Here is a 144,179-nt window from a genome sequence, read left to right as displayed (position 1 = left end):
GCCTTTTTTTTACAGCAGATCCACACTCATCGACACCTTCATTGAACTGTTTACCATTATTCCTAGAGTTCTTTCCTCATCAGTCACTGCTAGTTCAGATCCCATCCAAATGATGCTGGCCATTAGAAAAATTCTAAAAACCTTTTGGCCAACTAAAATTTAGATCGTTTCAATCACAGATACTGCTAATTTAATAAACATGTTTTTCAGCATTCTTTTTTTTAATTTATTTACATTTATATCCCGCCCTTCTCCGAAGACTCAGGGTGGCTTACATTGTGTAAGGCAATAGTCTCATCCTATTTGTATATTTATATACAAAGTCAACTTATTGCCCCCCCAACAATCTGGGTCCTCATTTTACCTACCTTATAAAGGATGGAAGGCTGAGTCAACCTTGGGCCTGGTGGGACTCGAGCCTGCAGTAATTGCAGGCAGCTGTGTTTAATAACAGGCTGTCTTACAGCCTGAGCCACACCGCGGCTCATCTTTGTTACTTTCAAATTGATGGGATACTCATAGTAACTGAGAAAAGTGTGTATTGTATAGCTGTAGCAGATAAGCTTCCAAGTCTAGGTCTTCTGAAAACTCCTCTAACAGTGAATAAGACTTGGAACAGCACCAAATGCATTGACCCACATTAGAAATGCTTCTCAGGCCTGTTGAAGGTTACTTCTGTCTCCAACTCTCACCCTATAAGGATTCTGAGCCAGCAGGTGGCAGTAAAGGAACAAGACTGACTAAACTACTGCACTTTTGGGCTTAAGATACCGGTTGTGATTAAGGTTAACTGAAGCCTCAATAGAGTTAGCTTCTAAAGAATATTTACAGGATTCCAGGGGCATTTTATGTATTTATTTATTTATTATTTAGATTTTTATACCGCCCTTCTCCCGAAGGACTCAGGGCGGTTCACAGCCAGATAAAATAGACAATAATACTACAATATAAATACTATTAAAATACAATTTAAAAACTTATTCAATTGGCCAAGATTAAAAATTTAGAATAATAAAACCCGTATAAAATTAAAAACCATATAAATCTAAAATCCTATGCCAGTCCTGCGCAAGCATTGATGGAATTGTTTAATTCTATGCAAGTAATATGTCCAATCTCTAGTAATTTCATAGGAAGCATATTTTTTATTTATTTTTGTTCGTATTCTGCATAAAAGTTGCTAGAGCAAATCTGGTATCACGGAGGAAGTCCTAAAATGAATGAAGTGTACTTTTAAATTACAACTTAGAGCCAGTGGTGGAATTCAATTTTTTTACTACCGGTTCTGTAGGCATGGCTTGGTGGGCGTGGCAGGGGAAGGATACTGCAAAATCCCCATTCCCTCCCCACTCCTGGGGGAAGGATATTGGAAAATCTCCACTCCCACCCCACTCTGGGGTCAGCCAGAGGTGGTATTGGCTGGTTCTCCGAACTACTCAAAATTTCTGCTTGCCAGAACCTGTCAGAACCTGCTGGATTTCATCCCTGCTTAGAGCCTTATTGTATTCCAATGATTTTTTTAAAATTAGCTTCACTCTTTAACTGAAATAACTCTGGATAAACTGCAATTTAAAGCAAGGATAATAACATTATATTTTTCTGTTCTTTATTCTTAATGCAAATGTACTTTTTCAATATAATTAGGGGAAATTTTCTCTAATACAGTGTCACTTTTGATTCCTATGCTAGATAGCCCTACAGCAGAAAAGTTTTTTTTTTTTAAACTTCGGCTTCCCAGAAAGACAGAACTGAAAAATCTACTTGCAGATCCTAAATATGTTTAACACTGCTTTCTGCCATATGCATTGGCTAAAATTAAAGTATTACCTGTTTTTTCCTTCTTCATTATGTTCAGTAATAATACCATTAAAAAACCCCACACCATAATACTGGAACAAGATAAGGTTTCCTTCAAGCCTTGGTGCTTTTGTTACTTCTGGGATTTTTTATGATTATTTGAGATATTCTAGTAAGGAGGTTCTGCAAATACATACATAGATTTTTCATATTTTTGCCATGAGTTAACGTGACAGAACATTGTAAGGATAGTAAAAATACTGACATTATGGAAATCCTTAAGAATAAGACGCACAAGCTTGATATTAAAATTTTTATTTTTGATCAAAATTCTATTTCTTCCTGCATAGTAAGGAGAGTTTTGGTGTAGCATATTTGTAAACATTGCTTTGGGGAGATTAAAGCCAGTTCATTTACATTCTGGATCTTTGATACTGTGGCATGTTTATAATAAATAAACCATACTTCATACCTTTTCAGATAATAATTCCAGTGAATATTTACTTGGGAAGATGTATGGGTCAAATTAGCTACTAAATTAGAAATGGCAGTTTTCTCTCTCCAAAGCATGACTATTGAGAACATGATAATTTCATCCTTCAGAGCCAAAAGTTCCTGGACCTATGCTACATTGTGGAAAATGGGAACAAATACCTTTTTATTGAACATTATGTTCCAGATGTTATATTGCCCTTTCACAGAAGATTTAAACAGGCTTAAACAACTTGCATGGAACCTTTTATGATGGCAAGAGATAACATAGAGAAATACAGTGTTTGCATTCAATGTGTGTACAGGTAGTCCTTGACTTATGACCACAGTTGAGCCCCAGATGTTGTTAAGTGAGACAGTTGTTAAGTGAATTTTGCTCCATTTTATGACCTTTCTTGCCACAGCTGTTAAGTGAATTACTGCAATTAATTTAGTAACACGGTTGTTAAGTGAATCTGATTTTCCAATGACTTTGTCAGAAGGTCACAAAAGGTGATCACATGATCCCAGAACACTCTAATCATTATAAATATAAATCAGTTGCTAAGTGTCTGAATTTTGATCACATGACCTTGGGGATACTGCAATGGTCATAAATATGAATAAGTTGCTTTTTCAGTATCGTTGTAACTTTGAACTGTCACTAAATGAACTTTTGTAAGTTGAGGACTACCTGTACTGTGTGTGTGTTTGGGGGAGGGGTTTAATAATGATTCCTATAAGCTCCACTCGTCCATAGCAATTGAAGGTTGGCTGGGCAAAAGAACCCTTGTCCCTCCCCAATTCAAATTTTTTAAGACACCACTGAAACTTTGCTGAATGCCTTCTGCCTAGCACTGGGCCTCAAACCTATGCTGAATGATGCAGGATTTCTTTTTTATTTGGTTGGTTTTTTATTTTAGGTATTTGTAAACTATTTTTCCAAAGCTCAAAAAAAAAAAGTCATTCTGTCATTAAAATGTAGTTATTATAGATACAGAAACAGATAATAAATATTTTTGGTGTAAGGTTTTGGTGAAAAATATAGCAATGACAATTTGTATTTCTGCAACGGTTTGATCCATATATCACCACCATTCTTGGTTCATTCTGATGCCAGTTGCTAAATCAAGTGATACTACACCATTGGGAGCCTGAACTGAACCTGGAAATGAGTGACTTTACCATAAGTATCTCATAGCATTCATATGAATATCATACAACTCTATGGATAGGAAATGGATAATAAATTTTAAAATCAATAACAGAAATTGTTCTTGAAATATGAAATGCTCTTACTGTACAGTATAGGGCTTTACAGTATTTAAGTGCATCAAGTCTTCATATTTTGTTCAGATGTTTCTGGCAGTCACTTTCTGTAATGCCAATTCATTCCAAAAGCTTGATGGTTTGATAGTTCCCCCATCTCTATATTTCAGAGTCTTCAATGGAGCTACTCAAGAATATCTTAGGCGAAGCAAATGGCAAGTCCTCACAGGGAGCAATTGAATTCTGAACTGGATATTGTTTACTATCCTGTTTAACATTTGCTGCCTTGTAGAAGCCAGATTTTGTTGCTCGAGTCTGAAGTGTTCCCATCTCAAAATCCCAAGTTTGGCCTCTTCTTATTCTCTTCAAAGTATTTTTGAAGCCTTCTGTATTGAAATAATAGATCAAGGGGTCCAGGGTACAGTTCATACTTGTAAGTAGCATAGTGACGATAAGGGCATTGCGCACTGAACCCCGCATGTTTGGATTAGTCTTAATCACATTGGCTTTTATCATCCCATAGGCTGCCAGGATGGTGTTGTAGGGCACGAAGCAGATGATAAAGATGACCAGATTGACCACAAGCATGCGAATAGTCTTTTCTTGGCGCAGGCTCCGCGTCCCACGAGCTCGGCATAGTTCCTGAAAAATTCGGATTGAGCAGACTGTCACAGAGGTCAGAGGGAGGAGAAAGCCAAGAATCTCTGCTAAAATGACCAGGCCGAAGATTTTTCCCTGCCACAAGTTATTACTGAAGTTTTCAAAGCACACAATGATTTCATTTTGTTTAAGGTTAGAATTTGTTTCATTTCCCTTAATACATGGAGTTGTCTTGTGGATCAGAGCAACTGGAACAGAGCCTATCAGGATTAGTACCCAAACCACACAGCAGAGCAGCCTGGCCACTTTGGGACGCCGGAGGTGGCGCCAGCGTAGTGGATGGACAATAGCAACAAAGCGGTCCAAGTTGATGCACATCAGGAAAAGGCAACTACCATACATATTTATTTGGAAGAGAGAACCTGAGACTTGACAAAGGAAACTTCCAAAGGGCCATTCCCCCATGTAATAGTAATATATACGGAAGGGCAAAGATATGGTGAAAAGGAGGTCACTCATAACCAAGTTACACATGTAGATGGCCACCACTGACTTGACCTTCAGATAGTACAAGAAGATCAAGAGGGACGCAACATTGAGACATAAGCCTGCTGTGAAGATCAAGATGTATCCAATCAACTGCAGCTGGTGAATGTGACTATAATTCTGGCATATAGTAACATTGGCAGCTGACATGCCTGGAAATCACGTGAAGGTAAGACTTTGATGGGTCTGTTTAAGATTCTGGGAGAAGCAGAGATTACAAGAGACCAAAAAAGAGCCTAGAATTCAAGTTGGTGCTCATAATTCTATTTCTTAATTCAGATGGTGGTCCTTAACTCTTTGACTTTGACTTGGACTTCCAGGCTTCACACTCCATTCTCAGTCATAGAACGATGACTCTAGAGGAAAATGAGAAAAAGTGCTTCATTATAGCATTCCAAAAAAGAAAAAGCATTAAAGTCTCCGAAAATGAAATGGCCCCTAAATTAGAGTCAGTTTGATGTTGTGGCTAAGGCACCAAATCTAAAAACTGGAAGACTGGGAGTTCTACTGTTTCTTAGGCACAAAGCCAGTTGGGTGACCTTGAATCAGTTATTCTTTTATAACCCTAGAAAACAGGCAGCGGTAAACCACTTTGGAAATCTTGCCAAGAAAACTTCAGGGACTTTAATATCTCTTTATTAATTTTCAATCCTGCCATCTCACCATTTTCTTCTATTCTTTCTAATAGCTTTGGTCTTGTTTCTTGTGGATCTTCTAAGATAAACACCAAATTGTCTGCAAATGCCTGTAATTTATATTCCTCCTTTTTAATTTCAATACCTTTTATCCCTTTATTCTGCCTTATATTACTATTTAATACTTCCAGTGTCAGTACAAATAATAATGGGGATAGAGGACATCCCTACCTTGTACCTTTCATAATAACCTTTTCCATCATATCTCCATTTACCATCACCTTTGCCGATTGTTTGTAATGTATCATCTTAATCATATTGGTAAATCTTTCCCTACAGTCCGTAACTTTTAGTTGTGCCAACATAAATTGCCAGTTCACATTATCAAACGCCTTCTGCGCATCGAGGAATATCAACACCATTTGTTTCTCTGGATTGGCTTCATAATATTCCAATATATTCAAAATTATTCTCATATTGTCTCTGATCTGTCTCTTTGGTAAAAAACCATTTTGGTCTGTGTGTATAAATTCGTTTAAAAATCTGTTTAATCTTTCTTCCATTATTGAAGTAAATATCTTGTACTCTGCATTTAATAGGGCACTTGGTCTATAATTTTTTATCCATTGCAGGTCTGAGTCTGAGTCACTAATACGATATTAGTGAAAAATGTTACAGAGAAGCAGAAAAGGGAGTTAATGAAGAAGTTAGATATTGAGATAGCAAAGAAAGTAAGAAATTTAGGGATTCAACTAACAGCAAGATGTGTTACAATTAAGGAAGATAATTATTATAAACTAATAAAACAAATTGAGACAGATTTGGAGAGATGGAAAAAATTTCATTAATAGGAAGAATAGCAGCAATCAAGATGAACATATTGCCAAGGCTATTGTTTTTATTCCAAACAATTCCAATAAAATTGGAGAAAAAATATTTTGAAAATTTGAATAAAATAATAGTGAAATTTATATGGCAGGGGAAGAAGGTGAGAATCAACTTAAAACTGTTACAAGATGTGAGAACCAGAGGAGGGTTCAGATTACCAAACTGGGAATTATATTACCAGGCAGCAGTGTTAACATGGATGAAAGAATGGAGTTTACTGAGAAATACAAGATTATTGATATTGGAGGGACATGATTTGCAATTGTGTTGGCACGCTTTTTTTATGATATGGGAAAAATAAGATACATCGTTACTTTCAAAGACATTATATAAGAAACGCTTTATTATTAGTGTGGGAGAAAATCAGAGAACAACATTACTCGAAGATACCAGTTTGGCTTTCGACAATGGAAGCACTAATATATCCAAATATTATTAATATGGGAAATATTGTCCGATATAAGGATATTTTGTCAGAAAAGAGGGAACTTAAAATGAACAGGATTTGGAAAAGCAGGGAATTGATATGGTGTGGTATATACAACTGCAAATACAATCTAGATATGAAAAAAATGCAAAACAATATAGTTTTTATAGGGAATTGACAGAATTAGATAAGATACTAAAAGGAACAGATGAGGGAGTGATAAGAAAATTGTATAGCTATTTATTGAGTATTAAGTCAGAAGAACAAGTTAAAGAAACAATGATAGCATGGGCAAAAAACATTGGACATACAATAGAGTTAGATGAAAGGCAGCAACTATGGGACAGAAATTATAAATTAACAATGTCTACTGCATACAAGGAGAATTTGTACAAGATGTTTGATGGATGGCATTTGTCACCTGAAAGACTGGCAAAAATGTTTAAAGATAAATCAATTAAATGTTGGAAATGTCATCAGATACCAGAATTGTACTATCATATGTGGTGGACGTGTGTAGAAGCCAAAAAATAGTGGGCAAGAATTCGTATGTGGTTGGAGAAGATGACACAGCAGCATATTGACAAAACCTGAGATAGTCTTGTTGGGGATTTTACCAGGGAATTATAGTAAAGAAATTGTATACTTGATTATTCATGTAATAACTGCAGCTAGAATTGTATTTGCACAGAATTGGAAAGGTGAAGAGATTCCTGCAGATGAAAATGTGATTAGGAAAATATCAGAATGTGCAGAAATGAATAGATTAACATTTGCAATTAGAGGAAAGGAAGAATATGTTTATTATAATATATGGGATTTATTTTATCAATGATTAGAGAATAAATATGAAAGTAATGTATAGTAAAGTTAAATATGTTAAGAAGAGAAATGTTAAGATAATAGATATGTTAAGTATTAAGTATTAATATTAAATTAAGAGTAGATATAAATAATGAATATGGTGGTAAGCTTTAACTGTTATGACACAAAAAAATTGTACCCAGACGACACACTGCTTAATGAATGATGGAATGTTTTGTATTAAAAGAAAATTAAAAATAAAAAAAAAACAACTTCAGGATCTTGTGCAGGCAATCACAGGGAGTCAACAATGACTTGAAGGCATCAAAAAACAAACCACCTTAAATTTTAAGAATAAATTGTGGGCAAAAAATAAAAATTATGGAAAGAGAAATCAAAAGTTGTTATATACTGTATATATTTAAAAATACATTTCTGAAGATATTTCTTTATTTTTCTGCTAATTTTGGAGCTCACTATCTATTACATGCACCCAGGATCGACACATTCTAAATAACAGAGTTATTACATAAGGTGGGTCCCAGCTGACAGCAGCAGGAACCTCCACAAAAGGACGCTGTACCAATTTGGAACCAGCTTTGAACTTCTATAGAAATGGCTGATTTTGATAGTTGAACATGGTTTTGTTTCTTCTTTTCTGGCTCCATTGTTATTTGAAACCAAACCAAACCTAATGTATGCTTTGCAATATTATAGTTCTGCTGAACATGTGCAGTCTATTTCCCTATTTGCAAAAACTTTTGTTTCATACACAGATATACAGAGAGAGGTGGGGGGGGGAGGGAAAGAGAGAGGGAGGGAGGGAGAGAGAGAGAAGAGAAAAGAGAGAAGAGAGAAGAGAGTTAGAAAGTTAGTTTCTGTGCTTCTACTGCCCTAGCGAGTCTTTCAAGGAGAAAGGTTGCTTGACAATTTGGAGCTGCTTTGGTCTAGTGGTTAAGGCACCAGACTAGAAACCATGAGTTCAAGTCCCATGTTAGCCATAATAAACCAGCTGGGTGACTCTGGGCTATCATTCTTAGCCCAATGCACCACACAGGTTGCTTATTATGGGGGGAATAGGAGGAGAAATGTGTATTGGATATGACCTTACAGGAGAGAGACACAAACATTGAAACTTTCATTCTGGGTCTTAAGTTCCCTTTTTCAAATAGGTCATAACTTTGAAAGGTTGCTAAGCAATCAGTCGTAAGCCGAGAACTACTTGTAACCGTCATCTGTTATTAAGAATTTTTATGGTGCCCATGTATAATCACAGGAGGAGATGGTGGACTTTTGTTGTCTCCTTCTATTAGGATAAAGCAATCTGTGCTTGATGAAGTCAGGAAGCCATTATACTCTACCTTACCTACTTTAAGCATTTCCCTCCATGCAGAAACAGGCAGGAAGTGGTCTTTTCTCATCTCTTCCTGCAAGAAAACTTGCAGAGCCCCCCTTCCAGGTGCTGCAAATGAAATATCTGCTAGCACAGCTTTTACCAGCTTTCATCAGCCTGCTCCTTGGTTGAAGGAAAAAAGCAGACTTGCAGGAAATCTGGATGGAGCAGTTAGGAGCTTACAGTCCTTGCTGCTTAGATCATGTACTGTAAAGTAGAAAAGTGAGAGGCACTGAAGCAGAATCAAGCTTCCCTAGTACTGCAGATATTATATATCAAAGAAAGAGGTGAGTTGGGGGTTTGTATCTTCAGGAGTTGTTTGAATGAGACCGAGGAAGCTCTGATCACTGGGGTTTCCTTCAATTAGCAGAGGCCAAAGGGTGAAGTCCTGCTGATTTGCTGTGCTGGCAGACATCTTGAAAATGCCTGCCAAGAACGGTTGATGACTTAATAACCTAATTAGAAGCCTTTGGTCTGTCCCAGTTATTATCTAGTGACATTTACCAAGAGAGCATAGGTCAAATCTGAGTTGTTTCTATTACATGGCATAATAATGATATTATTCATTGATTTTTAAATAGTTCACAATTTGATGGGGTTTAGACTTAGTTTCAGATTATCTGTAGTGGCTAACAAATTTAAAAGCTTTCCTGATCATCTGCAAATTTTAATTGGATGTCAGGGACCGAATTGAATTTTTTCTGTTCCATATTATTAAGTGTGAAGCATCCTGTGTAATGGATCAATAAATAAGATTAAATGAATGAGAAGCATCCACCACCTACCAGTGCCCTATTCAATATATCAATCATCTCAGGAATGATCAGGCAAAAACATCTGCATGGGTTGATCATGTACGTACAGATGTACTATATCCTTTGAAAGGTGGAACTGCACAGAAAAGTTTCAGTAGTATGAAAACAATCTTGGACATCAGAAACTTACATTTCCCAAAATAGGCAGAAGATTTAATAGTAAAACAACAATACTGAGAGCAAGCAACTTAGCCCTGTTGCCTAAAAGTATCTAGAACATGGCAGGGCTAACATTTAAAACAGGTCTTAATGAATAAGATCAACACTTTTAGTAAATACACCACTGTTGCTTTATGTGACTTTGTAACAGCCTTTCCCCATGTATGCTTGATAATAAAAATAATAAGAAAAGAGGGCATTGGGAGTATCTGAAGGATACTGAAGAAGATGCATTGAGGCAAGTATATCAGGAAGGCTTACTGAGTATTGGAGAGACCAAACTGGTCTACCAGAAAGATCAAATGAAGAGAAGAAAAGAGACATGGAAAGACAAAGCCTGACATGGCCAATACATTAAAAAAAATGTACTTGAGCATCACTTGAACACCATTGGCACTGACAAATTCACCATCGGTCTATGGCCAAAGACAACTGTACTTGGAACAGCTTACATCCTGCAATGATATCTCTAACACAATCAAACATCAGCATTTGCCTATCCCTGGTCCTTGGGGAGGATTCGATAGATGGATAAAAATGCCAAATCCAGTCTAAACATCTGGCTGACTGTATGACCAAGTATAAACCATAATACCAAAGTTGGCAAAGTTTTTCAAGCTGTGAAACGTGTTAGTAAAAAAATAACAATAAATCCCAAAAACCAAAGCTTTAATGATACAAAACTGACTGCATTTGAATGAGCTACTTTTGTTTTAAACTCTCTCATCATAATCCAGTGTGAAAAATCCGAATTTATATAATACTCGATGTTCTTTGCCCACATTTTTCCAACATAGCAAAGCAGCAATAAGGAAGCTATGCCTTTGCTGGATTTTTGTTTGCCCTGTTTGCAGCAGTACAAGAGCAGTACAAGAGAAATTATGTCCAAATAAAAAGAGCAACTATCTCTGAGAAAAGGGTTTACTAAACCTGAGCAGAATACTTTTTCAATTTTGTCCACAAAATTCTCTATAAGTATGAATATTTCACATTTTTTACCTTGGAATAATCACTACTCATTTTTCACAACTGGAATGCAGAGAGCAAAATCAGATACAAGATACAATCAGATACGATATTGATCACTCACAGTGTACAATTTAACCTCTACTCACATAACATATGTATCTTCTAATCTCTAATTTAAGTTTGATTGCAGAAACCATATCTCAAACATGATCACAGACAAATGGTGGCATGTTGGTTTGGGCTAGATGACAAATTTTGGTCTGAGGTTTCTATTTTGACGGTTTTCTTCTTTCCCGATCACCCCAATTTCCTGATTATCTAATCAATGTCAAAAAGGTTTAACTACCATTTATCATCATCAGATCTACTCCTGCATCCATTTTCTCGCCACTCCGGGTACTTTACCTTTCCCTTTGTGTAGGTTGGTGGGATTACAGGCTTTAAGTTTCTTCCGTTTAATGCTTGCAATGAGTAAAGAGACGTTGGTTCATCAGCAAAAATTCAAATAAACATCCCAAGCAGTAAAAGAATGTGAGACAGGTGGCAACAATTCTCCGTTCTTCAAACTTCCTACAATCTGTCCAACTCTACTTCCTCTCTGATTGTTTCCACTTCTTCCTTCAGATGTATCACTTTGCTTTTTTGTCTCCATTCCATTATTTTCAGCCTCTTTTTGTAATGCAACTAACTAGGTTTTGGCAGGAATGTTCATTTCAGTAGCTAACAAACCATTTTTCATTAAGGCATAAATGAGAGTGAAAGAAGCAGCAACTGTGGACATGTGACAAATAAGGAAGTAGGCTGGTTAAAACTCGTACTTACTGCCCCCATTTCACATTTCCTCAAATTTGTACCTTACCTTGAGTAGGGAAGAGTGCAGAGCAAAGCAAAAAAATTAATCATTAGCCAATATCTGTCAGTAATCCTTGAGATCCGTCTTGGGAGTGTTTCCTAGATGGATATATCACACAAAGCCCAGTACACCAGCGTTTCAGCTTTTACACTGCCTTTCTATGGTCTTTCTGAAATAATGTACGGTGTTGTTCTGCACTTAAGAACTTTTCACATCTTGTATCTGTAGTACCTCAAGATAGCATTCTCTCCTTTATCCAAATAACGATGACCAAATCCAATTTGGCTATAATATGGAGACCTAGATTCAAATCCCCACATGCAGTACATATTAAGAAAGTTTCAGTGATCTTGGTTGTTCATTTACATGCTAAACCAAGTTCAACCAAGCACATTATGGCCTTGAGTGCTATGTGGCTTTGTTTGCATACTGCAGTGAGCCATCATTTAATATCAACTAAATTATAGATGGTTGACTATAGGCAAACCATAAACTATGGTTTATAAACCACAAGGCTGGGTTCATACAATATGCCAAGTTAAAATAAAGAAGCCAAAATTTTAAATCAGATTGAGATGGAAGGAAGAAAGATATTTTCTTAGGATTCAGTCTTAATCTGTTTTACACATACTCCCAAAAGTGTTCACCAGTCTTCTTCTGTCTGTATGGAAGACCCAACCCAGAGCTGTTTCAACTGAGCTATTCTTATTATTCCCCAGTCCTGCTGTAGAGGTAAATAGTCAATCATTGTATGATGATTATACTCTTGTCACTGTCCTGTATTCTTCTACATTGCATCTTATGTTCTAATTCTTAAATTAACAAGGTGCTTTAGAAAACAGGCAGGACAAGTTCCTTCTCTGTGTGAAGTATTCCATTCTGAATCTTAGAGGTAGGACTTAAGAAAAATTACCACTTAATTTGACTCTTGTAATGATGGCTTTGCAAAGCTGAGCTCCAGTCTCAAAATATTACTGTTTCAATAATCATTTTTCTCTGCAGGTGGGTTACATCATCTTCCTGTTCTAAACAACCACAGGTGCTTCTGCTCTTCTCTCCAACTACAGTCCAGACAGCCATTGCATGGCTACTGGTAGCTGGCTTCCCAGATATTGAAACACGCTCATCAAATGAATTTGGGGCATTTCAGGCTGAGACACAAATGAGGAAGCCAAGGCTCCATGAATCCCACGAGCAAGAAATGTTCTTGGGAATGGCATGTTTGCAGGTGAGGGAGGCAGATGCAGACAGGACAAAGGCTGAGACAGAGCAGAGTGTGAGGGAACAATTGGTCCATAAGCTAATAGGGAACTGCACAAGCCATCTCAGCCCCCAGTGTCTAGAGATAAAGCTAGACAAATCATTCAAAGAAATGCTTTACTTTAAGTGACGTGCCTCTCTAGATACCACAAAACCACAGCTACCAAGGAGGCCTAGATATTTCTACTCTGAAACCATGGGAGGATACGAAGCAGCTGCACTATATATTCAAGCATCTGCTTTGCAACTTTAAGCTGTTCCAGAAGAATGATTTGCTCTGAAATGAAGGACCTTGCACAGTCTCATAGCAAATAATAGCAAAGACAACAGGATGCAAATATCAAGAGCATTATATTTTTATTTCTTGTATACTGATAATTTGGATAATCTTCTTGATTACTGTATTAATAGATATATAGACATATGATAAATAGATAGGTAGATAAACAGATAAGCAGATAAACATATATCTTATAAACTTATAAGCTACTTAGAACTTTATAATAAGTATATATGGGAGAAATCTGCAGATGTTCCCCTAGTATGAAAATGGTTATCATTATTATTACTTTTACTACTATTTAATTGAAAGTATACATTCCCTAGGCAAACAATATTACACTAACAAAATCTCTTGCGGCATTTCCCACTCTACGAACAAACCAAGCTATTAAGATAATATATAAAACTTGATAAGCTAGCCTCAATATCTAGGCATCAGGCTTCCTACATCCATTTACAAAGAAAGCTCTTGAAAACTCTACCAAAAATCAGAAATGAGCAGGCTAGAGGAGCACTAGGTTCCAATATGTTGGGGCCATCAATAGAAGGCCTGTGGCAGTGGGGGTGGGGGCAGGGGTGGGGTGGAAAAGAGAAGTGAGGAAAGATATGAAAAAGAAGAAAAAGAAGCATTGACTTTTAACTCTCTCTGTTACAGTAAAATAAGGCATTAACATCAAATCACAACTTTTTGCTTTTTCTTAATAATATGAACAAGCCATTTCTGTAAAGATCTATCAGTCTAATCGGTAAAAGCCAAAGTCAGATTTTCATTCTTTTCCACATCAAGCGCAAAGTTCAGAAGCGGTCTCCATGTGGAAACAAAAATACTTATGTTCTTTTCTTTAATCAAAGTAGTCAATTTTGCCATTTCAGCCAACACCATTTCAGGATACAATTCAAGCAGAGGTGGGTTTCAGCAGGTTCTGACTAGTTCTGGAGAACTGGTAGCGGAAATTTTGAGTAGTTCGGAGAACCGGTAGTAAAAATTCTTACTGGCCCCGTCCTCATCTATTCTCTGTCTCCTGAGTCCCTCCCTGTTTGGGAGGAAATGGGGATTTTGCAGTAACCTTCCCCTGGAGTGGGGTGGGAATGGAGATTTTGCAGTATTCTTCCCTTGCCACACCCACCAAGCCACGCCCACCAAGCCACACCCACAGAACCAGTAGTAAAAAATTTTGAAACCCACCACTGAATTCAAGGTGTTGGTGATCACCTTTAAAGCCCTTCCTGACATGGGTCCAGGTTACTTCAGCACTGCCTCACCCCACTGCAATTGGCCCATACCACTCATGCCAGCAGTGGATGCATGCTGTGGGTCCTGTCAGCCTGATTAATCTGGCTGGTGGGATCCAGAAGGGCCTTCTCTGCTGTCGCTCCTGCCCACTGGAATATCTTGCCATGCAATGTGAGGTTGGCCCCAACCCTCCTATCTTTTCGTAAAGGCCTAAAGATGTGGCTCTGCCAGACGGCTTGGGGCCCCAGTGAGGAAACAGCACAATGGAGGTAAGTGATTGAGTAATAACAGATATCCCCCTCCCCCCCTCCCCATGCGTCCTTGTGTTTAATGTCTGATTTTAACTTTTAGGTTTCAGCTGTATATGTACCTGTAAGCCGCCCAGGGTTACCCTCTGGTGAGATGGGCAGCCAATACATTTTATAAATAAATAAATAAATAAATAAAGCAAGCAAGCAAACAAACAAACAAACAAATAAATAGTGTTGGGCCTGGTGACCAGTGCAAACTCTGTAATTTTGGTCTCATTGAGTAATATGAGCTTCTTTTTGCTGACAACCTGGCTATTGCTATCAGAACCAATTTTAGTTTCTAGGCTGTCTTCAAAAGCAACAGTAATCTTGTTATAAGGCTTCCCAGTCCAGGCAAACAGGCTCTAACTGGAGCATCAACCGAAGTGTACAAGCTGAAGATCAAGCATATCTTTTCCTTTCCCTTTTGCAATATAGTTGAAACATAACATCTGTACTTAAAATCACAATTCTTTTTATCTATTTGTCCTGTTGAAAGTTGCCATGAGGATCACATGAAGGGTCAAGTAGAATTTCACAAAACCTAATACTGGCATACATGTCTCCCTCACTATCTCCTTTCCCTTTGTAAGTCTCTTTTTTTTTCTTATTTCACTTTCCTTCTTGTTCTAATATCTTCTTGGGAGATATATATTTCATTGCCACCTCTACAACTTGAAATAAAAACAGAAGTATTGTAACCAATTTCGTTTTAGAACCTCCTTTCTTGAGCTGGTATGGTTCTAAGAGACCTTGTTTCTCAGGATTATTGTTCTTTTACCATGCCATTCCTTTTCAGGTATACTGATTCATGGATGTTTTGAAAGGTTCACACTCCCCAAACTTCTATCTTTCCGTGGACATTCACAAGAAGGCAGTTCTGGTGATGGATTTCTGAAATGCCTTTAGGAAATTCAGAAGAGAATAATATAATCTCTCTCCACCCTCTATTGATTCAGAGCGAAATTATATTTAAACAAGAGGGCTTCATTTAGTTTTTACTATTAATATTTTTTGGCAGACTGATCCCAATCTAATGAGCCCAAAACTTTTTTTTAAAAAATCACTAAGCCTGTTGTTAGGCTATTCATTCAACATTAAAGTCTATAACTAAGCATTATTTGGGGGGAAAAGAACACTTCCTCCCTCTCCTGAATCTAGGTTTCTGAATAACTTTTATTGTAATAATTTTATCCTTATATTTCCCTTTACAACATCCCTGTTTAATTATTTGTGGATTTAGGTATCATTTTTCAAAACAGAAGATTTTTTTTCAAGGCATCTTATGTTTAAGGCGAATGCCTAAAAAGTTCAGTTTAAAATAATAGGTTGAAAGGAATTCATTCTTGGTTGGAGAGCATGTCTCACCACCACCCTGAACAAGTGACTACCGTATATACTCGAGTATAAGCCGAGTTTTTCAGCACGTTTTTTGTGCTGAAAAACGTCCCCTCGGCTTATACTCGAGTCAATAGTTTTTCCCAGTTTTTGTGGTAAAATTAGGTGCCTCGGCTTATATTCGGATCGGCTTATACTCGAGTATATACGGTAATCTATGGTAAGATTTGAACCTGAGATGTCCTGTTTCTTCGCTCCAACTTTTAGTTCCCCAGTTATATCACTCACCAAAGACAGTTCTTGCATTCCTGCTGGATGCCTGCCAAAAGAAAGCATGAAAAGAAGTGGCAACAACAAAACATCCTGTTTTCTAGATACAAAAAGGTACTGAATTAATTGGCTTTCATCAACAGTTAACATGAATCCCTCTTGACTTGCCCTAAACCTGAACATTAATGGTAGGTGATACATTTGTTGAGTTCCAAGCTTAAGTCTATTGTGCTCTAAATTCCATGCTCAGATTGTCCTACCTCTTGGGTTCTTGGAGTCCTTTAAGCAGTAAAGTTGTTCCGTTGTAGCAAAGCACAGGACTGGGAGTTGCACAGCCTGGTCATGGTTCCTTCAGGAAAGGAACAGACATGCTCAAGCTTCCTGAAGCCCTTTTCTGATTTGGCAGCAGGTAAAACCAGTCTTATGGGGTGTGTCAGGTGTGCTAGGAGCTGCAGATCCAAACAAGTTTCTGGGCCTACCTAGTAAGAATATTTAAAAATAATAATGATCAGCTACAATGGCATATGGAAAGATATCCCCTGACATTTCATGGATCAAGGTAATTTCCTTGTCCGGAGACATTCTTCTTTTCTCCACATGAATTGCTACAGTTTCCTCTGGAACAGATTGCCTGACGAAGAAAAATCCTAATTATTTAATTAATGAATTAATGTCTATCATGCTGCAATCTTGTGACCCTGGTTTAATGTCGCAATAGCAACAACCACCAAATTATAGCAATGTACAATCCAAATTACAAAAACAAACCAAAGCAGGACAGAAATATAGTAAGAACAACCAAAGGTGCAGGTGATGCTACTGAAAGACTCTTCAAAAAAGCTCCATTATTAACAACTAAAACAACAATTTGGGAGGGTCTGGGAAGGTCTCAGCAGGGATCTCATTCTATAGGTCAATGCTGTGTGGAGAAGCAGGGCCTTCTAGCACTACAACTTTGGTCCCAATTGTATTTGTAAGTTGAGGACTACCTGAACAAAGAGCAACTCCAACTTCCTTGGGTTCAGTTTGAACCAGGGGTGAAATTCAGCTGGTTCTGTCCAGCTTGGGCGAATCAGTAGTGGCGGTTGCAGGAGGCTCCACTTGCCCGCAGGGATGTCATGATGTCGCTTTTTTGTGATGATTTTAAGCCTCTGCTCATGCGCAGAATGCTTTGCGCATGCACAGAAGGCTTTGTGCATGCACAGGCTTTGCTCATGTGCGGACGATGGCGTGTGCGAGCAAAGCTAGCACGTGCACAGAGCTGCACATTTGCAAACCAGTAGGGAAGGTAAGTGAATTTCACCCCTGGTTTGAACCTGTTCTCTCTCCAGACTGTAAAGGCTCCAAACTAGGGGTGAAATCCAGCAGGTTCCGGAGAACGGGTAGCAGACATTTTGAGTAGTTCGGAGAACCAGCAATGCCACCTCTGGCTGGCCCCAGAGTAGGATGGGAATGGAGATTTTGCAATATCCTTCCCCCAGGAGTGGGGAGGGAATGGGGATTTTGCACTATCCTTCCCCTGCCACACCCACTAAGCAACACCATGCCCACCAAGCCACGCCCACAGAACAGGTAGCAAAAAAATTTGGATTTCATCAAAGAATATTGGCAGTACCTCCCTTTACTACCCAAGATAGCAATGTATAGCATACCGATTATTCATAGCCCAAATTGTCATCCTATGATCTTCCCCCAACAGTTAAGAAGCAGGAGGATGAGGACTAATCCCTGTAAAGTAAGGGTCTGACAGGCTGACCCCACTTCCCTCTTTACAGCAGACTGAAACCATTCATAGGAGTGGAACCCCTGCAAAACAGTGCTCCAATCCCTGACCTCCTTAGGTAGTCCAGTAAGATGCTAGAGAGAAGTCTAAAAGGACCGGAAGGTCACTAAGAAGTGTAAAAGGAAAAGGAGAAATGCAGATCATCCAAGAAAGAGACCATCTTTATCGTATGGTATCGTAAGGATACCAGCAACAAGGTTACAGTCATATAGTCATAAGTGGGAGGAGATGGGTGATAGGAACGATGAGAAGATTAATAGTAATGCAGACTTAGTAACTAGTTTGACAGTGTTGAGGGGATTATTTGTTTAGCAGAGTGATGGCGTTCAGGAAAAAACTGTTCGTGTCTATTTGTTCTGGTGTACAGTGCTCTATACCGTCGTTTTGACGATAGGAGTCAAAACAGTTTATGTCCAGGTTGTGAGGGGTCTGCAAACATTTTCAAAGCCCTCTTTTGACTCGTGCAGTATACAGGTCCTCAATGGAAGGCAGGTTGGTAGCAATTTTTTCTGCAGTTCTAATTATCCTCTGAAGTCTGTATCTGTCTTGTTGGGTTGCAGCACCAAACCAGACAGTTATAGAGGTGCAGATGACAGACTCAATAATTCCTCTGTAGAACTGGATCAGCAGCTCCTTGGGCAGTTTGAGCTTTCTGAGTTGGTACAGGAAGATCATGCTTTGTTGTCCTTTTTTGATGAAGCTTTTGATGTTAGCTGTCCATTTTAGATCTTGCGATATGGTAGAACCTAGAAATTTGAAAGTCTCTACTGTTCATACTGTGTTGTCTAGTATTGTAAGAGGTGGTAGTATGGGAGGGTTTCTCTTAAAGTCTACCACCATTTCTACAGTTTTGAGTGTGTTCAGTTCCAAACTGTTCCGGTCGCACTATGAGGCTAGTTATTCAACCTCCTGTCTCTATGCGGATTCATCATTGTCTTGAATGAGACCGATCACTGTTGTGTCATCTGCGAACTTCAGTAGTTTAACAGATGGATCGTTTGAGATGCAGTCATTTGTATGCAGAGACAAGTGGGGGAAGCACACGGCCTTGGAGGGCCCGCATGCTAATTGTATTTAACTTACAAAAAATAAGGGAAAGGAATAGCTGAAAAATCTGAAAATGAATGCAGTCAATGAAACTGTCCGACTATACATACGTCAAAACAAAGGCAGATATAATTTCAGAGGATGGAGCATCAGGTTAAAAAAGCAGCAGTTGAAAGTTATCAGTCTTCTAGAGGTAGGTGAGTCCTCCAGAAGGCATATCTACACATTTCGATATCTTTCTATAAAGAAAGAATAAAGCATTTGAGGCCTCAATGTAATAAACTAGTATGTCTGTCTCCAAAAAAGGAGAGTTTTAAAATAGTTGTACTATTATTAAAATAAAGTAATAATTTAAAAGAATTCAAAATAATTCTATTTACTATCATCACATTTTCCCAGGATTTTGCTACTTTGCACTAAGCAGCTAGATGCATGTTTGCAAAATGAAAGAATATTGAAAAAGATAGCATTGTACCCAAATGAGACAAGAAGAATCGCTTCCAATCCTTAAAAATAGTGTCTATCCATTATTTTTAATACTCAAAAAATGTGATATCATTTTATAGATTGACTTTAAATCAGGGGTCTCCAACCTTGGTCCCTTTAAGACTTGTGGACTTCAACTCCCAGCAAAGCTGGCTGAGGAACTCTGGGAGTTGAAGTCCACAAGTCTTAAAGGGACCAACGTTCGAGACCCCTGCTTTAAAACTGATGAAGGTTGGGTCAAAAGCAATGTCATTGACAAAAAATGTCATGTGAATTATTTTGCCATGCCAAAAGAATGACATTTTTGGAACACTATTTCATCTGTCCCAACTCCCACAATTGTATTATAGATCTCTGAGAGTATTTTGTTCTTAAGGCGAGAGAGCTGTTAAGCAGACAAGGAGGATAGGACCAGATAAAAGAGCAGGAAACATTTCCCCAGTCAAGGAATAGAATAGAATAGAACAGAATAGAATAGAATTTCTATTGGCCAAGTGTGATTGGACACACAAGGAATTTGTCTTGGTGCATATGCTCTCAGTGTACATAAAAGAAAAGATACCTTCATCAAGGTACAACATTTACAACACAATTGATGGTCAATATATCAATATAAATCATAAGGATTGCCAGCAACAAGTTATAGTCATACAGTCATAAATGGAAAGAGATTGGTGATGGAAACTATGAGAAGATTAATAGTAGTGCAGATTCAGTAAATAGTTTGACAGTGTTGATGGAATTATTTGTTTAGCAGAGTGATGGCCTTCGGGAAAAAACTGTTCTTGTGTCTAGTTGTTCTGGTGTGCAGTGCTCTATAGCGTCGTTTTGAGGGTAGTGGTTGAAACAGTTTATGTCCAGGATGCGAGGGGTCTGTAAATATTTTCACGGCCCTCTTCTTGATTCGTGCAGTATACAGGTCCTCAATGGAAGGCAGGTTGGTAGCAATTATTTTTTCTGCAGTTCTAATTATCCTCTGAAGTCTGTGTTTTTCTTGTTGGGTTGCAGAACCGAACCAGACAGTTATAGAGGTGCAAATGACAGACTCAATAATTCCTCTGTAGAACTGAATCAGCAGCTCCTTGGGCAGTTTGAGCTTACTGAGTTGGCGCAGAAAGAACATTCTTTGTTGTCCTTTTTTGATGATGTTTTTGATGTTAGCTGTCCATTTTAGATCTTGCAATATGATAGAACCTAGAAATTTGAAGGTTTCTACTGTTGATACTGTGTTGTCTAGTATTGTGAGAGGTGGAAGTATGGAAGGGTTTCTCCTAAAGTCTACCACCATTTCTACGGTTTTGAGTGTGTTCAGTTCCAGATTGTTTTGGTTGCACCACAAGGCTAGTCGTTCTACTACCAAGGAAAAAAAACATACCCCCACCAGGTAGGGGTGGGGGGTGGCGGTCATTATCAAGGAAAGCCTGGAACTGAGGGAGACCACTGTGCCTCAGATAGCTAGTTGTGAATCCCTCTATGTGAAGTGGGGTCGTAAGACTCAGGTGGGCTTGTTAATCACGTACCTGACTCCTTGCTACGTGACAACAGCCCTGCCCAAGCTGTTGGAGTTGGTGGCTGGGTTGGCAGTTGAAACCCCTAGACTGTTGGTCATGGGGGATTTCAATTTGCCATCAGCTGGCGTGGCATCTTCGATGGCCCGGGAGTTCATGGCTTCCATGACGGCCATGGAACCTGACTCAATTAGTGGACAGCCCTACCCACATCGGGGGAGGCACTCTAGACCTGATTTTTGTCTCTGGCCAGTGGTTGAATGATCTGATTTTAAATGATTTAGTTGTTGAGCCTCTGTCATGGTCAGATCATTCTCTTCTTCGTCTGGACTTTCGGACCGCTACTCAACACCGCAGGGAGACGGAACCAATGCGTTGGTTCCATCCCAGGCGCCTGATGGACCCGGAGAGGTTCCTGATGGAGCTTGGGCCGTTTCCTGAGAATCTGGCCCGCGGCACAGCTGAAGAACTAGTCGCGGCCTGGGAACTGGCCGCGGCTGGGGCTTTGGACTGTGTCGTGCCTTTGCGGCCTCTGACCCGGCGTAGGTCTCAACCAGCTCCTTGGTTCTCCGAGGAGCTGAGGGAGATGAAATGCCAGAGAAGACACCTAGAGAGTGCTTGGAGATCCACACTTCGACAACTACCAGACCTTCGGACCTTTCGCTGCGAACTTAAGACTTATCTATTCCATCTCGCAGGACTGGCTTGAATTTTAATTTTGTAGTTGATTTTATGGGTTTTAATTTTTATTAATTTTATAGGGTTTGATTGTATTTTAAATTTGGACCAAATTTAATAAGTTTTTTAACAGCTGTTTTTAGTATTGTATGTGTTTCTATTGTATTTTATCTTGGCTGTAAACCGCCCTGAGTCCTTCGGGAGAAGGGCAGTATACAAATTAAAATATTATTATTATTATTATTATCACTGGCAGGGCAAGATACTGAACAGGCAGCAAACCCCACACTCACCAGAACTAAGGCAGGCAATGAAACATCTGCAAGCAAAGAGAGCAGCAAGAACTCCACATTTCAGCCCTGAGCTATATATATTCTCTTCTGTAGGTGCTATTCAGCCTTGCCCAACCTAAGGACTTCCATATTACAGTAGACTGCAGCTCCCATCAGCTTGGCTGCTCAGGAATGTTAGAAATAATAATTCAAATGTCTGGAGACTGTTTAGATGGGAAATGCTGATCCAGACCAGTAAAGCAGGCAAAGGGAAGGCCAGTCATGAATCACACATGTATAGGCTTGCTCTGCTTAAGTAACCCACAGTGATGTTGCTGAATTGCATGGCAACTTTTTTTTTGAGCAGGCAATGAAAGGCACCACAGCAGGCGGAGTAGCATACAAGTGGCAATGAAGTGTTTCCTCCTTGAAGAAAATAGTCCAGAGCAAAAGTGCTGCCATGGAAGAAAACGGTGCCTTTGGGTTTCAGCTCCCCCCCTCCATCTCAAAACCTCTGGGATCTTTAAGTAATGTTTTTTCTTGATTTTTTAAGAAGTCAAACCAATGCTGGTTGAAGGTGATGACGTAAGTACTTTTGAAACACTGGATAGCTCAAAAAGTATCTGAGTTTCTATTTCCAGTCCTACTGTATTCATGTCCTAATTAAAATGGTGGCCAGTCCAGATATGTGCACCAAAGCCCATCTTAAAATAAATTTTGGCACCTCAAGCTTTCAAGTGCAACTGATCTGCCCTCACCATGTGGACAAAGCCATAGTGGGCTTAAGTAGTTGAATGTTTCATAGGTGCTTAATTGAATATAGGCAATCAAATTGTCTTGTCATCTTGTTGACAGTAGGAAAAGATCTGGGAAGCAAAAACAGCTGGACGAGGAAACAGATGTTATATTGCTAGAGTCATAAGTGGACAGTAGCTGAGTGATTCCCAGGGTCCTCAGTCTGGAGATTTTTCATCTGTTGCCCTCAAAATGGGGTTGAAAGATTAAGACACACCATATTTCACTAGAACACTTGCACACTTTTTAACAGACACCGTACCACAGAAATCCATAAACTTCATATTCAGCGCTGTATTGTTAGATATAAGGTGTCATATAACATTAATGCAGCGATAGGTGAAAATTGATAAACATCTAATGAGGAAGATCTGCTCTGCTGTTTTTTTGAAATTATGGTTAACCTCGAGTCTTCTGGCTGCTAGTTGCTGTTCATGGACACGTTCTGCCAGTCTTCTGACTTTTCAGGCTTTCAGCCTTGGAACTCCTGGTGTGAGCACGTCTCCACCTGTTATCTAAGGAAGATTCACAGCTACCTTTTGTACCTAAAAGAAGGCTTGGCCCATCAGCAGTTATCAGCAAGCTGCACACTAAGTACCAAGGCGTTCAGGGTCATATGCAGAGACAGTCCCTCTGTAGCTTTCCTTTTCCTGGAAACTACCTAGCACTCAGGTCAAAGTGATGCAACAGCAAAAGGGCAAAAATGAGCTCTCTTTCCGAATACTAATTTCCCACAGGCTGAAATAGCTTTCAGGGCTGCTAGAACAAAGCCAATCACCACAGTTCTTTTCCAAAGCAAAAACTTGTCACTTTTCGGGCAAAAAAGGCCATCAAATCTGAATTCCGTTTATGAGCACGGTGGCGTTGTTTTTCCTACAAGCTGCCCAGCGCATCAGACTGAGCCTGAAACGCACATCCTGCACTTTGTCCTCACCGGTTTCTGCAGATCACCGCCCGAACGTATCTTTTCTTTTATGTACACTGAGAGCATTTGCACCAAGACAAATTCCTTGTGTGTCCAATCACACTTGGCCAATAAATTCTATTCTATAAGCCCTCCCAGGTGGGTGGGTGGGAGCACAAAGGCTGTAAGGGCGTCCAGTTCCAGGGGCGGAGCACTCCCAAAACGCGCCTGGAAGCGCCGCGGGAGGAAGAGCTGCCTCGGAGCGGAGAGCGATACAGGAGCAGAGAGGCGGGACTTAGGCGGCGCAAGTCAGGGAGGCGCGCGTTTTGTCGGGGCTGGGAGCAAAGGGGAAAGAATAGCGATTTTGTTACCGGAAGGAGGCCGGGTTTGATGTTTTTCATTTTTAAGCGCCTCAGCAATGTGGTTTGTGGTTTCTATTTTCAGGGCTGGAGGCGTGCTGAACTATTCCGAGCCTGAGCTTAATACGTACATAACTGCCATACCATTTTCTTTCGGGATGAGCAATATAGAAAGAATAGAAAAAAACGCGAGAGAGAGTTAACGAAAGAAAATAATGGCTTGAGACGTGAAAAGCTACATCCAAATTATACCGGTGAAATTCACTATACTGCTCCGTGCCGTTTTATTCTTTGTAAACTATCTCTCTCAATGCATGCGTTGCCTTTTGTTCTTTAAACATCTCCCACTTCTTTTTGGGGAATTCGGCAGCTCCATCCAGTCACGACTTTCTCTGTCATTTTACCTTATTATAAACCATTTATTCTTCACAATCCAGCCCTTGTTCATTCTCTCTCTCTGATCAAACCACCTCGATATACTATCGTTGCAGCATTCATTTTGTATTCAATCAACGTTCATTTACTACCCAATTGCTGCTTATTTAACAATGTATACATTTAAATATCCAGTTAATTATTTTGAAACTTTTCCTCGGCTACTGAAATCACATTTGCACATAAGAAGGACTGTTAGGTTCCAAGTAATAGATCCATCTCAAGCAAAAACTCCAACGTAGGTGGATTCCTCAAAGAATAGCTTTATTGCAAATATCACATTGGCACATATCTGATGAAAACCAACTCTGAAGGGCCCCTTGGTTTTCACCTAATTAAAAATGGAAGTTTTCCCCTCAACCCCAGACAGTCACCATGGTCCAATCAAGGTAGCGTCTGCTGGTATGGTGACATCATTCCTTCCTTTGGCCAGGTGTGAGAACGTCCTTGGTTCCCAAGAGAAAGCATTTTATTTTGACTACACAACCCCAGCTATCTCTAATCCCCACTCCCTATCCCTCGCTCCAGTGTGGCAGCACTGAAGCTCCAATATGGCTTTGGGCAGATCAGCTTCAGGGTTGACAAAGACATTTTTGAATATTGCTGTTTTCAGTTCTTAGTGTAGTCATTCCTTGCAATAAATCATTCACATTTTAGCCTCATTTTAATCTTAATTTTGGGTATCTTAAAGCTTCTTCATTTCCCTATTTTTAGTACATGTTCTTCCAAGGTACACAAATTCATTAACTTGCACTCATTTTTCATCATTTATGGATAATTTGTAATCGTTCATTCTACTTTCCCGGTTTGAACACAGTTATCTTGGTCTATTATAGATAATTAGTTTTTGGACCCCTACTTCTCATTGCTCAACTCAGCGTTATCACTGGATGCACAATTGAACAGGTTCAAATTATCCTATTCCAGATACATTATGCGAAGACCTGGTTCTCTGGAAAAAGCTGTAATGCTGGGAAAGGTAGAAGGAAAGAAAATAAGAGAACGACCAACAGCAAGGTGGATGTCTACAGTGGCAGTATGTATATAGTTGGGAGACTTGAAAGAAAAGGTCAGGGATAGTTTGTCATGGAGAAAGTATGTTGTCACTAGGAGTTGAAAATGACTTGATGGATTGTAATCAGCTTCTCTTTCTATCATGCAGTCTACTGAACCTTCCCCACAAAGTATTCTGGTTCTTAACAACGTAGTATCTGTATATAAAAATGCACTTTCAATCTTATCCACAGCCAATGCATCTCTAATACCACCACAAACATTTCTTATACATAAATCAATAAATACATTAAACAACCATGGAGGATTATACAGCCTTGTCTTACTCCCAGCTCAGAATGATACCATGAGTCATGGTGGCACAGTGGTTAGAGTGCAGTACTGCAGGCTATGCCTGCTGGCTGCCTGCAATTTGGCAGTTCAAATCTTACCAGGTTTAAGGTTGACTCAGCCTTCCATCCTTCCAAGGTGGGTAAAATGAGGACCCAGATTGTTGGGGACAATATGCTGACTCTGTAAACCGCTTAGAGACGGCTGTAAAGTGGTATATAAGTCTAAGTGCTATTGCTAGTGCTATCCACTAAGCCTTCCATTTATTCTCACATATATTTTATTTCCACCTTAGACTATTCCTATCACATCCAAATTCAATTCTCCAATCTTTATTTTTAATTTTGTTCACTCTACTAAAAGTGCTTGTTCAATTATTTTAAGCCCCTTTCATAGAAAGAAAAGTCCACCAAAATTCCAAAATGTGATCTGGAACCTGTACGTAGCGTATGTTGGGGACATTTCAAATCAAAAGTGTCTTTTTGTGGGATTATGCAACACCTGAGAAAGAGCAGTCCATGCAAACAGAGAAAAAGTGCTTTACAGTAAATCAGAATAGAACAAAATAACAGAGTTGGAAGGGACCTTGGAGATCTTCTAGTCCCACCTCCTGCCCAAGTAGCAGACCCTATACCATTCCAGATAAATGGTTGTCCAGTTTCTTATTACAAACCTCCAGTGAGATTTTTCTGAAGGCAAGCCATTCCACTGATTAATTGTTCTGTCAGGAAATTTTTCCTTAGTTCTAGGTTGGATTTTTCTTTGGTAAGCTTCCATCCATTACTTCTTTTTTTTTATTTTTTATTTTATTTTATTTTTTTGTCACAACAGTATATACAAGCACTAACATGAAACAACTATATAATATATAAGCATATATATGAGCATAAGCATGCAATAACTGTATTAATTGGATATAATGAAGAGGAACAATAGGACAGGGACCGGTAGGCACGTTTGTGGTCTTATGCTCTTGTCCAGCCCTGAGGTTTATTGGAGAATAGGTTGTCTCCCTCTTCTTTGTGACAGCCTCTCAAATATTGGAAGACTGCTATCAGGTTACCCTTAGTCCTTCTTTTCATTAAACTAGACATAACCAATTTCTGCAACAGTTCTTCATATGTTTTATCCTCCAGTCCCCTAATCATCTTTCTTTCTCTTCTCTGCACTGTTTCTAGAGTCTCAACATATTTTTTGTATCTTGGCGATCAGAAATGGATGCAATATTCCAAGTGTTTGAAATCCTGAGATGTGCTGTCATACAATCTCATTACCCATTAGATAATTTTTCATCTTAATTTTTTTACAATTATTTTCTTACATACATTTTGTCATCCGTAACTGCTTTCACATTACCATTCCACAAAACTTTTTTTTAAAATCATAGTTACCATTTTAAACACTTCTAAGACACTTTGTAACATACCGTAATTCTTTTTCCTCTGTTTCAATCAGTTTTCACATTTTTTCTTATGTCCTCATTTTGTTTATTCTGTTGGTAGGTTATCTTCTAACACTTTTCAACACGTATCTTGTACTTATTTTCATGAAGACTTTCACTGTAGTTTTCAAAACTTTTCTTTCATGTTCATTTAAGTCTCCTAACACAATCCTGTTCTTCTAGGACACATTCCTTCTCAATAATAGACAGTGCTACCAAATTCATCTCTAGTTCTTTCATTATCACTATATACAGGAATATAATGTGCATCAATGATAATAAACATATATTTTTGTTTACCCATACTAATTTAAATGACATCAATTCGTATAGTCAGACATACATTTTATTCCTTTTATTTATAATTAAATCTGTATCTTCACTTCCCTCCATAAGTTCACCTTCATGCAGATCTGTTATGTTCTCCTCCTTTCTCTTACAGATACATATTTCTTACTTTCACTTCATTTGTCAGTTCATGCTTTTTATCATTTATTCTTCTTACATCCAAGTACAACACAACCAGGAAGATTTGGTAAAAATCATTGTTGAGAAACATTAAAAGACAAACCGTATGAGATGGATTTAGTAGGAGGAGCTTCCAGAGTGAAATAAAAGGGTACCACTGTAGTACTTAAATACAGAGACTATATATTTAAACATCTTTAAATTGAGAGTCGTAAAACAGTGGCTATTTATATATATGTTTGTGCATAAGTCTCTTTTGGCCCTTCTCCTTTTTAAAAAAAAAACTATTTCATTCTGTTTTTTCATTCACCCTTCGGTAAAATTCAAGAATTTCTGGCTCCAGAGCAGCACTTCAACTTCTCCTTCCTCCCTGCTTAGCTCCTGATACATCTGATCTTTTAGGCAGCCAATCCGCAATACCTGTGGGTGAAAAAAAAAGAAAGTTAGCGATGAATTAATCTGTCCTGAAAAATTGCTATATCTTCAAAGTGATACTTTCCCCAGAGGTACGAAGCAATCTATAATGGCCCCATCAAGGTGAACAAGATGGGGACACAAAAAAAGGGCAGTCTCAGAAACTGAAAATTCTGATTTAAAAAAAAGGACAACAGTAAATGATTGACTGGAAATAAGTTTCAGAAAGCCTAAAAAGCTCAGCAGTGAATAAAAGAAAAATTGCTGTGTTGTTCTGTACTTCTTTCCCTGTTTTAAAAGAAAAGGGTCTTCCTCTTATTTTGGTCACAGGTACATTAGGAATTTAGAAATATATTGTCAGTATTCTCACAAAATCATAGGTCTGACAATTACTGATAATAAAAAGTCCTGTTTTCCAAAAGGCAAATTAAAAAAAATGTAATTTTGCCAAAAACATACTGCAGCTTAGTTTGTGCTTCATACTAAATACAAATTTTTAAACAAGTTACAAGGGTTGATATACTAAGCTAAGTTATTAACTATAACTCCCATGCCCTAATTCCTGACTTGCTTAAGAAGCTGTGCCCAAATCAGAGAAATTACATTATGGTTAGGTTCAAACATTATGAGAAATAAATGCCCCAAAGGCAAAATAACACATTTCTCTTTAAAATGCTGCTTTTGGAGAAGGCTGACTATTCAGGTACACACACATATATATAATCTACACCCTTTCAAAAAGGGAGCAGAAGGGAAGGAAGAGGGGAGAGGAGGAGAAGAAAGGAAAAACAATAAACTAACTAAGAGAAATGAATACATTACATATATAAAACATGAGCATTATAGGCAAACTACCCAAATCAGGCATTCCTGGAAAAAAAGCAGGTGGTAGAGACGAATGTTTTGTTTTGCAATATCCCAACTATCCAGTTTTCAAACACATACAGCTGCATTGGGGCAGAAGGTCAGGCAAGCCTTAATGAAGATGTTCAAATACAATATATTTGGTGCCTATATTATGTTGGGGATTTATTTATTTATTTATTTATTGTTTATATTTATATACCGCCCTATCTCCCAAAGGACTCAGGGCGGTTTACAGGCATTTAAAAAACAAAAAATACAATAAATACAATTCTAAAAACAATTAAAAAACTTATTCAAAAGCCTTAATTAAAAATATAAAAATTAAAACCCAAGATAAAACCCACAAACTAAAATCTAACTCAGTCCTGCGCAGTTAAATAGATATGTTTTAAGCTCACGGAAGGTCCAAGGTCCGGAAGCTGACGAAGTCCTGGGGCAGTTCATTCCAGAGGTGGGAGCCCCACAGAGAAGGCCCTTCCTGGGCATCGCCAGACGACATTGCCTCGCTGACGGCACCCTGAGGAGTCCCTCTGTGAGAGCGCACGGGTCGGTGAGAGGTATTCGGTAGCAGCAGGCGGTCCCGTAGATAACCCGCCCTATGCCATGGAGCGCTTTAAAGGTGGTCACCAAAACCTTGAAGCGCACCCGAAGGCCACAGGCAGCCAGTGCAGTCTGCGCAGGATGGGTGTTATACGGAGCCACGAGGGCTCCTCTATCACCCGCGCAGCCGCATTCTGACTAACTGCAGCCTCCGGATGCCCTTCAAGGGGAGCCCCATGTAGAGACCGTTGCAGTAATCCAGGCGAGACGTCACGAGTGCGTGAGTGACTGTGCACAGGGCATCCCGGTCCAGAAAGGGGCGCAACTGGCGTACCAGGCGAACCTGGTAAAACGCTCTCCTGGAGACGGCCGTCAAATGATCTTCCAAAGACAGCCGCTCATCCAGGAGGGCGCTAAGTTGCGCACCCCCTCCATCGGGGCCAATGACTCGCCACCAATGGTCAGCCGCGGATTTAGCTGACTGTACCGGGATGCCGGCATCCACAGCCACTCTGTCTTGGAGGGATTGAGCTTGAGCCTGTTTCTCCCCATCCAGACCCGTACAGCTTCCAGACACCGGGACAGCACTTCGATAGCTTCGTTGGGGTGGTCCGGTGTGGAAAGGTACAGCTGGGTGTCATCCGCATACAGCTGATACCTCACACCAAAACCACTGATGATCTCACCCAGCGGCTTCATGTAGATGTTAAACAGAAGGGGCGAGAGGATCGACCCCTGCGGCACCCCACAAGTGAGGCGCCTCGGGGTCGACCTCTGCCCCCCTGTCAACACCGACTGCGACCGGTCGGAGAGATAGGAGGAGAACCACCGATAAATGGTGCCTCCCACTCCCAATCCCTCCAGCCGGCGCAGCAGGATACCATGGTCGATGGTATCGATGATACAGACTCTACAAAGAAGACTTTGTTTTGACTGAGTCAGACCCATAGGTCACCTAGAGGTCTTGGATGAGAACTGGAGAACCTCAGTCTGTTTGTGCCAACCAGAAATATTTAAATGAAAGAAATTTCCCATTGGAAGGAGAACAGCTACTAAAAAATATTTGAAAATCAAGCTATAAAGTGTGTGTGTATGTGTGTATGTATGTATGTATGTGTGTGTATATATATATATATATATATATGTTTTCTGAGGTTTTCGCGGGTGTTTGTATGTAGGTCTTTGGTTATTCGGGTTTTCTCCCGCGTAAAATTGGAAGTGTCTTGGCGACGTTTCGACGAAGTCTCATTCGTCATCTTCAGGCTTCAGCTTCGTGCTTCTGGGAGCAATGTGTGATTGCAGCTGTTTCTTCCTTTTTAACTGCTAGTGGGGGTTTGAACTGATTGGGTGGGAGCTTGGCTGTGCTCTGATTGGATGGGGGGGTTTTGTGCTCTGATTGGCTGGAGGTGTGTCCTGTTTGGGTGAGGGCTTGGTTGTGCTCAGATTAGTCTGAGTTGCAGGGGGATTTGAGCTGGTGAGCTGCACTGCTGCTGTTTGGCTTCGTGTTCATGGTCGTGCTACATCTTCGTAGTGGGTGTCAGTCTGCTGCATGTATGGATTGGAGGGGTTTGAAATGGCTAATGTTGCAGCTGCGGTCTGGCTTCTGGTCCTTGGTCGTGCTTCCTGATCAGTGTGGGTTTGGGTCTGCTTTCTGGGTGGATGTGTGGTGGTGACATCCTGTGTGGACCTCGTGAGTGTGGGTCTGGTGTCATTCCTCGTGTTAATCCCCCTGCAACTCAGACTAATCTGAGCACAACCAAGCCCCCACCCAAACAGGACACACCTCCAGCCAATCATAGCACAAAAAAACCCCCATCCAATCAGAGCACAGCCAAGCTCCCACCCAATCAGTTCAAACCCCCACTAGCAGTTAAAAAGGAAGAAACAGCTGCAATCACACATTGCTCCCAGAAGCACGAAGCTGAAGCCTGAAGATGACGAATGAGACTTCGAAACGCCGCCAAGACACTTCCAATTTTACACGGGAGAAAACCCCAATAACCAAAGACCTACACACACACACACACACACACACACACACACACACACACACACACACACACCATATACATACATACATACATTATATATATATATATTGGAAGTGTCTTGGCGACGTTTCGACGAAGTCTCGTTCGTCATCTTCAGGCTGGGTGTTTATAGCTTCGTGCTTCTAGGAGAAAATCTTTCTCCTAGAAGCATGAAGCTGTAAACACCCAGCCTGAAGATGACGAATGCGACTTCGTCGAAACGTCGCCAAGACACTTCCAATTTTATGCGGGAGAAAACCCAAATAACCAAAGACCTACATACAAACACCCACGAAAACCTCAGAAAACAAATACACACACACACACACACACACACCAGTGTTTGTGTGTGTGTGTGTGTGTGTGTGTGTGTGTGTGTGTGTGTATGTATTAGTATTATATATTAATATATATACAATATATTAATTATCGGGCAGTCAAGAAAAAAATGGATTTCCCTCCAAAAGTCTATTGGAGTTAATGCATTCTTTATGCTTATGTGAATCTTACAAGGATTAGTTTTAAGTTAGTAGAAGTCTAAGCCGACCCATTTTATTTTTTATATATTTATTGATTCTCAAATACCCTCTTATTGTTTTCAAATTATTAAGTCTGAAATTAATTTGGCTGGTCTGCTCAGTTTTCATGCTTAAATCCAAGAATCCATTGCATTCCTGCTTGTCTTGCTTGACATTTACATGAGTACCTTGGTACTCATCATTAATTGGTTCCAGGAAATGCAATGAGTACCAAAATGATGTGTACTAAACAATTTCCCCCCATAAAATATAATATAGTGAGTCACAAGACAGTGGACATCGACAAGCTCTAGCTTGTGTGTCGAGTACCAAAGAAATGATGAGTACCGGAACAAAATTTTCACCTTAAAATGCCTTAAGTACCAAATTAGATTAGTTTCAAAGCAGTTGAGTACCAAGGTATCACTGTATTTAGTCCAAATAGCAGCCTTTCCTATATGGAACAGTATCAGATATTGAAGATCAGAATTACTGCATCTTCAAACATCATAATCCCTATTCTTTTTTTTTAAACACAGCAAATTTCTGGATTACTCACAAGTTCTACAATAGTGCTTCAAATGTTCCCCCACCTCCTGCTTTTTTACACTCTCTTAATCTGACTTTATGATGCCAGGACTTGCTGACTTTTATATTTGATTTTGTTCATGTGTGTTTCATTTCTTGAATGTAGTGTATATTTTTAATTACCATGCAATGTTTTACTTTTTCCATTTATGAACCTCTTTGAAAAAGACTTTAAAGTCAGAATAAGTATATTTTCACACATTATGTAAAGACTTGGCTTTCTGGAAAAAGACTCTAATGGAAAATGTGGAAGGAAAGAGGACAATAAACTCTAAGATGGATGGACTCAGTAACAAACAGGAAGCAGCTGGTGAAGCTAAACAGGATCACATCAGATACCTGTACAATTAGCACAGGGCCCCCCAAAGGCTGTGAGCTCTCCCCACTTCTCTTCTTTCTGTATACCAATGACTGCATCTCCAACGATCCATCTGTTAAGCTACTGAAGTTCGCAGATGACACAACAGTGATTGTCTCATTCGAGACAATGACGAATCTGCATATAGACGTGAGCTCGAACGACTAGCCTTGTGGTGCGACCGTAACAATCTGGAACTGAACACACTCAAAACCGTAGAAATGGTGGTAGACTTTAGGAGAAACCCTTCCATACTTCCACCTCTCAATACTTGACAACACAGTATGAACAGTAGAAAACTTCAAATTTCTAGGTTCTATCATATCGCAAGATCTAAAATGGACAGTTAACATCAAAAATATCATCAAAAAAGGACAACAAAGACTGTTCTTTCTGCGCCAACTCAGAAAGCTCAAACTGCCCAAGGAGCTACTGATTCAGTTCTACAGAGGAATTATTGAGTCTGTCATTTGCACCTCTATAACTGTCTGGTTTGGTTCTGCAACCCAAAAAGAAAGACACAGACTTCAGAGGATAATTAGAACTGCATCCCTCATATCCTGGACATAAACTGTTTCAACTCCTACCCTCAAAATGACGGTATAGAGCACTGCACACCAGAACAACTAGACACAAGAACAGGTTTTTTCCAAAGGCCATCACTCTGCTAAACAAATAATTCCCTCAACACTGTCAAACTATTTACTAAATCTGCACTACTATTAATCTTCTCATCGTTCCCATCACCAATCTCTTTCAATTTATGACTGTATGATTGTAACTTTGTTGCTGATAATCCTTATGATTTATATTGATATTGATTGATCCTGATTGCTTATTTGTACCCTATGATTATCATTAAGTGTTGTATCATTAAGTGTTAAATTGTACCCTATGACCATCATTTGCGTTGTAAATATTGTATCTTGAAGGTATGTTTTTTTTTATGTACACTGAGAGCATATACAGCAAGACAAATTCCTTGTGTGCCCAATCACACTTGGCCAATAAAAAATTCTATTCTATTCTATTCTATTCTATTCTATTCTATTCTATTCTATTCTATTCTATTCTATTCCATTCTATTCTATTCTATTCAGTGATGATGGCACTGTTAGAATACCTAAAAGACCAGGTGTGGAATAGCTAATCATCAGAAAATATGTATGGTTGGTAGTATTAAAAATGACTCAATAGGACATAATCTATCAAAATTATATCTCAAGTTAGGTATGAGAAACCTTTTTCTATATTCTATAGTCATACAGAAAGACAGAATAGGGCAAAATAGACAGGCTTAAAGTGAAAATCAAACTCAATTCCAACTTAAACTATTAACTGTACCCAAATCAGCAAACATGGAGTATCAGTGATGGCTGAAGAAAGGAGCACATGAGTTCATTGGGAAAATTACAAGTGACCAAGAGTTGCCCATTTGTCTTGAATGAACTAATGAAGTTTCATGTAGAGTTATTTTGGCTATTAAAAGGAAAGCAATAATTAAATCTATCCACCCCTGGAGGGAAATAACTCATTACAAATCATTTCTATTCTACTTAATTTCTAGTTAACAAGCAATAAACAGCTTATCCATTTAAGAGTAGGGGGAAAAAAGAACCTAGCACTGAAAGGAAGTTATAACGATCAGGGAGTTTTGCTGAATTATAAGCATACAATAGGATGCTTTTCAAAGATAGGGATTTTCAGCTTTTTATAACCACAGAAAAGCAGCTGCTGCCTCTTCTTCTTCTTCTTCTTCTTCTTCTTCTTCTTCTTCTTCTTCTTCTTCTTCTTCTTCTTCTTCTTCTTCTTCTTCTTCTCCTCCTCCTCCTCCTCCTCCTCCTCCTCCTTCTCCTCCTCCTCCTCCTCCTCCTCCTCCTCCCCCCCTCCTCCTCCTTTTTCTTCTTCTTCTCAACTTGGCTATTAAAAAACATTCCACAGGAATGATATATGCAAAGCAGAAATTGTCTAAAGTCTTTATTAGAAATGAGAAAGCTGGCCTCCTTTAGAAAGGCTTACTGATGGCCTATGGAATAAAAAGATGGAAGCCCTCACCTTCTTGTTTTGAATGGTGTATTCCATGCACTGATTACTCTTGAATGCACAATAAGTTGGATGTTGAACTCCTGTTGAGTCACAAATCTAAGAAGAATGAAATGAGACAGAAGTGGGAAACGTGAGGAACAAACAACCAGGTGCTAAAAAATGCTATTTCGTGAATGCCCACCTTGTTTGGGAAATCTCCTCCATGAAAGAAAGAATATTCTGACTGCAGCCAAAGAGCCACACGATAATCATCACAGCTATGAGCAGCCAAGCGACCACACCAGTACTCTGCCCGCATGCCACCGTAAGTTTCAAATCCATAAAATTCTTGCAGGTTTGGGGAACTCTAACAATAAGAATGGGAAAATAGAGGATTAGCTACATGGAAATACAGCTATAGTAAAAGAGGCAAGATTCTCCAATATCTTATCAATCTAACCTTTATTTACCTCGAGGCTCATAGCCCGATGCTGAGCCAGAATCCCAGGGTTAATGTAGTTTGTGAAGATGCCATCTCCACAGTGGGTACGTTTTAGGTTGGAGGCCCCTTGACACTGCTCTGTTTTTAAAGAGCAGAATGCACATTCAGCACACAGATCTGCATGATGCCGGCCAAGGTTATCGCACACCTAGTAACCAGGGAACAAGATAAAAACAAAGCTCAAATTCTGGCAATAACCTTTAGGCCTTACCTCCCAAAATATGTGGCAAATCATTGTTGGGGTGAATTAGTCAGGAAACTGTCCCAAAATCCACGTATATTCTAACAACATAAATGTTGCGACATAAGCATTTAGTGGGGCCAGATGTTTGCCAAGTGCTGAATTCTATTGGAGGGAAAATACTTTAGGTAATCGGCAGGGAATCTTACCAAATCCTCAGAGCCAAAGATTTTTCTTTCTATTTCTTTCCAGGCCCTGCTAATAGCTGAGGATATGCAAATGTCCTGAAGAACTGCATAGCAGAGAATCACCAGAGCTTCATCCTTCTCAATAGCTAAAAGACTGGTATAGCAAGGGAAAAAGAAGCAAAATAATGGGGGAATAATAAGAAAGACTGTTTTAATTTTATTGCTCTCTCCCCACCTGTCCATCCTATTGGGCAACTGTAATGTTTGCTGTTTAGAGCAGGGGTCCAACCGTGGCAACTTTAAGCCTGGCGGATTTCAACTCCCAGAATTCCCCAGCCAGCTTTTCTGGCTGGGGGAATTCTGGTAGTTGAAGTCCACTAGGCTTAAAGTTGCCACGGTTGGAGGCCCCTGGTTTAGAGAATAGTGCCTGTTTGATGTGTAGCTAGGAATAATACTCAAGTCTTAAGACAAAAGTGCATTCACAAAAGTGGCACCTTATTCTCCATCCCACTCATCCCCACCTCTCACTTATCACTAAATTGTTCTTATTTGAGAAAGCTTGTAGGACTAACAAATCTGGGCTACACACATCCAAGACTACCCATAGATGACATCAGAGAATGCTCCAGCCTGTTTCTACAGTGGTTGAAATTCATTTTTCCTCATTAATCTACACTCAATACCCCATAACGACAAAGTGAAAACAGAGTTTTAGAAATATCTGTAAATTTATTAAAAAGAAAAAGCTGAAATATCACATTGGCATAAGTATTCAAACCCTTTGCAACAGCACCTGAAATTTAGCTCAAGTGCTTCCCATTTCTCTTGATCATTGCTGCCATGTTTCTACACCTTGATTGGAGTTGACTTGTGGTAAATTAAATTGATTGGACATGATTTGGAAAGGCACAGACCTCTCTACAGAAGGCCTCATAGCTGACAGTGCATACTGTAGCAGAGCAAAAGACATGAGGTTAAAGGAACTGCCTGTAGAGCCCAGAAACAGGAATATTGCAAGGCACAGATCTGGGAAAGGCTACCATAAAATTTCTGCTGCACTGAAGGTTCCTAAGAGTACAGTGGTCTCCGGAAGAGGTTTGGCACAATCAGGACTCTTCCAAGAATGGGTTGCCTGGTCAAACTGAGTAATTGGGGGAGAAGCTCCTTAGTAAGGGAGGTGAATCCAATGGTCATTCTGACTATGTTCCAGAGATCCTGTGTGGAGATGGGACAGAGTTCCAGAAGAAAAACCATCACTGCAGCCTTCCACTGATTTGATGTTTATGGCAGAGTAGCTAGACAGAAGCTTCTTCTCAATGCAAAACACACAAAAGGCTGCTTGGAGCTTGCAAAAGAGTACCTGGAGGATTCTCAGACTGTGAGGAACAAGATTCTCTGATCTGATTAAGCCAAGATTGAACTGTTTGGTCTCAGTCCTAAACAATATGTCTGAAGGAAACCAGGCACTACTCATCATCTGACCAATATCACCTCAACAGTGAAGTGTGAACTGAAGGTGGTGGTAGTATCATCATATTGTGGAGGTGTTTTTCAGCGGCAGGGACAGGGAGACTGATGAGGGTTGAGGGAAAGCCGAATACAGCAAAGTACAGGGATATACTCAGTTAAAACCTGTTCCTCATTGCTCAGGACCTCAGACTGGGCCAAAGGTTCACTTCCCAACATGACAATGATCACACAGCCAGGACTGGCTTAGGAACAACTCTGTGAATGTCCTCGAGTCGCTCAGCCAAAGCTGTAACTTGAACCTTATTGAACATCTCTGGAGGGACCTGAAAGTAGCTGTCCACCAATGGTCGCTATCCAACCTGACTGAGCTTGAGAGGATTTGCAAGGAAGAATGGCAGAAAATCCCCCAATCTAGGTGTCCAAAGCTTGTTGTGTCCTACCCAAAAAGACTGTAATTGCAGCCAAAGTTGCTTCAACGAAGTACTGAGTGAAGGGTCTGAATACTTATGCCAATGTGATATTGCAGTTTTTTCTTTTTCATAAATTATAGACATTTCTAAAATTCTGTTTCACTTTGTCATTATGGGGTAGTGAGTGTAGATTAATCAGAAAAAAAAATGAATTTCAACAACTGTAGAATCAGGATGCAGCATAACAAAACTGACAAAAGTGAAGAAGGTCTGAATATTTTCAGCGTGCTCTGTAAATAGTTACCCAAAAGAGCTTCATCCAGCCCCACCAGAACAATGGAATTTTTTTTTCTTTCCTCACCACCATTGGTGCTTCCTTGTTTTCCCCAGTGAGTATCCAGTCTTTAGAATAGCTAGAGTGTGTGGAGAGGGGTTGTAAAAATGGAATTATCTTTGCAATACTGCTCAACTATAATCTAGAGAATCTCAATAACAAAGGCACAATTATCAGTGGATCAATAATCTTTTTTTTCATTTTCATTCACAGAAATGTAATAAATGAATAAATATAAATAAATAGATTTATTTCTGCTGCATTTCAGGGAAAGGTCTAAGAAGAAATGGTTATAGTGAATTCATTGCTACAGTGGAGCAAGGATAATAACTTACATGATTTAGGTTATGGCTCTACCTCAAACTCTAACATTTATCTAGATGTAAACAAGACCTTATAGATACCATTGTCAAAGATATCCATGATCTTCTCGCTATGTGCCTTCATCAGCACTCCAGTGTTATTGATACTTCATGCATGGGGTACAGCCAAATCCTATACGACAACGCTCAGAAAGCCCCGATTATTGGCTAGAAGAGCCAAATGACCATTCAACTGGAAACATTATTGAAAAACATTGAGGAATTCATATAATTGCTTTTGTCAAACAACTAAATGTAGTCTTTGATTTACACCCATTTGTTTAGTGGCCATTCATTGCACTGAAGAGAGTGACTTACAACTATTCCTCACGCTTACGACCCCCATAGCATCTCCATGATCACATGATCAAAATTTGGGTGCTTGACAACTGGCTGGTTGCAGTATCCCTGGGTCATGGGATTGCCATTGGTTGACCTTCCCAGCCAGTGACAGGGGTTTCTGTGGCTGTATACTCTCCTGAGAATGCCTGCCCTCCTGGGTTCTTTGTGCATCCCACATTTTAAATTCAGTGTTTTTTTGTGGTATCAATAAGCTTTCATCCATGAATAGATTTGCCTTAAACCAGGGGTGTCAAACTGGCAGCCCGTGGGCTGGATGTGTCACGCGCAGGCCATGCCTACCCCAGTTCCATCAAGGGGAAAAACATTGTGAAACATCACGTGATGGCAACGTGTTGCGGCGAGTTTGACACCCGTGCCCTAACCTCAAGTTGGCTTGAGATGTTTATTTATTTATTTATTTTTGTCACAATGTTATATACAAGCACATGCATTGAAAGGAAACAATAGGACAGGAACGGTAGGCACTTTTGTGCACTTATGCACACACCTTTATTATCAGGGGCAAGATCCAAGTTAAGTGCATTGTCTTATTCATGCTTATATACTAGCATTTTTTTTAAAAAAAATGCCAGTGTTGGAACATTCACAACTTCTGCAGGCAAGTTGTTCCACTTATTGATTGTTCTAACTGTCAGGAAATTTCTCCTTAGTTCTAAGTTGCTTCTCTCCTTGATTAGTTTCCACCTTCTTGCTTCTTGTTCTATCCTCAGGTGCTTTGGAGAATAGTTTGACTCCCTCTTCTTTGTGGCAACCTCTGAGATATTGGAACACTGCTATCATGTCTCCCCTAGTCCTTTTTTTTAATTTTAATTTTGTGGGGAGGGATTAAATAAGAGTGGTAGTAGTATTGTAGAATTAAGAATGGGATGAATTGGATGAATAAAATATGTAGCAGTATTAGAGGATATACCCAATAAATTGTGAACTGCATAGAACTCTGAAAGCTATGATAGTTGGCAATACTATATGAAATTGTTTGCTTTGCAATGTAGTTCTTCTCACCTCATACATAGCAAAGTCAAATCTTCATGACACTTGCAACGCCCACATTTTTTACTTTATAATATCCTCACTGTATCTAGAAAGGCTTTGATATATAGGTCAGTTCTCCTTCAGTTATGTTGATTAACTCAAAGATAAAGATAATGAACTCAGGCTTTCCTATGTTCAGAAAAAGGAAGAGTTGCATTGTTACCATAACTTGAAAGAGTAATTTACAGTCATTGTGCCTTTGATAATTTAATGCCCATGTGTTGTGATTTCTCTTTCAACAAGAGAGGCCCTTCTGATTCCAAAGGTGACACCCTCATTATTATTTTGATTATTGTGAGACATGCGTGTTCCTGGTTTTGCTTGCTATGATCCTGGTGATCACTGTATGTTTTTGTTAATCTAATAAAGGAACAGGCTTTGACCAACTGCTTTGGCTCAATTCTTTCAGGTGAGATTTTCCCCCACTATATCTTATGAAGAGGAGCTGTAAAAAAGACCCTCTGGCAATACTGGTACCACAGACCATTTTCCATTCCAAGGTCCTCTTCATACCACAGAGGTGATTTTTGGCACATGGCTGTCATCCCTTAATTCCAAGGTGACAAATCTTAGATAGCCAGTGGTCACACTTAGTCTTTGGCTAGTATCAAACATGTGGACTAAAAGTTACTTCATTCTTTCAACACAGTCAAGTTTATTTTTATGGCTTCACTTATAGCTTTACCTTAAAATTGCATCGTTGGGAGTCAGGGTTTAAAGGCCTTAAAAAGGGAATGGTGGTGCTTTGCATGGACCTGGTGATCGAGTCACTCTCCTCAAACCTACTCTTTTCAGAGTGAATAATAACTTAAGCATTTCTTCTTTTTGTAACTACCCCTTACCTGTTTGTCTAGGTCACGGTCACTCTTTCTAAAGCAGGGGTCTCCAACCGTGGCAACTTTAAGACTTGAGGACTTCAACTCCCAGAGTTCCTTTGCTTTGCTGGCTGAGGAACTCTGGGAGTTGAAGTCCACAAGTCTTAAAGTTGCCAAGGTTGGAGAGCGCTGTTCTAAAGTATTCCCCATAGCTTCCCACCCATATTTGAATCAACACAAAATAATGCCAGAGTAAACTTTGCTGTTCAAGTTGCCAATCTGTATTCTGCTTGTAGGGCATACCGTATATACTCGAGTATAAGCCGATCCGAATATAAGCCGAGGTACCTAATTTTACCACAAAAACTGGGAAAACTATTGACTCGAGTATAAGCCGAGGGTGGGAAATGAGGCAGCTACTGGTCAATGTAAAAAATAAAGATAGAGCCAAGTAAAATAACATGAATATTTATTTGAACGAAAAACAATAAAAGTGCAAAAGGGGGTCCCCAAAAAGAATATGGTATCAAAAATACAGTATCTTTAAAAGTAACAGCAACCAAGCTAACGAGAGCTAAAATCCCTCAAAACTGGAGTTCTCCTCCTCATCATCTGTTTGTCCAAACAGAGCTTCAGCTACTTCAGCTTCTGTGATGTTATCCGCATATACGTTGTCGTCATCACTGAGTTCACAGTCGTCATCATCACTGCTGTCACTCTCATACAATGCGCTGTCTTCACTGCCATCCATAGCATTACTAATGCCACATTTCTTGAAGGCACGTTGCACCATGTCCTCTGGAATATCTTCCCATGCATCACGAACCCACTGTGCTATTAGTTCTATGTCTGGCTTTCTCAGATTTCCAACTTTTGTCAGACGAGCTTGACCAGATGTCATCCATTCATGCCACATCCTTCGCACATGGTCCTTGAAAGGTTTATTTAAACTGACATCTAGGGGCTGCAATACAGATGTAAGCCCACCTGGAATAACGGCCAAAGTGACTTGAGATGACTTTGCCAATTTTTATGTCATCAGATGTGTGGGCTCTGACCATATCCCAAACTAACAGTGATCTTCTAGTCCAGTCCCCACTCCTCAAGCAAGAGATCCTATACTGTTTCAGACAAAGGATTGTCCAGTCTGTTCTTTAAAAACCCTCCAGGAATGAAGTGTCCAATAAGGTTCAAATTGCAAGTACCGGTAGTCCTCAATTTAAGACTGCAATTGAGCCCAAAACATTGTTTTGTTATTTTCCCTAACTGTATGTATCCCCTGCCCCCATTTTACGTCAGGCTGCCATCAAAGCGAAGCACGGCTGAATATTATTATTATTATTATTATTATTATTATTATTATTATTATTATTATTATTATCATTATCATTATCATCATCATCATCATTATTATTATTATTATTATTATTATCATTATCATTATTATCATCATCATTATTATTATTATTATCATTATCATTATCATCATCATCATTATTATTATTATTATTATCATTATCATTATTATCATTATCATCATTATTATTATTATTATTATTATTATTATTATTATTATTATCATTATCATTATCATTATTATCATTATCATCATCATCATTATTATTATTATTATTATTATTATCATTATTATTATTATTATTATATGATGATGATGATTTTTTTGCATTGGACAGAGCGAGCTTCAGTTTACCAAACTTTGTATCTTTTAATGAAACGTGTTAGTCTGGAAGGGACTGTTTGAACTCACAAAACACTTGCAACTTTTAGTTCCGTGCTGAGGATTTTTGGAAAGCAGCCCAGCAATATTTATTTATTGCTCGGACTGCTCTTATTTTCACTCCCCCTTTTCTTTTCTTTTCCTTCCCTCCCTCCCTCCTTCTCTGCCTCTCTTTCGTCCCCCACCTCCCGGGATCCTTGCGGGTCGAAGGTTCTGCCCTGCCTTACACCAGCCGCCCACCTATGCCAAGGTACGCCTGGCTCTTTCGCCTCTGTAAGCAGCGGCTTCGGCAGCGTCGCCCCCTCCCTCCATGGATCGGCTCCTTCCCCAGCACTGAAGGCATCCTTAGGAATACACCTCCACCTCCAGGAAAATAAAAGAGGCAGAGAAGGTAAATCGCCCGCCCGTTCGGAAAGGAAGGAGAGGACTCCAATGGAAGAAGGAGAGGAGAATTACCAATAACAAACACAAAGCGCTGGGTTAGAGGTGCCTTGTCATGTACAAGGAGATCAGAGAGGGCAACCACCATGAAACAATAATCAGACTCAAAACGGGCTGCTTATTTGCCATTTGCTCTGGGTAGAACGGGTTTTTTTTTAAAAAATTGGTTTGGAGAAGGAAAGCTAATTTGCTGATCTGCGAGGGTCGGTTTCTTTTGCCTCCTTCTTCTTCCTCCTCCTTCTTCCCACCCTAGCTTGCAATGCCCCATCTCTCCTCCTCCTCCTCCTCCTGCTCTCGGGGAGAAATTGTTTGTTCTTGCCGTATTTCTCCGCTTTCCAAGAGGCTTTTCTTTTCACCTCTTTCTCCCCACCTCCCCAATTTCCATAGGGAAAAACCCTGGGGAAAACTTGGCAAAAATAAAATAAAATAAAAAGTACTGAGTGCAAATGTTTTTTTATACTGTAGTTGGAGTTTTCCACGTTTCTTTTCACATTCAAGGCAGCATTCTCCCCCATCCTCGCTGCTTTTCCAAAACATGCTTTGAAACCTTTGCATTTTATTGGGATGTATTCAGGACAACGCCTCCGCCCCTCCGAGGGCGAGAGGAGGACGAGTAAGAGGAGGCGAGTGACAAACAAATAAAGAGAGTTCTTCTCGCCTTGGCGTTGACACACTCGCCGTCCTCTCCAGCCGAAATTGAGTGCGGCGGCAGTGGGGTGGGTGGGTGGGTGGGGAGGCCGCCGTGAAGTGCCGGCTGGGGAGCCCGGGATTGAAGTGCCGGCATGCTTTGCCAGCTCGGCCGGCTCGTTTGGCGGCGGCTGGCCTCGGCGTTTTCTTCCGCCGCTTTTGATGGCGGCGGCGGCGGTGGTGGGCGGAGGGCGTTCGACATTTCGCCTCTCACTCGTCCTCCTCTTGCCCGGTGGGCGGAGGCGTTGTCACCTCGCCTCCTCTCGGCGAAATTGAGTGCGGCGGCAGGGGAGGCCGCCGTGAAGTGCCGGCTGGGGGCCCAGGAGCCAATCCCGGCTCCCCAGCCGGCACTTCACGCGCCTCCCCACCCCACTGCCGCTCGCACTCAATTTCGGCTTTCGAGAGGAGGGCGAGGTGACAAACGCCAAGCGAGAAGAACTCTATTTGTTTGTCACTCTCGCCCGGAGGCGTTGTCACTCGCCTCCTCTCCGGCCGAAATTGAGTGCGGCGGCAGGGGAGGCCGTGAAGTGCCGGCTGGGGAGCCCGGGATTGGCTCCTGGGCCCCCAGCCGGCACTTCACGCGGCCTCCCCACCCACCCACCCCACTGCCGCCGCACTCAATTTCGGCCGGAGAGGAGGGCGAGGTGACAACGCCTCCGCCTCCGAGGCGAGAGTGACAAACAATAAAGAGTTCTTCGCTTGGCGTTGTCACTCGCCTCCTCTCGGCGAAATTGAGTGCGGCGGCGGTGGGGGTGGGGAGGCCGCCGTGAAGTGCCGGCTGGGGAGCCGGGATTGGCCCCGGCCCCCAGCCGGCACTTCACGCGCCTCCACCCCACTGCCGCCTCGCACTCAATTTCGGCCGGAGAGGAGGGCGAGGTGACAAACGCCAAGCGAGAAGAACTCTATTTGTTTGTCACTCGCCAGCGGAGGCGTTGTCACCTCGCCTCCTCTCGAAAGCCGAAATTGAGTGCGGCGGCAGAGGCCGCCGTGAGTGCCGGCTGGGGAGCCCGGGATTGGCTCCTGGGCCCCCAGCCGGCACTTCACGGCGGCCTCACCCACCCACCCCACTGCCGCCGCACTCAATTTCGCTGAGAGGAGGGCGGTGACAAACGCCAAGCGAGAAGAACTCTATTTGTTTGTCACTCTCGCCCGGAGGCGTTGTCACTCGCCTCCTCTCCGAAATTGAGTGCGGCGGCAGGGGAGGCCGCCGTGAGTGCGGCTGGGGAGCCGGGATTGGCTCCCGGCCCCCAGCCGGCACTTCACGGCGGCCTCCCCACCCACCCACCCCACTGCCGCCGACTCAATTTCGCTGAGAGGAGGGCGAGTGACAACGCCTCCGCCCCCACCGCGGCAAGAGGAGGACGAGTGAGAGGGGCGAAATGTCGAACGCCCCTCCGCCCGCCTCCGCCGACCACCGCCGCCGCCGCCATCAAAAAGCGGCGGAAGAAAACGCCGGAGGCCAGCCGCCGCCCCAAAACGAGCCGGCCGAGCTGGCAAAGCATGCCGGCAGCATTTGGGCTCGTCCTGCCGGCCCAGCTGTTCCCGAGGGCAAAAAACCCTCTCCCTGGGTCGGCTCTGCAAGGGTAGACTCGAGTATAAGCCGAGGGGGCGTTTTTCAGCACAAAAAACGTGCCGAAAAACTCGGCTTATACTCGAGTATATACGGTATGTTCTGTGAGTCAGTGTCATGTGGTGTTTTCCTGATTTGCAACTGCCATTTGTTATGGCCAAAGTGTTGATCTTTCTCACCTGGCTTTGCTGTTTTCCCCCTTGAGCAAGACAGAAACCAACAATCAGAGTATTGCAGTGGGAATAATGCCAGTCTGACTTTGGGTCTATACCTAGACTTCACTAACTTGGTCTCTCTCCATTCTCCCACACCCCATATCCCCCCCCCACAAAAGATATATATATTTTAAATGGAAAGACACTGAATGAGAAATGGCTTCAGAAAGGAGAGAGAGATATGCTTCCATGATTGCACAGCTACCAGGCCTTGAAAAGAAAAGAACTGACTAGCTCTTCTCTCACTTTGGAGAGAAGAACAAATACAATGAAAGTGGCAATTAAGCAACCAAAGCTCAATTCCATATCCGATTATTCTTTCTATACAGGCACTGCAGTAAAAATAGTGGAGCCGTTTCATATTAAGCCAAAGATACATTTCAGCATATGGATAAAGCAGATAAGCACAAGCATGTCATTTCTCCTTCAAATGAAATAGCAGAGCTATATATATATTGTTTTCAAGCTGGATTTGGCCATTACCTTCCTGAGATGTCTTTTTCACTATTCAGACCTAGATTTTTGTCTTTCTTCTCTTTCGTGCTCTTTTCCTTCAGGTTCTTTTCCAATGACAATGCTTCACCAATCAGATGGTGGATGTCTTCAAGGAGATGCTGGTTTGTGACCTCTTCTGTGATTTCAGCATTTTGGATATTTAAGGTGAAAGCTTCAGGAGGAAATGTGCTCATCTCAGCATTTAAGCCAGTGGACCATTCAGGTAGCTTTTGGGTTTCCAGATTACTGTGTGAAACATGGAAATTTTTCTTCAGCATGGGCTTCTGTCCTGAGACTGCAAAGGAGTATTTCAAGATGGAGTCAATATTGGAGCGGAGGCGGCCTTCAAGGGTTAGTGGAGAAGCCTCAGTAGGGGCTAAGGCATGATTCTCCCTTGGGTCTGTAAGGAAAAGGTCAGTCTCTTCAAGGGGTGGCATCTTAGGACACAGGATCCGCTATCCAGGAAAAAAGGGGGGAAGAATTGGGGAAATGTAACTGTAGTATACACACAGAATCTCATTTCCACTCCTTCCCAAGATACAGATGTCTCCAACTCTTAACGTACAGTCTATTTTTGATATTCTCTCCAATAAGGATGACTAATTACATTATTTGTTGCTATTATTTCTCTTCACACACTATCATCTACCTAAAGGTCATTTCCCTTTGCTGTTTCCAGGACCTGTCATTGGAAGTAGGCTTCCTTCATCTCATTGGCTGAAAGGAAGGTAGCACACCAAGACTACCGGTATATAACTTTGTACCATTCCAGTAATGGCTAGCCTTTTTGCCCTTGCGTGCCAAAAGTGGGGGGAGTAGGGGGGGTTATGCACGTGCATGCCCACACCCATAATTCAATGTGCTCCACCCCCCCTGCATGTGTGTGCAGCCCCCCCCGCACTTTCCCCAGTTTTGGCATGTGATGGCACTGTGGGCCCGGTAGGCCCATTTTTCGCCTTCCCCAGGTTCCAGAGGCTTTCTTGGAGCCTGGGGAGGGTGAAAACAGCCTTCCCCATCCCCCCCGGAGGCTGGAAACAGCCTGCTTCCTGACTTCCGGTGAGCCCAAAAGGCCCGAAAATCAGCTGGCCAGCACGTGCATGCGTGTTGGAGCTGAGCTAGGGCAATGCTCGCGTGCCCACAGATATGGCTCCATGTGCCACCAGTGGCACGTGTGCCATAGGTTCACCATCACGGTACTATTCTAAAAAGATCTAAGCATTCCCTTGTTATATAAAGCAACCTGTCCCTGTCATTAAGCTTCTTGGTTCCACATAGCCTTAAAGAGTATGAAGAACATGTATGTTCTTTCCTTAGTGGATGAACAAAGCCGGAAGAATTAGGAATGGGAAAGAGCTCTGAACTACATTAAAAAATAGACAGAAGAAAGAATGAGGAACAGCTGATCTCTGTTTCCTTTAAAGAGATGGTAATAAGCCAGAAATCCCTACTTGGTTTGATATACTCTCTCCATCATCTTCACTCACAATTCATCAAATGGAATGCAACTGAGAAATGAGCTGTAAGTTAAACCCAAGTTGAGGTTTTCAGAATTCAGGTGAATCCATATACGGTAGCTGGATTGTGCCACTTTTAAACAATTAAAACATGACTGTGGAATACCATGTTGATTGAAAAGGAACCTAGGCAAGAAAAAGTACTACTGAGTAGTAGTGGGGCAAATAAAAAAAATTGATGTAAAATTTAATTTGAAAATAAAATTAATTAACATTAATTAATATAATGGATACAATAAGTCCATTGTATTCAATAATTTCCTCCGTCTCTTAGAAGAAATACATTGATATTTCCAATACAGGGACTTGGTTAAAAACATGATCCTTGACCATTTTCAGATATTTCTTCTATTTCTTCCAATTAATCCTGTATTATTGGATGTAGCTATCTGCCCTGGAAAACAAATCCAGTAAGAACCTCCTCAACTCTAGAACTTGGCAACATCTGTGTTTAAGCTGAACCACATAAACTATGTCCTTCCTGCAAATCTAGCTAGTGGCAAATGTGACACCTCAGATGTAATTCCTAACACACTTAGTAATTATCTTTCTGCCAGGATGAATGGGGCAGAATGGGATAACCAAGGCCTATACTAAACCAGTAATCAATAAATACAAAAGCCTTTAAATCCCTTTTAAAGATTTCAGGACCTTCATCATGAGAAAGACAGCTGGTTCTTGAAAGCCCAGAACTTAGGGACTGTCTGTCACCTTGGAGCAGAAATAGAAAGACAGATATAATTAGAGGAATAGAAGAGGCAAACAGAGTTGTAAAGAAAAATAAGAGTAGTTAAATATGGGGAAATTGTGATCAGGGAGCTCTGAATATTAGTACTAGTAGTTTTCATAATCCCAGGAAAGCTATTTTTTCCATAAATGTCATGATTACAATAAAAGCATTGAAGCTATGTTGATACTTGAATCTATACTTTATCTCAGTGTCATTTTCAAGAAGACACCTTTCCATTCACATACATAGTTTTTGCTCTCTCAACCCTTCACCTTCCGTTCTGTTCCATTCCTTATCAGATTTTGCAGATCATAAGAAGACTAATGCAGTTTGAACTCCAGATTCTGAATATTCTTAGCTAACCACGAAGAGTCACAGAAGTTGGAAGAACACTGACTCATAACTGACAAGAAATGTGTGAGGTGTGAACATTTAATTTGCTCCGGGTTAAGATAGTTAGAAAAAAGAAATAGGACGTTCAAGGGGTTTGACTCCATAGAGGATTGGGGTGAAAGAAACAATTAGAAGGAGAAACTGTTGAGTGGAGAAGTGTAATACACTCTTAAGGCAGGGGTCTCCAACCTTATTTATTTATTTATTTATTTATTTAATCATATTTATATACCGCCCTATCTCCCAAGGGACTCAGGGCGGTTTACAGGCACTAAAAACAGATAAATAGAATATAAATACAATATAAAACATTTAAAAAACTTATTCTAAAGCCCGTCCAATTAAAAATAGAAATAAAACCCAATTTAAAACCCAAAATTTAAAATCTAGCTCAGTCCTGCACAATTAAATAAGTATGTTTTAAGCCCGCGGCGGAAGGTCCGAAGGTCCGAAAGCTGACGAAGTCCGGGGGGTAGGGAGCCCCCACAGAGAAGGCCCTTCCCCTGGGCGTCGCAGACGACATTGCCTCGCTGACGGCACCCTGAGGAGACCCTCTCTGTGAGAGCGCACGGGACGGTGGGAGGTATTCGGTCGCAGTAGGCGGTCCCGTAAATAACCCGGCCCAATGCCTTGGCAACTTTAAGACTTGTGGACTTCTACTGGCTGAGGAATTCTGGGAGTTGAAGTCCACAAGTCTTAAAGTTGCCAAGGTTGGAGATCCCTGCTCTAAGGGTTTTAAAAAGAGAGAAGACACTGTGAAGGGGAGGAGAGAAGATCCACTTACGTTCATTTCCTGGTGCCTTTGATTTCCCTCCTGCCAACCTATTTCCTACTTCATTTAACTATCTCTGAATAGATAAGTCATGGATGAGATATTTATTTCCAATTGTTCTGATTCAGACAGAACTTAAGGATCTTTCCTTTTCCTGTTTCCCATTCCTCTTCATCTTCTGTGTCCTTTTCCTTTTCCTTTCTCTTCTGTAGCTACATACGATAGTTAATTGCTGAGCTTCAAGCAGAGACAGCAGTGGATATCTTTATGCAAATGAGTTGAATTTTTAGTAGAGAAACAAATGATTAATTCTAGCCTGGTTCCGAAAATTACTTAAAAAGAACAGCAGAAGCATAATCTGGATCAGGGGTCTCCAACCTTGGCAACTTTAAGACTTGTGGACTTCAACTCCCAGAATTCCACAGCCAGCTTTTCTCCCAATTCTGGGAGTTGAAGTCCACAAGTCTTAAAGTTGCCAAGGTTGGAGGCCCCTGATCTGGATGTATGAGGGAGGCTATGGTTATGCTGAAAGAAAGCAATGAGAGAGTGGAAGAATGAGAAATATTTGGTGGAGGGTGTCTTTCCGGCCGCCTTGAAAGAGGCGGTGGTGAGGCCCCTCCTCAAGAAGCCTTCCCTGGACCCGGCTGTTTTAGGTAATTATCGTCCGGTCTCCAACCTTCGCTTCGCGGCGAAGGTTGTTGAGAGTATGGTGGCATATCAGTTTCCCTTACACCTGGATGAAACTGTCTATCTAGACCCGTTCCAGTCCGGTTTCCGGCCCGGTTACAGCACGGAGACGGCTTTGGTCGCGTTGGTGGATGATCTCTGGAGGGCCAGGGATAGGGGTTGTTCCTCTGCCCTGGTCCTATTAGACCTCTCAGCGGCTTTCGATACCATCGACCATGGTATCCTGCTGCGCCGGTTGGAGGGATTGGGAGTGGGAGGCACCGTTATCGGTGGTTCTCCTCCTATCTCTCCGACCGTCGCAGTCGGTGTTGACAGGGGCAGAGGTCGGCCCGAGGCCCCTCACTTGTGGGGTGCCGCAGGATCGATCCTCTCGCCTTCTGTTCAACATCTACATGAAGCCGCTGGGTGAGATCATCAGTGGGTTCGGTGTGAGGTACCAGCTGTACGCGGATGACACCCAGCTGTACTTTTCCACACCGGACCACCCCAACGGCTATCAAGTGCTGTCCCGGTGCCTGGAGGCCGTCGGGTCTGGATGGGGAGAAACAGGCTCAAGCTCAATCCTCCAAGACAGAGTGGCTGTGGATGCGGCATCCCGGTACAGTCAGCTAAATCCGCGGCTGACCATCGGTGGCGAGTCATTGGCCCCGATGGAGAGGGTGCGCAACTTAGCGTCCTCCTGGATGAGCGGCTGTCTCTAGAAGATCATTTGACGGCCGCTCCAGGAGAGCGTTCTACCAGGTTCGCCTGGTGCGCCAGTTGCGCCTTTCTGGACCGGGAGGCCCTATGCACGGTCACTCACGCCTGTGACGCCTCGCCTGGATTACTGCAACGCCTCTACATGGGGCTTCCTTGAAGGGCATCCGAGGCTGCAGTTAGTTCAGAATGCGGCTGCGGGTGATAGAGGAGCCCTCGTGGCTCCCGCATAACACCCATCCTCGCAGGCTGCACTGGCTACCTGTGGCCTTCCGGTGCGCTTCAAGGTTTTGGTGACCACCTTTAAAGCGCCCATGGCATAGGGCCGGGTTATCACGGGACCGCCTACTGCGACCAGATACCTCTCACCGACCCGTGCGCTCTCACAGAGAGGGACTCCTCAGGGTGCCGTCAGCTAGGCAGTGTCGTTTGGCGACGCCCAGGGGAAGGGCCTTCTGTGGGGCTCCCACCTCTGGAACGAACTCCCCAGGACTCCGCCAACTTCCTGACCTTGAACCTTCCGTCATGAGCTCAAGACACATTTATTCATCTGTGCAGGACTGGCTTAGATTTTTAAATTTAGAGGGTTTTAAATTGATTTTAATATTTATATTTTATATTTATATTTCTATTTTTAATAATTCGGGCGCTAGAATAAGTTTTTTAAGGATTATTTTAATTTGTATATTGATATTGATGTTTTATATGCCTGTGAACCGCCCTGAGTCCTTTGGGAGATAGGGCGGTATATAAATTCGAATAATAAATAAAATAAAATAAAAAAATAAATAAAATAGAATAAATAAAGTCAGGGGTACTTTCAGGATTGATCTAATAGAAGTACCTCTGTGATACCTCTGGTTATATTTGATAAGGGTTGCCTGGGGAGGGCAACTAATGGTCCCACGTCCCTAGTGTGAGAAGACAAAGGGGAATTCTTGGATACTGAGAGAACCTCAAAATATTGAGTATGTTTCCTTAAGGAGTATGGCTCCATAAAGAGAGTTTAGGTGGTTCTCAAAGGAGGCAAGTGCTTTGACATTGACCCACCCCATGATGTCAGGGAGTATTAAAAAGTTCTGGGTTATCTCCAAAGTACAATACAGACCGACTAAACACTATGTGAGTGGACAGAAAGTGAATAACCTAGATTGGGCATAACCTTTAAATTGGGCTCTGGCTGGATTACTGGGAAGAGCCCTGAGGTGAGACATGAGCATAGAATGGAAAATATCTGAATGTTACTATTCTGGACTAAGATTAGAAGATGGCGAGAGGAATCAAACACCTGCCAAGAGATTATTGCAATAATCTTACTGTGAAACAATGAAAGCATATACTAATAAAGCCACAATCTTTCCACCAAAAATGACTAAATCAATGATTGTGTTGTGTCTTGCCCGCCCTCAGAGCAGCCGGGGCCTTCTTACCTGCTCCCGCACACTGAGGAATGTATGCCTCCCGGTCCCAGTCCTGGCTCCATGCCCACACAAACTGCAGAAGGAGAATCTCCCTGCCCCAGCCCTGACTCCATGCCCAGGCAAACGGAGCAGCTAGACCCCTCCCCCTCCTCCACAGCAGGTGAGCCTGAGGAGGGTTTATTACCAACAGCTGATTGGTGTGACCCTCGCATCAGAAGATTGGAGAGGCGGAGGCTACAGAGGGAAGGGAGGGGCAGGCCTTAATGAGTGCTGAGTCATGGAGCCACACCCCATGGCCTATATAAAGGATCTACTTTCTGGCAGTCTCTGAGTCAGGCAAAAGTCAAACTTATCTTGCTGAAGTCACTTACTGGTCTCCTGCCTGCTCTGAGGACTTTGCTAGGACTTTGGGCAGAGCTGCAGAGGCACGCCTGATTCGGATTTCCCGGACCCAGCCGTCAGCGGAGGAGTGGGACACGACAGATTGTGAACCTTTTAGGCACAGAATGCCCAAACCGGAAGGCGCGCACACGCACACACCAGAGCACCAGAAACCCGACGACCAGCTGGCTGGTGTGCATGTGAGCCTTGGAAACCCAACGACCAGCTGCCTGAGCTAGGGTGATAGCGCACATACCCACAGAGAGAGCTCTGCATGACACCTCTGGCACATGTGCCGTAGGTTTGCCATCACAGGCCTAGATCCTACAAATACTTGTCATATAAGATTTACTACCCTGATGTGAGTCAAAAAGACTAGTATAAACTATGAGGCACCCCTCAAGGACTTCGGTTTAAAAAAGAAGCAGTGGGATAAACCAGGGGTGAAATCCAGCAGGTTCTGTCAGGTTCTGGAGAACCAGTAGCAGACATTTTGAGTAGTTCGGAGAACTAGCAAATTCCACCTCTGGCTGTCCCCAGAGTGGGGTGAGAAGTGAGATTTTGCAATATCTTTCCCCCAGGAGTAGGGAGGGAATGGGGATTTTGCAGGATCCTTCCCCTGCCATGTCCTCCAAGCCATGTCCACCAAGCCACACCATGCCCACCAAGCCCTGCCCACAAAACCAGCAGTAAAAAAATTTAGATTTTACCACTGGCTTAACAGATTTTAAATAAAAAAAAAAAGAAATCCTAGATAGAGAATTCTGGTCTATCACTTTGTATTACTGCCTTATCTAAAATGGCTCATTTTCCCCAAAACAGAAAGTTGTCCAAAAAGAAAAAAAAAACCTTCAATCATTGCTCTTTTCAAAGTAAGAAACATTTTCTAGGGCATAGTTAGAGGGCCTCTGGCCTTCTGAAGAAGAGAAAGGAAGAGGAGGAGAAGGAGGTGAAGAAAGCATTGTTCTCAGCATAGTTCTACACTGAAGACTGATTACTAAAGTTTTGCCTAGCAACATGTATGGGTAAATTCTGCTAAGTACACTTTTCATTCCAGTTCATTTTAGATGCATTTATTTTTTTGCTCGTCTTTGTGACTATTCACACTTGCATTTTTAGCTGGTGCCCTCTGAATGCTTACTTATCTCAACTCTTATCTTGGGACTGACTATGCTTTTGGACGCATCATCAAGCAATAATGGTGCTTATGAGAAATTAAGTTATGAGGTGATGTGATGGTATGTGGGAATGACCTTGGGAGGAGGGGGAAAAGAATGGGAACCATTTCAAAAGGGATCTTCCAGTGACTAAAAGGAGAGGAGAAATACTTGTAAGTCTTGTAAGATTGATATTAGCCCTTCATGTTAGTCAGACATGAAGCACAACCAGGAGCAGGGGTCTCCAACCTTGGCAACTTTTAGACTTGACTTCATCTCCCAGAATTCCTCAGCCAGCATGTGCTGGCTGAGGAATTCTGGGAGTTCACGTCCACAAGTCATAAAGTTGCCAACGTTGGAGACCCCTGACCAGGAGCATCACCACTATCTTTATTGTAAAGTTACATTAAACCTTGCAGGATTGAAAGTATTTTTCCCTTCCTTTCTTTTTATCTCTGGAAAACTGGGGAGAGACTCTTCTGGCACACTTACCAACTTTTTTGTCATCTGCAAAGTGAGCTGCCTCTTATCAGATGGTTGCCTAGGTTGCTGGTCTTTCTCCTGTCTCCCAAGGTCCTTCCCACATACTATCATGAGTGCCCTTGCCGATACTTACAAATCTCATCCCTTTATTCTCTTAATTTTAGCCAAGTCACTATCGACTAAGGGATCGACTCCTGTAAAATGGCTGTAAGATATGTTCTTGCTCTTACCTTGGTGTAGAACTTCTGGTTTAAGCATCGAAATTGTGCAAAAACACAAAAAGTCTCAAAACGTGGGATTTGAGGAAGTTCAGCACAGACAGGACCTGGAAGCAGAAAGTGGGAAGAGAACAATTTTTTCCCCACGATAGCAACAAGACAAGTTTGCAATGAATGAAATCATACCAAGCTAATAAAACAGCTATGTTCGTTAGCATCAAAGGGCGGTGAAAATTTAATCTATCCAATACATTCTGAAGAAGAAAACTTCATAATTTTATTCCTTAAACCAATTAGAAGTCTCACAATATAAAATGCTCTAACATAGCATTACATTTTACTCAGTGGTGGGTTTCAAAATTTTTTACTACGGGTTCTGTGGGCATGGCTTGGGGGTGTGGCAAGGGAAAGATACTGTAAAATCTCCATTCCCACCCCACTCCAAGGGAAGGATACTATAAAAATCTCCATTCTCTCCCCAATCCAGGGGAAGTTTACTGCTAAATCCCCATTTCCTCCTGATCAGCTGGGACTTGGGAAGCAGAGAATAGATGGGGGCGGGGCCAGTCAGAATTTTTACTACCGGTTCTTCGAACTACTCAAAATTTCCACTACCGGTTCTCCAGAACTGGTCAGAACCTGCTGAATCCCACCTCTGATTTTACTTCCAAAATGCAAGGTATTAAGAATACCAACATGCATTACAGTATTGTAGGCAAACAGTAACCTGAATTCCAAAGTAAGAAAAAAAAACTCCCAACAGATACATTTCAAAAATTAGTTAGGATGCCTAAGTAAAAGGATAAGCACAAGTTAATTTTATACAACTCTTCCCCAGATCACCTTCTTGGTAGGAGCTCCATAGCCCTTCTTTGTCCTATATGGCAATATTTTGGCTTTGAATGTGACATCAAGCAAAGAATCATACTTCTGGAAGTGCTGCTGCTGTTGCTAGTACAAGTATACAGAGATACATACATATACTGATTTCCAAGAAACCCCTCCTCCCATGCATAAAAATCTTCAACTCTTATATAGCACCTTTGTCTTTCCTTATGGCCATTATATCTCACCTAGTGTTAGGGACTCAATTGGGTCAATGTTTGATCTAAAGAAAGTAGTATCCACAGAAGAATGTAAATAGATTAAAAAGTCTATCTATTTTACATAGATAGAGAAAACAATTCTATACAGCTGGTCACAATGAGCATCCTGCCCAACTACTGGGAATGAGTTGAGCACAGAGGCTAACTTTCCTTTGTATCGAACCTTTATTCTTCCTTATAGAACTGCAATTCATAAGTGCTCTATTGAAAAGAAATGAATGTAAATCCAATTATATATAACCCACTGCCCGAATGCCCCCTCTACTGGCTCATTTGAGAAGTAAAAAAATCATTTCATTTCTAATGTGACCGTTTCCTCAGCCCCTCTAGGCATGAAAGAACCAGCTGCTTATTTCCTGACACTGTTCAGCTGTCCATTTTTCATTGGAGAGCCTTCTTGCTGCGTATCCTGCTTCCCAGCATTATTGCTCAGCTTTAGCATTTTATTTCTATCTGAAACTAGGGCAAATACAGCACCAGCAATCAATCTTCAGTCTTTCTTCCCCCAATTCCATAGAGGATTAGTGTTCACAAGGCAGTCTTCTCTGGTATGTATAACTGCTTTATTGTAGTTGATATTTAACTGTTACTACTCCATTTAGGAAAGCTATTGAATGAAGCTTAGTACCTGCGCTAGTCACAATGATTCAGGCTTTTGAACTTAGATTTACTGCCATCTTGTAACAGAGCAATCACATTCTGGGGCCTTTGCACTCTTTTAGCAACTCATCTTCCCTTGCTATCATCTTCTACCTTTAAAGAGGGGTTTTGTCTATAGACACATACATGCAAACAAATGCATGGTTAGTAGAAAAATGGGTGGGTGGGGGATATTACTAAGTTATTTTCTTTTCATGGAAAGACTTCTTAATGCTTGTTAATTCACAGCCTGGTAGTGTCTTAGCAGGTGAAGAGTTCTAGGCCTGCATAAAATGCAAGCCCACAGAGCACACTAAATTAGTTGACACTTCACCATATTCTTTATGATACAGACTAGTCAATTATGATAACATTATGAATATCGGCCCAGAGGTCAAAATGGGTAAAGATAATCTCAAAGCTTTAGGTTTTCATTTTAAAATGAAAAAGATAATAATAAAAAGATCGATGTCTGTAAAGTCACAGTATGTCTTCAGTGTGGATATGTCACAACAAAAAAAGCAAAGAGGAAGGAGTGTTGACCAAATCAAATTTGTGTCCCACGCTGTGCAGAGCTGGGGATAAAGATGGATCCATGTTTTCAAAAAGTGGAAGATTATTACTATAGCATACACATAGATATTTCAGGGTTAAATGAAGAATTTTTTAACTACAGGTTATGAAAAACTAGCTTATGTATGGGAAACCAAGTGCTACCAGCAACTCTCACTACAAAAGAGTACTGGAAGAAATCTGAAGTGTGCGTCACGTACCCTCTGGTATCTGGCCATGATTCTCAAATTGATCCAGCTCTATTATTTTAGGATCATGGCAACCTTTGTTACGGCGGATCTGACACACGAGGTTTGCCTTCCACGTGGGACTCAAGGAAGAGAAAAAGACCTTATATTCATTGTCCGTGAGTGGGCTGCCTGGGTTTGAAGACAAGGAAATATGGATTGCCGGTGTCAAAAAAATTGGGAATCCTGAAGGAAAACAGCACAAGAAAGGAAATATATTAACTCGGGGAAAAACAGGACAGAGCAATCCTACCTCAATTTTATTAGTATCAATAAACTCTGAAGAGTATTGGCATCAACTTCCAATATTTCAGCAAAACTAATGAGCAGAAAATAAACTGGTCTACTGATAAATTTCCAATAGTGTAACAAGATTAGATGTCCAGTAACAAAAATAGTTCTCCTTCTCCCTCCAAACTATACTGCTGAAATGAAAGTTTGGAGATCGAAATGGATTTATGACAAAACTTGAATTTAAATAAATTCTGAAATTCAAAGGCAAATTACCAGTCTTAGAAATGTTTAATTTTGGGTTTATATATGCATCAGGCTCTGATGAATTGATCTCAGGATTCTGGTGAGAAGCAAAACTTCCTAGGAGCCTGAAGTTTCCTTTAGAAGTGATCTTTCTCAATTCTAAACGGTCTTGTACAGTAGAGAAGGAGTAGGACATGTACGTTCTCTTCTGTGCCATTTTTCTTGAAGAAAATGGAGCGTATGCTAAATAAATGTGCATAGAGAATTATTGTGAATTCACAAGCTACGATAGTTGAAAATCCAAAGCAAACTAAATCTGGTATTTCGTTATGCAAATTGAAATAGCATCACTTTTAGATTTCCTTGAAATAAACAGCTATCAGCTTCCCTAAGTTATATTGTTTTCTTCTTTTGGAGGCTTTTCTAGACTTAAATATAAGGTGGTCTGTTGTTCAAATATGGATGTAAAATGTTTCGAAATTTTAGTGTCATTTAAAAGAATTTCTTCAATTTGTTTAATGAGCATCCATTCTGATTTGATTCTTTGAAAATCCCAAAATAGAACAGGCATAAATTCAATTAAAGGTGAAATATTTTTAAGTCATTTTTTCCTCTAAGTGCAATTTGAAGAAATAATGTTCTGCCATGTATAAAGCAAAAGCAAAAGGGGAAATCTTTTCCTAATATCACATACAACATTTTAAGAGCAAAAGGAAGCAATGCGAGTTCAGATTTTATCTTCCCACTCTACACACTTCCCAGCTTTATCAGATAACAATCTTTAATCCAGGTAAGCAGACAAAAGCCATTCTCCATAGTGTCCTGGCTGGAAAAAACTACTCATCTCAAAACACAGGGGAAAAAACATTGTCAGCAATGTTAATACATGTCAAATTAAAGTGGAAAGCTGATTTTTCACCAAAATGTGAAAGTTCAGCTTCCTGGCTTTTGCTGTTATTAAGGACGTCACATTTCTAGGCTTTGCGATGGTCCAATATATGGGAAGAAATGGATCAATACTCAAGAGTCTCTAGGACTTTTGTTTCATTCCATATTGGCAAGAACTGTTGGATACACTATGGGGTAAAATATACAGAAGACCAGCAGGCACAATGGCAGCTATAGATTAAGCCAAATTTGATAGAAAAACAGTTTGAATAGTTTCTCATACAGGTAAGTCAGCCACTCACCCACCAGAAAGGCCCATGGTGAGGTCCTGAACCTCAGGACTAGCATTTTGCTTCTTTCATGTTAGACTTCTCCACTCCTCACCAATACACCCCATTTCAAAGGCTAACAAGACCAGACACTTTTAGAATGAGAACACAATGACCTCACAGTTGAAGCTATTGCAGGAGAAACAAGAATCTTCTAGGCAGGTTAAAAATGCTGGTACGAAATGGACCCTAAGGCATATAGGGAGTAAACAGCAGTCACCATATTGTAAAGCAACAGGTTTTTCTACGTTCTTGGCCTTTGGTTGCTGTAAAAAATCAGAATATGGTAGGCAGACAGATTGTAGATACAGCCTATTGAAAACTTTATTGTGAAATGAATGGAAGTTCCACGAGATGCATTCTTGATTTATTTGAGAAAAAAATTGTCTATTATTATGCCTCGTGTTAATGCGAAGGATGCAATGCAAGATTGATTTATCAGGTATTAAGTTTTCTTAAATCAGCAGAATGAGGAAGTTGAAGGCATAAAGCTCCAAAGGAATGTACTGTAGAAAACATAGTCATAATGTTTAAGAATCATTGAGAGTTTCATACTTTGCTGCAAGATAATCCAATTCTGGAAGATTGTGTCTTTTATTAGATCTTCTATGTTTACCTTTGGGAGGCACCTGGATTGAAACGGGAGCCTGCAAGTTCTAGTCCTGCTACAGGGTCAAATCCTACTCAGTGATTTTATGCCTATCATTCTCTTAGAAGTAAGGACAAGCCACTTCCAAAATCTTGACAGAAACTCTGCAAGGACCTGTCCTAGGCAGTTGCCAGAAATCAAGATTGACTTCCCCCACCCCACCCCAAAAGGTATGGAAAGTAGGAAATTGATTAAACATCAGTCCAATCAGTGATAAGTAGGGAATTTATGTATTGATTTAATGGATTTATAGGTCTGCTGAACTCCAATACTACGACCGCAAAGCAACATTGGATCTATTAATGTGCAAATAGTGTTATATAAAGCTATATAATCAGGTGCAAATTCAGTCAGCATTTGTAGTAGGCTAGGATCAGGGTGCAAATTCAAGACACCTTCATCTATGGAAAATCACTATAAAGCATTTGCCAGGTTTCTCAGTGTTCTCATAGTATTATTGTGGAGATAAAACCAGAACAGGGAATTCTAGATAGCATGCATCACTTCAAGGTCCTATAATAAAACTCCATTTTCCTTTCCATCAATACCAGTAACCGCTGAATGTATTTTAATAGCCCACTTATCACCCAGTTCTGATAACATTTTAGCTATCATTTGTCCTCTCAATTGCTCCTATCTTCAGAAGCATTGATAGCTATAAAATTATTTTTAACCAGTGATAGACCCCACAATTCCTTTCATTTTAGTTTCATCTAGTGCCTCGCTTCTCTTTTAGATACCCAACAAAAATATTCTCCCACAATCCCCTCAGGAAGTTTTTGTAATGTAAATCTTGCTGTTTTACTTACTGTTATGTTGTATTTTTAGTAAAAGTAGTATACTAACAATATTGAGTTTCTTAAAATAAATGATGAAATGTCGGTATCTGACTCATTGGTATGGATGGAAGCAAAATATTTAATTTATTCAGGCAGTTCTTTCAAGTATAAAAGTCATTTAGCTCAACCTTATTAAATATCCTACTTATTCATCCAGTTTATTACTTACTTTTTCCCTTCCACTAATTGCTCCTTTTTTTATTCTAGCACCCTTTCCATGTTGGGAGAAACAATTTAATACCCTGAAGTGCTTAAATGGCAAACTGATATTTTGAAGCAGAAGAATTAGCAGCTGATAATTAGATCAATCACGCCACCATCCACTCAAAAGTAAAAATCACTCATGACATGTATTGAATTGGTTTTATTTAATGCATATTTTACAATATGGGGTTTCCCCCAAAACAAGCACCACCAAGAAAAGACTGGAGCCTGGTTGGCTTCCATTACAAAATCCATGAAATATTTCGGACAGGGGGAAAAAAATCTCACTTTTTAATATTTTTCCCACGAAGAAAAATGGGTCACTTTCCAGTTGCCTCTGTATGGCTCCCTCCCTTTAAAAAATGGAATGTTGTAGTAGTGGAGAAGGGAGAATAAAAAGCCTGTCTTCTTAAATTACATACTGCATGAAGGGTTGACCTGGTGGCCCCTCCTCTGGAACACCAATTAAGAAGTCTGGAAGGAAAACTGCAGTTTCTTCAATCAGATATTCCCCCACCAAGAAATCTTTGTTCCTGTAAGCTGATGCAGGTTTTAAAACCTATGCAGGGAAAAGGGCTGTAGGACAACAACTGACTTCATCTTCCTCTCAAGGACAAGCAGTGAGTGTTTCAGTACACACAGGAACCATCAAATGGATACAAGCCATTCACAAGTAGCTCTGCTCACCCAGAGTGGGGACCCCTACCTAACGAAGCCCCAGGAACTGGGAGAAGAGTGCTGAACCCCAACTGCAGAGCAGGTTATTTCGGAAACAGTATCTGGACCTTGGAAGATGATAAAATTTATTTTTTCTTCCTTTCTTGGGAACAGCGAGGACAGAACCTGTATCAAGAACAAAAGACAAAGCAATAATTGGGGGATCAATGCTATCCAAGAAAAAAAGGATATACAGAACTGTTAAGAAGCTAATAATTCTGCAAGCAAAAAAAAAATTCTAATATTTTAAAGTATTATTTTTACACTAACACTTTCAAGTATTTTGTACCGCTCTCAAATATCTATACATACAGTGTATGTATAGTCATATCGCTAACCATATAGAATTCAAATTCTGAATAATGCAGTTGAAGTTTTTTCAACATGTGGTCATGCAGGAGTTGGGTTCCAGACGATCAATGGAGAAGATTCATTTCATTTATAAATGAAATTGGATGCTGAAATTGTGGCCTTGATACAGCAAATGATCCAATGATTTAAGCTAATGATTAAAATCTAATGATTTTAACTTTTTCAAGAGATCTTTGTCACTTGCAGGAAGGTACAAAAACATTTTTTTTCTTCATTGATAAGAGAAGATCCTTAGGAGTCTGAGAAATCACTAATGGGACTAGTAGGAGAAATCTGGGGATGAACTGTGCGTTCTAAAGCCCTGACAATAATAATGCATAGCCAAATGGGGATATAATTAATATTTTAATTAAGTTCAAAAGCCAGTAGTTTTTAATGCAATATTACTTCTGGCTTCCTGGTTTATTTCCTTGTCCATGGGAATGGAATACATAAACCTTATTAAGTTGAGATTTGATTAAATGTCGCAAATCTATTAAGCTCCTATAAATATTAAACAGACTTTGGTATAGGAATAAAACATGAATGTTTTATTCCTATTGTTGATTCTTTGAAAAGATCCTCCTCTATCAGAAACCAAAATTCGATATCTCAGTCCTACAAAGAAAACCAGGGATTAGAGAGTACAGTTACTTACCATTTCCCTCTTGGTTTTGTTGTCAAGCCGACACAAGCAAAATGGAACCATTCAATGGAGCACTAGTAAAGGATACAAATCACAAAGAGATGAATCAGTATTCTTCTGGCAACCGGTCATGATCCAATTCTATTTCAGAACATGGCTCTAATGCAAAACCTCTTTCCTGACCACTTATGTAGTTTTGATATACTATTATAAGAGGATGGAACAAAGTGACCTGCAGCTATTTAGACAGTGGTAAAAAGTTATTTATTTAGCTTTTAATTTTTATTCTGCCTTTATTATTTTTACAAATAGCATAGTGCGGTGGACATATCCAACTCATCTTCTTTCTCCTACTTTCCCCACAACAATCATCCTGTGAGGTGAATTGGGCTGAGAGTGACTGGCCCAAAGTCATCCATTTGGCTTTCATGGCTATGGCCAGAACTGAACTCAGGATGTCCCACTTTGTGGGCTGGTCCTTAACTACTAGAACAAACTGGTTCTCTGTGTGAGGGCATGGGGCAGACTGGATAAATGCTTCAGGCACCTGCACTTTGGTAGAAAAATGTAGGGCACAGATGAATGACTAAGTGCCCAGGATAGCATCTGGTCCTTGAAGCACTTTCCTGAATGCCCACTGACCATAAGTGCTAAAAACTGACAGCATGGTTTCTGCAGTTTAGTTTGCACAAATGTAAATTTAGATCCTTTCCTAGAAGAAGCCTAATACTTTTCTAAAAACTCTGAATGTCTTCTGAAATCTGGTCAATCAATCAGTAAGTCAACAGTTCATTACAATCAAAGACCAGTACATTTAAAAATATTCAAGGAATATCTTTTGCAAGCCATAAAATAATCCAAAACAGTATGCTCTCCACTGCGTTTGTGATACAGTCCTGCCTTCTTTGCAATATTGCCCATGCAATAGTTCTCTCCCTCAACCATCAAAAGCATGCCCAGTATCCACTCTTCCTAGTCTAAAGGAAAGGTTTATAAACTGTTGGCACACAGTGCTACCTCCATCTATAGCTTCTTTTATGAGAGGTGAGGAGGTGAAATATTGATAGAAGAGCTATTACAAATATACAGAGATATTTGGATGTAGTGAAATACATTCCACGGATACTTTTAATGGCTTCAGATAGAATGAATTCAAGTGGAAGTATTTCTTAAAACAGTGCATTTGCCCAATACAGAACAGCAGAAAAGAGAAAGTAACATTTTGGAGGTGCAAAAAACTCAAGCTTGGCAAGCAAAGGACTCACTTTCTAAACAAAGCACCTATTATATAATAATCCTAATCCAAGGGTTTCCCTAGGCCTAGGGGTTAACTTTTAAAAATGAATAAATCTGGAAAAACAAGTGGAACACTAATTTAGCAATTTAAGATCATATATGCAAATGTGCCACCTTGCCAATTTGTTAAGATCCTAACAAAAAGTCCCAAGTTGATTTCTATAAAAAAGTAATAAGACCATTTATGTCCTTCATTATGTCTTATTTGCTTAGCTCCCCTCATTTCCCACCCTCTATTAACAAGACTCTCTCTTACGTCAGGGTTGTCACAACCAATCATCTCCCCATAGGAGACCTGGTGGCAGAGGCAGTAGGTGGGCTCATTGGGATCCACAGGCATATCCAACACATCAGAAGGGTGGACATTTCCAAAAGTCACCGAAGGCATCCCATATTCTGTGCTTCTTTAAATGGAAAAAGTTGAGTTAGCAAGGGGTTTTTTTTTTAAATGTCCCTAGGAGAATTCCCTCCAATCTATATCAAATAAACCACTTATTATAAATGATTGGTCTCAAGGTTAGCACCTGAGAGTGCTAACGACAGATGACTGCAAAGAATATAAATCCATTCCCCACCAGTCAGAACTGAAGAAGTTTCTTGAATGAGAAGTGAAATGTTTTCAAACAAAAAACCAAGAAAGCCCACTGGCCTTTTGGAAAAAGCACCTTTGGGACACCTTTTACAACTTGCCTCGTAGGAACTTTATCTTCTCAAATTTAGGGAAAGCATGAGCAGAACAACTGCGCTGGAAATGGAGTAGACTGATCTAGGGAAGATCAAGCAACACCTACTAGTACATAAACTAGTGGCCTAAGTCTGCTGCTTCTTCCCACCCACTCACGTGCGGACTAATTTCAGCTTCTTCTGGGCTGTTTTTGGTGCTTCTTCATCAGAGTTTTTTCCCTTGGAACGAGCACGAGCAGCTTTCTTTTCTTTTTGGGCACGGCCTTCTGTATGAATATAAAAAGAAAAAAACAAGTAAAGTATCTCCATAGACTGAAATGTTTCAGCTAATAAGGCAATTAATTGTACAATACACAACTTCCAGTATTCCACCTTTGCTTATGTTCTACCTCTGATCCAGTTCCACATTAAGTTCATTCAAGAATTTGGACGATGATTATGTCAAAAGATAAAATAAAATTCAAAGTCCACAATGTCAACTACTATATATTTTTGATGTTCTTAAATTATTCTTCATTTCTCTTTGTAAAAGTCATGTTGATCTTTTTATTCATAAAGCATATTCTATTGCTCATGTTTCAAAAACTAGCATTATTTTGTAATATTTTCTGATTTGTCTGAGAGAAGATCTAATAAATACCACATTCCACTCTCTTAAGCTCTGAATCCTAAAAATGCTTATCAATATTTTAATAAGAAATTTACATTTATGTTAAAAATATTTTAATATATATATTCCATCAAGATGCTACAATTTTAGTTTGTAAACTAGTCCTGGTTTATTGTTATTAACTACATATGCCCAGCTGCTGCCAAAGACCTCCAAAAATAAACGTAAGGCATGTACTTCTAATGCAGCATCCTTCTCACTTAAGGTACACTTGCAGGAAGAAGGCATTAGGGAAAAAAATAGAAAACTGTAGTACAAAACGTATGCAATTAATCTAAACCAGGGGTAGTCAACCTTTTTATACCTACTGCCCACTTTTGTATCTCTGTTAGTAGCAAAATTTTCTAACCGCCCACCAGTTCTACAGTAACATGCCGTGTATTGTCATCTGCACGTGCCTCTCGTGCATTGTGGATTGGGTTGGGGGGGGGGGCGCTGGCTACCGGCTCTGCTTGTCTGTTACAGCTGGGTGGTGTGGGAGATGCACGAGCTATTCTGGGACGAGGCTCTTTTGTTTGCGGTCGCACTATAGCGCCATTTAGTTTCACTTACGTAACGTGAACTAAACTTATGTGCGGGCGATACAAATAGTATATTTTCAGAAATTTAAATTGTCACAGGGAATTTTATGAAAACCTAATGAAAATGTTTTTAATTAATGCTATGAAATTTTTTAAAAAAGTCAATTAAATTAAAAAAAAGGAAAATGCTTCAGTATCAGACAAAACCCCTACCACCCACCATGAAAGCTGGAACGCCTACTAGTGGGCGGTAGGGACCAGGTTGACTACCACTGATCTAAACAGTACAGCTTTGGAATAAGCAATTCATCTTCTACAGTATTTGTTACAGGAAAAATACTACCCTATTTTGGAGACTTTACTTTGTTCATTTTGTTGATTTCATAAATTAAATGTCTAGTGAAATATGTTCATGTTTTCTTGACTTTTTAAAATGCCCAAGCAATTAGTCTTTTCCCTTAGAGCCAGTCTGGTGTAGTAGTTAAGGTGCTAGCCTAGAAACTAGGAGACCATGAGGAAGATGGGCAGTTTAAATAAATGGCAGAATATCAATTTAATAAAAATAGTGTTACTGTCCATAATTTTTGCCTGCATACATAGACCACTAAGAAATTATTTTATGGCTTTCAATTATACTACAATTATACACAAATACAATTTTTGCTATATAATAAACAGAAAAAGGCTTGTTTATCATACTAATCTAGTCTGCAAAACTGCATTCCAAAGTTAATTCATTACTGGGTAATCCCCAAATATTCCAAAATAATGTGCATCCAACACAACGTTTTTTCTAATACAAAGATCTAAGCAATAGATGCAACTTGGTATTTAGAACAGAATAGAATAGAATAGAATTTTATTGGCCAAGTGTGATTGGACACACAAGGAATTTGTTTTGGTGCATATGCTCTCAGTGTACATAAAAGAAAAAATACATTCATCAAGGTACAACATTTACAACACAAATTATGGTCAATATATCAATATAAATCATAAGGATATAAGAAATCAAATAGCTAAAAATAAATTCCAATGCACTTTTCTCTTATGGTTATGCATTTTAATTTCAAGTGGCTTTCAAAGTCAAATTTATTCCCATTGTCTCACTTCTGTAATGAGCTAACAAATTTTATAAGTCAAGGTTAACGCCTTGTAACTGCCTTCACCCTAGGATGTTTTCCAACAATCCAGTCTAAACAACATTCCTGGAACTTTCAGTGATTACACATCAAAGTAATAGTCAGGTTCAACCCTACCTATTTATTGAGCCACATTTGTGTACTGCCTATTCTTGTAATTTATAGCTTACAATATACAACATTACAACATGCATACAAACTCAATATAAAAGCAACTAATAAATAAAACAATACGGTATTGTTCATAAGAGCTATCGCTACCCTTAAAAAGATTTTCAAGCCTGAATGCCCTCTGAAAGAGAACTATCTGAACCACTTTGCTAAAAGCCATAAGGGGAGGGGCACATCTGACCTCCAGGGGCATGCTGTTCCAGAGGGAGGGGCTGCTCCTAAGAATGTGCTTCTCTGAGTCCCTGATCTCTTTCAGGGTGGGCACCTGAAGCATTCTCTCCCTGCTAGACTGCGTAGGGTGGACAAATTCTACCTGGAAAAGACAGTCCCAACAGTAATGAGAGGCCAAGCCATATAGGGTTTTATAGGTAATCACTAACATCTTAAATTGGCCCAGAAGCCAAATGGCAACCAAAGCAATTCCTACAACATATGGTTTATTCTGCTGAATCAACTAACACCAGTGAGCAAACGGGCGACTACATTATGTATGAGCTAAGGCTTCAGAGTCATCTAGATAGTCCCCTATAAAGCAAATTGCTATAGTCTGACTGAGAGATGAATTACTGTCTTCTGCATCTCCTGATCCAGGAAAGAGTGTCACTAGTAGATTTGCCAAAGCTGGAAGAAGGGTTTCCTGACCATAGTTTTCAGCTACCATTCCAGTAAGGAATTACTTATCTTCCAAGGTCAGGGCTGTTACTCTGTTTCAATCTTATTTTCATAATGATATCTAAATATTTTCTCCAAATTGGTTCGTATTTAAACCAACAGTATTGCTTAAGAGTATAGTTACTAAATGTCAATGCTGGCACCAGGGAGACTATGTTCAAGTCCATCCTCAGCCACAGAAGCTCACTGAAAGTGAGCCCTTGGAGGCTGGTTCAAGCAAGAAATAGTTTGGAATCTAACTGGAACTGCACTTTATCGCAAAGACTATCGGAACAGAACCTTGAAAACCTGCAGTGTTTTCCCTTTCTCCCTCTTGTACCAAAGAGAGGAATTTGGTAGCACCTTTTCTAAGTAACAAATTTTATTAACAGAAGCAAATTTTCATGAGCTGCAGTTTTATCAGGTGGAGTCAGGTTAAATTTCTAATATTCTCCTTATTCATCTTTTACAGTATTTTTCTCCTAAACATTCAAATCCAATTGTAAAAGGTACCGAGCCCAGCTCCGGCTTGACACATGACATTACAGGGATCCGGATCATGGGAGCAGCCCCTAATCAAAGATCCAAAGGGATGACATATCGGGGACCTGTTCGAGGGGTGCAGGAATCTGCGTTTGGGAAACATGGGAAGGGAATCAGCACACTGGCGGCCAGGATAGAAGGCTGGGCATTACAAAGAGCTGCTTTAATTCTGGGTTTTGGCAGATGACGTGGCAGCTGAGGCTGTCAGACGAGGAGGGACAGAGCGGCTGGGCGTCCAATCAACGGAGCAGTTCAACCATGGGGCGGGACATGAGCAGCACGGGATGTTTAAAATGGGGCTGAGAGGCAGAAGCAGACCTCAACTTTTATTGAGACCCGGTTTGTAGCAGACCCAATAAACGAAGTTACTATCGGAAAGAAAACCATGTTGGCTTGTTTCTTCTCACGGTGTCTGACACAACTGTGGCTGAGCTAGCGAGAGGTACTTCTCCCCCGCCCCCTACAATCTCTGCAGAACTCACTCTTTTTGCCTTTGCTAGATGAGCTGTCATAATCACTTGATTCAATCTGTTTCTCTTTTAGGTCAGCTTCAAACCGGGCAAGATCCGTATCCAACCTTCGGATGTGCTTATCTACCTGTAAACATAATAGGAGTGCAAGAATATTATTTGAGATGAGGGTCAATTCATCAGCATGATGGAGATTCTACAAATAGAAGAAAGAAGCTGGTTACATGAATAACTGAAAATGAATAATAAATGAATGAAATCCAATGAATGAATGAAACTTTATAACATTTTCTTCTTGCTGTATCTCATACCATTTCATATGTCTGCATAGCCAATTGTACTTTGTCATCACCAAATTCCTTGCACTTCCCATAGGCCTCCTGGATTTGTTTGAGAAGACCCACTTTCTCTTCTGAAGATAGAGTCCGTGCATTGCTGATATATTCTGTAGCCAGTTTATCAATCTCTGATTTAAGATCTAGAAGAAGCAGAAAGTAGTCTGATGAATACTATTTTACATAAAATTCCACAGTAACAGAAATGGACATTAAAATTAACTTTTAAAAAATGTGTGACAAACAATTACTCCAAATTAATTGCTGTCTTCCACTCATCCTGTCTCTTATTCACCTTCTGTTCGTTGGTCTAGATCTCGCATAAGCTGAAAGTTTCTCTGAAGTTCAAAAGGCAAATTCTCAATACCTAAAAAGGAGGAACCCCAAAACAGGAAAGATGATCAGCCAAGGGGGAAAATAACATTGTGCTATTTTCTTTAACACATTAACACATGAGCACCCATACTAATGGGCGTTCATATGTCAATAGAAAATGAATTGTCAGATATTTAATTTTATAGTCAAATATCAGTGTGAGAAAACACAGGAATGATTATCTGCATCTTAAATGCCATGAGACACAAATTTCTCACTAAACATACTACACAAAGAGTTCTGGCCAATCCTAGCTGTAACTAGCATATATTTGCTTATATGTATATGAATACTGGCTCAATTAAGTTTTATGCCATTCATCACAGGGGGATTAGTCTGCTGAATCAAAAATAAAAAAAATGTTTACCGCAAAGTCTCTTTTATGGTACATTTGATTCTCTGATGCAGGAATATCTGTTTTACTCCCCAAAGTGTTTTGTAAATGCCCAGCATACTGTCTGCATCTCTTAAAATGTGCTTTCTTCTGACATATCCTTTAGGTAATTCTACCTCTTACCTTAAAGGTTTTAGCTTTCAAGGTACATGTATTTAAGGTACAACAACTATCACTGCTTGGAGTCCACTGGAGCTGAGCTGCTAATAAATTCAAATAAATGAATCATAGATCTGCTCTGCACAGGTATACCCATATAGACTGTTGCTTTTAAACTGAAGGAGGCATGCAACTCCATCCCTTAGAACCGGATTTCACTACAGTGTATCTTAAAGTTGAGCCAAACTGAACAATGAGATTGAATAACCGCCTGCAAATCTTTCGGCTGCTCTCGGAAAGCTCCATTTCATCATCTAAGGTGGATCAGAGACAATATCAAGCATGTGCTACTACCCTCTTCCCTCATCACACCTTTCCCAGGAATAACGCCCCTGACTAAAAGGGCGCGACACCGCCTCTTTCCTTAGCACCGCGGGTAACTACGAGAGGCGGGAAGACACTCATCAGGGGTTTCCAGATCATGCTTCACCCACCGGGCAACCATGATGAGCCGAAGCGCCCTCCTGAACAGGTTCTCTCCGCTGCTGAACCTATGAATGGCCCGAACATGCAAAGAAGCGTCCCCTTGACCTCATGAGCCCACCCAGCGACACGAAATCGAGACGTCTGCCGGCATTTCGCGGCCTCCCTCCCGGCCGAATCCCACGCCCGGTCTTACTATCGAGGTAGTGCTCCAGGTACATCCCAGCCGCCATTTTGGGTTCCAGCCAACCGCCCAGGCGCGTCTCTTGGCCCCGCCCAACCCCGGCATTATTTCCGCCCTCAGTGAAAGCGACTTCCGTTCTGCGGCAGACTCGCTTCCGCCTGCGTGCCGGGTGGTTGCTGCTTCTTAATCCCGCTTGTACAGGCGGTTGCCCTGCCAATTTTAGTGATGGCAGAAAGGGGAAGAGGTAGTCCTGGCTATCTTTCCTCCCACCTTTTTTTTTTAACCCACAGCAAATACATGTGCCTTTTTTTTTTTTGCCTTAAACAAATGCATTTTTTAAAAACTAAAACAAGTACATTTTCAGACGGGGCGCTTTGAATAGCAAAATACCAGAGTTGGAAGGGACCTTTGAGATCATCTAGTAGTCCAACTCCCTGTTCAAGCAGGAGACCCCATACCACTCCAGAGGAGTGGCTGCCAGTCTCTTCTTAACGGTCTCCAATGATGGAGCACCCACGACTTCTGAAGACAAGCTTTTCCACTGGTTAATTTTTCTCACGGTTAAGATTGTTCTTAGTTCTACAGTAGGTTGCTACTCTCTTTCATTAGATTCATAACATAACATAACATAACATCAGAGTTGGAAGGGACCTTGGAGGCCTTCTAGTCCAACCCCCTGCCCAGGCAGGAAACCCTACACCATCTCAGTCAGATGGTTATCCAACATTTTCTTAAAAATTTCCAGTGTTGGAGCATTCACAACTTCTGAAGGCAAGTCGTTCCACTTATTAATTGTTCTAACTGTCAGGAAATTTCTCCTTAGTTCTAAGTTGCTTCTTTCTTTGACCAGTTTCCACCCATTGCTTCTTGTTCTACCCTCAGGTGCTTTGGTGAACAGCCTGACTCCCTCTTCTTTGTGGCAGCCCCTAAGATATTGGAACACAGCTATCATGTCTCCCCTAGTCCTTCTTTTTGTTAAACTAGACATACCCAGTTCCTGCAACCGTTCTTCATATGTTTTATCCTCCAGTCCCCTAATCATCTTTGTTGCTCTTCTCTGCACTCTTTCTAGAGTCTCAACATCTTTTTTACATCGTGGCGACCAAAACTGGATGCAATATTCCAAGTGTGGCCTTACCAAGGCATTATAAAGTGGTACTAACACTTCACGTGATCTTGATTCTATCCCTGTTTATGCAGCCCAGAACTGTGTTGGCTTTTTAACAGCTGCTGCACACTGCTGGCTCATATCTAAATGGTTATCCACTAGGACTCCAAGATCCCTCTCACAGGTACTACTATTGAGCAAGGTACCACATATACGGTACTGGTGCATTTTGTTTTTTTGGCCTAAATGTAGAACCTTACTTTTTTCACTGTTGAATTTCATTTTGTTAGATAGCGCCCAATGTTCAAGTCTGTCAAGATCTTTCTGTAACTTGAGCCTATCTTCTGGAGTGTTGGCTATTCCTGCCAGCTTGGTGTCATCTGCAAATTTGATGAGTTCCCCATCTATCCCCTTGTCCAAGTCATTGATGAAGATGTTGAAGAGTACTGGGCCTAAAACAGAGCCTTGGGGTACTCCACTGCATACTTCCCTCCATGTGGATGTAGTTCCGTCCACATTCCATCCATTGCTTCTTGGCCTGCTTTCAGATGCTTTGGAGAATAGGCTGAGCCTCTCTTTATGGCAACCCCTTAGATATTGGAAAACTACTATCATGTCATCCCTAGTTCTTTTCACTGGATTTGACATATCCAATTCCTTGCAACTGTTTTTCATAGGTTTTAGCCTCCAGCTCCCTAATCATCTTTGTTGCTCTTCACAGCATTCTTTCCAGAGTCACAATATCTTTTTTATAATATGGTGAACAAAACTGGATGCAGCATTCCAGGTGTGGTCTTACTTTATAAAGCGGTACTAATCCTTCATGTGATCTTGATTCTATCCTTCTGTTGATGCAACCTAGAATTGCATTGGCTTTTTTGGCTGTTGCCACACACTGCTGGCTCATAGTGATTATCCACTAGGACTCTGATCCCTCTTGCAGTTACAGCTATTGAGCTAGGTTTCGCCTAATATGTACCTGTACAGTTGGTTTTTCTTACCTAAATGTAAAACCTTACTTTTGTCTACACTGAATTTCATTTTGTTAGATAGGACCTGGTGGTCAATTCTATTGAGATCCATCTGGAGTGTTGGCTATTCTTGCCAATTTAGTGTTGTCTGAAAATTTGAGGAGTTCCCTTTTTATTCTGTCATCCAAAGTGCTCTTTTCTTACCGTTGATTCATTTTAGAAAGAAGACATTTTTCACAGAAGCTTGGAGGTACTCACTTTGAAGTGTCTCCATTTTTCAAAACGAAGGAGAATTTGGGAATTTTACAGTTAATTTCATCAGATGCATTGAAGGGGAATGGTGACTGAATAATGTCTCTATAGCAGGGGTCTCCAACCTTAGCAACTTTAAGACTTGTGGACTGCAACTCCCAGAATTCCTCAGCCAGCAAAGCTGGTTGAGGAATTCTGGGAGTTGAAGTCCACAAGTCTTAAAGTTGCTAAGGTTGGAGACCCCTGCTCTATAGTATCATTCTAGACTGAGTTGTGCCTTCATTCCAGAAATCCAGTTGATACTTGGTTTACTCACAGAACTTTGGGAATTTTAGTGAAATCACTTTTTTAAAAAAGTCACATGCAAAGAAAGAAAGAAGCAAATCCACAAAAGTATAAGGTGCTACTACATCAAAAAGCTGATCCTACAGTTAAGTTCATATTTATTCTCAGCCCTTTAAGATAATAATCCCTACGAGGTATTGTACAACAGTGTAGTCTAGAAATAGAAATGCAATAAAAATTATTTGAAAACAATCATATTGCTAGGATTTTTCCTACAGGGCAACATTTTTTTGAGCAAGAAGAAAAAAAATAAGTTTGTACATAGTTCAAATATATTTTGATTTATTAAACAAATACAAAAATGTAAATTGAATCAGTGACAAAAGCAAAGGCAACTGAAAAGGAAAATATAAAGTATGTATCAATGTAGAATCATAAATGACCTTGAAAAAGTTGTAAGCATGCTTATACAATATTTCTTTCCAAAGTGATAACTATACAGACAAAGGCAAAATAATTGGCAACAGATCTTGAAATTGCAGGATTTTTTTAAGAGATCCTAATTGCATTGATTTTTCTGTTAGAGCAATTTGCCACTTACGTTTATGTTTCATACTTTCTGAACAATGCATTTCAGATTTCTGGTCCTTGCCATAAAAAAACTGGTGGCTAATAGAAATTAACTAAATTTCTTGTATTGCAAGTAATTGTTTGTTTTAGGAAAAATTAATAAAACTAACATTTATTTGTTTTAATGCAGGTGTGTCCAACCTGTGGCCCATAAGCTGCATGCGACACGGACAACTACAATGCAGTCCCACAAGATCATATAAAAAATTAAGGAAGTTTTGTTATTTATTACATTAACTATATTATATATTTTATATGGCACAAGACAATTCCTCTTCACTCAGTGGAGCCCAGTTATGCCAAAGTGTTGGATACCCATGTTTTAATGTTTTATCTTGTTTTTATTACCTCTAGGTGAGATGGGTGGAATATAGGTTTAAATAAACAATTCATTGTGACATATTATTGGATGATGTTCATCTGTTGGACACATAGAAAGTCAATGGCTGAATAATTGAGCCTGTCCTTTTAGGGTTTTTTTGGTTTTTCTTTTCTTTAGAATTGTTTATTCTTTTTATTTATTAATTTTATTTATTAATTTTTGTTGGATGTTAGACATATGTTTATATTGATGGCTAACTTACTATACTGATGATTAACCGTATGTTTATACTGATGATCAATTTGGAGGTTGATTCCAAGCTTGAGATACTCATTCTTCAACAAAAAAAATCATCCAAAATGTCCAAATGGACTTTGCTGTCAAAATGGATATCTGTAACTTTAGAATTTTGTCAAACCTGTCTAGAAAAGTTATATCTGATATGTGGAGTAGAGCGCCATCTATTGATTAACTTCAGAAGTAAATCTAGATGACAGGGAAATAAATTTAAAAACCATTTTAAACTACAGAGCACCGCACTGAGAATTTCTGAATTCATATTCCAAATAACTTTATAGGACTTTTAAAAATTTTTTTGTTGTGCTGTGAGAGTTTTAAAAACCTATGAAATCCGCATCCTAAATGAAGGCCATTTGGTAATCTTGTCAATGAACTTAATGGAGAAAATTGATTTATGTAAATAGTTTACAAAAGAATGATTGAACTTTGTTTGAGATCCAGTTGGAACTTATGGCTTGTATAGAACATATTCAGCAGTAATAGGTTTACTGGAGCACATTATCTTACCATTGTTTTATGGTGGGCATGTACATGTACATTGCACGTGTATTTTGTACTAAAATATATCCTTATACTTAAAAAGAAGATGACCAAAGGAAAAGTTCATGCCTTTAAAATTTATATTTTTTACAGCCTTTTAAGTATTCAGGACAGATTTGAAGTAATAAACATTAAATTTCTGCCATGTTAATTCAATTGGTACCCATGGAACATTAGTTGATTTCCTAATTAAATGATATTTTTAGTTTAAATGTATCAAATAGTTTCAAGTTGGCTACAGCTCGAGTGCCATTATGCTTTGTATTGTATAATTTGTTTATTCCCATGCTCTTTATAGCTATTCATAGTTGCAAAATATGAAATCAGGCAATGGACAAAGATTTGAAAGATTTAAGGAAGAAGCTGAATCCGTACTAAGCTGTCTGATGTCAAAATGACAACGTGCATCATAACATCATCATGCAAACCAACCAACCTAGAACTTGTATTATGACATCTGATACAACTATGTAAGTTGTATCATTTCCATCATGTTATAACTCATGTTGACATTGCTTCTCCCATACCTTTTCCTGAAGATTTCCCTACTTCATGACAAAGCAATGATAATGGAAGATTTTGCAGTAACTTATACAGTAGAAAGTCATAATTACAGTTTTGTTGTTTTTAAATACAGTACTCATTTTAACTGGGCTACTGGCAAAAAGAAAATGCTTTAAATGTAGAGAGAGGCAAGCCATTCAAAGCCTTATAAAACTGATTACCCCATGGAACTGAAATTATCAAGCACTATTAGGTGACAGAATAATAAGCCAGTTCAGACTTAGACACAATGCTGTGGAAATTGTTTTCTTCACTGTGAGTTGTATTGTGTGTGTGTGTGGGGGGTGTACTGAGGGAGCTCAACCAATATCATTGTACATGTTATGCACTGACAATAAAGATTTGAAATAGAGCCTCATATTTGCTGTTCCCCTCAGTCTTTGGCTTGTACAAATATTGGTATTTGCTTATTTGAGACAGGAACAAAAGTTTGAAAGACAGGAACTGAAAAGGAATATTGTGGTTAAAGACCTCCATCCTCTAGCACTAAAAGACAAGACATCAGGAGTACCAGTGAAGGACAAATCTGACATATGAATCTTATAGAATGGACAAGAGGGGATCGAGAATGTAAATCAAGAAGTTTCTTCTGATCTAGTATACTTTCTTAAATCCAAATTGATGATAACATGTTCCAAGCTATCGATTGCTGTAGCAAAATACACTGGCATTAAATGTTGGATGGTGAAAGGCAAAATTTCCCTTCCCCACGGTGGGGAAAATAAAGGAAGTTCCACTTTCCGGTAGTAAGTTGCAAACAGAGGATGTTGTGGCTCTGGCCCCCGGGCCTGTCCTCATGGAGCAGGATGACTCTGAGAGTGAGGGGGAGGAGCCGACAAGGCCTCCCTCTCCAGGACCCTCCTCTCTGGCTCTGCCCCAGGTTCCAGCTGCAGGCCAGGAGGAGCAGCTGACAAGGCCTCCCTCTCCCGGATCATCCTCCTCCTCCCTGGCAATGCCCCAAGCTCCAGCTGCTGAAGATCAATCCTGGATTGACCTGAGGCAGTGACAAAGAGATAAACGTGCGCAGCAGAGGAAGAGGTATGGCAGGCTCAGAGAGTGCTGAGTCATGGAGCCACACCCCACAGGGGATAAAAGCGGGTGGAGCGGCCATTGGGCTTCGTGATGGACAAAAAACTACCCAGCGTGTGTTGCAGCTCAGTCTCTCGGGAGTTAAAGGCCTTTTTTTCCTGTAAGCTTGGCAACGGGACTTGGACACGGGTGCTTTTATCTCTGTCCAAGATAAAGACTTCAGAACTTGGCAGGCCTCTGCACAGTCGCTGCCAAGTCTTGTGCTTCCTACAGAAGAATCAGGTCTGTGTCAATAAAAGGACTGTGAAACTCGCGTTTCTCCATGAAGTGGGAGAAGGGGACAGAACAGAGGAATAGAAGAGATCACAAATATGTATTGATCCCATGAAAATAAGAAAGCTACAATATGTGCAGCTCTATTATTCTGCTATCCTTCCTTCTTTCTCCATCTCTGGAAGTTTTAAAGAAGAGATTTGACAAACATTTGTCTGGATTGGTCTTGGGTCTCCTGCTTGAGCAGGGGGTTGGACTCGAAGACGTCCAAGGTCCCTTCCAACTCTCTCATTCTGTTAAACAACATGCAAATACCTGACAATTTTAGACTTGTTCCAGCATAAAATTTGAATAGTGGATTGCTCTGAAAGCCACTTGCCATATCACGTGGTAATCTTACATGCTGAATTCACACTTTGCAACTGATGAATATATGTTTTCCCTGGCTTTAACTTTAGGCATGTCATGTAAAGATAGCTACTGATTTATAAACCATGTTTTTTGCACTATATAAACATACAGTATATAATTTTGCTTTATTTTAAAAGGATATGGTTATAACAAATCCTGGCTTAGCGCAGGTATCTTCAGAATCATGTCTGCTATTGCAGCAAATGCTATAGACATAAGAGATTGTCCAAATTTTAAACAGTTGAGGAAAGGCAGTTTTGACTACATCAGAAGTGAGAGCAAAACCAATTTCTAAGGAATAGTAGAAAAATGCAAACAGCCACACTAAAGAGTTTTTCTGTTTAAAATTCAACTTCCTCATGGTTTTACAATCATTAGGAAGTATTGAATGTATCTTACCTACTTGTCAGTCAATTGTTTCTAGAAGAACTGCCTAGTATGTCCAAGAATTAGGAAAAGGCATTTGGGATAAATGGAGGAGTTGAGTTTGATTGTTTAGGGTTAGGGTTATACCAAGAGCACTGAAAAAACAGTAGCTAATTCCAGTCCTCTGACAGGCTACATTTACAGTTTATTAATACAAAGCCATAAAGTGGTTTGGTTGATTGTAATTGAATCTGTGACTCTAGCCATTGTGATTTGGAAACTATAATCTCTAACCGTAACAAATTATGATTAGAACAGTGGCTTGGTGCTGCAGGCTATGTACAATTTAGAGTTCATATAGGTTGTATGTATTTTTTTTAAAAAAAGCTTGTGCAAATCAGTATCAAAATTTGTGGGTTTTGCATCTTGTTTGTGCATACTGAAAGGAGCACTTGTGGTCCTTCAAAGTTTGAAAAACCTGTGATATATAGATTAAATTTTAATTATTAAAAGTAAGAAGTATATTTATTTATTGCCCCAGCCTAACCCGAGAGAAAAAAAAACATTTCTTTTTAAATAATTCCATTGTAATGGGGTATCACACATATTCATTTATCATTTTGGGAGATGCCATATCACAAAAATTTGAGAACCAGTCTTAGTACAATATTTCAACTGAGGCTTTGATTATTAGCCAAACATAGTCAAAAGGAAAAGGCAGTCACTGGGCAAATTTCTGTCTTCTAGCTTCATAACAAGAACCACCTATTAGCGCTCGTCACCTAGAAAGAGAGATTAAAAATTAAGAGAAACATACACATATTTCCTTGGTAGTACCAGTGTCAGGATGAATGCTGCATTTCTTTGGAAGTTTCTAAACAAGGATGTGGAACCTTGTATTAGCTGATAAAGCTAAAAACATATCTATGCTAATTGAAATGAAATTAATTTCTTTCACTGCAACTGTTGTCTGAATGCTGGGAAGCTAATATGCACATACAAAGCAATATCTCCTTTGTGTCCTGCTCCCCATCAGGCTTTCAGTGAGAGCTAACTTGGATTTTGCTTTTCACTGCACTGCACTGCTTTTCATAAGCTTCAATTTACTTATTAGGTTTCCCTGGAAATGAAAAAAACCCTTCTGAAATAAGTGCTAGACAGCTGATACCTATGTCAGTACTGTTTCAGTTTAATCCTCATGGCTCTGATCATAAATGTTAAGTCTGCGGAGGGTGAAGATCCATGAATAGTAATTTATATTCTAAACTGCCTGAAGTTAATGAAATGAAACGGACAGTGTAGAAATGTGATGAATATCCTGATTAATTTATAACTTGTATAAACTTACTTAAGAATAAGTCCACTGAATATATAGGAACTACCTTCCTAATATACATATGTTGGACTGCATTTTTATACACCCCAGGTTCACAGAATTTTAGATCTCAGAGATTCCTGGAGAAAGGAAATGTAGTTAAAATCAGTTTCTGACTAAAATGTTAAATATACATTAGGAATTGATGGTGGATGTCCTGTCTTCTTCTCAGATGTTATTGCAGTGATAGAGAAGCAGATTATCTTCAGCTGATCAGAAAGTAAGCAATGATTTCTTTCTTTTATCTCCAATAATTATTTTATGATCTATATGTGAATAATACCTGCATCAATAAAGGAATTAAAGGGGAAGCTGTTAGTCCTGCTGAACAAAAACAAGGGGGCAGCTGACCAGATTGGTCCAAAATACTTTAGCCTCCAAGTCAAAAAACTCAAAGGAGATCTCTGTTCACACTAATTACCATAGGGGGAAAATTTTCCACAGAAGGGGTCCAGTTGGGCAATGTGCTACTCTTGTTCCACTCACATTTCTCCATTTTTTCAACAGGACAACTCCAACAGTATGCTTGTGTTGTTGCCCAATCCTTTTTTCTCTAGGTTCATATTTTTTACTCAGGAATATTTTCTAATTTACCTCTTTTTGGCCCTTTAATTTATAGGGCCTTGTCAATAGCACTTTCCTCAAACAGATCCCTCTAACAATGATAACCAATGACCCAGCATTTGCAGGATCCTTTTATGTGTTTTTGAAAGAAGGTAAGGAAGTGGCTACCTTATATCCTACTAAGCACTGGGGAAAATAACACCTCTCATAATCTCCCCCCCTCCCCCAGCTATTTTTAGATTGGCTTATTTAGGAATGGGGATAAAGCTGGATGAGTAAGGGACAGGGAAGGAAGGACACCGTTGGGATGGTGAGAAAGAAAGAATAATTGCATTTGTATCTAAGATGAGAAGCAAGTTTTCAAATTCCAGCACAGCAGTTGGAACAAAATAGTGAATTTTCTGCTCAGCTTTGTAAAGTTGCCAGAGTAATGTAAGATAGCCCAAGTCCTAGGCTGATTTTTTGTATGAAATGAGTAGACTAGGAAAAGGCTTAGCCCAAGATATAAATTAGAATTTATACAGAGTACGAGTCTAAATTAGAATCCTTTGGAGATCAAAGCTCAAGATGGCCACAGCTATGCAGTCAAAGCTCTAGTCTTTTTATATGTGTGTTGTGCAATGAGGAGCTGTCTCTTCCCAGTTATATCTACCCATCCATCCATCAGATCCAGCAGAAGTATGGTCTGGATCCTGCCTGCGAAGGAGTTCCATTGGTCAGGACCCAGGCGATGCCCCTTTCCTGCTGTAACTCAGGAACATCATTCTCCCTGAGGTGAAGTTAGCCCCATCTCTTGATCAAGCCTTGATCAATAAGGGAGAATATCTGTAGCTCACAGTTGAAATGAAGGGGTCCTTGGTGTTCTCTGAGCTTGCTTGTTTTCTTGCAGACATTTCATTACCCAAACTAGGTAACATAATCGGTGCTGATGATGTTACTTTGTTTGGGTTATGAAACATTGTAAGAAAGTAAACAAGCACAGAGAGCATCAAGGACCCTTCAGAGAACGTTGAAAATGTTATTTTCCAAGCCTAGGAATCCTGTGGTGAGTCTGTGAAGTGGTTGAATGAGACTAAATGACCATTGTCCTCCTGCAATCTTGGGGTTCCTTATTCCTTTATGTTTTTTTTCCTTACTTATGTCTGATTTGTAGAATATTGTGATACAGTTTATTTTGTAAAATGCCCACAGGCACTTTTTATGAGATGGGCAGCTATAGAAATTTGCTAAATAAAGCAATATAAGAAAATGGGTGGGCCTTCAATCATATGGTATCGCACCACTTCTACTTTTTTTAGACTCCCCTAAACAGCCTGGGAAAAACATTTTTTCACAGTAAACGATAGGCATATGCATTTAAATTTATTGTTGTAATTCATAATTCAAAGAAGTCTGGATTACTATTTGAATCCAACCACTAACCACTCTGGTGTACTCAGGGATATATTCTAGTTTCCTCTTTATTCTAATGATGACCAAGGTGTCAACCAAAGTGCCCACCAGATCCTCAAAAAACTGAAAACCCACTGGATTCTTAAGCACCCAAGACCTTCCCCATTGCAAAATCCACAGCAATCAGAAAGCAGTATGTCCATGATTAAAGAATAACTTTGATGCCCCCAATTTTCAGGTCACATTATGGCTGCCTTGGTAAAAAACCCACACATAGCATGGAACTCTTATGTGTCTTGGGCCCTCAGTAACTAGTTCAGTATGTGACTGTCATGGTGACCAGAACGTCTGGGCCACTTCAGTCCCTTGGCCAGAGAAGGCTGGTTGAAAACACCCTGTTTTGGGAAACTTTACTGTCACCTCAGCAATTAGACAAAGAAGCCCTGGCAGGGATGCTGTCTATGTAGCAGGGAAAAGCAGCTGGTTCAACTACTATCCCCTTAGGCCCTAACCACATAAGCAAGACCCCAGATTTAGTTATCTGAAGAGTAAGACCTTTTGATGCTAGTAATTTCATGCCTGACAGTAGCTATTCCCTTTCCCACCATACACTGGGGCTATAGGTGGTGCCAATCTGAATTTCAGGGGGCTGTATCTCTGAGAGAGACTGCTGTCCATCCAGGTTTTGGTAATGTACATCAGGCCTGCCCTGACATCCACAATTAAATGGCAGATAATAATTGTAAATAGATAGATCTTGCAATTTGTAGCAGCTGCTTTGTTGGATGAAGCTGTTATGGCCTGAAGACATAAATCAGCAGGTAAAAGAGAGTAGCCTATTAAGAATATGCTTTACTTGTCCTGAAAGGTAATTTAATATCCATTTGTGAGGATAATTTGTTCTGTCTCCTTGAAAGACAGTTATAACGTTAACCCCTCCAAAATGGGCTTTTGTTTGCACTAGAGATTGTGATGGCTTTGGCCAGACACTGCTGTGGGGTGGGGTGGTTGGATTAGAAGACCTACCAGGTCCCTTCCAACTCTGTTAATCTGTTAAATATATCAATTGAGATAAATTCACTTCAGTGCATATTTATTACAGGGTATGATACACTTATGTATAAGACTGAAGCACATCAATGGCTTCAATCCTGAATCAGCTTTAATTGTTCTAAAACAATTAGGAGTATGACCCATCTTAATTTAGCTGGACTTCTTGGCAGCTTTTAGTATTATTGATTACAACATCCAACCTGATTATTGTGGTTAAGACACAAAAGAGTATCACCTTGAAATATTCATTGGAGGTTGTTGTTTTTTAAACTATAATGTCAAGATTCATTGTTTCAGTATCAATTATAAATGACTTGGTCTTAGTTTGTGATTAGTATGCAAATTGGTTTTTTGTATTCAAGAATACTTGTTTCTCACATGCAAGTTCACTTCCTATACTTGTTTGAGCAGTCTAATTTACTATAAGGGGTCAAAAATTTACTATAACTGGGTCAAAGTATTTACCAGATCTATTGCAAATAAACCTGTTACACTTTCACTTCACTTTGGTCCTAAGATTCACATGCATGGCCTAAGCCCGTGATGGCGAACCTATGGCACGTGTGCCACGTGTGGCACAGGTAGCCATATCAGTGGGCATGCGAGCTCAGCTTCAGTACACGCCAGCTGATTTTCAGGCCTTCTGGGCCCACTGAGTATGGAAACAGGCTGTTTCCTGTCTCGGGGTGGTGATAGGGAAGGCCTGTTTTTCTCTCTCACCTGGCTCCAGAGCCTCTGTAGGAGTCTGGGGAGGGCAAAAACGGCCTCCCCCCCCCCCCGGAGGTCCTACGGAGGCTGAAAATGGCCTGTTTGCCAACTTCTGGTCCCACTAGAAGTTGGCAAATGGGCTGTTTCTGGTATCTGGAGGACCTTGGGTGTGTGAAAGGCTGTTTTTGTCCCTCCCAGACTCCTAGAGAGGCCCTGAAGACCGGGGACAGCAAAAAACGGGCCTTCTGGTCCTTCGGGGGAGGGGAAGGCTGTTTTCACCCCCCACAGACTTCTAGAAAGGCTCTGGAGCCAGGTGAGAGAGAAAAACAGGCCTACCAGGCCATCGCATGCCAGGAGCAAGGGGAGCAGGGGGGGTCACGTGTCCATGCACGGGGGCAGGGCACATAGGATTATGGGTGTGGGCACACACGTGTGACCCCCCCCACCGTTGGCATGATGGCAAAAAGGTTAGTCATTCCTGGCCTAAGGTATTGAGTTTCTACTGACCAATAGCAACTTCATGCAAAATGAAGCAGCTTTCCCAGCTGAAGCAGCCCTTGCACCAGATGTTTGTCAACCTTTGCAACTTTAATATATATGGACTTCAATTCCTAGCATTCCACAGCTTGCCCCTGACCATGGGTGTCAAACCCACGGTGTCATGTTGCCATCACATGACATTTTGTGATGTTTTTCCTTCGCGGAGCTGGGGTGAGCGTGGCCCACAGACCGCCAGTTTGACACCCCTGTCCTAGACAAAGCTTATCTGTTACTTTATAAGATTTCAATAAGACTTCTGAAAGATATTGTCAGTGGATTTGCTTTTGGAGATAGGGCAAGAATGTCAGTTGGTTCAAAGTAATAACAGGTCGGTGAAGATCAGTGTTAACATAAATACATTGCTCTTGATTAGTATGCTTTTTAGATATCTAAATGACTTGAGATGTACAGGAGAACCTTGTCTCATAAATTTGCTTGCCTACTATGATTCTCATAGAAAACCACTCTGTGGTTTGCTTACCAAGGCTAGGTAAACGGGAAACGTTGTGCTACATTTTTGTAATGCTTATCACAAGTTGAGATTCGCCAGACACTTGGTCTTAAAAAAAATCTAGACAAAGATGTTTTTATCACCTCAGGCTTTAAAAAATAGGATTTGAATGGATTATTTCCATTGCTATTTTTGCTAGTTAATTTCATCTAAATCAGTACTGTAATTTCAACTGTTACATTGGTTGATTTAATCTATTTGGTGAACCATCCTTGATGTAGAAATACTAAAAGCCAACATATATAATTCTAAAGTATACAACATATGGGCTGAATTCTGGTGATCCAGAGCATTTCCAAGCTCTGGCCATCCAGGCCCCTAATATTAATTATCATGAAATTCATACAAACCTGGGAGTTTTTCAGGAAATAGCAAAACACTCATAAATCCATGCTTCTCTAGTGGCTGAGCAAAAGACAAGTTCAAGAGGGGGGGAAAAAAACAAAAGGAGAGAATTAAGAGGCTTGATCCAGATGAGATCAGAGAACAGAGCAACCACATACACAATAAAGAGTAGCATCAATCTGATAAAAAAAAAAGTCACTTCTACTTTAGTAATAGTACAAAGGGAAAAAGGAAATAATGTGTACAAAGACTGGCTATGTAGTCCTCAGGAAAATATGTGGGCCTTAACAGCATATATTTTAATAATTTCTAGTAGGCTTTGAACCTAGAGGATCCACTTATAACCATCTTACTATCATCCTTAATCCTTAATGAACCACAAACACAGTTTCATTAACATTAAGAGGGCTTTTGGAATTTATTCTTTAAAAAAAGTAATGAAATTAAATACAAAAGTTCTAATGCAATATTAAGGTTGGAAATTTAAAATACCCCCCTTCCTCTGGGAAATGCAATATGAAAGATTCTTAAGAACAGCTGAAAATTACCCACACTGAACTAATGCGGCAATTTGAAAAGGTAAGAGCAAACAAATTTGTCTCCTTAACTTTCAGTAACCAGTCCTCTTCAGTGAAGACGAAAAAATATTGAGGAAAACACAAATGTTGCCAAATGCCTCAACATTTGTCGTTTCTCTTATTGGTTACTCTTAACACTGCATCTCTGGAAAAGTGCTTTATTTATCACCATAAGGAAAACTGTGGAATTCTCTCACCCAAGCTTCATTTTTCTACAATGTCCTCTCTCTCTGGAGTAGCTTTAGAAGTCAGAATACTGATCCAAAAACTTCATGTAAGACATGGGCAAAAGGTAATGTCTCTTCACACATAGGCAAGCTACCTTTATATTCTCTACCCGCTCAGCCTCTTCAAATGTGTATTCTTATTTTAACTTCCATCATTGTTGTAGCAATTTCCCCCAGGCTTTTTCTTAAAAGTAGATGATGGTCATAGATCCCATTTCCAATGGCCCGTAGAGGACAATATTCTCAGCCCCTCACAATCTGCACAGTGAAGGATAAACATGACAGGTGGGAAAAGCAGCATGCTCCCAGTTCCAACATGAACCTTAGAGCAGGCAAGAATTCAGGACCTAGAATTCTGTTCTTGGGGTGAAATGCCTGAGGAGGGCTAAGTATTAGCAGTGTTCTTGCTGCAGATACATAAAGAGTTATTGCCTGCCCACAATCTTAGTTCTTCCACTGCCCTGTCAGGAAAAGAACTCTCCCTGTTGCACTCTATGTGGCCCTTCAAGCCATTAATCTAGTTACAATGAAGCTTCTGGAAAAAAGATCATCAATCTCTCTCATAAATGTGAGCATCTTCTGCCAAGCATACACAAGATAGAAAAATTAGCACATAACTAGTTACAGTCCTGAATCAAGGTCTGCTCACTCTCATCATCCTCTCAGCCTTGTGCTCAGAAAACAAGGGAGATAACTCTTCTAGCTCTTACAATGCTTGTAACAATCATGGACGTGTTATGTGGTCCAGAAAATTAATACCCTGAGGGAAAGGAAGTGCAGGATTTTACCAGACGTGCATGTACACTTAAAAGTGTAGGGACACATGCACACAAAATTCATACCCATGCCCAACGTAGAAACAGAACACACGCACAGACACACACACTCAATTTCACCATAATCCCTGCAGCCAAAGCACAATCTTGAAATGTTTATGCACCGTTTAGATTTCAGTAGGATTTTGTCTGCCCTACAGGGGGGAGGCAGGAACATCCATCAGTCCTGGTCTATCCCAAATGTGTGGGATCATCAAGTCATTCACAAGTTTGTCCTCAAACAATGCTGCTTTTAGCAGACAGGAAAGCAGTGCAAATTGCACAGAAAGCAGTCTGCCCTGGACAAGCTCTGTCATGACTGAGGGAAGAACAAGCAAACCTCATATTCTTGCCTTAAGTATCCATCTACTGCCAACAATGGGCAGAATCTTCGTTTGTCTAGAAAGGCACCTAAACTGATTTGTTTTTATGCACCAATATTTGAAAGTAAGTTCTTCCACTCTTTAATCTACAGCATTTGCAGGCCTACTAGAGACAATTTTTTTTCACTTAAATCCCCATTAGCTTTTGGAAACCTCTTTTTGTGCCTCTGTGGCCCAAGGAATAACCAGAATATTGAAATGAAGGATCAAGAAATTACAAGATTAAAGCAAAGGGGAAATACTTTGAAGATGAAGGCAGCAACCAAGTATGAAGGATAAAAATCAAGGACTGAAAATAAAAGTGTGCAAGGATAATGTGGTTTTATAAACACGGATAGAAACAGTTACAGCAAGGACAGGGGCAGGCTGGATGGGATTGAAGTGTGAATAGATATATCTATCCAACTATTTGTATATAGATTTATATATATATATATTTATATATAAATTCAAGTGGGGAGAGGGCCCAAGTCTGTTGCTTGGGAAATTTTCCCTTCTAATTGGTCTCTCTGTGCAGTGCAGGAATGATTGTTTCCACCATTTCCTCTTCTCCACTGTTCACCCCCTGGAAGATTCCTCTGATTCTTGCTCTCCAAGCATCACCACACTACAGCCATCTTATATCCAGCCTGGCTTGGCAGTAAGGACAGTGAAGGAGGCATCTGGACCGCACGTAGAGAGAAATAGCCCAACAGTTTCCTTCCCTGGGGGCTTCCCCCAAAGACCTCCTTTGAGCCTTGGGTTCCAGACTGCACTTATTGCAGAAAGGGAGAAAGAAGGGTGTGAAGACAGAAAAACAACCCTCAGTCTCTTTTTTTTTTGGGGGGGGGGGCTGTCATTTTGGCACTCTTACCACTAGGCATTTTTTTGGTTTAGACTTGATGCCTGCAGGAGGCTTAACATTATGGTGGAGGTTAAACCATGTAAGTTTCTAAGTTGTAGTACCCACCTTCCCATCCCTAATTCTTCCTGAAGTTGGCTGGGAAAAGGTTAGGCACTCCCCCATTCCATAGCCCCCCAAGTAATGGATTATGCAGACTCAGCTGTCAGTCACCAGCAACATCCCATTATCTTCAAGGTTTTGTAAGCTGAACAACATTTGATGCCTAGAACAGGAGCAGCCATTCTTCCTTCCTCCAGCTCACAGGAAAGAGGGGTGAGGGAAGGGAGTGACATAACGAGTGAACGTTCTCCAGTCTACACCCCAAGGGAATCTTTGGAAGACTCCCAGTCACCCTCATTCACCTGCAATCAGTCATTGCTGAAGCTCCTTTCATCCATTGGTACCCCCTCATTTCTCATCTCTGCTGGATGAGGGAAAGTGGGGTTCCCTTAATGAACAAGAAGGCCTGGTGTAAGGGAGGAGCCCTCTTCTTGCACAAAGAGAGTTCGATCCCCTGTTTACGGGTGGAAGATTGTGCCTCTGGAGGCACTAATGGTAACGCCAAGGAGCGGCCAACTAAATAGATAGAATCCCCATTTCCCTCCCCCTAAGGGAAGCCGTCACAAACTGCTGCATGAGGAGAGGCCATCACAAAAGAACTACCCATGGGCACAGATGATGCAGGAGAAGTTTTCCACTCCCCTCTTCAGCCATGGTCTCTAAGAACTGGAAAGGTGCTCCACTTGGATGGTGCTGGTGCTAACCGTGAGGCAGATGTCTTTGTGATGCTCCGAAGTTTTATAAGGGGTAAGGTCAAAAGAACACTGTGGGGGAGGATTGGACGGGTTGTCTCCAGATGGACCTCCTGCTGCTCCACTGCCCTGTGCTTGGAAGTGCTGCTGCTGCTGTTGCGATGCCTGTGATTGAGCCTGGACTTGGGCTTGGACCACAGCCACCTGCTGCTGGGGGTCAGGGATGTTGTGTTTCCGCATGTGTTTCATCAAATATGTTTCCTGAAGTGGAAAAGAGGCACAAAATAAATTCAGAACCATGGATACAAGTGGAGAGGCCAACTCTTCCATTCCACTAAGAGGATGGTGCACACCCATGGGCCACAGCAGAAACCTGTTTCCAGAGCTCTCCTCTGAGGGCAGTGGCCAAATGGTCCTCCCGTTGTCTCCCTCTTTCAATTAAGTTGTGCTTACCGAGGTATAGGCCCGATTGCACATGGAGCAGTTGTAAATCTTGGCATGCTTCACTGTGTGAGTGGCTAGATGAACCTCCAACGAGGTGGCATCTGTGTATGCTCGGTGGCAATTGTGGCACTTGAAGGGTTTGTCTTTGTTGTGCTGCCTTCTGTGGGACTAGAATGGTAGGGAGTGAGAAAAAGGGCAATGAGTTGAAAGCTTATACTGTTTTATCTTGTTCGGAGGTCTATTAATGTTACTCAAGGAACTGTCTCATCCGTATGGGACAGGCCAGTCCCACTGTTTTGGCAGATGAGGCATGCTGCGGATCCCCTCAGTCAAGGAATTCTGGCTGGTAGGATCCAGGAGGTGAGCTTAGCTCAGCTCTCACCCTCCTGACCTGAAGACCAAGAGCCTGAAGACCAAGAGCCTGAAGACCTGGCTCTGCCAGTTGGCTTGGGCCGCCAATGGGGGAGCACCACACTGGATGTGGTTGATTAACTAACAGCAGCTCCCACTTCCCTCCCCTGTACATTCTGTTCTATTCCTCCCCACTTTTAGTTTTAGTTATGATTTTAATTTTTGTTATGTTTTACCATTTGTGTATATATATATATATATATGTCTTTGGTTGTTCGGGTTTTCTCCCGTGTAAAATTGGAAGTGTCTTGGCGACATTTCGACGAAGCCTCATTCGTCATCTTCAGGCTTCAGCTTTGTGCTTCTGGGAGCAATGTGTGATCGCAGCTGTTTCTTCCTTTTAACTGCTAGTGGGGGTTTGAACTGATTGGGTGGGAGCTTGGCTGTGCTCTGATTGGATGGGGTTTTTTCTGTGCTCTGATTGGCTGGGGGTGTGTCCTGTGTTGGTGGGGGCTTGGTTGTGCTCAGTCTAGTCTGTGCTGCAGGGGGATTTGAGCTGGTGAGCTGCATAGCTGTTGTTTGGCTTTGTGGTCGTGCTACATCTTCATAGTGGGTGTCAGTCTGCTGCATGAATGGATTGGAGGGGTTTGAAATGGCTAATGTTGCAGCTGCGGTCTGGCTTCTGGTCCTTGGTCGTGCTTCATGATCAGTGTGGGTTTGGGTCTGCTTTCTGGGTGGATGTGCGGTGGTGACATCCTGTGTGGACCTTGTGAGTATGGGTCTGGTGTCATTCCTCGTGTTAGGGACTCGTTTGTCAATAAGGGCGGGTTTCCAAATGGCTGGTAGGCGGGAGGTGTCATCTCGTTTGTTCATGCTGTGTGGGCGTTTTTCTATCTCAATGGCTTCTCTGATTATTCTGTTGTTAAAGTGTTCAGTTTTGGCGATAGTTCTGGTCTTTTTAAAGTCAATATCATGTCCTGTGACTTTAAAGTCCACAAAGCCAAACAACAGCTATGCAGCTCACCAGCTCAAATCCCCCTGCAGCACAGACTAGACTGAGCACAACCAAGCCCCCACCAACACAGGACACACCCCCATCCAATCAGAGCACAGAAAAAACCCCATCCAATCAGAGCACAGCCAAGCTCCCACCCAATCAGTTCAAACCCCCACTAGCAGTTAAAAGGAAGAAACAGCTGCGATCACACATTGCTCCCAGAAGCACGAAGCTGAAGCCTGAAGATGACGAATGAGACTTCGTCGAAACGTCGCCAAGACACTTCCAATTTTACATGGGAGAAAACCCGAACAACCAAAGACCTATATACAAACACCCGTGAAAACCTCAGAAAACAAATATATATATATATATATATATATATATATATATATATATATATATACATATTGTATATATATATAAATATATATATATACAAATATATATATAGATTAGACTGAGCACAACCAAGCCCCCACCAACACAGGACACACCCCCAGCCAATCAGAGCACAGAAAAACCCCCATCCGAAGCTGAAGCCTGAAGATGACGAATGAGACTTCGCCGAAACGTCGCCAAGACACTTCCAATTTTACGGGAGAAAACCGAACAACCAAAGACCTATATACAAACACCCGTGAAAACCTCAGAAAACAAATATATATATATATATATATATATATATATATATATATATATATATATATATATATATATATAAATATTTATATATATACAAATATATATAGATTAGACTGAGCACAACCAAGCCCCCACCAACACAGGACACACCCCCAGCCAATCAGAGCACAGAAAAACCCCCATCCGAAGCTGAAGCCTGAAGATGACGAATGAGACTTCGTCGAAACGTCGCCAAGACACTTCTAATTTTACACGGGAGAAAACCCGAACAACCAAAGACCTATATATATATATATATATATATATATATATATATATATATTGTATATATATATATATATATATACAAATATATATATAGATTAGACTGAGCACAACCAAGCCCCCACCAACACAGGACACACCCCAGCCAATCAGAGCACAGAAAACCCCATCCGAAGCTGAAGCCTGAAGATGACGAATGAGACTTCGTCGAAACGTCGCCAAGACACTTCTAATTTTACACGGGAGAAAACCCGAACAACCAAAGACCTATATATATATATACATATATATATATATATTTATTTATTTATGGTTTTATTTTTATATAGTAAACTGTCCAGAGACACCTTGCAATGAAATGGGCAGCAAACAAATTTAATAAATAAAATAATAATGAATAATGCCATTTCTTAAATAAAAATCAGGCATGTGTATGCGTTCACAGGCATGGATGATATCTATGTATCTATCTATGTATCTTCTAAGCTGGCAATTTACATAGTATTTATGTAACTAGATCCCCTATCATTTGTTTTGGTTTATCTTGCCCAAATTTGTCCAAAATTTGCTGGTAACTTCGTATTTACCTTCCCAAAGTACTACTGTACTTTTTGGAGTGTAAGACGCACTTCCCCCCCAAAAAAGAGTGGGTGGAAATGTTTGTGTGTCTTATACAGCGAATGTTGCCAAAGTCCCGCCTACCCGCCGCCCCCCACCCTTCAGCTCTGCCTCCCAGCAATTTACCTCCTTGCAGCAAACAGCATGGTCACCTTCAGCACAGCCTGATTTAGCACGAGCAGCTGATTGGCAGTTGGATCAGTCTCTGGGAATATTGCCTATCAGCTGTTCCAGGCTGCAGGGATTGCTGCTGCCTATTGCTGCCATCGCCGCCCATCGCCACTGTCACCTATCACCATCTATGTGTGCCCCATTTTTGGCCCGTTCCAGGCAGTGGGGATCATTGCCGCTGCCTATCCCTGCCGCCTGGAACGGGCCAAAAACAGGATGCACGAAGACCGAAACGGGACACGTGGAGGCAGTGATGGGCAGCAAATTGCTCAGAGGCAGAGGCAAATTTTTTTTCTTGTTTTCCTCCCCAAAAGCTAGGTGTGTCTTATACTCCGGAGCGTCTTATAGCCTGAAAAATATGGTAAATTGTACACCATGCTATTTCAAATGTCATGTATATAAATTTCAACTTAATATAAAAACAAAGGCAAAGCTACAGCAATGAGTTTATTGTTGCTAAGCAAATAAGCAAGTAACCAAGTAAATATGTTAGTATTATTAAAATCTATTAAAGCTGAGCAGTGTAGTTGTGGTTGCCAGACATGCTTCCTCTTGCCAACAAATCTGGGAACTGAAAGTAGCAAGCAAGACCTAAAACAGCATAAATTAAGATCTGTAGGAATGACATCCTCTGTTAATTTTTGAACTTTGCCTTAGCAAAGTTGGATTCTTCATCTCCGATAAAGTAGTTAGTTTGAATCACCCAATAAAAACAGATTCTCAGGCTCACACTTTTTATTTTCCTTCAAAACTATTTAGGTTTGTCACAGTTCGTAATCAGGCTAGTGGTCAAATTATGTTAGATTTTCCTAGCAGAGCTGTTGATATAAGCCATACAGTTGCAAAAATGTAAAAACAAAATCAAATGACGCATTGTAACAAACAAAGAAATGGAAACCTTTCCTCCCTCTGTATAAATGTCAACTTTCTCTTGCTTACTTTGATTCAAAGTTACCTACTGCTTGAGATCGTGTTTAATCAGTGTACAACAGGGGTAGTCAACCTTTTTATACCTACTGCCCACTTTTGTATCTCTGTTAGTAGTAAAATTTTCTAACCGCCCACCGGTTCGGGAGGAGATGTGCGAGCTATTCTGGGATGAGGCTCTTTTGTTTGAGGTCGCACTATAGCGCCATTTACTTTCACTTATGTAACGTGAACTAAACTTATGCGCGGGTGATACAAATAGTATATTTTCAGAAATTTAAATTGTCACGGGGAATTTTATAAAAACCTAATGAAACCGTTTTTAAATAATGCTATGAAATTTTTTTAAAAAGTCAATTAAATTAAAAAAAAAGGAAATGCTTCAGTATCGGACAAAACCCCTATCGCCCACCATGAAAGCTGGAACGCCCACTAGTGGGCTGTAGGGACCAGGTTGACTACCACTGGTGTACAATATCTAGTGAGCAATTTTATTTTTACTAATAACAACTATGGATTAGATGCTGATTACTAGCAATTCAGCAATGATCCCAATGAAATAAAAAGGAGTGAAGTGCAACATTCTTAACATGGGCTCGTTTCCCTGTCTCCCAGTTTATGGAATAAGTACACAGCCTGGATAAAAACCAAAATGCTGGCAGAGAAGGGATGGAGGACTCCCTCCTTTCTAAAGCAACCACTGGGCACATATGTTCTTTCGATTCGCCTGCCTGGTGCCTCTGGGCTAACACTCCGGCTGATGCTTAAACGAAAGGCTACTGCCACCCCTCAATGCTTTCCAACCACAACCCCAAGTTGCTGGATATTTGGATCAATACCTTTTACAGACTAACCTAGAGGAAACTGAAAGCCTTACCTGCAAATTTGAAAGTTGTGTGAAAGCCTTTTCACAGCCAGGGTGAGCACATTTATAGGGTCGATCTCCAGTATGAATCCTATTACAAAAAGGGTAGAGAGAAAAGATCAGCAGGAGAAAAGTCAGCATAGAAACCCACTGCCAGATGTTCTGAAGCTGCCCTCCAGCTGAGCTAGGCAAGCAAAAGATGCACCGCCCTTCACCAACTTATTTCCTTGTTTCTTTGATCAAGCCACATGCCACCTCCTTCCCAGTCCAGCTTAGCTAGCTAAGCTCAGAAGGAAAGCCCGCAAGAGCATGCAGAAACAAAAGGAGAGGGACAAGCAGCTCACAGGCAAGAGGCAAACTCTGAGTTACTTCAGCCACCTGTGGCAGTGCCAGGGCAAAGGACTGGAGAACAAGATCTCTGTCCAAATTGAAGTTGCTTCTTTTAATTCTGCCCTCCACCATGCCAAAGAATGTGCTTGCTCACGCACATTTGCAATGCCTGCCAAAATAACTAAGGAAATCATACATTTATCCTCTAAAGTATCAAGGAACATTGCCATACATTCCACTTGTACAGTGCCACTTCTTTATTCCCTGTAGCTTCATGCCCCTCTAGTCCATGCCTGCCTCAGTCTCTCTCTCTCTCTCTCTCTCTGGGACCCCCTGGAGGGGGTGAAAAAGGGCCACATCTCCCCGGGCCAATACTCCCTGCCCTGGCATGGTCAGTGTCTCCTCTGCAGCCCCCACTCTTTCCTCTCTGGCGGGCCACATCTTTCCAATTGACAGGACTGGCTTCACCCCCCACCCTCTCCCTGCATGCTTGCCGTGTGTGCTCCAAAATAGTGCATGCTGATGGCACGGGGGGCCAGGCTGGGCCCCCAGCCTCCTTGGCCCTTACCGTGTGTGCTGCTGTAGGTGGGAGAGCTGGCGGAACGCCTTCTGGCAGTAACGGCACGTGTAGGGTTTGACCCCCGAATGGATGCGGAGGTGCTGGGCCAGGTAGGACGTGTTGGCGAAGCTCTTGGAGCAGTGAGGGCACTTGTGTGGCTTGACAACCGCCGTGTGGAGCTTGGAGTGGATCCTGCCGAAGAGGAGGAGCAGGGGCAGCAGTTGGACATGACCGCCAGCAAGCTAGCAATGACAACATGAGGAATGGTACCATGCTGTCTCTCGCTACAGTGGAGGAAAACTCCACAAAAGGGAGTGCAAGACCAGGAGGCCAGAGAGAGGAGTCAGGAGTTGTGGGAGTATGTGTATGAGAAATCCTGGGCTGGGGAAGCAAGGGGACGGAGCTGCTCAGCAAGTGTTTTTGTGATGTGAAGTGGGGAGGCCGTCAGTCCTGCACCTATAGATTCAGTCTCCCAGATATTGTAAGAACTCCTGTCTCTGACGACCCAATAGCTTCTCCATTTTCTCACAGACTGTTCTGTGGCAAAGGACCGGATAGCATACATTAGGAGGCCCCTCTGCTCTTTGCACAAAGTAAGCATGGACCAACTGGCAGGAAATGGCTGAGATGCTCTGAGCAGTCTCCCCATGGGCACTTGCCTCATGCTACGATGTTGGCAGCATGCATCATGGATGTCTCCCCAGTCTCATCGGATCTTACCGTGTGTGCTGTTGTAGATGTGAGAGTTGGCGGAAGGCTTTCTGGCAGTAGCTGCAGGTGTAGGGCTTAGCCCCTGAATGGATGCGTATATGTTGGGCCAGGTAGGAGCTGTTCGCAAAACTCTTGGAGCAGTGAGGGCACTTGTGTGGCTTTGCCTCGGTGTGGGACTTGGAGTGGATCTGCATTTCTGACTTGGAGTAAAAGGTCAGGGAACACATCCGGCACCTGAGACCAGGTTGAGGGGAAAGAGACAAAGTCACTCAAGGGCAGGCCAATATCTATGTCCCTAGGATCATCCACAACTGACCAGAAAGATCCTATCACTCGAAAGAAGAGCTGCCCACATCCAGTCCTGCAATTCTGTTAAGAGGTAAAGGAATAAAACTGATTTGGATTCGGCTCTTTCAGGAAGGCCTTCCTTAGTTTAGACTGTCTGGGAATATGAACAGTACTACGGTAGCTCAGCACATCTGGAAAATATCAAGCAGGGAGTAGTTGATCTTCCTTTACACTAAAGAAACTATGACAAGTACCAGGGAAGACATAGCCAGTTAAAAGTATTTTTGTGCTAAATCCTTAATCATTATGGAATCTGAAATTTAAAGATTCTTTCTCAATTTGATGTTGAGAAAGATGTTTTGAACTACAATTGGTTAGTCCCCAGCCAGCACACTAACCTGCAGAAGTTGTGAAGTGCTCCAACACTGGAGGTTTTTAAGAAGACATTGGATAACCATTTGTCTGGAATGGTATAGGGACTCTTGCTTGAGCAGTGGGTTGGACTAGAACTCCGAGGTCCCTTCCAACTCTGTTATTTTGTTATTCTGACTGAATTCATATTATATTGATATTAAATTACTAGATGAAAAATTGATATTATATTGATTTTAATTAGGCTTTTAAACCTTTCTATTATGTTCAATTCTTTTCATATCATATATACAAGGTGTATAGTATATACAAGGTGTTTCTAAGACCAGATACTGAAAAAGAGCCCAAATGGTAAGATGGTTAAAATTCATGAAACCATGCACAGGATCACAGGATCATAAAGCATAAATCATAAAGACTTTGGAGCAGGCGTCTTTCTACCATCCTGGTTGTCCAATCTTTTCTTGAAAACCTCCAATGATAGAACACCTACAACTCCGGGGGGCAAGCTGTTCCATTGCTTAATTATTCTCACTATCAGGAAATTTCTGTTTCAGGTAGGATGTCTCTTTAACAAGCTTCTACCCATTGCTTTTTGTTCTACCCTCAGGTCCTAATAAATAAATAATAAATAATAAAAATATGATCCTTATATTTTTAACCAAAATACCATGAAAAATTTGCAAATCATGGATTAGCCATCCTTCAAAATTTTTGTATGTTTTAATTTTCATAATTAGCTTATCCGATGGTGCCACATTTTCATGGTATTTTTAAAAATCTAAGGGATGCCTTATCTGTCAGTATATATTTATTATGTTTATTTACATATGGATACTTTATTATGGATAATCATAAGCTCATTTGCAAATAGATTGAACACAATTTGGGGAGTTTATAAAAATACATGATTTATGTGCAGATATATATGGTAATAGTAACAGAATATTATATAGACCAATAAAATGAAAACAACTTAAAACTTTCTGATAAGCCTCAGATTCTGCAGCAGTGGAACTATCCTTCACAAATACATGCTAAGCTTCTTTCTAGCATATATAAAATAAAAACAAACATATTCTCAGCAAAGCAAATATCCTCAAAGAGGTGCAATTTCACTGAATACCCTGATTTCTCAACTAAAGGTTGGTATAGTAGAATGTCTCCACTAATCAGTTGTGCTCTTGTTAATCTCCTTTTGCTAGGGTGCTCCGGCATCTAGTAAGAATATTCTGAACAAAAAACAATTAAAAGTCTTAATTAGACAACTTAAAAAGACCCAATTGCAGGGAAATGTATTGATTCCTCTACTAAAAATGACCAGATTAATGATAAATACAATCCCTTGCATTTCATAAGCCAACCGGGTGGGGGGGAATCCTCTCACATGTCTAAGAAACAGGTGCCTGAAATCTAGGAGAGACTCCTATATCAACTTTAGTATAGATTTATGTTGAGATAAGTAGTTACCAGCTTAGAGCTTTAAAGATAGTAACTATCTTGAATTTAGCGGAAAATACAATTGGCACCCAGAACAGACATTTCAACCCAGGCAAATACACATTATCATGTATCCAGCGGGTGCTACCTTTTGCTCTGCCTGAAGCACTACATAAAACATGTTGTAGTAGTATAATCACGATGTAACAAAGGTATGGTTAATCACTGGCAAATCCGATTGGATTAAGAACAGACATATCTGGCATACTTTTGGTTATGAAAACATACTAGCTGTCATTTCCATTTCCTCAAAGATGGCAGGGAGCCAAGGAACCCTCCTTGACTGAGCAGCCATTCTTTCAGGAGTAAATTTCACTTTACATAGGCTAAATGTCAGCCTAGACTTGCTGAAGGTTCATCAGCATACTTGAATGCACCCTGTTTCAAAGTTATGGACAGCCTCCACAGCAGTTCTATATAAATTAATAAGTAGCAAAAATTAATATAATAGAACTCTGTCTAACACTATAGACCAAGAAGTCCAACTCAAAGCCTATTAGCATACACATCCATAAAAGATGGGTCAAATGTGGACATTTTGTTGTTGGTGTTGTTGTTGTGGTATCAGGGACTTTTGAAAGTAAAAATGGATGTCTAAACCTTGAAGATAAAAACATCAAATTCACTCTTTAAATACCCAAAACCCATCCCACAAATTACCTACATCAAGCCTCACTGTGGCTGATTTGTCTACACAAAACAGGCTTTAGATCTTATTTTAAAAGCATTTTGTCCACATTTTCTCTTCAAGGACTAATGATTTCAAATGATATGAAAACAAGAGTCCACGTTTAACCAGCTGAGTAGTTAAATCTAATTTATTAAAAAAAATAATGCTCAATAAAAGGAAATTGTCACTAATAACCCCATAGAACCTAGACATGTAATATATGGTTGGAACCAGAAATTGTCCCTTCATCTTTTTCATCAAATACAAAGTTTGTATAGAAAACAGCAATATTTCACAGTCATTCATATCCTAGTCACTTCCCGTCTTGACTATTGCAACACGCTCTACATGGAGCTGCCCTTGAAGAGCAACTGGAAACTCTAGTTGGGGCAAAATGCAGTGGCCCGCATGGTTTTGTGCAGACCCCGGTGTGCACATGTATCACTTCTCCTGCAGAAGCTGCATTGGCTGCCGATTTGCTTCTGGGTGCAATTCAAGGTGCTGTTTGTTACCTTTAAAGCCTTTCATAGCCTGGGACCAGGTTATCTGAGGGACCGTCTCTTGCCCAACCCATTAGAACGGGGAGGCAGGGAGTGTTGTGAGGGAGATTCACCTGGTGGGATCCAGAAGAACGGCCTTCTCTGTGGTGGCTCCCTCTCTCTGGAACATTATTCCCCCAGAGATTAGAATGGCCCTCACTCTAATACTTTTCTGGAAGGCGCTGAAGACCTGGTTCTGCCAGTGGGTCTGGGGAACCTAGAGCAGGATGAAGCCCATTAAATGGCTCGTGCGATCTGCTGTCACCGGAGTGGGGGTAATTGTACTATATTAATTTATTTGATTCTTTTTGTTAGTTTTTATTGTTTTAAATGTGGTTTTTATTCTGTAAGCCGCCTTGAGTCACCATCGGTGAATAGGCGGCAATATAAATCCAATCAATCAATCAATAAGAAAATATGACAAGTGGTGAACAGGAGCGGCCAGCATTATAAGAAAGACATGTGGAATTGTTTCCCGTGTGGACTATTTCAAGAGTTTCAGTGAAGTCCCAGTCAATGACTTAACCTCAATTGAGTCATTTTTGGGTTCATTATTACTCCTGAAATATCTATAGGAATTTTCTGATCGTATTGAATATTAGCTTTGGCAGCTACAGTCTTGCACATCATACTGCAATCTAGACAGGTAAAGCCAAAATTGTTGAGCTTGTTTGCCACTGGCTCCTTGTTATGCATGCACTCCACTCTCTTTGGATCTAATGCACCTTTTTGAATGGCATAGAAGTGTTGTGGCCAATGAAGGGAGAAAAAAGAACTTCACACTTGACAACTATATTGGTTATTTAAACAAAACCTCAATATATTATATAAATGCTGAGGTTCTGAGATACTCATTGATATCAAACAGAAAATAAGATTTTTGCAATCAAAGTTTAGTGCAGAAGGTGTAGTTAAAAGAAAAATCTGATGGGATCTTTAAGGTTGTTTTTTAATTGGCAAAGACTTAACCTAATATAAAAATATTTTGAAAAAGAACTATTTTACTCACACTCTACAGAAAATTTATTCCTGTCCCTTACAGTTTCCATAGAGCAGTCAGGCAAAAATATTATTATGGTAGACATGAAAATTGACAAAACACTTACATATAGTTTTTAAAATACATAGTTTTAAAGGGAGTCTAGTCATCCTATTCCCCTGTAGGGTTGTAATACTTCATTTGTCCTTTTTTGGGGTACAGCATGACTACATTTTCTCATAAATGCTTTTCTTTGACCAATAACCATTTTCTTGGGTTTTTCCTTTGCAGATGATGAGTCTTTTATGACACTTCTAAATCTGCTCTTCCACGTAGGCTATGGTACTTTCTGGATATTCCAATTCTTCCCTTCACAGATCAAATATATAGTAAATGCTTTTACTTTTAATGTTGTAAAACTGAATTATTGGTTTCAAGCACAGTATTTTTTAAAAGTGCAATAACTGCAGGCATCTCAGATAGCTAATGCATCTGGACTATACTGTTTATTTAATGTATGTTTCAGTTGTACATACAAACAGTCCTTGACTTATGACCACAATTGGGACCAGAATCTCCATTGCTAAGTGAGGTGTTGTTAAGCAAGTTGCATTCAATTTTATGATCTGTTTTGCCATGGTTGTGAAATGAATCACTGCAGATGTTAAGTGAATCATGAGGTCATTAAGCAACTCCAGCTTCCCCCTTGACTTACTTTGTTGGAAGTTGGCTGGAAGGTTGCAAACTGTGACCACAGGATGCTGCAACCATTTAGCTATGTAAAGGATTAGTCCCCTTTTAGCCCAAATATTCCAACAGAGCTTCATTCCTGGTATTTTCAGATTTGAGTTATACCACATTGCCAGCTTTTCATGTTATTCAGAGTCCAATTGCTTACCTGTTATTAAGCAAATATGACTAGCAGCTTTCAAACTAAGATAAATATTGGTTTAATATGCCTAGATCTTAACATCTGCCATGATTTGAAAGGCATTCCATATTTGCTTTCTAAATGACCCCAGAGAAGAAAATCATCCTAATATCTATCATTCCCGAAAAATACAGACATTAAGCCAAATGATATCGTTAAAACTGTGGAAGACTCCGGTAATTTCTTGATGGTCTTTCATCCAATTACTATCCAAATCCATCCCTGCTTAGCTCTTTTGATATCAGCTGATATTCATTAGATGCTGCCATCTGACATGAGATAAAATTCATGTACACGGTATTTCCAGTATTCTGCTAGATGGTGAAAAAAATATACACCAACTTATAAATGCGCAAATTAAGAAACGAATTTTCCATATGATCACCAACACTAATTCTATATACAAAGTGCATTTCTCATGAACAAGGATGATACAAGTAAAAATGTTGCTTTAAAAGCAATTGTAAAAGAATCAGGGCAAGGCAAAATAATATCTTTAGAAACACCCAGTATCACAAATACAAGATTCCCACACTGACCAATAAATAAGCTTCCTCCAAAAAGACATTAATTTCTAATAAAGCCTATTGCGCTACTTGCTAAAAATTGGGTTTTTGGTTTGTGGGATTTCAGCAATATCCATAGTACAAAGCTCAGTCCTCAAATTTTATCTGTGGAGATATGTTCTTCAGAATATTATTGCATTCATATAAGCAATCCAACTATGCTATTACATTAAAATACTTTATCAATCCCAAAACAAGGACAGCATGATCACCCAGTCTACTATAGTTCTGTCAGGCAGAATTAGACATTATAATATGACCATAGCCCTTGATAATTTTCATTACCTCCTCAAGAGTTTAATGTATTCATTAGCAATACCAGAACAAGACATAAGTACTTTTTTTGATGCTTTAGGTGGAAAAGAGTGGATAAATCATTAAATAAAGTTCAACTGCTATACAAAGTTTGCCAGAAAGAGTAAAACTGTAACTCACATAATAGAGACATGAGGGACAGATTAAATTCACATAGGTAGTTCTGGCATGCAGTTGCATGTACCAACCATTATGTTGATTTAGAGATCAATTTACAGAATCAACTACACTGTAAAAACCAGCCAGTGAAAAGTTATTGTTCAGTATAACCTGCTAAGTTATACTCTTACCTAAATCACAAGTAAATCAGAAGCACAATGAACTAGAATGCCACATCATGGAAGAAAACAGATCCCCAGTAATTCAAATGACTTGTTCATATACTTGTTCATTGTTCAAATACTTGTTCATATGCACTCTTGTGAAATCTGCCCAGAGCGTTGAGCTGGGTAGGCTATAAAAACTGTCAAATAAATAAAATGCAGGATTTCTAATCCCCATAATCTCACCTGTATGTCTTGCCATCTTTGTGTTGGTGGTCTTCATCTTCATTGGGTAACACAAAAGGATCACTCATGTCCGGCAGGCCCGTTTCCTGCAGTCGCTTCTTTTTTCTTCCCCTGGGAGCTTTAGGGGTGATACTGCCAGCAGCACTCACTGCCCCACCCTCTGCAAGGACGCCCTTCTTAGAAAGGTCAGGTATTACTTGGAGAGCTGCCTGGGAACCAGGAGGAAGGGCTGAGACAATCATGGGTGCAGAAATGGGAAAGGTTTGCACAGAAGTGGCTGTGGTCACCAGGGATCCAGAAGGAGAAGTTATTACCAGACCAGGTCCTGTATGAGAGAAAACAGAAGGATTGTTTCAAACCCTACAAGTCCTAATCCACCTGTCAGCATGTCAAAGAAAGGAAACCATACTAATATAATTATGTATAATTGCTACTGGGCTAGGCCTGCAGGGCTCAAATTTAAATGTTTATGCATAAGCTTCATCCTAAAATCCTAGGCCTACCTCTCTGAGTTGCTGCAAGAAAATACAAAGGAAAAAAAAGTTATGAATGCAAGCTTCAATAAAACCACACACCCGGGCAAGTGTGATTCTACTTTCTAGGATAGATCAGCTAGGGAAACGTATTTTATGATACAGCAAAATTTAGGTCACAGTACACATTTAATCAGAAGGCCCCTTTTCCAATGTCTAAGAAAAGCTTAACTATATTCTTTTCTCAAGAACAACTTAAAACGTTGAGTTAGCAACTGGACCATCCAAATTACCTCACCTGTTGTCATGAGCCCAGCAGACTGCACTGGTACCACTGTGATGTTCTGTGTTACTGACGTCTGGCTGGTTGGGGTAAGGTGTTCTGGCTTGGTGTCAGAATCCATAGAAATGTTGGTGGGAAGGGCCACAGAAGTGGGGACAGTCAGTAAAGTAGGATAGTGAGGAGGAGCCAGACCACAGCTCTTTTCTGAGGGCAACAACTGCTCCTTCATTTTGTTAATAAACATGCTGTTGTCAATCTAAAGATAAAATAGAAGAGTTTTAGAATAGTCACGGGCCAAACTTCATAAAAAGCAATTTAAATTTCAGATATTCCTTACCTGTCCCGAGACTGTGGGCACTCCTGGCCAGAAATACGGGGAGGAGTTGAAGTGAGATTCATCCATTCTAGCTGGGAGACATAAAGATAAAAGGCTGGTTGTCAAACTATGTAATGTCTATATGGTACTGAGAACCATCTTGACTCCCCCACAATACCAGTTCTGATTCTGAGACTTTGTTAGTTCATTGTAAAAAAACTAGAATTTACTAGCATGTTCTGATGTTCCAAACATTCAAATAGCTCTCAAATTTTCTAACATCATCAAAACGAAATCATGCTTCGTATAGTAACAATTTTCATGAAAAGACATGATAGGAATATATAAATATTCCAAATTCTCAGTATCTTTCAAAAATATTGGTAAGATGGCAAGCAAAATATAGCCACAAGATGTTTGGAATCACTAAAAATGATTGTACCCTCTATTTTAACGCAAAGAATTGGCAAAGGATGTTGCATCTCAACGTTGTAAACCTACTAATGATTACTAAATACTGGATGTTTGCAAAACTGATCTTGTTTAGTTCTCTAGCATACAAAGAGGGACATAAATTATTTGCAGAAAACTGGGGTGAAATCCAAAACTCTGCATTCCCAGGTGATTTTTCAATCATTCAGAAAACATTTTACAAATTATGTAGAAGAGCTGGAATTGTCTTTCTAATTCTGTTGAGGAAGTTGCTCTACTGAATTTCATACTCAATCAGCCACAAATAACTATATCCTAATTCTGGACAGTCTCTGCTGAACAAAGTGTTAAAAACACTCTCTCCAGTTGTGGCAAAAGGATGCTGTCCTGGTTCAAATTCCTGTATTTCTGCACTCACCTGCCAATATAATTCCATACGTAGCTTCTAAAATTATGATGAGCGATATAATGTAATCCCTATTCTTTCACTTTGAAAAATCTCAGAATGCTTTATTTTTAATCCATCAAGTTAAAAGAAACTCTCAGTGCTACATGTTTTTAAGTAATCTTTGATCTAAAAACTTGATAATGGAAAAGCAAGATCCATGGCTTGAAAACTCTTGATCATATAGCTTTTACAAAGTTTATATAGCATGACACAGACATACCAAGAACAAGCCACTTAATTTACTTATTCAAATTTCAGTAGCCTCCAACTTCTGATAGAGCTCACAATGGATTTAGTTTCTGTTGTGCTGAAGGATAACTAAGGAGCAATTAAGAAACAAATATTTTTGGTTTCATTGAAATGGCCAAAATTTAATAAACATGTTTTAGGGTGAACTTTGAAATATTAACGGCATGTATGTATGTTATCTAACACTTATATTAGCAGATCACAGCTAGTTAGCAACCCATTCCCTACACTCTCAAGCATCCCAAAAGAAAACTGTGCTGTTCTTTAAAGGCAGTTTTCAGCCTAAAAATGCTAAAGTTGCAGATGAAACATACCAAAAGCCTGCTATAATTATGCAAAAATGAACAATCCTTGAATTCTACAATTGCAGTGCTAGACTATTTCTTTCCTGGAAATCTGCATTCCATCTCCATCTTTCTCCCAATCTCATCTTGTGGGCCTGCACCTGTTTTGGAAAAAAACTAGACTTCAAAGAGAAATGTCAAACAAGATCATTGAAGCATCCCAAACACAGGCCTAGAAGTCTACCACATTCCGAAATCGGGTATAATTAAATGTGTGCGTACATTGGGGTAGATGGGGAGGAGAAGCTAAAGAAACCATCTACAGAAAACGCAGCTGAGGAAATTAGATCTCTGCGGTTAAGAAATACGCTATGTTAGATCAAGCCGTGAGTTTACAAAGCCCACCCCACCCTCCAGGGCAGGGGTCTCCAACCTCAGCAACTTTAAGCCTGGCGGACTTCAACTCCCAGAATTCCCCAGCCAGCTTCTTGATTTTTAGCCTCTCTCTCTCTCTCTCTCCAGTGTCTATGAGGAATTCTGGGAGTTGAAGTCCACAAGTCTTAAAGCTGCCAAGTTTGAAGACCTCCGATATAGAACAGCTTTGCTGGCTGGGGAATTCTGGGAGTTGAAGTCCGCCAGGCTTAAAGTTGCCGAGGTTGGAGACCCCTGATTCTGAGAAGCCCAGAAGCAATTTAGGGAGCCAGCAATCCTCCCTTTTTCTCGGGCAACAACATTCAGAGGGATGCAGGCTTTGAACCCCAGGGATCTATATAAACTAAAATTGTCAACAGCCAACGGCAGGCTTTGTCTGCAAAGAAGGATGTACGGTACAGCATCACGATGCACGCCAGGAAGACCAACTTTCCTCTAGTCGGTCCCAATTTCTCTCCCGCTTTAGAGGCGGCAGACATCGAAGACTCCAGCGAGGCACCCCTTCCCCTCCCCCCCTCCCGGGACCCCTAGCCCACATTGCCCCCCCCCCCCACCGTCTCCCTTCGCGCCCTTTCGCTGGCACTGACCCCGCCCGCGGCCCCTCGCTCTCCGACCCGCCCGGGCTGAAGCGGGGAACAGTGGTCGAGATGACGCGGAGTCCAGCGGCGAACGGGCCACTAGTTGAGACGGGGCAGCCCCGGAACCTCCACCGCCGCCACCCGCCGCCGCCGCCGCCGTTCCCCCGGAGAGCCAGGCGGACAGCAGGCAGCCCTTCTCTTCCGCTTCCGGATGATTTAACCCCGGAAGTCCTCCTTGTCGAGGAAAGCCACTCATATTCTCCCGCCCGCTGCCCATTCATCTGCCCCTCCCGGACCCCGGAGACAGCCCCCCAGCTCTGGCCCAAGCGGTGGCAACGGCAACCTCCTCCTCACCGGAAAAGGGAGCAAAGAATCACTTCCGAGTTGAGGAGGCGGTGTTTGAGGTAACACTTCCGGGGCATGGCCGCGGAGGGCTGAATCGCTTTCACTGCTTGCCGGAAGCGACGTGGTTCCCAGCCGCATTTGAGGAAGAGCGGCTTCTCCCTTTCCTGCGTTGAATGTTTGTTCTATATCGGAGGTCTTCAAACTTGGCAGCTTTAAGACTTGTGGACTTCAACTCCCAGAATTCCTCATAGACACCGGGGGGGGGGGAGAGAGAGAGGCTAAAAATCAAGAAGCGTTGACGGAGCTTCTTGCAATCAGAAGTCTCATTTAGAGAGTGAATTCGTGTATACTGTTTAACCCAGGGATCTCCAACCTTGGCAACTTTAAGACTTGTGGACTTCAACTCCCAGAATTCCTCAGCCAGCTTTGCTGATGAATACGAACGACAAGTTAGTGGCTGAAATGCAAACACCTGAGCCAACGCAGAAAATTGATCCCAACATCCTGGATGCAGCTTTGAAGATGTGTCTGCTAAAAAACTCAGGGCCAGGAAGAAATCAACCTTCCTCTCCACCTCATGAAGGCAAGGTGAGAAAAAGGAAGGCCATTGCGGAGGAGTTTGGCCCACATCCCACCTCCAAAACTTTCCGCACTACTCAGGACTCTCAGCGGGAGACCCTAGAGCTGTTTGACTCAGAGCAAAACAAAAAGACAGGCAACCTTGTCTTCAGGCAGACGCCAAAGGCAATAGGGAACTACCTGCGGGGTTGGCAGATGGACGTACCTAAAGATCATCCCCTCAGCATCGACCCAAGAGCTTTCTTGCAGGGTGTGCACCCCCAGATCTGCCAGAAGCTCATAGAAGAAATTCAGGCATGGAGAGGAGTCAAATTCCAGCTGGTGCTAAAGGTTGATCTCTGGAAAGACACTTGCTCGGAGGCTATGCTTCGTCACAAACAGAAAGTTGTCTTGCAGAACAGTGAGATCGACATGGCACTAGACGAGGCATTCACCACTATTCAGAAGATGCTTGAGAATTGGATCCAGAGAGGCTCCGGCTGGGTGATTGAAAGAGTACAGACTCTCTGGCTTAATATTGCCCGGTATCAACCCTTCCAGGGTGGCTCCTACATCTCACAATCATCTGTGGTGAGAAACACAAAGGCGGTCATCAACGTGAAAAACAAAGGTGATCACAGTCTGAGGTGGGCACTCCGCTCAGCCCTGTTCCCTGCAGAAGACCACGTGGATAGACCCTCCAAGTACCCCACTCAGGACGGCCTTGATTTCAAAGGGATCCAAGCCCCCACACCCATCTCCCATATCCAGAGGGTAGAAAAACAGAACAATCTAGCCATCAATGTCTTTGGCTGGGACAAGGGCGTCATCATCCACTGGCTCAGCTGCCAGCCAAGAGACATACCTAGGATCAACCTCTTGCTGATCGAGGAGGCTGGTAAGTTCCACTACGCCTGGGTGAAGAATCTTGACAGATTCCTGTCTCATCAAAGTAAGCATCGAGAGCGCAAAAATTTCTGTGAGAGCTGCCTCCACTGCTACACAAGGAAACACCTGCTGGAAGCCCACAAACCTTATTGCCGTGGGATTGGGCAGACAGCAGTGATAGAGGTGATGCCAAAAGAAGATAACAAGCTTTTCTTCCGGAACTACCACAAGCAGCTCCCATTCCCATATGTCATATATGCTGGCACTATGGCCCTCACCAAACCGATCAAGGGCTCCAAGCCCAACACTACAAAGAGTAACATTCAGAAAACACATCAGCAGGAGGCCTGTGGCTATTCTTATATAGTTGTGCGCTATGATGGTAAGACAGAGCAACCAGTTATAAAAAGAGGGCAAAATGTAGCAAAGGACTTTCTAAACTGTCTCCTAAAAGAAGTTGACAAAATCAAGTCAGAGCTGGCCAAATTCCACCCCTTATTGATGACCCGAGACGACCAACAGGCCCACAAGACAGCCACTATCTGCCATGTTTGTCAGAAGCCACTTTATGGAAAGATTGTCCGTGACCATTGCCACATCACAGGAAAATACCGAGGTGCCGCCCACAATGACTGTAACCTTAAGCTGAGGCAGCACTCCAAAAATCCAGTCATTCCAGTTTTCTTCCACAACCTGAGGGACTATGACTCCCACTTCCTGATGCAGGCTATCTCAGAGGTAAAGGAGCATAAGATCACCTGCATTCCAAACAACACAGAGAAATACATCTCCTTCTCTGTAGGGCCCCTCCGGTTCATTGACAGTGCCCAGTTTATGCTGGCATCTCTTGACAAACTTGTTTCAGCTAACCAGTCTGAAGGCTTTCAAATTATGGCTCGAATTGAGCCCAGTAGAGAAAGACGAGAACTTCTGCTGCGTAAGGGCGTCTACCCATACGAGTACATGGACTCTTGGGAACGGTTCACTGAGTTGCGGCTGCCAGGAAAGGAAGCATTCTACAGCAAGCTCACAGAGGAACACGTATTGGAGGCTGACTACAACCATGCCCAAGAGGTCTGGAGTGCCTTTGGGTGCCAAACACTAGGGGACTACCATGACCTCTATTTGCGTACAAACGTAGTCCTCCTAGCAGACGTCTTCGAGACCTTCCGGAAGACTTGCATGCAGCAATATGATCTAGACCCTGCCCACTATTATTCAATTCCAGGCCTTTCTTGGGATGCACTGCTAAAAAAGACTGGTGTGGAGCTGGAGCTGCTCACAGATCATGACCAGTACCTATTCATTGAGAAAGGGAAACGGGGTGGTATCTCCATGGTTTCAAAGCGCTACGCAAGAGCCAACAACCCACTGGTAGAGGGCTATGACTCTTCTAAGCCAACTTTTTACATCATGTACCTTGATGCAAATAACCTATACGGATGGGCCATGAGCCAGCCTCTTCCTACAGGTGGCTTCAAGTGGGAAAAGGATTTGCAGAGTTTGGAAAAAAACATAGCGAACCATCCAGCAAACAGCCCAGAGGGCTTCATCCTCGAGGTGGACCTGGAATACCCTGTAGAGCTCCATGACGTGCACAACGCCTACCCACTGGCCCCAGAGCGCATGGTAGTTCAGGAAAACTGGATGTCAGAGTACCAGCACAACCTCATTGGCAAAGGCATGGCATCTACCCAGGTTGAAAAACTGGTCCCCAACCTCCGCAAGAAGGAACGCTATGTGCTACATTACCGCAACCTTCAGCTTTACCTTTCTCTTGGCATGTGCCTGAAGAAGATTCACCGGGCCTTGAAATTCAAGCAGAGCCCTTGGATGGAGCCCTACATTAGGATGAACACAGACCTCCGCAAAAAAGCGAACAGTGACTTTGAGAAAGACCTGTACAAGCTAATGAACAACAGCGTGTTTGGGAAGACCATGGAGAACCTCCGCAAGCGAGTCAATGTCAAACTAGTACGTGCAAACGAGGAAAAGGAACTGCGGAGTCTGATAGCCAGCCCGGCATTTGCACAGGCAAACATATTTGATGATAACTTGATAGCCATCCAGGTTCACAAGAGCCGCCTACTCCTCAACCAACCTATATGTGTGGGTATGAGCATCCTTGACCTCTCAAAATATCTCATGTACGACTTCTACTATAACGAGATGAAGGTTCAGTATAGGGAGCGCTGCCAACTCCTTTACACAGATACCGATTCCCTTCTTCTTGAGATCCAGACAAAGGATGTATATGAGGACATGATCACAAAGGCAGACCTCTATGACACATCTGACTACCCAAAAGATCACTTCCTCCACAGCATAACAAACAAGAAGGTCTTAGGGAAGATGAAGGATGAGTGTGCTGGAGTGCCTATCGCTGAGTATGTTGGCCTGCGTCCCAAGATGTATTCGATCCTGGAGGCTGGAGGCCCAGGGGCCAAGAATATCAAGAAGGCCCAGGGTGTGAAAAAGAACGTTGTGGAAAAGCACATCCGTCATGAACACTATAAAAAAGCCCTCGACAGCATCAGCACCTTCCACTGTTGTATATATGTGTTGCAGTCTAAGCATCACCGCATCTATGGGCAATACCTGAACAAGGTGACGCTGTCCCCCTATGACAACAAGCGCTGGATTGCAAAAAATGGGGTGGACACCCTAGCCTATGGCTACAAGGATGCCATAGGCCTGCAGTACCAGGCTATGAGTGAATGATGCTACTTTGTAACATGTGATGGCAGCTGGGTATCAGGTGGCATCTGGAAGAACTCTTCCTAGACAGTTGGTATGAATTTCTCTTTGTGGAATGTAGAATATTAAACCAAAATCCGTGTAACCTAAAATAACCTGCTAAAATAGCAGACTGCTGTTACCTCATGCCTCCCACCGACCCGTACGCTCTCACAGAGAGGGACTTCTCAGGGTGCCGTCCGCCAAGCAATGTCGGCTGGTGGCCCCCAGGGGAAGATCCTTCTCTGTGGGGGCTCCCACCCTCTGGAACGAACTTCCCTCGGGTTTACGCCAAATACCTGACTTTCGGACCTTCCGCCGCGAACTGAAAACACATCTATTTATTCGCGCGGGGCTGGCTTAAATTTTATTGGTTTTAAATTTCTATTATTAATTTTAAGGGTTTTTTTAGTTTTATATATTTTAAAGTTTTTAGGCCAACTATATAATAAGTTTTTTAATCTGTATTTTAATTGTATATTGTACCGCTTGTTTTACCTTGGCTGTACACCGCCCTGAGTCCTTCGGGAGAAGGGCGGTATAAAAATCGAATAAATAATAATAATAATAAATAATAATAATAAAAATAAATAACCCGCTCTTGACACATTTATCAACATTCCTCCAGAAAACTGAAGTCTGTCTTGTTTTTTTCCCCCTAAGTGGAGGGAGCATTAATGAGCAAGATTTTTAGCTCACTCCTGTCTCATGAATTTCCTTTTTACTTAATCATTTTTGATGTTGCACTTTTAACCAAGACAAGAAAGGCTTATATACATCTGAATGACTTCATGGACCATTTTTTTACAGTGTTCTTGTGATTTTCACTGGATGGCCATTTTTGGGAAAAGTCAGTATTATTCCAAATTGCTTCCATTTCAGCATTAAGTGTCGGACTGGATTTGTGGAACCCCAAAGCTTTAGAAATTGTTTTGTAACCTTTTACAAACCGATAGGCATATGTGACATTTTATAGAAGTCTTCAGCAATTTCTTTGGAGATGGGACATTTTACTATCTTTGGCGGACATATAAAAAAGCTGAAAAGTTTTGGATTCAAATACTTAATTCAGAAGATCTTACAGATTAATATACAATTGCAACTTGCAGCTTTTCTTCTGGGATTGATGGACAAACATTTGGAAAAATTTATATATCATAAGTATGAGGTTTATATATACATATAATTGGAAAGATTCAGTATTACCCACGAAGAAGGATTGGCTGCTGAAGATGATGGAACCTATATAGAGACTAAATTGACTCTCTGGATTGGAGAAAAGACAATATTTATATTATTGATTTGAAACTCCTTATAAACTTTTTGTGTGAAATAGAAAAAAATGAAGATATAATTTATGATTTTGATGATTAGAAAAATATAGATGAAAATAAAGTTTTTAAACCATTACAGTAAGAAGTAATTTTATATTTGCACTTATAACTGCTGTAAAGAAAACCAGAAACTACTTTTTTCTATTTCTTTTCATTCTTTTTGTACTTTTGGCTCTTTGTTGTGTTTCTTTTCGCTACTTTACATTCTTGTTACTTTTTATCTCTTTCTTAAAAATATTTAATAAAAGTATTACACACACACAGGCATAGGTAGTCCTTGACTTAGGAACCACATGGCCATTATGTAAAAGGGGAGTTAAGGCTCTAAGGGGAGTTTATGGATAGCTAGCATATTCTAGTTTATGATTGTTAGATGTTATGCCCTGTATTTTGCTCTGGGAAGTCCGGGGGGGGGGGATTGGGGGGGGGAAGGGAGGAAGAGGGGAGGCATTTGTGGAACCACATGACCAGACCCATTTTTGTGATCTTTTCTTTGGCGGTTAAATGAATGCTGCAATTGTTAAGTGAATGATATGGTTGTTAAGTGAATCCATTGTTTGCTATGGGCTGCCTTTTTTTTTTTTGCCAGAAACTGGAAGTAACAGCTGATTTCTGGCAAAAATATAGTAAATTGCAGTCACATAACTGTGGAGTGCTGCAAATGACTGTAAATGCAGACTGGTTGCAGAGCACCCAAAGTGCAGTCATGTGACTGCAGAGGGGATGAAGTTGGAACTCCAAAATCGAGTTTTAAGTTGCTTTTGGAAGCTGCATTGTTAATTCAAATGCTCACTGCTACTGGGATCTTTTGAAGCCATTTTTCAGTTTAGTATTCACAGCCCTGACAGCTTCTACACCCACTGGAGCTCTTTGATCTTTACTTTCCACATCCTGAGTCTCTAGCTCGTATACTATATCCAGGGTCCCCAATCCCTGAGCTGTGGCCACTGCTGGGTCGTGGCCTATTTACAATGACCACACAAGCACATGCACACACCTTGACTCACACAAGCGATAGACTGGCGCACGCACATGTATGCACAGCTCAATCAGTCAACCTGCGTGTGCATGTGCGTGTGTGCTGGCCCGCTGCTGACACACGTAGAGCTTTGTGTATATGCTGACCCAATGTTTGCATGACCTGGTTCCCCTCTCCTCTCTCCCCTGCTGGGCCACCAAGCCACAAAGGTTAGGGACTGCTGTTCTATGCAGATGTTCCTGTGCACAAATCTAGCTATTTCAAATCTAGCTATAACCGCCCGGCCGCCCTGTTTCGGGTGACTTGCTCCCTCCTTCACCAGGAGGGGCGGGAGGACCCCTTACAGGGACGTGCTGAGGAGTTTAACGGTTATCTATACTATAAAATCGTTCAGCTTCGGGATAGTTTAGACCAAAATTGCGATGATCCAAATGAGATGACGGAGGCACGTCTTGTTGAGGTTGTTTGGGATGAGTTTGATTCTGTGGCTCTCGAGGACGTGGACAGGTTACTGGGGAGGTTACATGCAGCTACATGTTTACTGGACCCGTGTCCTTCCTGGCTGGTGCTGGCTACTCAGGAAGTGACACGAGGCTGGCTCCGGGGAATTATAAATGCTTCGTTGTTGGAAGGGGTTTTCCCCGCTGCCTTGAAAGAGGCGGTGGTGAGACCCCTCCTCAAGAAGCCTTCCCTGGATCCAGCTATTTTGGGAAATTATCGTCCAGTCTCCAACCTTCGCTTTGTGGCGAAGGTTGTAGAGAGTGTGGTTGAATGGCAGCTTCCCCAGTACCTGGATGAAGCTGTCTATCTAGACCCATTCCAGTCCGGCTTCCGGTCCGGACATAGCACGGAGACAGCTTTGGTCACGTTGGTGGATGACCTCTGGAGGGCCAGGGATAGGGGTTGTTCCTCTGCCCTGGTCCTATTAGATCTCTCAGCGGCTTTCGATACCATCGACCATGGTATCTTGCTGCACCGGTTGGAGAGTTTGGGAGTGGGAGGCACCGTTTATCGGTGGTTCTCCTCCTATCTCTCTGACCGGTCGCAGACGGTGTTGACAGGGGGGCAGAGATCGACCGCGAGGCGCCTCACTTGTGGGGTGCCTCAGGGGTCGATTCTCTCGCCTCTCCTGTTCAACATCTATATGAAGCCGCTGGGTGAGGTCATCAGTGGCTTTGGGGTGAGTTACCATCTGTACGCTGATGACACGCAGCTGTACTTTTCCACCCCGGGCCACCCCAACGAAGCTGTCGTGGTGCTGTCCCGGTGCCTTGAAGCCGTACAGGTCTGGATGGGGAGAAACAGACTCAAGCTCAATCCCTCCAAGACGGAGTGGCTGTGGATGCCGGCACCCCGGTACAGTCGACTGCAACCGCAGCTGACTGTTGGGGGCGAGTTATTGGCCCCAATGGAAAGGGTGCGCAACTTGGGTGTTCTCCTGGATGGACGGCTGTCGTTTGAAGATCATTTGGCGGCCGTCTCCAGGAGGGCCTTTTACCAAGTTTGCTTGGTTTGCCAGTTCGCCCCTTCCTTGACCGGGATGCCTTATGCACGGTCACTCATGCTCTTGTCACTTCTCGTTTGGATTATTGTAATGCTCTCTACATGGGGCTGCCCTTGAAGTGCACCCGGAGGCTTCAGCTAGTTCAGAATGCAGCTGCGCGGGTAATAGAGGGAGCCTCACGTTGCTCCCATGTAACACCACTCCTGCGCAGCTTGCACTGGCTTCCTGTGGTCTTTCGGGTGCGCTTTAAGATTTTGGTTACCACCTTTAAAGCGCTCCATTGCTTAGGACCTGGGTACTTACAGGACCGCCTGCTGTTACCCTATGCCTCCCACCGACCCGTACGCTCACACAGAGAGGGCCTTCTCAGGGTGCCGCCCGCCAAACAATGTCAGCTGGCGGCCCCCAGGGGTAGGGCCTTCTCTGTGGGAGCTCCTACTCTTTGGAACGAACTTCCCCCTAGTTTACGCCAATTGCCTGATCTTCGGACCTTTCGCTGTGAGCTGAAAATGCATCTATTCATTCAAGCGGGACTGGCTTAAAAATTTTATTTCATTTTAATTGGGGTTATTTATCAATTTTAGGGTTTTAAATTGATTGTTTTAAATTTTGGCCATTAATGTATATGCTTGTTTTAAGTTTTTGTTTTAATGTGTATATTGTGTGGTTTTATCATTTGGCTGTACACCGCCCTGAGTCCTTCGGGAGAAGGGCGGTATAAAAATCTAATAAAACTAAACTAAAACTCAGTGCTGTTCCTGCGCTGCATTTTATACCTGCCACTATGTGTTGGACTGTCTCTGAGGTCTCTGGTCTTAGTCTTCATTTTGGGTTCCATCTAATATGATAGACTCCTGCTTCTATGAATCTGGTGCTTAGTGTCTTTATATGCTGCAATGATCAGTACTTCAGGGCTGTCTTTTAATCCAGCCCTTTCCAACCTCTGGTAGGATTTCCCAATGTCTGCCACTTCAGCTATCTGTTGATGATACATCCCATGCAGAATTCTATCTTGCCATGGCACTTCCTGTTAGTTGTTTCTCCCATGTGTGCTGCTGCCTCAGACATTCTCTCAGCTTTCATTTTTGGGTGCTAACTTCTACTTCTGGATATTCTGGGGTTTATCCAGGACAGTGGCTTTGATGCTCACCAGACTCTGTCCACCTTTCTGGGTAGTGTACAGTTTCTCTCTACATTGTAAAGAACTTCCAGGTTCTCATATTGGCAACTTCCATACCATGCTTTGTCCAGCTCTCTATACCAGCAGGTGTCTGATAACTGGAAGAACATGTTGATGGTTTAGATCAGGGGTCTCCAACCTTGGTCCCTTTAAGACTTGTGGACTTCAACTCCCAGAGTCCCTCAGCCAGCAAAGCTGGCTGAGGATCTCTGGGAGTTGAAGTTCACAAGTCTTAAAGGGACCAAGGTTGGAGACCCCTGGTTTAGATCTTTTTCTCATTGAGCTGGCTCTTCAGGGCCTGTCTTATCCTTTAGTGGTACTTGGATGTTGCTGTCTTCCTTGCCTCCTTCTCATGGTTCCCATGTGCTGTGAGTTGCCAAGGTTCTTGTAATAGATCTCTTTATCTGTTGTGTGGCTTGCTGGTATTTCCACCCCATTAGTTTTAACTATTTTTCCTCTCTTGACTACCATCAATTGATATTTCTCCAATCTAAATGACATCCTACTGTCCTCACTGTAGATCTTTGGGGATTCCATTGCTGGAGGTTTTCAAGAAAAGATTGGACAACCACTAAAACACAGGGGTATTTCAGAAGACATTTCATAAGAGAGGCTTTCCTAAACTGGGAAAGGATTAAGAAAAACCATTATTTAAAAATTCCAGTCTGGGTATCAACTATCGAGGCATTCTCATATTCATTAATATTTAGAAAGGAATAAATTGTTAGATATAGTGAATTGTTGAATGAAAAGGGTGAACTTAAAACTATGCAAGAATTAGAAACACAAGGTATAAAAATGAATTGGTTTTCTTATTTGCAAATACACTCCAGATATGATAAAGACTTCAAAACAGAAGGTTTTCATAATAATTTGACTAATTTGGATAACATTCTAACAGGTACAGATGATAATTTAATTAGAAAACTATATGGATACTTATTAGAGGTTAAATTAGAAGAAGAACAAGTTAAAGAGACAGTGATTGCTTGGGAGAATAACTTTGGGCATGGGATTGACTTGGAGGTATGGCAAAAATTGTGGACACAAAATTATAAAATGACAATGTCTACTGCATATAAAGAGAATTTGTACAAGATGTTTTACAGGTGGCACCTACTCCCGACAAGAATAGCCAGAATGTTCAAGAATAAATCCGAAAAATGCATCTTGATGTCACCAATGTAGAGGAGGTGGCTGATGGTTGTTCCATTTTTCTATCCATTTCCAGTCCTTATGATTATCTGACAGAGGGGGTCAAACCTACGCAGAGCAGTAGTGGGTACAGTGCATCACCGTAGTACATGCCACACTGGATGGCCACTTGTTTAAGCTATCTTGAGTTGGCTTCTAGAATTGTCTTCTACACTCCCATTAGGTGTTTGAGAAAGTTCCTTATTGTCCTGTTAACTTCGTATAGTGTCAAGCATTCACAGATCCATGTGTGCGGCATTGAGGTGTAGGTTTTCCTTTAGTCAAGCCAAGTTCTGTTCAGATTGTTTTGTCTAGGCTAGGAGTCTCCAAACTTGGCAACTTCAAGAATTGTGGACTTTGACTCCCAAAATTCCTCAGCCAGCCATGTCTAGACTTGAGTTGTGGGCAGGGGTGAAATCTAAAAATTTTCCCTACCGGTTCTGTGGGTGTGGCTTAATTGGTGGGCGTGGCTTGGTGGTCAGATGGCTGGGTGGGCGTGGCCAATAACAATAAATAATAAAAATAATAAACAAAGTATAAAAATAAGGGGTACCAAAAACCAACTTTCACACTTTACACACACACACCATAACACAACACAACTGACTCACAATGTAAAAGCAGCTGCACTTCACACTTCACACAGCCTCAAAAACCAACTTTCACACTTTACACACGCAACACAACACAACAGACTCACACACAATGTAAAAGCAGCTGCACTTCACACTTCACACAGCACAAAAAGCTCAAAAACCAATTTTCACACTTTACACACACACAACACAACTGACACACACACACAATACCACATACAGCTTTCTGAGATTTTGTGTGTTTGTGTAGTTAGAGTGAAACACTACAGAAACACACCAAATCTCAGAAAGCTGCACAAATATTTTATTATTTTATTTTATTTTATTTTATTTTATTTTATTTTATTTTATTTTATTTTATTTTATTTTATTTTATTTTATTTTATTTTATTTTATTTTATTTTATTTTATTTTATTTTATTTTATTTTATTTTATTTTATTTTATTTTATTTTATTGTGGACTGCAATTCCCAGAGTTCCTTAGCCAGAAAAGCCAGACAGCATTAATCACTCAGTGATGAAATAGATTAGCTAAGTTTAGATTAATTCTGTCTGGTGCTGAAAGTGAAACGGGGGCTTTTGGGCTGGAAAAAAAGCCATGCGGTCGATCAGTAATCAGGTAAGTGCCTTAGAATCTCTTAAAAGGAGGTTTTTTACATGTTTTCTACAGAATACATGTCTTTTAAGGTTCTGCTGATGAGGAACTCAGGTGAGATCCCCAGAGTAGCCTTTAATATTTTTTTTTTAAGTTTAAAGGCCCTGCCAATCTCAGCTGAGGGGCGGGATCCTCAAAGGCTTTTTTTTACTTTTGTTTCAAAAAAGTTTTATTTTGACATTCTTATGCAATAACATATCCAATAACATATTTAATGTACCATCATATACAATTAATCGGGTCTGCCCGGTCACCACCCCCTTCCTTTTCCTTTTACTCTCCTTCTCTACCTTCTTCTACTTTCCATAACCATCCTCCCCCTCTCTTATCTACATCCTCTCCTCTTTCCTCCCTACTCCTTTCTTCTCCCTCTTCCCCTCTTCCTTCCTTTCCTCCTCCTCCTCTTCTCTTTCCTCCTTCTCTCTTCTACTCCTTCTTTCCCTTCATTCTAAAGTAGTAGCCAGGCAGGTCCGATCTTACATTAATTATACATCTTCAATCATCTTTGTACATTAACTATCAATCCATTTTCTGCCCCTCCCTTCCCCTTCCTCCCCCCACCCCCCAGGACTTCCGAGAACCGAGTACAGGGTATAAAACTAACAACAAAAATTAAAATCTAGCACAAATCATAATCCATAGTCATTCCTTAAAACCTCCACTCCCCTTCCAAAGACAAAGAAGATACTTTTCTTCCACTCCATTATATATCAGACCATTCCACTCCTAGAGTTCTCAGAAGTTTCCGATTGAGTTAGTATTTATTCTTGAATAAAGTACATAGTTTTTAATATCCAACCTTCATCAATCAATATCAAAACAACGTTCCATCTTCCAATATTCACCAAGGGTTCTTCTAAAATGTCTTTCTTCCCTTAGCAGACTCTCAAACATAGTTCATATTTCCAGCTTAGTTTCTTTAATTTTTCTGTCCAACCTTCAAGGGTAAACAATAGTCCATCTTTTCACATCTTTAACATTTATATATACAACAAATAATATTACAAATATCCAAAGTATCAATTGTAGTAATTAAAATCTTCACTTTACCTTACTTATATCAAATAACATTGTTAAAATTACACCTATAACTTATCCAAAATATATCTATTATAACAATTACATTCTAATTAACATTACATCCATCTCTTAAATATAATATTTAATCCAAATTCCTAAATTTTACTATCTATCCTCCAAAATTAAACAATATTCCATCTTCCTATTCCTTTATACCTTTAATATATCATATAGTACCCCTAAAATTACACATTTATATCCACAATAAATCATTTACAAAAATTAACCATAATCATATGTAATAAAGTTAAACATTCTCCCTCCCCTTCTTCTATCTTACACATTTTCGACCATCTATTCACCATTCAACTTAACATCTGTTAACAAAGAATTCCCAATCTTTAATACATTAGTATAAAAATCTCGTGCTTTACAAATTGTGTTGAGAAAATACTTTCTTCCTTTATAATTCAGTGTTAAACCAGCTGGAACCTCCCATCTAAAATATATCTGATGTTTCTTAAGCTCATCCACCAGAAAGGCAAATTCTTTTCTCTTTCTTAACATTTTAGGAGGAATTTCCTTCATCATTATTATATCTTGTCCTAATATTTGAAATTTATTTTTATAAAATGCTCGCAAAATTCCATACCTAATCCTCTTATTTGTAAAATAAATAACCACATCTCTCGGTAAACACTTCTGCCTTGCCCACCAGGAATTAACACGATAAATTTTTTCAATATTAACTTCAAAATCTTCTGGTTCCATTCCCTCTATCTGGGCAAAGGCCTGAATAAAAATCTCTTTCAAATTTTCCTCTTTAGATTCTCTTAAGCCCCTTACCCTTCTAGCATATTCCATTAATTTATATTGTAATATAACCCTTTCTTCTTCTGCCTTATCAGCCTTAACCTGAATATCATCTATTTTATTTTCTAAATTCAAATTAATTTGAACTTCATCTATTTTCCTTTGCAAATCTAAATTAATTTTGTTAAGTTCATTCAATCTTTCTTCTGTCTGTGTACTAGATAACAATAATGGAGTAATTGATTCCTTTAATTTTTTCATCTCCTTACTCTGCTCTTCCACCAAATCTTTAAAATCCAGTATTTCTTTCTCCATTTCATTAAATTTTTGATCTATTTCTGAAAGATGAGCCTCCATAAGCTCCTGTAAAAAATTCCTTAGACTTTCTTTAATATCCTCTCTCAATTTCCGTACCTGAAGTGAAGATATTTCCAATATTCTAGAAGTGGTTAAATCTCTTTGCTTAAAAGCCATTTTTAAACTAAGTAGTATCAAGAAGAAGAAGAAGAAAAAAAAGGGGGGGGGGAATAAAAAGAAAAAAAACCCCAATAAATTTTTCTTCTTAAACACTGTAAGAAAAAGATAATAAAAAAAAAAGAATAGATTTTTTTAAAAAAAGAATTCCATTTAGAAAAAAAAATATCTTGTTATTTTCTTCTTAGAGGTTCCACGCCAGCAATTGTAATCAGCATTTCCTTAGCTTTCACTTTCAAAACACAAAACGCCATCTTTCTTCATCTCCACTCTTCAAATAACTTCTCTGTCAGGGAGTTAAAATCATCTTACAAACGAATGCCAGCCCTCCTGCTTTCGATTCTTTCCGTGTTGACAATTTATCAGTAATCCTCTTCAGTCACGGAGATGGACGCTGCGTTTTGCTCTGCTTTTGCAGAGGCGTTCTGGATTCTGGAGCTTTTTTTGAACTATAGAAGGAGCGTTCCCATCAAACCACCAGAAATCATTCTGGGGCTTTTCTTGGGGGCTCTACTTCAGTTCAAATGCTCATCTCCCCCTCCTTGCCCGAGGGCAGAGATTTACGAGCTGTTGACAGCAGATTAGCGCTGTCTAAACAACTCTCACAGAATCACAAAGAACGGGCGGACTGAGATTGTCCGCCATTTAGCGCAGCGGCGCCACCCGGAAGCGCCGGCTTTTTTTTACTTTTAAAGGCATGTTTCGGCTGAAGCAAAACCTTCTTTTAAAAGTAAAAAAAAACCCTCTGCTGAAGGTGTGGCTCATCAGAGGCAGGGGGGGCAGGGGCAGGGATTTTTGCTACCGGTCCTCCGAACCAGCAGCTGCCATCACTACCTAAAAAGCTTACTGAGCATGTCCAAGATGGCGCCGCCCTGCTGATCGGGGGAGCGGCGGTGGGCCTTTTCGGGCCCTGTCCGGTTCTGGGGGGGGCCTTGGTGACATCTTGGGCCCCCGCCCTGATGGACAAAAATCCAGTCACCCGGAGGAGGGGTGACTTGGCGCAGGACGACTTCGGGGGGCGTTGGGAGGAGCCCCGGAGCGTTCTGCTGCAGCGGTGATCATGGCGGCTTGCCGGGCGGCTTACCGGCTTGCCGGGCGGCCGCGGCTTGTCGCCGGCCTTTTTGTCGGTTTGGCGGTGGCGGCGGCGGCAGCGACGGCGACGGCGACAGGGGGTCTCTGATGTTCAGGGCCCCCTCGGACCCCGCCCGTGGGAGGAAGCAGTGGCGGCCCTGGCAGTTAGCCGGGCGGCTTGCAGGGCGGCCTGCGGCTTGCCGGGCTGCCGCCGGCCCTTTTTGGCATTCTGGCGGCGGCGACGGCGGCGGCGGCGGCGGCGGGGGCCTCTGACACCTTGGGCCCCCTTAGATCCCCGCCCTGATGGAGGAGGCTTCAGTCGTGGAGGAAGATGGATGACGGGCGACCTCGGGGGCGAGGGGAGGAGCCCCGGAGCCCCGGAGGAGTTGCGCCCAGTGGAGATCTGGAGGGCCTATCGGGCCTACCGGGCCTCCGTCGGCCTTGTTGGCTTCTTGGCGGCGGTGGCGGCCTGGCTTCTTCGTCTGGCGCTGGCGTCGGTGGAGTGACTGGCGTCCCTTCCTAGATGGGGGGGAGGTCGGTGGCCTCATGCGGCGGCGATGGGACGCTTTTGGTGGCGACGGCCGGGCGAAGGTGGCCGGTGGCGGCGGCCTACCTCGGCGCTTCAAGGCGGCGGATGGCCTGTTTAACATCTCTACCATCGGTCCCCCCCCCCTTCCTTCTTCCTTAGCCCACCCCTGACTATTTATAGGGGGTGGTGAACTGACTGAATGAGTGGTGTTGTTTTCTACCCCACGAGGATCACTATTGACTGCTTCCCATCAGGACTGACTGACAGACCGGTTGTGGTCACTGTATCATCTGTTACCATCTTGACCGGCCCAGGATGGGCCTCCTGCCGGACTTTCTTGGTGATGCGAACGTTGACGGCGGCTGACCTTCTTGCCCTGCGAGATGCCCCTCTCTCGCGGGTTTGGCCCTCCATACTATCGAGGGCCCACCTTGAGTACGGGCTTTGGAGCCCCGAGAGGTGGCATGCTAAAATAGGAGGCTTAGGGCTTTTAATTAGTTGTTTTAAGAGATTTTTAAGGGAGTTTTAATGGGGATTTTAAGGGTTTGGAAGGGGAGGGATTCACGGGTAGGGGAGAGAACCCGTCGGGAGGGGGTGGGAGGTTAGGCGGGTATTGGGAGTAGCCCGCCGGGTGGGGAGCCAGTCCTTGCGCATGCTCGTGGCGGTTCAGTAATGGGTTCGGAGGTTATAGGGGGTTGCGTTCCTTTGGTGAGGTGGTTCCATTTGCACGGTAAGTGGGAGGGGCAGATATGGCGGAAGGGGGACCGATCGTTCTGGGGGCGCGCCGATGTCTGCAGGCGATCGCGCCCGATCCCTCCCTTCTCCCGTTCCCGGATGGTCAAGACCCTCAGAGCCTGGGCCTTCGCCTGATGTTATGCAACGCACGGTCCGTGTAATAAGGCCCCTAATACATGATCTGATTCAGGGGTGCCGGATATTATAGGCGCACGGAGACCTGGTTGGGCACTGAAGGGGCGTGCCCTGGTCGAGATGTGCCCACCGGGTTTCCGTGCATTCCATCAGCCGAGGCCCAGGGTAGGGGTGGGGGTGGCGGTTGTTATTAAAGAGAGTCTAGAGCCGAGGGAGACCACTGTACCTCAGATTGCGGTGTGAATCCCTCTTGTGAGGTGGGGTCATAGGTGTCAGATGGGCTTGCTGGTCACGTACCTGGCTCCTTGCTGCGTGACAGCCGCCTGCCCGAGCTCCTGGAGGTGCTGGCTGGGGTGGCAGTTGAGACCCCCAGACTTTTAGTCATGGGGGATTTTAACTTGCCATCCTCCGGCTCGTCATCGACGGCAGCTCGGGAGTTCATGGCTTCCATGACGGCCTTGGACCTGACCCAAGTAGTTGATGGCCCTACTCACATTGGGGGTGGCACCCTGGACCTGATTTTTCTCTCTGGTCAGTGGTTGAGAGATCTGGACTTAAAGGAAATAGTCACTGAACCTTTGTCATGGTCAGATCACTCTCTTCTTCGCCTGGACTTTCTGACCGCCATTCACCACCGCAGGGAGACGGAGCCGATACGTTGGTTCCGTCCCAGGCGCCTGATGGACCCGGATGGGTTCCGGACGGAGCTTGGGCCATTTCCTGAGGGTCTGGCTCACGGCTCGGCTGAGGAACTTGTTGCGGCCTGGGAACGGGCCGCGGCGGGGGCCTTAGACCGTGTCGTGCCTTTGCGGCCTCTGACCCGGCGCAGGTCCCAACCGGCCCCTTGGTTCTCCGAGGAGCGGAGAGGGATGAAGCGCCGGAGAAGACGCCTAGAGAGTTCCTGGAGGTCTAGCCGTTCGGAAGCTGATCGGACACTAGTGAAGTCCTATACTAGGACTTACCTAGTGGCATTGAGGGAAGCGAGGCGTAGCTACGCCTCCTCCCTCATTGCATCGGCAGATAACCGCCCAGCCGCCCTGTTTCGGGTGACTCGCTCCCTCCTACACCAGGGGGAGCGGGATGACCCATTGCAGGGACGTGCTGAGGAGTTTAACGGTTATCTATACGATAAAATCGTTCAGCTTCGGGATGGTCTGGACCAAGATTGCGGTGACACGGGTGAGATGCTCGAGGGTGGTCTTGGCGATATTGTTTGGGATGAGTTTGACCCTGTGGCTCCCGAGGACATGGACAGGTTGTTGGGTAGGCTGAATGCCACCACGTGTTTACTGGACCCGTGCCCCTCCTGGCTGGTGCTGGCCACTCGGGAGGTGACACGAGGCTGGCTCCAGGCGATTACGATTGCTTCTTTGGTGGAGGGCGTCTTCCCGGCCGCCTTGAAAGAGGCGGTGGTGAGGCCCCTCCTTAAGAAGCCTTCCCTGGACGGCTAATTACCTGTTTTAGGTAATTATCGTCCGGTCTCCAACCTTCGCTTCGCGGCGAAGGTTGTAGAGAGTATGGTGGCATATCAGTTTCCCTTACACCTGGATGAAACTGTCTATCTAGACCCGTTCCAGTCCGGTTTCCGGCCCGGTTACAGCACGGAGACGGCTTTGGTCGCGTTGGTGGATGATCTCTGGAGGGCCAGGGATAGGGGTTGTTCCTCTGCCCTGGTCCTATTAGACCTCTCAGCGGCTTTCGATACCATCGACCATGGTATCCTGCTGCGCCGGTTGGAGGGATTGGGAGTGGGAGGCACCGTTTATCGGTGGTTCTCCTCCTATCTCTCCGACCGGTTGCAGTCGGTGTTGACAGGGGGGCAGAGGTCGGCCCCGAGGCGCCTCACTTGTGGGGTGCCGCAGGGGTCGATCCTCTCGCCTACTGTTCTTTAACATCTACATGAAGCCGCTGGGTGAGATCATCAGTGGTTTCGTGTGAAGTACCAGCTGTATGCGGATGACACCCAGCTGTATTTTCACACCGGACCACCCCAACGAAGCTATTGAAGTGCTGTCCCGGTGTCTGGAGGCCGTACGGGTCTGGATGGGGAGAAACAGGCTCAAGCTCAATCCCGCCAAGACAGAGTGGCTGTGGATGCCGGCATCCCGGTACAGTCAGCTAAATGCGCGGCTGACCATCGGTGGCGAGTCAGTGGCCCCGATGGAGAGGGTTCGCAACTTAGGCGTCCTCCTGGATGAACGGCTGTCTTTAGAAGATCATTTGACGGCCGTCTCCAGGAGAGCGTTCTACCAGGTTCGCCTGGTACGCCAGTTGCGCCCCTTTCTGGACCGGGATGCCCTATGCACGGTCACCCACGCACTCGTGACGTCTCGCCTGGATTACTGCAATGCTCTCTACATGGGGCTCCCCTTGAAGGGCATCCGGAGGCTGCAGTTAGTCCAGAATGCGGCTGCGCGGGTGATAGATGGGGCCCCTCGTGGCTCCCGCATGGCACCCATCCTGCGCAGACTGCACTGGCTCCCTGTCGCCTTCCGGGTGCGCTTCAAGGTTTTGGTGACCACCTTTAAAGCGCTTCATGGCATTGGGCCGGGTTATTTACGGGACCACCTACTGCTACCGAATGCCTCTCACCGACCCGTGCGCTCTCATAGAGAGGGTCTCCTCAGGGTGCCGTCAGCGAGGCAATGTCGCCTGGCGACGCCCAGGGGAAGGGCCTTCTCTGTGGGGGCTCCCACCCTCTGGAACGAACTACCCCCCAGCCTTCGTCAGCTTTCGGACCTTCGGACCTTCCGCCGCGGGCTCAAAACATACCTATTTAATTGTGCAGGACTGAGCTAGATTTTAAATTTATGGGTTTTAACTGGGTTTTATTTTTTATATTTTAAAATACGGGCTTATAGAATAAGTTTTTTAATTGTTTTTATAGTGTATTTATGTATCTATGTGTTTTTTAAGTGCCTGTAAACCGCCCTGAGTCCTTCGGGAGATAGGGCGGTATATAAATATGATTAATAAATAAATAAATAAATAAATAAATAATCGGGCAAGCCGGTGCGAACCGGGAGCATTTCACCCCTGGCCAGTAGGCATGGGTCTTGACCAGGCCACGTGCTATCCAGCTCTTAGTGCTATTGTCCTACTGTTGGATGTTTGCTACTGTGATGGTGACTGGTTCCTGTTCTGGGAGATTGTTGTGATCTGCAACCATTTTTCATTAGTGTTATGTGTTTTCTCTTTCTCCCAAATTATATCCACTAGCTTTGGCTTGGTGCATTGCTGGTGTTCTGCCATCAATTGGGGAAGGAAGGGGGGAACAAATGGGCAATAAAGCTGTATACTTTTATGATGGGAAATAGGGAGGGAGGAATTGACAACTGAGAAAAAAATAGAGCATTTTAGAATCCAGTTCGTGCTGGCATACTGACATCTTCAAGGCCGTTTGCCCTAAGAGTGGAATTTCATCAACCCAAACACCTCAGCATTTCCCAAAACATCTCGGCAGTGCCAGATTGGCTAGACATGGACAGACTATGGGGGGGGGGGAAAGGGCTAGGGCAGGGGTGTCAAACTCAAGGCCTGGGGGCTGGATCTGACTCACAGGGTGCTTAGATCTGGCCCGGGGGGGGGGGGGGGCAGCCCTGGAAACAGTGAAGGAGTGGCCCGTGGTGCCTCTGCCAGCGGAAATGGAGCTCGGGAGGGTTGCATGCCCATTTTAGCTGTCAGAACATAGCAGGAGGCCGTCGCAGCTGAAAACGGAGCTGAGGAGCCCATTTTCTGTGGCAGAGCACTCGGGCTACTACAGTCACCTCTGACATGAGTGACATCAAGCTGGCCACACCCATCCTGGCTACACTGTCTCTGGCCCCCGCCAGATCAAACACAACCCTGATGTGGCCCTCAATGAAATAGAGTTTGACAACCCTCGGCTAGGGGAAACCAGGGGTTTAGTTCTGTATTGGCACATGGGAATTTTAGATTCTGCTTGACTGCTGCAATCATCACCTTGTGAATTTTAGATTCTGCTTGACTGCTGCAATCATCACCTTGGTAAAAGTGCCTTTTCACTTCAACCAAAGTCTAGAGTTTGACTTCCCTATGGGATCAGACTGGGGCAGGTTCTTCCAATACTGTTCAATTTCTGCTGTTGGTGCTTCTGCTGTTACTGTGTTGTTGCACAATAGTGGTTCTGAACTATATTAGGTATCCTTATATTCATTTCTAAATTAAAGGAGAGGGGCAGTTGCTCAGTAAGTATTAACATTTTGGCTCTGATTAGCACAATAAACAATAGCAATAGAAATTGCCCCTTGCAGCCACTAGGTGGTGACATTTATACAATGATAAAATCCTTAAATACTATAACTATCAAAGGCCTGTTTGACAAAGTAATGAGAAGGTGTTTGCCTCTACTCCAGTGGCAGTTTGTTTCATAACAGGCCATGCTAGTAAAAAAGCAGATTTGTTGATCCTTAAATAAGTGTGTATTTAAAATATAGGATAAATTATGTGGAAATAAACAATACTACTACTATTACCTGGAGCCTAAGCCATGTTAGATTTTCAACATTATACTGAATATTTTAATTGTACTTGGAGCTAAATAGTAACCAATGGATCTGCTTCAGCCCAGAAACTATGAAGGATCTTGAAAAGGTTAACACCCATCCACCCTCCGCACACACTAGCTGCAGAACAGTTTTATGGGCTAATTTCAATTTCTGTTCCTCCTTATTATTCTGCATGCAATCATCACTAGTGTTTATGACCCTCACGTGAAGAATGATAATTTCCTAATTCTATATGCTGGAATCAGTAAAAGTGCTGTTTTCTCCAGATACAGTTTTAGCTTCTTCTCCCGAAACCAACCCTTTAGTGTTCAGAGATTGAGCTGCTTGAAAAATCTAACCATGAGTATTTTGGATATTCAGACATATCCAGTCCTTACTGGATATATCTGGATATTCCATATTTTATTGGAATACAACTTATTTTATAGTCTTGATCAGCAAATAATATTTTCTAATGATCATGATAGGAAAATATCTTAATGACTACAGTAAATACTCAGTCTAATTAATGAAGAATATTACATAGAGTTCATCTGTATGCAGAGATATATGGTAATGCAGCAGGATGATTAAAATGATGTGCTATGGACCAGGCAGATATCAAAGTATGACTGATGGATAAAATTACCAAGAATCAGGATATGAACATCCAGGGTCAAGAATGGCCCAAGAACAGCTAGATCCCTTTCTACATGGTCTTCCAAAATAGGATAGAATGGGAATGTTATTGATTTGGTCATTTGGCTGAATCAAAAATACAAAGCTGATACAAGTATACAAATAAGTGCAGAGAAAACAGCAGGAAAATTGTTTTTTAAACTAACAATATTTCATGACAAGATTTATGATAGTTGGTCAGAGTCCAACAATAATAAGAGATGAGTACACAGAGGAGCTCTATGTGTAATCTGAGAGAACTGTGGGAAGTGTGTAAGGACTAGGGTCAGGTGAAATTAAAAAATTTCCCCTACCAGTTCTGTGGGTGTGGCTTGTTGGGAGGGAGGTCATGTGACTGGGTGTGTGTGGCCAACTCAACATCACTCACATCGAGGGGCTTCTCACCGGCCCCTCCCCTCCCAGCCATTCCTTGTTGCGAATGGCAGGAAAATGTGGAGGGGAATATTCCTGCCTATTATCCGTCCTCAGTCTGTGCTGAGATTGAGGAATGGATGACAGGGAGGAAAATCTCCTTCCCCATCTTCCTGCCTTTCACAAAAACTGCTCCATTCCAGCTGCTCCCCCCATCTCCTGGGGACTACCTTAAAGGGACAGGCTGCAGCAGCTCTGTTCTGAATAGAGGGAGAAAAGTTAGCATTCTCTCTGCTGCACTTAACATTGAATTCTGTGAAATATCGAGTGGCCGGAAGAGGTGAACGGCGACTGGCCAGGCATGAATGGGGCCAAGGAGGGGTAATTACTACTGGTTCGGCAAACTGATGCCCATAATCCCTAGTGGTTCGCACAAACCCATCCGAACTGGTAGGATTTCACCCCTGACTAGGGTATACTCCATTTTGGGCAGATCGATCATCTGAATCCTAGCACTAGCATAGAAAAGCCAAGAATGTGAAAAGCTGTACATGTGATGTATAAGAGTTTTGCTCTTTTATAGTTAGTTATTTCATTTGCAGCTTTTTGCCTGTTATTTCTATTGCTGTTGTTTCTATTTTGGGAATCAAGGATCTACAACTATCTAATTACTCAGTTATGGTGGCAATGAGTGCACTACTGGGAGGTTTCACCCATTATTAGGTTAGGGATAGATCATCATGGGTCCTTCTGGATTCATTATTAATTGAAGAAAGTCTGCTATGGTGTTAGCCAGGTGTGTTTTAAATATCTTAAGATCATAGTTAATATACAGATATCTCGTTTTGGTGTCCTACTGATATTCCATTTAGACTCTACTGTATTATGCTCTGTAGGTGGGTGAGCTTTTTGGAAGCAGAAATGTTAGTTCATGCAGATAGTCAGGATATGTGACTTCATAGTTAGATGATCAATTCCAGAAGATGCTACACACAGATTATTGTTGTGTCACAGCAGTTGTACTTGCAGGAGCCTTTGGGTAGTATTCAATAGTTTAAAACTATGACAAATAGAGAAATAGTGCATTAGCCACTCTGATTTACCTTGTGGTTTCAATCTAGATTAAAGTGATGGTTTTAATTTTAAAATAGTTCGAGACCAAATTATCTGAGAGATATGTGGACCAATATGACCCCTCCTACCTTCTGAGATTATTGAAACTTTACTGCTCTTCTTTGAAAAACAGCTTGATAAGTGGGCCCAAATGAGAAAGCTTTTAATTTTTCCCATATTTTTAATTAAATATTTTGAAGGAGATGAATAATCAAGAAAAAGAAATAGAAAAAAGGATAAAAGAATAACAGAGAAATGAATAAATGGATAGTTTACACTTACATGACTCATTAAAACAGTTCCATCTTTACATATTCTTCCATTTATTCTTGATAGCTCTCTCCCGAGGGTTTTATTGAGTTGTTAATAAAATATTTTTAGTTTTAGTTTTTGTTTACTCTTAATGGTAATTTTTTGCTGGCTTTAATTTTACTGGTGATTCTTAATGATGTTTCTGATACTGATATTTTATTGTTATAAATTGCTTTGAGTGGGATTTTTTTATACACATAGCCTGCACATATTGTAAATAGAGAAATAAATTGGAAATTCTGTAACATCCAGAATGCTTGATAAAGTTCAAGGAGACCAAAGCTATAAACACAGTTCAACATATGGATCTGGGAAAGAGAAGTCTTGAATTTCAGTACCATGGACAGTTGTTTGTAGCAGGGTAGGGGGAAAAGTTAAGTTTCAGAATCATGGAACAAAATTCCATCATCATCTTTTTTTGATCATAATAAAAAAAAGACGTTCTCAAAACTTCTTTAAACTAAGGAAGAGAGGGGGAGGGAGTGTGTGTGTGTGTGTGTGTGTGTGTGAGAGAGAGAGAGAGAGAGAGAGAATCAGTGCATGTGTATGCAAGAGACAGCTGCAATTAGATGTGTATACCATGTGAAAGTTTTTATAGTCATGCTTGTATCTTGATACCAACCAGTGGCTTGTGCAAGACTTTTGAACAAAAAGTATTCTTGCCCCAAGCTCCCTGAGAGATATGCTTTGCAATGTGATTGGAAAAACCACTAACGTCTGAATCTGCAATGTTGCAATCCTAAAAGATTTCAGTCTAGGGGACAGGAAAGGAGGCATTTTGCAAGAAATCTTGTAGAGAATTTCTCAGAGAGGGCATTTGTCTCTGGAACTAAACTAATTGTTGAATTAATTATTTAAACTAATGAGCCATGGTGGCACAATGGTTAGAATGCAGTATTGCACTGCAGGTTACTTCTGCTGAATGCCTGCTGCCAGCAGTTCAGCAGTTCGATCCTCACTGGCTCAAGGTTGACTCAGCCTTCCATCCTTCTGAGGTCAGTAAAATGAGGAACTAGATTGCTGGGGGCAATATACTGACTCTGTAAATCACTTAGTAAATGAAGTGGTATATGTCTCGGTGCTATTGCTATTGCTTTTCAATCATAACAAGCTTGGCATTAAGTATGGTCAGGAAACCACCAATTTGTCTTTAGATTCTGAGACAATATACTGGTTAGGAAAAACAAAGACCATTCTGGCACTTTAAACATTTTGTCATAATGAAAACATTTATATGATGGTATGTGGGGATGACCTTGGGAGATATGGGGGAGAAGTGATGCTGCCTAGGGAAGTATCAGATAAGAAGAGGTGTAATCAAAGAAACTGAGAAAGAACTTCCCTAATTTATCAGATGGGAAAAGAGATGGCAGGAGTTTTGTACTTTCAGACTTGCAAGATTTTGTTAATGTAGCCTTACAATAAAGTAGAATTAGTTCATCTGATCAAGTTTCCTGTGGATTACCTGAGAAGGCCGAGATCAATCTTGGAAATCTAAAAATAACATTTTATTTTAATATCCTAATACTTTCTGTAAACTATTAAAAATATGGTTATTCTCCCAGATTTTGGGATTGGATAGTTGTTGAGTTTCTATAGTTGTTTTGCTTTGTTTTGTTTCTGAGTGATATAGTGTTCCTTCATGCCTACAGTCACTTTGAATTGTAAGCCACATAGAATCACTAAGGTTGGGTGGCCTCAAAACAAACAAACAAACAAACAAACAAACAAACAACTCTTACAATAGGTAACTAGATCCATCTGGCATAATGATTGAGTCCATATATCATGATTAACCCCAACCTTGTACTATATCTTTGACTTTGGCTTAATGTCTCATGTGGTTTATAAAACATTGCTATGATTTGGTGTGTGGTGGAAACCCAAGCAACTGTGGTTTATTCAATTAATCATGTATGAACACAGTCTATCTTATCAGTATATGTAAGGGAGAAATCCAAAGATTATGAGTGGCCCATTTACACAAAACTATATACCTGAATTCTTTATGTATCTTAACTTAGAGTGAACAGCAGCACGCTAATTTATTTCTATTTATTAGTATAAAATTAATTAAAACACAATAATATATTACAAGAAAATAAAGTGCTGTTGCTTCTGTGCAAAATAAAGACCACAGGCTAAGTTATTGTTGACCTGTGGTTTTGATGTGATTGGGGAAACAAACGTGGATCTCAGATCTGAATATCACAGTAAACTATTATTTTGTTAATTTTACTCCCTTGGGAAAATTGAAAAGGAAATGGTTGTGTGTTTAGCAGCATATTTATTATTCAAATGTGTAAGGAAACCTGGCTTATTCAGCAAATGCAGCTACTAAACGGATAAGATAGCTGTGCTTGCATGGAAAAAAAACCTCACCTAGTAAAGAACTATGAGATAAACCTAATCCTTTTTCAGTGAAATGTTTTGTTTTTCATATAGGCTCGCCCATGTAAACAGTATAAAATGAGTTAACTGAAGACTACGCAAGGACTATGATAAGTAGGTCAATAGATATACAGATTTTTATATTCCCCTACTTCCCTTCCAAAAATCAGTTGTACAGAATGAAGGAACCCAGTTGTTATTTTAGTTTTTAATGGTAGGGCAATGTATCTTCTGTGAAACAAAAACTTCAAGTTATTTGTATTATTTAGTTATTAGATCTTAAACCTATTTTTATTATTTTATAAATAACTCGAGGCAGTGGGCATACTTAATACTCTTCTCCACCACAACAACAGTCTTGTGGGGTAGTTTGGGCTGACACAGGTTGACTACTTCAAGGTCACCCACAAAGCTTTCCTTTCTAAGGCAGGACTAGAACTCACTATCTCCTGATTTGTAGGCCAGCTCCTCAACCACTACAGCAAACTGGTTTTCATGTGAATCGTTGTTATTCCATGGAGCATATGATGAGGTTTTACCATGCTGGGAAACCTGAACAATCCATATCTGATATGTATTTTCCTTAAGCTCTTTCTCACATCTCTTTTATACTTGACTAATCCTTTTATCATGCATGTAAGAAATCATTAAGAAGTTCATTTCAGCTGCTAAGTAATTTTCTTGCTAATTAAACAAGCTGGCATAAGAAATGGAAGATTAAACAAAAGACAGTATTGGACAAAGTAAGTAAGCAACGTGGTTAAATCCTGAGATAGACGTACCCGTAACTTGTATTAAACCCTTCTGGAAGTTTTCCATAAAAGCAGGACTTTCCTTTCTCTCTCTTTCTAATAGCATATAATCTCCAAACCAAAGATACGTATGAACTGCTCTCCCTTTTTTTCAACCCTTCTCGCAAAGGATATGGCATATGTTATGGGCCCTGAGGTTCTGCTTAAGAAGGTAGCCTCCAATTAAGTAAATTAAATTTGCTTTATTAGTTTTGTATTGATTGCTGTCTGTGTGGCATTCAAAAATAAATGTAAAAAAATCTGCATGATGATCCAACTGGATATTTCTCTATAATATCTTTCATCAGGCAGCAGTGGCTGAGATTTGCTTATCTGCCTAGATACCAAAGGCAGAGTCTTTTCAACTTATCCAGGCTAGTTCACTTTATACTGGCAACAAGTCTTGGTAATTTCAATGAATAAGTAAAAGAGGTTAAGAATGGCATCTTCCAGTTTAACCCTCCTCAGGGTCACATCTTAGATCTGCAGAAGCTGACTGGGATTTTTCACTTTTAGAATAATTGGTACCCTTGGGGGCTTTCCTCCCAAGGCAGATGCAAGCTTCAAATGAATGATTTTCATCAAAGCAATACGAAACATGTGGGATTAAAGTCCATTTCTTCATTTGCTGCCTTCTCGGTAACTATAAATATTTTCCTCCAGCAGCTAATCTTTGCATTAAAAGAAGCATTGTGCCAAAGGAAATTTCACATCTTTTTTAATGTCACTACAGTAAAATATATGTTTCTTTGGGCTTCTGTCATGTCCCACTAATGTGGCACAAAGCTCTGCTAATCATTTTAAAGGACACATGCTTATGATGTTGGCTTTGCCCCATTCCCAGTCTGCAGCTGAAGATCTATTTAGCTGTCTCAGTTTTTAAAAACTTAATAGATTACTTTTAAAACTGCTATTTTGCACCTGTCCCAATACAATTTTTGCTCTGGATGCAAAGCTATGTTTTGTCAATAATGTGGTCGGGACAGAGCTCAGCATCTATTTGCTACGTAAGAGTGCTGTGGTAACACCCCTCCCCCTCTGATCACTGGGAATTGTCCTCCATGGCCATCTCTACCTTAGGACCCATAGGACACCTGGCTTCCATAACCACCTTCTGTGAGGCCTGGGACGGAGAGTAAAGAAGTCTTAATTGGATCATTTGTTCAGATTGCTGCTGGTAGTAGGGATGGGCTCACCAAGACTGCTCACAAATCTCTTCCAGCCTGTTAAACCGGAATCTCTTTTCATATGAAGTATCTTCAAATTTGTTTAGGGGGCAGTAGTGGGGAAGGAAGGAAAGAGATGCAGCCTCAGGATTCCTTCCAGAACCTGCATGTTCTCTTCTGGCCTCTAGGTGTCCCCTGACGCACCCAAGTCCAGGTTCCTGCTGTAACCACTGCAAACCTCCACCAAAATCAGCACTTGGTTAAACCTGGATTTAGTCATTCTGCCCAGCCATGTAGGACTCAGTTTGTTCACCTGCAGGAAAACAGGGGCAAGCTGACTCTGTGGTTTCATCCCCAAACCCCCGCAACTTTAACATTAGACCAGGGGTGAAATCTAAAAATTTTCCCTACCAGTTCTGTGGGCGTGGCTTAATTGGTGGGCGTGGCTTGGTGGTCAGGTGACTGGGTGGGTGTGGCCAATAACAATAAATAATAAAAATAATAAAGTACACAAACAATAAGAGGTACCAAAAACCAACTTTCACACTTTACACGCACACAACACAGCACAACTGACTCACACACACACTCACAAAATGCCACATACAGCTTTGTGAGATTTTGTGTGTTTGTGTAGTTAGAGTGAAATATTATAGAAACACACCAAACCTTAGAAAGCTGCACAAATATTTTATTATTTTATTTTATTTATATTTTAGCTAAAAACATCTAAATTTAAAACTTCCTTAACTTTAAATTGCTGTCTAAAAAAAAAGCCTTAAAAAAACCCCAATTAACTATTTTTTAAAGCCCCCCCCCCCAGTTACTTACCCAACTGAAGGCAGGCAGATTGAGTTGCTCACCGATGAGATGGATTGCAGGCAGGCAGATTCAGTTGCTAGCTGATGCAACTGATTGCAGCAGCCGAAGCAAAGCTTAGCGAGCCCGAAAAAAGCAGCAAGTAGGCAAGTGGGGACCAGGTGATTGGGTGGGCATGGATGGGGGGAGGGGGCAGGGATTTTTGCTACCGGTTCTCTGAACTACCCACCCCCATCGCTACCGGATCGCCTGATCCGGTCCGAACTGGGAGCATTTCACCCCTGCCTTAGATTGTTGACCTCACCCCATTCCCAAGAGGTCTATAAGGGGCATGCGTAAGTGCACCAGAGTGCCTACCGTCCCTGTTCTACTGTCCCCATTTATTTGTATCCATTTCATGTACTCATAATCATGTTTATACTTATATCTGTTATCTTATACATGCTTGACAAAATAAATAAATAAAGCTTAAGTCAGGCATTGCATCTCTGCAGGGAAGGAAGCAAAGGATATCTTCTTGCCAAAGAAAGGGCCAGTTCTTAAATGTTCAGGGTCTTTGTGTGGGAGTGTTTCTGGACCATCTAACTGGGTATCCAATACAGTACCACAGTATATCACTTTAAAACAGCTCCCATTTTCCCAGATGGAATTTAGAAGGAAAAGAGCTTGCAACACTGAGTAATAGATAAGTGCTATATTGTTGACAAGCGCTATTATCACCAAACGAAATCTTTGCTATAGTACATGCATGCTTCTCACCCCTTGCAACTTCCTGGGCAGTGGGATTAATTTTATGAGGAGCAAAAGGGTCTCACAACCATATCTCACTGTCTCCTAATACTCTTCCCAAATCTGACGATTGCTGATCTCTAGGCTGCCAGGACTGGGTGGGATGGCAAGAGACGTCTGTGTGACGGCTGCTATTAAAGTTGGTTTTAGCACTCTTATAAACCTGTGTTTAAAAATAGCCTGAAATACAACTGACAGATGGGGAGGGGGAAGAGCAGTGTAGAGAAAGAAGAGAGTCATTGTATGACCTCTGCAGTGCTTGTCAACTTTTAGACATCAGTTTAGCACTCTTCTTTAAAAATACCTGACAGGAGCAGGGAGTGGTTACTCCATGCAGTGGGAGAGCTCTTTTCTACCTCACATCATAGTTACTCACTCATCAGTCATTTTTCAGATGCTTTTAATTAGCATGATTCTAGAACTATACGATTCCAGGATTACACTAAACCCAAGTGCAAAAAAGCCTGACCTATCAGTGGATATCAGCTAGCCAGACTCTCTTTGACTGCAGTCTTTCTTTCTTTCTTTCTTTCTTTCTTTCTTTCTTTCTTTCTTTCTTTCTTTCTTTCTTTCTTTCTTTCTTTCTTTCTTTTCTTTCTTTCTTTCTTTCCTGCCTTTCTCTCTCTCCCCTGCACAGTACATTTCATCAATTGAAGCAGTGAATATACCTAATAAACTTATCTTTTATGTTCCCCACAAAAAAAAACCCCTGTGAGATAGGTTGGGCTGAGAGCGAATGACCTGCCCAAGTAACCCAGCCATCTTTCAAATGCCTTTGCACCTTGCTTGTACAAAATCAGAACATAATGGCTAAATATATCACTCTTGATTCCTCTTCAGCTACATCCCACATTTAGAATGATTGGTAGTTTTTCCTTTTGGTAGCCTTAAAGCTTCCCTCGACTTTACCCATCAGCCTCACTATTAGGGCAGGTGAGAATTTCAGCATAAATCAGGTTGCACATCTTTTTTTTTGGGGGGGGGTCATCTCAAGGAATGGAGGAGTGCACATTAACACAGCTGTAAAGAAGAGCTCTGTAGCATGCATTCATTCTACACTAGTGGTTTAGACTGGATTTTATTCATTCTTTCATTCACTTTTTATAGAGCTTACTGCCCAAACTACATTATTTCTGAGTGATATCAGAACAGTACAGGTTTTTTTCCATCACGTTTTTGCTTATTCTGCTCCTTCTCAATGTTCATTTGTGGTCATTTGTGTGAGAACAGAACGAGGAGCACTGTCAGACCCGCCCCAACTTAGACACTTAGGAAAGAATGACCCTCGACTCCATTTGATTGAAGTGATAGGTTCTTTTACTAAAGTTAAGTGGTTGCAATGAAAGTAAAGCTAGATCTGAATATTCCTGTGCAAAGGTTATCGTTCCCTCACTTTCCCTAGCCCTCCCTCCTTTGACCAGTCCATCAGTGTCCAATAGGATGCTTTTGTGTTGTTTTGGGATGGCTCAGATGTTTGGTGCCTCTTATTGCAGCTACTTACTCGGTTCTCAGGCTAGGTGTCCTTGGAGGCTGGTTCGTTCCATTTTGGCACCTCTGATTCTCATGAACATGTCACCCCTCCTGCCATTTATATTCTGATTCCCAAGCCCACATGTTGCCACCCCAAATTCCTTCCCCCTCCCTTGTGATTTATGGCAGGGTGCCAACAAAGGTAATCCTTATGATTTATATTGATATTGATTGTTCCTGATTGCTTATTTGTACCCTATGATTATCATTAAGTGTTATATCATTAAGTGTTAAATTTGTACCCTATGACCATCCTTTGTGTTGTAAATGTTGTACCTTGATGAAAGTATCTTTTCTTTTATGTACACTGAGAGCTTGTGCACCAAGACAAATTCCTTGTGTGTCCAATCACACTTGGCCAATAAAAAATTCTATTCTATTCTATTCAACGTAAAGAAGCTGAAGATGGCAGACCCTGACAAGCAGTTTGGTTGCTTCTGTTTAGGAAACGCCAAAACTCTTATTCAGCTTCTGAAATGAGTATCCAATGCAGTTTCTGCCAGGTTTTCACTGTTACTGCTTCTTTCACTACCAAGAAAAGGTAGCAGAAATAAATACAGAAATGAAAGGGAAATTCGTTTATGCATACCCAGGAAAGTATTTGGTATAATTCTACCTGAGAGGGTAAAAGAGGTGACAATGAATACAATCTGAGTACAATTTGGGTTATGTGGTGTAGCAGATGTTGCAGACCGGATCTTTTCAGCAAGGTTGTTGTTTTAAAGCAGGGGTGTTGAAACTTGGCGACTTTAAGACTTGCGGACTTCAACTCCCAGAATTCCTCAGCCAGCTTTGCTGGCAGTTGAAATCCGCAAGTTTTAAAGTCGCCAAGTTTCGACACCCCTGCTTTAAAGAAAATGTATAGGAACAGTGCTTTGAATTATGGAATGTTCATTCAAATGTGGAGTTAAAGGTGGATGTTAAATGCAATAGAAGCAGTAAATAATGGAAGTAAAGCATGGTGGGAATAAATGGCTTTCTTAGAAATTGGTTCAACATTGAGCATGGAATAAGACAAGGATCTGTGATGTTTAACACATTTATGAATAAATGTCTAAGGAAAGCTTGTGGTAATGATGGGGACATGAATGTGTGTGTGTATTTTTGTATGCAGATGATTCCATGTTACACGAGAACATTTCCAGCAAACGTTAGGTAAATTATATAATGCACTGAGGGGAAGGAACTGAACATTAATGTGTCAGAGACCAAGGTAGTTATATTTTGACAGGGGAAAGGGAATAAATGATTGCAGGTTATACATAAATGGAAACAAAATACAGCAATTCAAAGAATTTGTATAGTTTGGTAATCTATTAAAGGGTATGAAAATAAATAGAGAAATTTTAACATATGCAAGTGTTTGTTGATAGGTGATAGATAAGAGGTAATCTATTGCAAGGAAAGACTATTCGGCTGAAAAAAATTACAGTGGCTGCATATGGGTGTGTTTCTGTGTACCTTATTATGTGAAAGTGAGAGTAGGGAATATAAAAAGACATGTAAAAGTAAATTGAATGGAATGGGAATGAGAATGGGCTATTTAATGAATGTGTGTGGTAGAAGAAGAAGGATAGGCTCAAGAATGAATAGATGATGAATGATCATACAAAAATGAGCCAAACCACCTCATAACTCCTTTTGTACTGGTTATAGAAAGGGAATTAAGGAGGATGAAATAGTAAAATTAATATATGAAGATGGACTGAGTGAATTGAGGGGAAGTTGAAGATTGAAAAGGTGGTGGCTGACCAAGTTAATGATATTTTCAGACAGTGAGAGGTGAAAAAAAATAAAAGACAATGATGAATCAGTGTATGGATATGGAAAAAGTAAGATAAGAAGATATGGAAAAATAAAATTTGTGGTATTGGTATAAGCTACATTTAATTAGATTTTCCTTTCCTTTTCTCTTGTTTCATGCCTTTAATTTCTTTTGCCCAGTGTTTCCTATCCTTTTATGTGCTTTCCAAAATATTGCTTAACCCAAAGGAGAATATTATAATAGATATCAAGTATAATAGTACAAGATATAGCAAAGATAAAGTTTCCTTTAGTTCAAGCTAAGTCCCTTGTAACTTCGTGGACACCTCCATGGAAATTTCTTGGCTTCGTTAGCAAAGTGGTTTGTTACTGTCCTTTTTCAGGATGAATTTTTCAACTTCCCAGTCTAGTTTACAGCCAAAGTATTTCCTGGACATTTTCCATCCGAGTCCTGACCATTTCCTTACTTTCCATCTATGCCTTCACAAAGCCCACACAATTTCTGCCTTTTGCTGACAGGCAAAGTATGTTTAGTTTGTAATAACAAATATGCATTTCAAATATTTGATTTTTGGTTAAGATTGAAAATTAAAATTAGGAATGGGCTGTTCTTGAAAATCAATAGTTTTGAAGTTTAGTGATAAGATTCTTCACATACATATATTGTCATGTCCTCTTTACCTACTAGCAGAAATAAAAGTACAAGAGGCTGCTGGATGAAGTCCAGTATCCTCTTTCCAAGAGCGAGAAGCAGATTTTGGGAGGAAGCACAGAAGCAGAATTCAAGGGCAATACTTCTCTTAGTCTATTTTTTTTCAATCGTATTTTGTGGTGCCTGAAGCAGAAGATCAAAATTATGCTCTAGCCCACTAGTGGGCATTCCAGCTTTCATGGTGGGCGGTAGGGGTTTTGTCCAATACTGAAGCACTTTCCTTTTTTTTTCATTTAATTGACTTTTTAAAAAATTTTCATAGCATTATTTAACAACATTTTCATTAGGTTTTCATAAAATTCCCTGTGACAATTTAAATTTCTGAAAATATACTATTTGTATCGCCTGCGCATAAGTTTAGGTCACGTTACGTAAGTGAAACTAAATGGCGCTATAGCGCGACCGCAAACAAAAGAGCCTCATCCCAGAATAGCTCGCGCATCTCCTCCCGAACTGGTGGGTGGTTAGAAAATTTTACTACTAACAGAGATACAAAAGTGGGCAGTAGGTATAAAAAGGTTGACTACCCCTGCTCTACATGATGCCAAAAATATAAATTAAAACAAAATACTCACATACTATATGATTAACATTTAGCTTCTTGTAAAGATAACTCCAACTTTATAGAAAGTAAATGTCTCCAGTCAACCCCATATCATGGGGGTGTGATTATGCCCACTGTCTGGAAAACAATTTAGAAAAAAGCATAGCGCAATTTCAATTCTTCGGCAAATGGCACCCCTCCTCCAGTGAACTAGATTCTGTAGAGGCAATTGTTGGTGCTTCTAAGTAAAAGGAACTGACAGCCCTAATCATTCTTGTAATTAATTTCCTTACTGGGGTTATTTGAATTACCTCCTGAATATTCATGACTATCTCAGCACTTTTCCACTCTTCATTTGAAGTAATGTATCAACCTTGGAGGTGACATTTCTTTTCCAGTATCAAGACTTGGCTGAAGCAGAAACAGAATTCAGTGAGATACAAATTCAGAGCATTTTTGCCATTATAGAGAGAATAACTTGGGTGTCTGGTACCTTCTACTGCAAGACATCTGACCAAGTGTCTTTTGCCGGCCCACCCCACATCAAGAGGAGAAGCAGAAGCAACTGAAATACACTACCCATGTTTCCCCCCCCCGAAAATAAGACCGGTTTTTATTTTCTTTTAGGCCCCAAAATAAGCACTAAGGCATTTTCAGAGGGTGTCTTATTTTTCCCTCCATGTACTAGAGGCCATGTGGCACACCAGTGTCACCGCTGCAAGGCAGAAGTGGTGGAGCTCCCCCACGTGACCCGCACTGGCCTACCTCACAGTCCCCGCAGCCAGGCCACCCTTGCCCCGACACCTGCCTCACCTCAAGGTGGCAACTCCAGCAGCCCTGTCCAGCAGGACCTCACATGGCTGCCGGTCCATTTCTTCTGCTTGCTCACGGCCACAACGGAGGCTCCTACTGCACGTCTGCTAGTGCTCAGCTCCATCACCATCTCACTTCGCCTCGTGGCTGCGGCACCGCAAGCAACCAGACAGAATGGTTGGGCGGCCCATTGCACAAGCTCTTAAGTAGTCTTATTTGGGGGAGGGTTGAGTTTATATTAGGCACAAGCATAAAAAAGATGCAAGGGCTTATTTTCAGAACAGATCTTATTTTCGGGGGAACATGGTATCAGAAGTGACTGGTCTGTTGAATTTAGAACCTTGTGCTTGTATCCTTATGACAAGTTGCTTGAAGAAGAAGAAGATCTTCCAGTTGAAACTGTGGCAAGAACCGACGGGAAATAGCGGGCTCTGCCGAGTCCCACAAAAATCCAGCTGGTAACTGCTGCCAGGAGACCCTTTGGGGTCACAGCTGCCTTGTAGCGGTGGTGAAAAAAATAGAGGTGCTTCGCTGACCATGAGGAATCCACAAATTCCTTGTTAAGTCCAAAGCAAGATCTCCCTGAACAACAGCAGACACAACCACGATTGCTGGCAGCCATGATGCCAGGACAATCAGGAACCAAGATTGTGCAGGAGAGGCGTATGGACAGAACATTGAAATTGGGTGAGATATTTACCAACTTTTATTTTAATGACTTGCAATAACAAGAAGAATATGAAAAGAAAACTCCTAGGCTTAAAAGAGTGGCAAATGGAGGGGGGGAAACGGGAAACGAAAAGGTGAAAAAAAAAAACAAGAGAAGCTATAAAAATACAGATAGCATGGCATAGGGCCGGGTTACTTACGGGACCGCCTACTGCTACCGAATACCTCTCACCGACCCGTGCGCTCTCACAGAGAGGGACTCCTCAGGGTGCCGTCAGCTAGGCAATGTCGTCTGGCGATGCCCAGGGGAAGGGCCTTCTCTGTGGGGGCTCCCACCCTCTGGAACGAACTCCCCCCAGGACTCCGTCAACTTCCAGACCTCCGAACCTTCCGTCGCGAGCTTAAGACACATTTATTCATCTGTGCAGGACTGGACTAGATTTTAAATTTATAGGGGTTTTAATTAGTTTTAATATTTATATCATTTTTTAAGAATCGGGCTTTAGAATAAGTTTTTTAAATGGTTATTTTAATTTGTATATAAATGTTTTTATTTGCCTGTGAACCGCCCTGAGTCCTTCGGGAGATAGGGCGGTATACAAATACGAATAATAAATAAATAAATAAATAAAAAAAGCCCAAATAATTTGAAAGGGACTTTAGGGAGAAACTATTTGTTTATCTGAATTTCTAAACCCCTTGGATTTATCCAACAATCAGCTGTTTTTCACAGATTGCTTAGGTTGGATCGGGGCATAAGACAGCCATCTACTGGAGAAAGAGAAGTACTACAACACTATAGCCGCAGTATATTTAATGAAAGCTAATCTAATACACACAAAGTCTAATACACAGAACAGAAGTAACAACATTTGGTGAATGGCCTGATCTTGATTCTGTTGTTAGAAGACGACTGGGAAAATTCGAGAAAATTCAATAGTAGTTTTTTCTTCTTCTTTCCTTTTGAAGAGTTAAAATAGGAACTAATTTGCTAAATAACTAAATCTTACTAAAATTGACTATTGGATTGTGGATTGGAAAGACTGGAAGAACTTACTGGAGTAATCTGGACAAATTTGGACTTGAACTATTAATGTTTTTTAATAGAATATTCTAAGAGGCAAAAGAAGAAAAGGTCAGAAGAAGAGAGAAGAAGGAAATAAGACTTCAAAATTTGGATAACTGGGGAACTATAAGCCTGTAAATGATTCTGAAATAAAATGTGAGGTTTTGGAGGTATAACTATGGGACTGATGTACCTTGATTAAATAGAAGCTTCTTAAATATTGAGTTATTGGAATAATAGAAATATACTTTTTATAAGCTTTATCAAACTATAAAACAGATCTAGAGATGTATGAAGAAATATTGTGCATGTTAAACAATCTGTGTGAATCCTTAAGAAATGACAAAGAGACAAAGGAATTGTTTAAAGATACAGAAATGAATGTAGAAGCGATTCAACAATTGGGGAAAAAGAGGAACACAATATTCAAGAAGTAGATGAGAAACTAGAAAAAGCAGGGGAAGGGGAGAATAAAAATGAGAAGCAAGAAGTTAGGAACAAAGAGGAAAAGAGACTAATAAGTAGAAGACAAATACATATCATCACAATTTATAAGGGTACAGAGAGAAAAACCCCTTTAAAAAACAAAAACAAAAAAGGAAGTTTTGTGGATGGGTGTTCAGCAGAAAGAGGCAAAAGGCACATAGAAGAGAAAGTTTAGTAGACACAAAAAAATTAAAAAGATATATAAGATTCCAAGAGAGAGAGATAAAAGACTGACCAAAAAATCAATAAACGATAGAATTTTAGAAAGATTAAGAGATGATGGATAATGAGAAAATATATTAATAAAATGGGAAAACACACAACCCCAATCAGTTTAGGTTAGTAGATGGTAATTTAAGACTAGACAATTTAACTAAAGTACTAATAAGTACTAAGTGTGTTAAAAGATATTGTGAATTTAAAATATTAAAGATTGGAAATGGGGACTTTGAGATATACTCCCATGATGGATTGAATATTGTTAATAATTGGTGTTATTAGTAATCCTATACATTTGGAACATTGATGTTATAATGGAATAATGAGTGATTTTTAAAATATTGAATGACAACTAAGGGATGATAAACACAGGGTGCGAAGAAATGTTATTTATCCTTAAATGAATTAAAGGAAAAATGTAAAAGGAATATGAAATGAGACTAATATTGTTTGAACTTGGAAGATTAGAATTCTACATACTATTTGTATTATTATTGTTAACGTTGTATAAAAAAGACCTGACTCAATCAATGCACTGTACACAAAACATGTATGTTTATATTGGGGGAAAAAAACTTGATAGAAGGAGGAGGAGGAGGAGGAGGAGGAGGAGGAGGAGGAGGAGGAGAAGAAGAAGAAGAAGAAGAAGAAGAAGAAGAAGAAGAAGAGGAGGAGGAGGAGGAGGAGGAGGAGGAGGAGGAGGAGGAGGAGGAGGAGGAGGAGGAGGAAGAAGGAGATTCTTTTAGACTTCAGCATAGTTGCTAATAGACTGTGATAATCAAAATAAATTAATATCCATGGATTTTTGTGAGAGCTCCATCTTTGAAAAGGAAGAGGGGAAAGAAATGTAAAAAAAAACCCAACAACAACCCTTAGTTAAGATTAAAGGAAAAATCATTGTACTTTTTCAATGAAATTGACTGCTCTTTTGAGATACCCTACTTCACATGGCAAGAATTGTAGGGTTTGTTCTAGCACTGGTCTCTGTTTTGGGCCAAGAGGGTTTTTGATACAGGTGATACAAATTACCGCCCTGCCCAACTCAATCCTGCTATTCTCCCTTTTGGCACTCTTCTAATCTCAAATATGGGGTGTAGTTTTGCAGTCAAAGTATGATATTAATAGAATAACGGAGTTGGAAGGGACCTTGGAGCTCTTCTAGTCCAACTGCCGGGTCAAGCAGGAGATCCTATACCATTTCAGACAAATGCTTGGCCAATCTCTTCTTAAAAGCCTCCAGTGATGGAGCACCCACAACTTCTGAAGGCAAGCTGTTCCACTGGTTAATTGTTGTCACTGTGAGGAAATTTCTCCTTAGTTTAGATTTCTTCTCTCCTTGATTAGTTTTTAATCCGTTGCTTCTTGTCCTGCCTTCAGTGCTTTAGAAAATAGGTTGACCCACTCTTCTTTGTGGCAGCCCCTTCGATATTGAAACACTGCTATCATGTCAGCCCTATTCTTTCTTTTTATTAGACTAAACATACCCAATTCCTGAAATTGTTCGTCATGTTTTAGCCTCCAATCCCCTAATCATCTTTGCTGCTCTTCTTTGCACTCTTTCTAGAATCTCAACATCTTTTTTATATTGTGATGACCAAAACTCGATGCACTATTCCAAGTGTGGTCTTAATAGTGCAGTAAAAAATGGTATTAACACTTCACATGATCTTGATTCTATCCCTCTGTTATGGCAGCCTAGGATTATATTTGCTTTTTTGGCAATTGCATCACACTGCTGGCTCATATTTAAGTGGTTGTCTGCTAGGACTCCTAGATCCCTCTCACAGTTACTGCTATTGAGTCAGGTAATTTATATCTGTTCATCTGGATTTTTTTGCCTAAGTATAAAGCCTTAATTTTCTTTCCATTGAATTTCATTTTGTTACATAGGGCCCAGTGTTCAAGTCTGTTGAGATCCTTCTGGAGCCTCTTCTGGAAATTTTATGAGTTTCCCTTCTATCCCTTCATCTAAATTGTTTATGAAGATGTTGAAAAGTACTGGGCCTAAAACAGGACATTGGGGGACCCCCACTATATATTTCCTTCTATGTAGATGCAGTTCTAAGTACTACATGTTGAGTGCAGTTGCTCAGCCAATCATTAATCCATCTTGTGATGATCCTGTCTAACCTACATTTCCTATCCTATCAAGTAGTAGATTGTGATCTAATTGATCAAATTAATGCAGCAAGAATAAAGGGGAATAAAATGCATTATAAAACAGAAAATCTTTACAATTTCTTATTCTATTTTTCCTTACTGCTTACCCTTTCCTGCTTACAATTGGCCTAGCCTCAGTTTTGCTGATATGTATAGATCCAACTCAGCATTCTCCTCCATTTCAGTAAGTGTGGGTGAATTTGCTTGTCACTTCTTTGTAAAGCCTACA

At 41.2% G+C, this 144,179-nt stretch overlaps 5 protein-coding genes across 23 annotated transcripts; 1 reads left to right on the top strand and 4 right to left on the bottom strand.

The window, feature by feature from the left end:
- Positions 1-2,095: 2,095 nt before the first annotated feature.
- On the bottom strand, positions 2,096-16,697 carry LPAR5 (lysophosphatidic acid receptor 5). 2 transcript variants are annotated; one of them, XM_058174030.1, is made up of 3 exons: positions 16,561-16,696; positions 16,319-16,349; positions 2,096-5,039 (listed from the first exon to the last, which is right to left on the bottom strand). In XM_058174030.1, exon 3 carries the CDS (start codon positions 4,831-4,833, stop codon positions 3,697-3,699), a length of 1,137 nt encoding a protein of 378 aa, XP_058030013.1. In that variant the 5' UTR covers positions 4,834-5,039; positions 16,319-16,349; positions 16,561-16,696; the 3' UTR covers positions 2,096-3,696. The 2 variants fall into 2 exon arrangements, with proteins under 2 accessions (XP_058030013.1, XP_058030014.1); XM_058174031.1 differs by lacking the exon at positions 16,319-16,349 and having other exon boundaries at positions 16,561-16,697.
- A 10,830-nt stretch (positions 16,698-27,527) lies between these two features.
- ACRBP (acrosin binding protein) lies at positions 27,528-58,742 on the bottom strand. Its single transcript, XM_058174029.1, has 9 exons — positions 58,628-58,742; positions 56,934-57,146; positions 54,428-54,522; positions 45,952-46,418; positions 36,053-36,185; positions 35,631-35,810; positions 35,363-35,527; positions 35,191-35,277; positions 27,528-28,240 (listed from the first exon to the last, which is right to left on the bottom strand). Exons 1-9 carry the CDS (start codon positions 58,671-58,673, stop codon positions 28,127-28,129), a joined length of 1,500 nt encoding a protein of 499 aa, XP_058030012.1. The 5' UTR covers positions 58,674-58,742; the 3' UTR covers positions 27,528-28,126.
- A 1,749-nt stretch (positions 58,743-60,491) lies between these two features.
- Positions 60,492-70,177, bottom strand: ING4 (inhibitor of growth family member 4). Of its 3 annotated transcripts, none has more exons than XM_058174033.1 (8): positions 70,091-70,177; positions 68,839-68,910; positions 68,520-68,686; positions 68,221-68,335; positions 64,198-64,306; positions 63,613-63,760; positions 62,073-62,134; positions 60,492-61,189 (listed from the first exon to the last, which is right to left on the bottom strand). In XM_058174033.1, the coding sequence occupies exons 1-8, from the start codon at positions 70,125-70,127 to the stop codon at positions 61,150-61,152; spliced, it is 750 nt and encodes a 249-aa protein (XP_058030016.1). In that variant the 5' UTR covers positions 70,128-70,177; the 3' UTR covers positions 60,492-61,149. The 3 variants fall into 3 exon arrangements, with proteins under 3 accessions (XP_058030016.1, XP_058030015.1, XP_058030017.1); XM_058174032.1 differs by having other exon boundaries at positions 69,906-70,149; XM_058174034.1 differs by lacking the exon at positions 70,091-70,177 and adding an exon at positions 69,436-69,841.
- A 7,548-nt stretch (positions 70,178-77,725) lies between these two features.
- ZNF384 (zinc finger protein 384) lies at positions 77,726-104,661 on the bottom strand. 16 transcript variants are annotated; one of them, XM_058174026.1, is made up of 13 exons: positions 104,311-104,450; positions 103,322-103,452; positions 102,979-103,076; positions 101,900-101,970; positions 101,578-101,818; positions 100,807-101,131; positions 94,147-94,371; positions 93,436-93,618; positions 92,550-92,628; positions 87,709-87,867; positions 87,268-87,516; positions 83,623-83,677; positions 77,726-77,911 (listed from the first exon to the last, which is right to left on the bottom strand). In XM_058174026.1, exons 4-13 carry the CDS (start codon positions 101,963-101,965, stop codon positions 77,898-77,900), a joined length of 1,596 nt encoding a protein of 531 aa, XP_058030009.1. In that variant the 5' UTR covers positions 101,966-101,970; positions 102,979-103,076; positions 103,322-103,452; positions 104,311-104,450; the 3' UTR covers positions 77,726-77,897. The 16 variants fall into 16 exon arrangements, 9 of the variants coding, with proteins under 9 accessions (XP_058030009.1, XP_058030011.1, XP_058030008.1 ...); XM_058174028.1 differs by lacking the exon at positions 102,979-103,076; XM_058174025.1 differs by lacking the exon at positions 103,322-103,452.
- Positions 104,662-104,760: 99 nt separating this feature from the next.
- Positions 104,761-109,419, top strand: LOC131193286 (uncharacterized). Its single transcript, XM_058173304.1, has one exon. The coding sequence runs from the start codon at positions 105,079-105,081 to the stop codon at positions 108,811-108,813; it is 3,735 nt and encodes a 1,244-aa protein (XP_058029287.1). The 5' UTR covers positions 104,761-105,078; the 3' UTR covers positions 108,814-109,419.
- Positions 109,420-144,179: the final 34,760 nt, after the last annotated feature.

The sequence above is a fragment of the Ahaetulla prasina genome, chromosome 2 (genome assembly GCF_028640845.1).
Source record: "Ahaetulla prasina isolate Xishuangbanna chromosome 2, ASM2864084v1, whole genome shotgun sequence".
NCBI classification, from domain to species: domain Eukaryota; kingdom Metazoa; phylum Chordata; class Lepidosauria; order Squamata; family Colubridae; genus Ahaetulla; species Ahaetulla prasina.
This window is presented reverse-complemented; position numbering and strand designations above follow the sequence as displayed.

What these genes read in the sequence shown, in the direction of transcription:
- LOC131193286 (XM_058173304.1), top strand. Translation starts at nt 105,079, where the DNA reads ATGAATACGAACGACAAGTTAGTGGCTGAAATGCAAACACCTGAGCCA.
- ING4 (XM_058174032.1), bottom strand. Translation starts at nt 69,981, where the DNA reads ATGTTCGGGCCATTCATAGGTTCAGCAGCGGAGAGAACCTGTTCAGGA. An exon ending in AAGCTGAAATTAGTCCGCAC is followed by an intron (nt 63,761 to 64,197) that starts GTGAGTGGGTGG and finishes TTCCATTTAAAG; the next exon opens with AAGCACAGAATATGGGATGC. An exon ending in ACAAAACCAAGAGGGAAATG is followed by an intron (nt 61,190 to 62,072) that starts GTAAGTAACTGT and finishes TTCTTGATACAG; the next exon opens with GTTCTGTCCTCGCTGTTCCC.
- ZNF384 (XM_058174019.1), bottom strand. Translation starts at nt 104,578, where the DNA reads ATGGGCAGCGGGCGGGAGAATATGAGTGGCTTTCCTCGACAAGGAGGA. An exon ending in TGCCCACAGTCTCGGGACAG is followed by an intron (nt 101,819 to 101,899) that starts GTAAGGAATATC and finishes TTTTATCTTTAG; the next exon opens with ATTGACAACAGCATGTTTAT. An exon ending in GCAATCGGGCCTATACCTCG is followed by an intron (nt 87,517 to 87,708) that starts GTAAGCACAACT and finishes TTTCCACTTCAG; the next exon opens with GAAACATATTTGATGAAACA.
- LPAR5 (XM_058174031.1), bottom strand. Translation starts at nt 4,833, where the DNA reads ATGTCAGCTGCCAATGTTACTATATGCCAGAATTATAGTCACATTCAC.
- ACRBP (XM_058174029.1), bottom strand. Translation starts at nt 58,673, where the DNA reads ATGCTAGTCCTGAGGTTCAGGACCTCACCATGGGCCTTTCTGGTGG. An exon ending in ACCATGGGCCTTTCTGGTGG is followed by an intron (nt 57,147 to 58,627) that starts GTGAGTGGCTGA and finishes GTTTTCCTTCAG; the next exon opens with GATTCCCAATTTTTTTGACA. An exon ending in GAAAAAGACATCTCAGGAAG is followed by an intron (nt 36,186 to 45,951) that starts GTAATGGCCAAA and finishes TTGCTATACCAG; the next exon opens with TCTTTTAGCTATTGAGAAGG.